The following is a 143,815-nucleotide window of genomic DNA, read 5'->3' on the forward strand; positions in this document are numbered from 1 at the left end:
ATTCTAATTTAACAAAGACATCTAACCCAGAATATGCATTAACATGTCGCATTTTTCATCTGCCTCCATTCAGAACAGATTCTCGGTAACATTTCCAAGGAAAGGAAATTGAAGGAATACTTACTCCTTGGTGAATTACTGTTCTCTCATAATTGGAGAAGTTTGGCATCCGAAGCTAGGTGTAATATGTTTTCCCTGGAAATGTATGCAAAGACACAATACACCCACAACCCCCTGCATTCGGGCGTGCAGCCAGCTCTGTGTGTTTTGGTCCATGCTGGATGGATCCAGGGTTTCAGAGGCCTTGGGCACATTGCTGGCCTGCAGAGAGAGGTTTCACAAGGCAGGACAGTGAGGGGAGGCTGTGCCAGGTGTAGGGAGGGTCTGATGCCACAGCTGGAGGGTCTCTCTCCAGCCCCAGGCCATTTTGCACATTTCAGTGACAGCAGGTCTGATTCCTCATTTCTTTGCATAAGGACAACATGGCTTGTGGGTGACATATGCTTTAGACACATGCTTTGACGACTGAACCCAAATTCGAAGGCTAACAAATCCTAGATGTAGATTTAAAAAATGCAAGCTCATTTTTGACTCTTCCAGGATGCATTGAGTAGGGTGAGCCTGTTTGAGGGGAGGGATCCCAGGGTACAATATGTTGAAGCTTTCCTTCATGTGTTTAGGAGAACCTCTGATCCTATTTTTAAACAAAGCACTATTTCCATTCCCTCTTTTTTTTTTTTTTCCTTAAATATTTAGAAGGGATTAACCACAGAAAACAAGCAACATCCTGAAGTTCTTTTTTTCCAGCATAAATTCAATCTTTTTATTCAAAACTGTCCATTACTGGAACCTCTCTCAATGTCCAAGTTCCTTGGTTTAACATTTCTTTTTTTGAAGTCCAGAATTGCCACAGTTCCCCCAAGCCCCCCATCCTGACACATCATAAAGCCAAAGTTTTATGCCATTCCACTCAGTGGAGCTCTGCATTTAAAACATGCCATTAATTTACAATGGACAAACAGGTATCAGCTCTGTTCCACAGCACTCTTCCCTTGCCTGGGAGAAATGCATAGACACAACCCATGCTGGCTTCTGGAGCTTTCTGCTGCTCAAAAATATTTTGAGAAAAATATTTTTTCTCAATATTTTGGCATCCCCTGGGCCACATTCTGCCCCGTGAGCAGCCTGTCCTGATCCAATCCTGGGGAGCCCTGCTGCAGAGCTTCTCTTTTAATAAAAGCAAGCAGAATGAAAGCCTGAAAACCAGTTGAGGTCAGACCAGATCACCACTAAGTTCCTGTCTGACCTTGAAAACCTGATAAAAATGCACAGCTCTGGCTGCAAGTTGACACTGTACACAAAATGCTTTTTGTATGGCTGCAGTACCTGGTTTAATGCATCCCTTCATTCCCTCAGCTTTCTCTGCTCAGAATTCCATTTGGAGAGACTACATGTAACTCCTGGCCAGTCATCTGCATCTGCACGAATCCTCTTCCTATCTCTCTCAGAAATACTTATAGTATGCCCATTTGGTATGCAAAGAAGCCACTTTCAGAAGCAGAATAGGATCACCAACTTCCCAGGCCAAGGTCTGGCCCTCAATCCCAGGGACACTTGTGCTGGCTTTGCTTGGTAGCAGACCCTGTGCACCACAGACAGACCAAATCCAGCAGCAGTCCCTGGCTAAGGTGTGCAGCCAGTACCACATCATCCCCACAGAATCACCCCAGTCTCTGCTCCTGCAGCTCTGGGATGCTGCCCCTGCAGCCCCTGGTACGGGGTCACTCCACTGCCATGTGTGTGCTGTGCACTTTGCTGGGAACAGCGCAGCAGAGGCTGCTGGAAGTAGTGGCAGCCTGTTTCACTCCCTGCTTCATCACTGTTTGTGTGCTGGGCAGGTGCAAACCTGGTAATGGGTGAGGGAAGCGAGGCACAGGTTTTGAAGCTCACTTGTTCATAGCTCTGAGTTTTATAAAGCAACTCTGAACACAAGACTGCTGCTGTGTGAGTATTCCAGGGATTGTCACCACCAGGAGCAAATACTGCTGGAAACAAAATCTTAACCTGTAATTATATGCAGTACAGTGCACCAAATCCTCTACAGCTCACAACCTTTATTTCCTATGCTTTCAGCCTCTGCAAAGCTAAGGTGCAGGTTGTTCCCTGATCATTAGGACTGGAGTAATGACTTACAATGGCTCCTGAAATCCCTGGCTAGGGCAAGGGAAGCAGCATGAATTTTATAGGCAAGAAAGACTAATAATCTTTCTCCCTTCCTCTAAAATCCTCCCTCCCCCCTCCTCTCCCGGAACAAACACACTTTTTAAAAGGCTTTTAAATAATCTCATGTTCCTTAACAAAATTACAGCAGCAGTTTCCTCCTTTAATAGCACTCTTCTTCTTAGTAATCTTGTTTTAGCTACAGTTTTTGATGGAGAGTGCTGGTAGATGAATCATCTCTCACCCCTCTTGGTTATTTTGCCTGGCTTCAGGAAGAAGGAATTCTGTTTTGGAGCAAAGTTTCCTGTTCAGAAGAGGAAGCTCCATTTATGTGTGCTTTTAACTAGGAGTGATAAAAAATTTTATTTGAATGGTTAATTGGGGCATAAATAGATGAATTGTGAATGGCCATCTGATCCATCCCAGTGGATGAATTGAGCTGTCTTCTGCAAGCTTGAGGTCTGCTCCTGCACATCACCTTATGGAAAGTGCTGGAAGACACTGGCTGAAGGGAACAGAGACTGACTGAGATCCCAGTGTAAATGCAGACAGGGCCACAAAGTATTTTAGTTTAAGAGCTATGATAAGGACAATCACTTCTCTGACAATCTCACCATAAGAGAAGCCCTAAAAAGAAAACTTTTATAAGGTTTATTTTGCAAAACATAAATGGCTGGAGGTGTCAGTGAGAGAAACAGAGGATTGCATGAACATGTAATCAGATCAAATTGCACATTGAAGAGCAATTCAAATAAATTAATTAATAACTGAAAAAAAATGATAAGACTGTTGTTGATAAGAAAGTTATTGTAATTTTCCCCCTTCTTTAAATCAGTGTCACTGTGTAAGTGCACTAACAGATCTTTGCACTGGAAGAGCTTTTCTTGTGCCTCTCTTCTGCTGAGGCTGGACTGGCAGGATGCTCACACTGGGACACCCCCAGGTCATGTTCAGCAGCACCAGGTACAGATCTGCATTTCCTTAGGTCTGACTGCTTTAACATAAATTGTCTTACAGCTGTCTCTACATGACAGAGGATGCTAACAAAAAGTAATTCCTCCTCCTCCAGTGCTGGGTAGGTTTTCCAGGTCATCAGAAATAATGAACATTATCAGCTGCTGGGAAAGAGCCTAATATCACTGAGGACTGCAAGAACCCTGCTCTACTGACAGTGAGTAGGATACTCTCAAAGAAGATGGAATCATAATTTTAAATAACTCATATTTTTTATTCCCTCATCTACCATACTCTCCATCTTACTCACATTTAGGTTTAACAAGGTGTGAGCTGGTCAAACCCAGCCACATGGCTAATGTGGAGAAAGGAATACTTTTGTATGAAGAGAAAATTACCCTCATATCTCTGTAAATACACCACAATACATTGCACCATAGCAATTTATTGCATAGACAGATGTCTGCTTTCCTCCCTACTCACTGAATAGATGCTTTTCACAGACACAAACATTTTATTGCATTTTCCTGAATTCTGCCACCACCTCTTAGCAGGAAAACATCACCTTCTGCTCTGACAAGTAGTCCCGACACAGGAGAGGGATGTCAGACCTTCCTGGTCTCACAACAAGTCATCAAAGATGCCAGTGGCTTAGTCTAAATCTAGATAAGGTTTCAATTAGATAAACTGATAACTGCATCTTGGGTAATTTCCTGTGATCTCTCCACAGGAATCAGAGATCTGATGTGTTGGCAGTTGTCTAGACTCAGCATATCCAGAGTGGTTTTCTTAGCACTGGTCAGGCTAATTCATGGATTAAAGGAGGAAAGGAAAATTCCTTCCATGAATAAAGCACTAGCTATTTTGGTCACGAGTGGCATCAGCTACTTATAACTCTATTCCTGGAAATGAATGCATGACTGTGCAGGTGGTTTTGGCTTGCTTGAACCTGGATGGGTGTTCCAAGAAGAAGAGCTGGTGATCAGAGCTAGCATGGAATGCAAGACAGGAAGAGCATCTCTGTGTCCTGACCTGCTGGATTAATGAAACCAGGATCCACAAGGACTGATTTCAGAAGTGAGCAGGTAAATACAAGCATCAAGTACTTGGGCAGAGCCATTATAAATGAGGGGAAATACCATTACTCATTAGAATATCATTGAAGGGCTGCTGAAGAGGATAAGGGATCACCTGATGGAATCATACAAACAGCATAAGGAATAAATAAAAAGAGATTAAAATCTTGATACATAATTAAAATGAGAACTAAGTTTGACTGAAGAGAGGAACCACTTATATCATGCAAGAGGAATGCAGCTTGGGTGAAAATGACCATGAAACAACATAGTTCACAAGCCATAGGAAAGGAAAAAAAAGGAAAACAGCAAAATAAATACAATGGACTTCCAGAAACCATATTTCAAAAACCTCACAGTACTGATAATAAGTCTCAGAGAAAAGAGAATTCAGGAAAGTTTGCAGAACCTTAACGAAACAATGGTAAGGGCATCAATTCAAACAATCCCAGCAAAGGAGGGAAAACAGCTTTTGTAAGAAACAAACTATTTTCTTAAAACATGACCACTTCATTGACCTGTAAAGAAAAAAAATTGTTTATTCAGGAAATGGAAAAGAGATTCGCTGGCATGGGAATGTAAATGTAAAGGCTGAAAATGTAGGGACCAAACAAGAAAAATCAAGATGGAAAAAGAAATACAACCAACAGGTTTGAGAGCACATCAAGAAAACATAAAATACATTATCAGGGACATAAAGGCCTTCTATCAGAAAACTATCCATCAGGGAAGAAAAGCACCTGCCTTCTTCACCATAGCTTTCAGTAAAAAGACCACTTGTACCCAAACGGTTTGCACAGATGGTGCCATGGATGACAGGAGAACATCTCAGTCTAGAAGAACGAAAGAATAAGTAAAGAATACTTGCCTTCATTACATATAATGTGCTTAGACTGCTTGTTAAAGCCATCTCACGGCTGTTAACAGCTCTCTGGGATCCCACAGAGAGCAAACAAGGTGTCAGAATACTGCAGAAGTGAGACATAATTCCTTTTTGTGAAAGGGAGGAGCTTAAGAATATGGCCCAAGCAAACACCATGGGAATTTCCAAAGAAAATTGGAATAAGGAAATGTTCTTTAAACATCTGGAAAATAACAAGGAATTGAGTAATGGCTAACACAAGTTCATTAGATCACCTAGATATTTTTCCTGAAGCTCCAAGACTAAAAAGATGCTCAATGGATGGCAAACCAAACTGAAGTCAACAACACTGTGCTGTTGCAAGAAAAAAAGAGAAGGAAAATTAATTATTTAAGCAAGCATCATTTGGCGTGTACAGATAGGAGTGATTTCTGCCTGGTCTGGGATGTATTCCTCTCATCTCATCCAGTGCTGCAAAGAGCTCACTGGAACTCTATGTCCAGTCTGGGGCACTGGATTGTAAGTTAATGGCAGAACCAGACAGAGAGATGACAATAGAACCACACAAATGATGAAGGGTCTAGAAAATATAGTCAAAAATTATGTAAGACCCCCAAATTTTTTTTTTTCAATTGTAGGAAAGAGACAACAGAGAGAGGCACAACACTAGTCTTCAAATACATAAAGGGTAGCACCAGAGGAAGGGAATTTGCTGAGCTCCACATCTATTGCAAACAGGTCAAGAAGTGGGATCAAAAGGTAGTAATGAAGCAGCATGCATTTTCTGATGGCTATCCATTAGAACAGGCTATTACAGCTAAGAAATTTGTATCTGAGGATGTATTTTAATCACTTGTAATGCAAGAAAGAGGTACTGTTTTTCCTTCTTTGTGGAATGGGATAAACTAGACAATCTCTGAATATCCCTTCTGACCTTGTTCTCTGTGATTCATGCACCAGGAAAGCCATGGGCAGGTGTTTGAGGATGACTGCAATGAACCTAAGGAGCAAAGGCTGGGTGTGGGTAGCAGACACAGCACACAGCATGGTTCAGCCAGTTTTGAAAAGGCTTCTCTGATGGGCTGTTTTCTGAAAACCCACAATGAAGATAAACCACTAGGAGAGCAAGAACTTCACTTTTAAGAGAGTGGATTATTTCTCAGAAGTGAGCTGAGCTGGTTTCTCTTTTTTTTTTTTTTTTTTTTTTTCTTTTTTCCCAAGTGACCGGTTAACACCTCCACCCTCACCCCAGGTGTTCCCATTTTAAGCAGGGCTCACACACAGTTGGGAGTAACTCTCAAAGTCTGTGTTCAGTGGTTCTCCTTCACTTTATCAATGTTGCTGGCCTTTAGTACCCAGAGCTGCACAAACTGTGTCCAACTGTCTTCTTGGGCCAGACTCAGCATATGCTTCTGCTGGCAGAAGACCAGGCCCCAAAAGCAGAAAGCACGCCAGGCTGCGAAGTTAAAACTATAGGAAATCACCTCTTTTCTGCTCTAAAGCCCACAGAGACCAATGCCAGAGCAGAGCTGGGCAACCACTGAAATAGAAAAAGGTGCTGCCAAGATCTCAGCTCCTTTCCTGGCACAACTTCCATCAGGCATAACTTTACTTTCCTAGAAGTAGTCAAGAAGGAAGACAAATATAAGCACTACCTTATGCCTTCTCCACCTGGTCTTCTCTTGGGCTCTACAGGCAGCTCAATCCTAACTAAGAGAAACCACTCCCAGGGCTTATACTGGATAATATTTAAAATCAACATCTTTGCAGTTTAGACCTGGTTTCAGGCTTCTATGAAGAGCAAGCACATGCATGTACACCCTTATTGACATTACACAAGACATACAAACCCAACAGGAGTCTTCAGTCAAAGTCAAGGGACAAGATGTGCCTTTGTCTGCCAAGCCCAGAGCAAAACTCAAAATACCTTGCTCCAGTCAAATTACACAAAGAAGAAAAAAAAAGAAAATTCTTCCCTGCTAGTTACCCTCTACCTCTGTCCCTTAGCAGTATTCTCCATCCACATCCTTAACCCTGACACACAAGGCTTCACATGGAAAAGGAAGGAGAGAAATTAATTCTTCACAGCTGGTTCTGTCCTGCAATGCCTTGCTCTCAAGGACAGGCAGCTGTAGCCTTTCTGGCCACAAAGGGAGGGTTAACTCCTACCCTGCCAATTTTCAGATGGATAATATCCAAAGTGATCTTCTTGCTTTTAACTTTCCCAAGTAGAGATATTCTGGCCTGGGTAAGTGAGATGTATGTCCATGTCCATATGCATAGAGATAAATGGCATTCCTATACCTCTAAGGCACATGGATAAACCCCACCACTTCCTAGCTGCTGAGTTCCTCCAGGGATGTTTTATGCAAAAGATTTAATGAGCATACTTCCAAAGGATTTGCATGCAGGCATAACCTTAGCACAAGTGCATATCTAGAGCACAAAAGCTAAAATCCTGGCCCAGAGGGCTGGGAAGGAGGAGGTGTGGGATGCCGGGACTCCACCCTGCCCAGGGTTGCTGGTGAGTGCATCCCTCGGATGCCAGAGGGGCTGATGTTCTCCACTCCTGTCCCCTGCGCAGGATGAGCAACTGCTGGTTGCATGCTCAAACTCCAGTTAAAGTCAACCATGAGTTTTCTCAGCCTTATTTTCACCCCTCTGTCATGAACAGCCCCTGGTTCTCACTTGCTACCATCATCAGGAGTTGCCAGAGAAAAGAGAAGGAACAGCACCAGGAGGAAGCGAGAGAGCAGCAACGGGAGGATATTTATGTTTTTTTAATCTGGATCTTGGCAGCCCTTGTTTTGGTGAGGAGGGAGCAAAAGAACAGCACCTCAAAGCTTGTGCTCAGCACAGGGAAATTTATATCAACTCCCCCTGAGCAGTAGGCAGGTGCCTGCATGCATGGGACTGCATGGACAGCCCCGTGACCCAACACAAAGGCACAAGGACCCTTCTCTGGGAAAGGTGAGGGGACAATGACCCCGCAGAGGGGAAGGAAAGGCCTTGGCCTCACCCACTGCAAAAAGGATGGCTGTTGGCGCAGGGTGCAGCCAGATGCAGGATGGCTGAGGGAGCGGGCGGGTTGGGTGACAGCAGGCTGGGCTGCAGGTGTGTGTGTAAGAGGAGACACTTGCTTGCACTTGGCAGCCTCGAGCAGGCCTGGGAGCGTGCAGCTGATTGGGAATGAGTTATGGAGGCAGCCGCCTCCTGCGTGCTTGCTCAGAGCAGGGGAAGCCCGGTCCTGGGAGCTGTCCTGCAGCAGGGGCCCAGAGTCCGGGAAATGCTGGAGGAAAAGGGGAAAATCCTGCCACTGCACTCCTGGGTGCAGGAGTTTGGGGGCTGTTGGAAGTGACCAAGGCACCCAAAGGCTGCACAGGGCATTTCGCTTTTCATCTCACCGAACTTCATCTCTCTATGAAAGCAGCCCTGGTGGGAAGGGAGGGACAGTTCCAGAGGCTGGACTGCCCTCCTCCAGGACTGGTCACACACGGGTCATCTGAGGCACATTCTCCAAGCTGCAAGGGATGTCCCCTCCTAACTGTGCTCAGCATTCACCTCCAGATCTGGCCACTAGGCTTTTTTAAAAGCTCAAAGTTCATTTGCTAAGAAATATTCTTGTTGCATTACCTCAAAGTCATCATTGTCTGTGCTTAACTGTAATGAAACAGCTTTCCATACCTGAAGGAAAATAGAGGGAAATTCCACAGCACTCAAAAAAATAATAACCACAGCAAGAGAACTAAGGAGTTCAGGCTGAAAACAGGGCTGCAGCACTGAGAAGAATAAAATGAAAATTTCTCCAAGCAGAGAGAATGGCCGGATATAGCTGCACCTTCCCTCTCTGCTCCTGTGAAGTCAGGTTACAGTGAGAAAAGGCATTTTAAAATGGCACCAGTTTCTGAGTACTGCAGAATATTTACAAAGGCAAAACCAAAGCAAAAAAAGAGCACACAGTGTGCTCAAGGTAACAAAGAAATTCTGTGATACAGCAGGTAAGCGAGCTGGGCTCTGTAGAGACTGAGCATATGCTGTAACTACTGGATCATCTTTCTTCTGTATTACATTTGCTTAGCTTGGTGATAAAAATATATGTCTTCCTCCACAGGCGTATTGACCACATAGTGCTGAAGGTAGATTGTGAGGTTTTATGTTTGTTTATCATGATACATGCAAACAAAATACCTGTCTTGCAAAATATTTTGGCTGCCATCCACCACAAAATAATCTTTAGGCAGAAAGCTCCTCTAAGAAACTCCTTCCTTTCAGCCACCAGAAAGAGCAATTAAAATACTAAAAAGCATTTGCCTGTCCATTTGTAAGCCAGCGAGCAGCTCAGCTGGGCAAAGAACATGGGCTTGGTGGAGTTTCTGATTAACAAAATGTAGCAACTTTAATATGAGACTTCAACCCTGCATGGCAACCTTCCCTCGGCTCTCCCCACTTTCCCCCTGCCGCCTTCTAAAGTTGGTTATCCCAGAGGTTATCTTAACCAAAAAAATGCTTGAATGCAGCTATCTTGGGAGGCACAGTTTCAAAGAGAGGACACATAAAATAATTAAAAGCAATATTCACCTCTCCACTTCAGAGAGCTCCTGTTTGAGCTCCAGAGGGATGAGAGGGAAAGTAAAGGATGCTTCCTGGAGAGCAAGTAAGGTGAACCAGGACAGCAGAGGGGTAGGCTCAGGACAGTGGGGAAGATAGGAAACTGGAGCAGATTGTGGTAAGTGGGAGACGCGGTGGGGAAGGAGAAGCAGGTCTGTAGGTGGGGAAGCAAGAAAGCAAGGGGAGCTGGGCGGACAAGAGGATTTTGGAGAGCGGCTAGCCAGCTGGCACACACATAGCAGCTGCTGCTGTGTCAGCCTAGGAGAGTAGCTGCAGCTGCACGCTGGCCATGAATAGCAGAGGAGCAGCGTGCCGGCTGGCTGCTGGAGGGACGGGGGCAGCGGGGCGCTGAAAAGGCAGGGGGAGGCTCTCTGAAAGCTTTTCTGCACAGGGGAACTTGACAGCCCTTTGATTTCTGAGCTGTTTGTTCTCCAATTGTCCACTCCAGTGGATGATCAGTAAGAAAGAGTTAAACGGGGAGAGGGGGGAGGGAGAGAAACAGTAGGAAAACTTAGGTCCTAAATGCAGATCTAGGCTTTGATACTGTATCCATAGCATGCAGTTGTCTGTATGTATAGCTTTCATAGTTGTCAGCGGGGATCAAAATCACAGAGTGCTTAAACTAAAGGAGAAATCTCCACGCAGTTACCCTCATATTTGCTTGAGCCACCACTGGAGGAGGACATGATCCACCACTTGGCCATCTGTTCTGTGTGCCGCACATGTCACTCTACAAGCCCTCCTGTGTGAGCTCCTACGGGGCTGTGGGTTCACACACCCTTTGTGCCTCCCCAAGAGGGCGGGTGCACACACCCCACAGCCATGTGTGGTTCTACACAGCTGTGGGTGCGTGCACCCCACACACTCCTCTGGGGCCGTGGGTGTCCCTAGCCTCAGTGTTCCTCTGGAGCCAGGGGTGTATCCACCCCACACACTCCTCCACAGCTGTGGCTACACACACCATGCATGTTCTTTCACCAGCACGTATGATCCCAGACTCTGTTCTCCTCCATGGCTACATCTGCACATACCATGCACCTATACATGACTGGAGGCACAGCCAACCATTGCCGTCATCCCTGAGTGTACGTTGTTCCTCCACAGCTGTAGGCGATCCCTCCTGAGCACTCCACACCTGTAGGTGATCCCCCTAAGCACTCCTCCACAGCTGTAGGTGATCCCCCCTGAGCACTCCTCCACACCTGTAGGTGATTCCCCCCTGAGCACTCCTCCACACCTGTAGGTGATCCCCCCCTGAGCACTCCTCCACAGCTGTAGGCGATCCCTCCTGAGCACTCCACACCTGTAGGTGATCCCCCTGAGCACTCCTCCACAGCTGTAGGTGATCCCCCTGAGCACTCCTCCACACCTGTAGGTGATCCCCCTGAGCACTCCTCCACAGCTGTAGGTGATCTCCCCTGAGCACTCCCCCACAGCTGTAGGTGATCCCCCTGAGCACTCCTCCACAGCTGTAGGTGATCCCCCCTGAGCACTCCTCCACAGCTGTAGGTGATCCCCCTGAGCACTCCTCCACAGCTGTAGGTGATCCCCCTGAGCACTCCTCCACAGCTGTAGGTGATCCCCCTGAGCACTCCTCCACAGCTGTAGGGGATCTCTGCTTGAGTACTCCTTTAGAGCTGTCGGTGATCCCACCCTGAGCACTCCCGCACAGCTGTAGGCGATTCTCCCCCAAACACTCCTGCACAGGAGTGCCAATTCCTTTATTATTGAGGTACTCCCACCCCAAGCATTCACTGGCCGCGTGTGCCCTTCTGTGCCTGTCTGCACGCTCCCTGGGCAGCGCCACACGAGCTTGGGCGCACACATTGCCTGCTCCCTCACAAGCAGAGGTGCACCCACCCTACGCCCTCCTCCTCCACGGCCACAAGCATCCCGTGGCTATTCCTCCAACACGGTGGGCTGGGTATCCAGCCCACACCCACCGACACGCGGGTGCGCGTCCCCCACCCGCGCTCCTCCGCACCCGCGGGTGCCCTGCATCTCTCATCCCCCTACAGCACCTGGCAGACCCCGCTGCGGTCAGGGCAGGGCGGAGCGAGAGCCGCCCGCCGCCCTTTAAGAGCCGCGGCGGGAGCCGCGCTGGCCCCACCCGCCGGCCGCGGGGCCGGGCCGTCCCCCTCATTAATATGAAGGCGGCGGCCGCGGCGGCGAATGGGTAATGAAGCTGTCACTCCGGCACCTACTTGTTGGGTGTCCGCGGAGCCGAGGCGCACAGAGGGCGAGCGGAGCCCGCGGGAGGGGAGCGGCGGCGGAGCGCTCCGGGCGGCCCCGCCGGCAGCCCATGCCCTGCGCCCCCCGGCGCGCTGCGGGCGGCTCCCCCACCGCCCATGCCGCGAGCGGCCGCCGGTCCGTGGCCGGTGGGCTCGGCGGGCTCCTCTGAGGCGGCGGCGCGGAGCAGCAGCGGGAGCAGGAGGCATGCGGGGCGCCGGCTGGCCGAGCCGGGTCCCCCGCGCCGCCGCGCTCGGCCTGGCGCTGCTCCTCGCCTCCTGCGTGCAGGTAGGGATGGGGCGCGGGGGGCTGCGCTCCGGCCGCGGGGCGCCGCGGCTGCCTTCTCCCTGCTCCCTTTGCACCTTGCTAATTTCTTATTTATATTTGTGTCTGCAGTGCTATGTACGTGTGTGCATATATGTGTATGTATATGCATGTCGCCGCGGCGAGGTTAAACCTGCAGCCGGTGAAAGTTGTCGTAGGGAGCCGGGGAACCGCAGCACCGCGCTGCTGGTGCTGCCCCTGGCCGCGGTAGTAACGAGGCTGTCTCCCCTTCGGTTTTTATTTTTAGGTGTCCCGGTCCACGGGCTATTTCGAGCTGCAGCTTAATTCGGTGCGGAATGTAAACGGCGAGTTGTTCAATGGGGAATGCTGCGATGGCATGAAAAGCCCCGAGAACCTGGACTGCTCCCGGGACGAGTGCGACACTTACGTGAAAGTCTGCCTCAAGGAATATCAGGCCAAGATCACCCCGGTCGGACCCTGCAACTACGGATTCGGATCTACCCCCGTTCTCGGTGGAAATATTTTCTATTTGAACAGCAACAAATACTCCCACCAAGGCCGAACTCCCGAGACGGGCAGGATTGTTATTCCCTTCCAGTTCGCGTGGCCGGTAGGTTTTTAATCGCGCTCTCGTTATCAGCCTTTTTTTTTTTTTTTTGTGTGGCGTTCCCCCCGCGTCCGCTCCCACTCCCCCGTTATTGAGCGGGGCCAGCTGCCGGGGCGCTGCCCTGGGCGCGGCCGCCGCTTCCCGGGGCTGCGGGGCACGGCCGGCGGCGCGGGGAGCGGGGGCGGCTGCGCGGCGGGGGCCACCGCGAGCGCTGGGTGCTGCGGGAGCTCCGGGCTGGCCGCGGGAGGAGCCGCGGCCGGTGGTGGCGGGGCCGCGAGCGGCTGAAGGCAGGAAAATGGCAATAACGGGGCGAACCCCCCCCCGCCCGGTCCCCGCCCGCGCAGCGGAGCCCGACGGCGCGGCCGCGGCCCGGCGGGGCTCGGCGCGGGGCCGCCGCCGGCAGGGGGCGCTGGCGGCGGGCGCAGCGCGCGGGCCGGGGCGTGTGCCGCGGGCGGGCCGGGGCGGGGCGCGCGCCGGGGGGTCCCAGCACCTGCGCGGGGCGGGGCCGCCGCACCTGGGCCGGGCCCGCGGCCGCCGGGCCCCGCGCACCGCCTGCGGGCCGCCGGGCCCCGCGCACCGCCTGCGGGCCGGGGGGCGCCGTGCCCGCCGGTGCGGGACCCCGCGGCCGCTCCCGCCGTGCCCTGCCTGCCGCTCCCGCCGTGCCCTGCCTGCCGCTCCCGCCGTGCCCTGCCTGCCGCTCCGCGGCTCGCGCTTTCGGCGTTCCGCCCCCGCACCGCGCTGTTGCCTCAGTCCCCGCCGCCTTGCGCGCGGAGCGGTGCGGGTCCGAAGGGACCTTGGAGACCGTCTCGTTCCAGCCCCGCTGCCGTGCGGAGGGACAGCTTCCGCTAGCCCGGGTTGCTCAAAGCCCCGCATCCAGCCTGGCTGTGAACGCTCCCAGGGATGGGGCATCAGCGGGGGCTGCAGGCCAGTGCTCGTCCTTGTCCTCGGAGCCTGGCTGCATCCTTCTGCTTTTGGGGCTGCTGGGTGCGGAGAGCGCCCGGCGCTGGGGAGCGGCGGCAGGGAGGGAGGGAAGGCTGGGCTCCCTGCCCGGCTGCAGGCAGGTAGGATCCTGCAGGGAGTTTCACAGCTGTTGCCCTCAGCCCTTCCAAGTGGGCCACGGGGTGGAAGCTGGCAAGTTGCGAGGTGCTGAGGAATGGGGATGGTGCAGTGCCCCAGCTCGGCGGGGAGATGCGTATCGGGAGCCTCGGTACCTGCGGATTGCGTTTGGCACCTGGTGACTAACAGATGAAATGGCCCTTGCTGACCTCTCAGACCGTAGCTCATGGGTTCTCAGTTACTTGGAGAATGCCTGCTAGGAATGGTTAGGGACAAAAATGCTTCATTTGCATTTGAAGCTAAAGGAAGCTAGTCTACATAAATCATTTCACTTTCTGTGCTACCAGGGACCCTCCATGCTCTGATGCTCATGTCCTGCAAATTTAGGACTGACTGAGTTTGCTGCAGTTAAATGTTTAAAAATAAAAAAGCTGCAACTGATAAATTTTTCCATGCAGAGGCACTTAAACTCTGGTTGCCAGGTTGGGGTGTTTTGATGGCCTTTGTTGTGCCCTCTTGAACTTGGAAATGTTCCTGTTAATGGGTATAGTCGATACCATAAACCCAGGGTATTTAGAACTGTGTTCTTAAGTTATAGGATCAAAGAGAAAATTCACATTCTTGCTCCTCTTTATTGGCCGTTTAATACAGACTTGATGAAATCGTAAACTCTTCAGTAGGAGATTTCAGTAACGTTAGCACCTCAAACTTTGTATGTTATCTGCATGAGGAAGTAAAGGTAATTTAACTCATGCTTTTATTTTGCCAGTTTCTAGTATTTCTACTTGAAACACAAGAAGAGTTTGATAATCCTTGCACTGCAGGTCCCTAAGCCCAGCCTTCTTTGAATTTTTCTCTGTTGGAATAAGCACATTCTTACCTTGCAGCTGCCGGATATTGTTCTGTGCTCACCCAGTCCTAAGTAAGGCCTGTTTGACCTGCCTCTTGCAGGTGAATTAATGCAGTGCCTCCAGCCCACACTGTCCTGTCGGCTGCTGTTTCTTGTACCTTTGGCTGCAGCATTTTGAGGGAATTGAAATACTCAGTGTATTTATTTTTTCCACCATTTTTTTCCCTGCAGCTGTTGCAAAGCAGGCTGTAATTTATTTAAACAGTGCCACTGCAGTCTAGTGGGTGGTTAGCTCATTTTTGGATGGTTTACTGAATACTCTCCCAGCCCACCCTGGGCGCTAAAAATAAGCTGTGGAGTAGTTTTACTTACAACAGTCCATGGATACACCTATGGAAAGAAGTCCCTCCTGTATGTTGTAGTTAGATCTTGAACTCTGTGTGTTCAGTTTGTTGATGGGGAACACGGCATCTTTGTCAGAGCTGTGCATGAGCTGTGTAGGCTTTGCAAGGAGAGGCTTAATTGTAGTGCCAGTTTATCACAAGGGGTTTTTGAAGTGGATTGAATTCCTGGGTTATGTTTCAACTCCCTGGGGTAATTTCAAAATTATTCTCAAATTATATTCTTTCTCTATTCAAGTTTCCAAATGAGAAACAATGTTATGGGCATAGTCTTTTCCTATGACTTTTATTTTTGCTGTACAACAGTAATGAAGTTACTGTTTCCTTTAGATGATAGGAAGGAGCAAGAGTAAAGAGCATTGGAAATTGTGTCCTTCAGTTATGAAACAAAATTGCTTTGGTGTTGGTAGTGAGCAAAGGATTTATTTCAGTAGCTCTAGCTTGAATTTTTAAGCTCCACGCTAATGAAAACCAGCATGAGTATAATGCAGAGTTCTTGGTGAACCTCACCTGAATGGTAACTCCTTCACTTAGACCCTAATGCAGTAATGTATAAATTGCTTAGGGTAGGGGGGAGTTTCTTAAAGTCTGTGTGATACTACTGTGTCCCAAGCTATCAGTAGCTGTAAAGCAAGTAATTTCTTGAAAAGTGATTTGTTTTGTTTTACTGATTTTCCTTTTTAATTTTATGAGGTAAAATTTTTCAGTTTGGACAACTGTCTCTTCTGTAAAGCTGCAGTACCAGAGTTCAGTGACTTCTAGTGTTTGAAACAGTGTCAGTTATCCAGCTTATTCCTATTTCCTGTCCTTTTTTTTTTTTTTTTTTTTTTTTTTAATATCATTAGTCTGATCTCTGATTTGCAAGAGGGAGCTTGGGATACTGCCAGAAAGTTTTTAAAATTGCTACCTTGGGATACATCATCCACAGAAATCTGGCAGTGGGAGAGGCTGAGGAACAGCTAGAACAATACAGCTGTCTTCTTCACCCACCTACCTCACATTTTTTTCTTTGCCTCCTGCTGTAAAACTTGAAGCTTAATGCTTGTTTGAGATTGTTAACAAACAAATGATGCAATTAAAATTTATGTGCAACTTTAAAACAAAGAAGACAGAAGAATTCAAGTAGCTTTGAAGTTGATTCTGATCAGTTACAGTTTAGGCTTGTTAGTCTTAAGCTTTTTTTTTTTTTCTCCCTAGCACAGAGCTGTTTGTTCAGACACTGAAGCTTCACAAATACCTGGCACATTAATATTTATCAGTAGCCATTGGCATAATCTTAGATTTGGGGTTAATTGAAGGTTGCTTCTGAAGATGCTGTTTTAAAGTTAGTTATTCCGTGGGATGGGTTAGGTGGAACCATTTCTTGTACTCCTTTGCAAGATGGCATGAAATAGAGTTGTGTGTGGTTTTTCCCTCCACCCTGTTCTTTCCCTCAGGGAATTCAGAGTTTTTCCTGTACCGTAAATGTTGGTATGGCATCCATTACTTCAGTTAATTAGTCATATAGAGGAATTGTTCTGACTAGTTGTGGATGCTGAAATCATGTATTACAGTATGCATCATTGGCTCCTCTCAGCCCCTCTGGTTTTGAGATCCTGCTGTGACTGACAGCACACCCATGGGTACTGTATACTCTGAACTCCCCAGGTGAACTTCAGTGTTCAGGGTCTTGGAGATAAGCAGAAACAAGCATTTTTACCTCTCCTTTTCCTTGGTGCTTAACTAGGACTCTGTAACCAATCTGAAGGAGAGGTGGTAGAGGTTCAGGCAGCCCTTGCAAATGGCTTCGATAAAGGGTGCCTTCCCTGCTAGGATTAGGCAACTTTGATTTTTTTTTTTTTAGGCACTTAGTGTTTTTTCCTATTTAGAGTGTGATTCTAGCACCTCTCTGTTACCTTCTGAAGTAATGTTAACTCTCAGGTAGATATAAAATGTCAATTTTAATGTCCAGGCTGTGTGTGAGTTTCATATGTGTGCAGTCCATGTGTGGATCTCATCCAAATACCTGGGGGGATTCAGTCTTGATCTAAAATGTACACAGGAGTGTGAGCCATCAAATATGTAAAGCTATTGAGAGGATAGCTTGGCTGCAGCAGTAAATGTTACATTTCTTAGAAAGCAACCTGTCCCCTCCCTCCCCTGCCAAAACCTGAGCAGGAATACTTGACCTTGCAGCTTTTATTGCTTAATGGGTACAGCATTCTGCCTGGCACTTTCACGTGTTGTCTGGTTAACTGGAGGACTCTGCATCAAGCTCTCCCGGTGCTTTTAATTTGAGAGATGAAGGTGGTTAGGGCCCTGGAAGACATCTAGCCTTCAAGCTCATTATCTGGGATCCTTGGTGCCTCTAGGGAACTAGATAGTCTGGCTGTAGGAAATGCTATTGTCTATTTTTGTTTGGCTGGTAGACCCACAGTTGGTCTACCTCCTGTCTCAACACAGCCATCAGTGCTCTCTGATCAGGATCTCGAGGCTTTGTAATGAAAATATCCTGGATTAGATTACTCTCTGCTCCCTGATAGAGTAAACATGCATCCTGTCATCTTGGATGACAACCCATGGGGACAGATATGCTTAAATTAGGCAGGTTAAAGTTAGGCCATTTAGCACTGGGAAAAGAGCTTGTGCATGGCTGTAGCAGAGAAACAGTAGGTATGCTTTTTCTTATGAAAAAGATTACGATCAGGGGAGACACACAGCAAGCTTTACCTGTAATTAGTTGTTCTTTGCTCCATTGAAACTCCTTCTTAAGGAAAGTGCTTGCAAAAGCACAGTTCCAAGCAAGACCTGAGGGTAGGGAATAAGAAGTAAGAGCAAGACCTTATGCCAAAATGTAAAATTCACCTGGTCATGATGGGCTGTGATGCACATGCGCTGCACCTTGTTAGCTCAGGAAATCAGCATGGAAAAAATAATCTAGTTGATAGCTGTATATGGATGATCTACATAAATGTTTATGTAAAAAAGGCTATTTACCAGTAGCCTTTTTTTCCCCAGGTGGAAGGCTTTGCTGACTCTACTTGACTTTCCCTCCCCAAACTTAGTGCATGCTTACTACCTCTGCCTGGTGGCCTTGTCAGCAGACTCTGGGCCTCCTGTGGAGCTGACACGCCAAAATATTTCATATTTTGCCAAAACACCTGCAGTCCTTGTGCTCACAAGACCTTCCCCTGCTTGTTGCAAATCATGAACAAATACACTGTGAATCAGAAAACATGGATCCATGTTTCCTCACTTTTGGGGAGATAGACAATGGAATTTATATGCTTTCACCTGCTCAGTACTGCATTTGCCTTGAAGCCTTTTTGATCAGAAATGAAAGGTTGAGGAAATGGTCTATTATAAAAACGATATCCCTTGGCTCTCAAGTGACACAAATGCAAAAGGTCGTTTTCAGGCTTTGTTTTGCTCTTTCTTAAAAGAAGATAATGGAACGATGTTTTAGAGAGTGACTTCAGCAATGCTGGGAAGTGACAACTCCAGTTGATTTCAATAGCAGCTGCAGGTGTCACCTCTAAAAAAGAACCAAGGCCTTAATGGTGACCACTTCAGAACCACTCTTTGAAAAAGGGATTTATTATTGGCATGCTGTGTGTGCCAGCAACTATTTGCAGCTTGCCCAGAATAGAAAGTCTAAAGACTTAAGTTTCATGTAACTATAGGAAATCTGTCTTCTAATTTTAAGCAGAAGTGCTCTTTGCGATCTTAATCTTTCATGCATTCATGTCACTAAATCTAGAATTTCTTATGTCTTTGAAATAAATATGCCTCAAAGGACAGCATTCTGCTAACTATTTAAACTTTATACCTTGAAGTTCTGGGGCTTTTTTGAATGTCACAGAGATGGTCAGATAGTAAAGAACACTTCTATTTATACTCCTTGAAAGTTTCCTTAAATAAACATGTGCTTATTTATTGGAAACACTGAGGCTGAAGTCAAAACTTGCAGACGAAGTCCCTCACCTCCCAGCCACTGACAATGTGCTTGTACACCTCTTGTCAGCTCTCTAATCTTTATTCCAGAAGGTGCTCCAGCCAGCCTATCTGTGAAATGCTACACTCCTAGCCACACAGCTGGTGTGGGCATTAAATCTTTGACTGAAAATGGAATAGGTATTAAAGTAGTCAGGATTACTCTTACACGAGAGGATGTGAGGTAGAAGCAGAGCATGTTTGATTCACTGCAGTGCAGTAGAGGCTTTGTAACACTGTCTCTGGGCTGTTTAAAGATGTTCCAAATGCTGTTTTCTCAATTAAAAAAGGCTGCATAGGAAACGTGTGCTGAAGACATGACCACTTGTAGCTTTAATCTTTAAACAATCAGGTTTATCTTGAATGTAGTTGGGGTGAAATTGTAATTGGTTTGTGTTGTATCAGACTTGTGATATTTGGCCTAATTAGACTGTGTTCCCACTGTATTTTAAGTGGCTTGAGTGATCCTGTAATGCTCAAGTGTGAGTGTAGATGCTGAGGAGCTTTGTGTGGCAAGAAGCTGCCTTCTATGTTTGAGGTTACTGCTTGTATTTCTTGTGCAAATGCAGCTTGGTTTGGGAACTATTGCAGGTTCACTGTTTTTCAATGCAAAAGCTGCAAAGAATTAAGCTTTTTTCAAACAATTAATAATGTGGAACTATTGTATTTTCTGGATTTGGAAAATGCCAGAAATAGTCTCATGAATTTTAGTATATTTGTTAATATATATTTTTGTCACAAAGCTTTTCATGTATGAAAGGAGATTTGAGACAGACGTGTAAGGTAAATCATGATTTTGTTTTTTAACTTTGAAAATTACTTTTGTCTCCTGTGGGCCAGTGGCTGCTCTGTTGAGCAATGCTGTCGAGTCACTTCATGTAGGTGAGATGAGTGGAATTCATCCTTTTTTGTGTAGTCTGGCTCCTTTGCTTGTTTTTCCTCTAGGTGTTGCTTTGTGTTGGCTCTGAAATACATGCTATGAGTGTACTTTAAAAACTACCCTAAGCTCATAAAGCAGCTATGATCACATTGTATACTTAGTCATCTGCAGGAGCTTTAGGTTACTGTGTGCCAGAAAGCTTCCCTCCCTGCTCTTCTGAAAACAGGCCCAGTGTTTTGTCAACTCTGTGTGAGTCCTGCTTGTGTTGCCTGCTCTGTTTCAGAGCTGCTCAACCTGAAGAGGAGACATCATCAGAAAGTGACCCTGCCTTTCCTGCCAGCACACCCATTTGCTTTCCCTTGTTCCTCTCCAGTTCTAGCTGCAGTAATTCTCTGATCTTGAAAGAGCTTGAGAGCATGTCAGGAAGGAGGGAGGCTGCTTCAAGGAGTGAGGAGTTAAGGGTGTACTGGCAATGCTTCTGACTTCTTGATGCTTATCCATTTGCTTACCTGAAGGAGAGTTGCTTCTGTTCCTTGGCAGTAATTCCACCATTCCCTCCCTCTCCTGCACTGTGATAAACCTCTGATGGGCTTTTTGCTAGAAATCTGCTCTGGCTTTGGTTAGTGGGTGTCTAAAACGGGTCAATCTCCGGTCACAGGTGACTGCTGGCAGTCTTGTGCTGTATCCATTCAGTGCTTTGGAGCTGTTCAGCTCTCACAGGAGCAGGAGGTGGAGGTGCAGCCTGACCCTGCCCCTGCTCCCAGGGCTGGGCATGAGCCAGTGTGGGTAGGTGAGAGCATCTCTGCCTGTTCATGTTAGACACCACTGACCTTCTGCCTCCCGTGGGGTGGTGGGGACCCCTGAGAGCTGCTCCTTCCCTCCCCTCTGTGCACCTGGGGAGGGACCTGTATGGAGGGACAGAGCTGAGGAGAGCGGTGTGATGGCTCTGGTGTAGATCACCTCGAGTCAGGGAGGGGTGGCCATCCCTGATGTAACCAGTCTTTTGGTGCCTTTGCTTACTGAACAGGAAAAAATACTCTATATAAATGATTGAGTGCTGTCTTCAGCAGTCTGCCGTGTGCCCATTGATACTACAGACAAGCAGCGATGCTAGACTAGGACTGAACAGATGAGTTTATTTTTTGATTGCTCCAGTGCTTTTGCTTTTTTTTTTCTTTTTTCTGGTCTGATGGCCAGACTCTGCTTGAAGATGGTTAATTTTAGAAGTCCAATGTGTGCAACATATAGTAGATGCATTTCAGCATCACCAAAGATTGCAATACGACTCAGCTCTGAGAGAAATGCTTGCTATTTACCTGAAATGTCTCTACCACTGCTTTTGCTATAAACAATTTTTCTTGTAATTATATTTGGGGAATTATTTACAGTTATAAAATGTTGCTTAAGAGTTGAGCTATACCTTATGCTCATTTGTTAAACCATTCCCAAGGGTTTTCTTCATAGTTGTAGCTAGCCTTTAATTTGTATATAAAGAAGAAAAGTTAATTATGTATTTGATTTTTACTGTTTCAGTTGCTAAAAAAAGTGTAAAAAGCATATTTAACATGAGTATCTTCTGATAACAAGAACTCTGAGCTGAATCATGTAGTAAGCCTAGATTTTATCTGTGGTTGCAATGACTGTTTGCTCCTCATTAGAAAGCTGCATTAGATAGAAGGGACAAGGCATTTCAAGGCTAAATGACAATCTTAGTCTTACTTGATTAGAGCTTGCAGGGGTTGCTAAGAAACAGCCTAATAGTCCTTGAGTAACCAATTATATGCCCCTAGGACAGATGCACAGGTGCTCATTCTCTGAAGTTTTTTTGGTTGGGTTTATTTTTTTAAATCTGAGATAAGGCTGGAGTATTAGTACACAAACTGCAATCTGTTTACATCCTGCTTTGGGCTTGAAAGTCCTTATTATATATATCTTGCTCCCAGCAGGATGTGTTCTGGTGGGCTTTGTTTAGTATGTTACAATTAGTTTATTATAACATTTAAATTATTGTTGTAGTGCCTCTTCTACTTCCGCATAGTCCGCTGTGTCTCTAGTCTCTCAGTACTTTATAGTACTGTGAACATACCATCTTAAATAACTTTAAGCATATAACATTCAAACTGGATAAATTTTACATTTTCAGACTCTTACTGAATCTTAATACTGATGCAGTATACTGCAGTAGGTAGAAAAATATCCTTACCCCTTCATGGAACTTGGAGCTAATTATTTTGTGAGCTAAGAGTTAACTAAAGTATCAAATAGGGTTAGCTCCTTTTTTCTTGCTTTTTTTTTTTTCCCTGAATATGTATGATTCTGTTTATAGCATTGCAAAGTTCAACAGTCTATTTTGTAAAGACAGAATCTACACTTTTAATGTAATAGGTCCTGGATTCCAGCTGGAGAACATAAGATCTCATTAGGGAACTTGTTCATACTTGGAAGACTTGATTGATATATGCTTTAAGCAGTAAGTTGAGAAATATTTAAATAGCTTAATTATTGATCTTCAGTTAATCTTCTGAAGTAGAATTTTTTAGGGTGTGCAATTTTTGGTATTATTTAGTGTTCTTCCTACTGACTGAGGGCAGTTTTAACAGCACTTGTCTGGTAACTTGTGCTACTGCTTAATAGTTTTAGTTACTGTTGCTGCTTTTTTTTTTTTTTTTTCCTTAGTGGTGATTTTGATAGTTCTGACTTATGTTACAATGACATGATTTTCCTTGTATCACAGCATGGAATTTATACTATAACTGGCTACATGTAATCAGCAAAGTCTAAAAGTCGGACCATGCTTACTTAGACTGTTAGGGGCAGGTATATCCACGTGCTGCCCCTCAGTAGTGACTGGGTTTTGCACACCACAATGACCTGCTAGCACCCCTGTGGTGGTTATAAACTGTTGTTTAAATTGTATGTTTATATATAGGCCCAGAATATTTTAGTGTTGTGTTTGGCTGTTACCTTTGTAGAACAGTATTTTTCCATGATTCATCCACATGTATTGGTGCTTTCTCCTATCAGAAAGTGAGGAAGGGAAGGAAGTAGGGAAAGTGAAGTGCTTGGACTTGCACAGATGTGCAAGGTGTTGGCTGTCAGATATTTGGTGCTCCTGCACTGCCTTCTGATGTTTGCTGTTCAGCTGTGATAACTTCAGGGCTGTGGGGAGACTACCAAGCTTTAAGCCACACATCTCTTGTTCTGGAAGAGGTGAAGGTAAAGTGGTTGCCCTGGTGGCAACCCAGCTGGTGGCAATTCTTCAGAGATTAATTTCCAGAATTCAGATTGCCTTTATCTAACACTGTGTGTCCCGGGCTTGGACTGAGGGCTGTCAGAATGTTAATTGTCACAGGGCTCAGGCAGAAGTACAAACTGTTGCGTATCACCAGAGCTTCTCAAGCTGCTCATATCTGCTCCCAGATCACTGCAAATGTAAGGTAAACAAAATAAGCTTTGACTGACAGGAAAGATAGTCTTGGCTTGTGGCAGCTTGCTACCAGTGATAATTTGTTTGTCCCTAAGCCATTAGGATGGATTTTAAAGATTTGGTACTCTGTGAATCTTCAGCTTGCCAGGGAATCTGGAGAAAGTTGGAACAGCAGGGAGTCAGTGGCAAATGAAGTGCTGAAACTGTAAAGTTGTCACTGGGACATATTTTTGATTTATGGCTCCAGCTTTGGACTTATAAAATTACTCTGGCTTTTTTTAATGTTGGCCTACTTTCCATGGCTTTGTTGTGTTCTCTATTGATACTCATGCTTATGAGGAAAGCTCTAACATTGTAACCCACCAGAGCAGTAACTAGGGGTCAGCAATGAAATAAATTTGAAGACTTTCTGACATAATCTCCCTTTCATAGCTTCTAGATCCATGGTAGTGGGAGGGGAAGGGGGAAAAAGAGAAGCATTCTGAATTTACATGCTTAGAGTAAATTTGCAGGGCATGTGCTTACTTTCAAAGGCTGCTTCATGTACTTTGCTACCGTTGTTACAAAGTTTTCCTTCCAAAGGTGTGCCCATTTGTGATTTTTGTCTGATTTGTAATAAAATAAAGCTGCTTCAGATCCCCTCCAGTTTACTTGAATCTGAAAGAGATGATTGGATATTGATATTCTGATGCTGCTTTGTTGGGATTGATCATGTCTTGGTTGTTGTATATTCAAATTGCTTGGAATAGTGGGCTACGTATGCTATTTTATATTGTGTTTCTTTGCTGCTGTAAGCAATTAATTTTTAATAGTAATTAAATCAAGTGTAGTGGTTGGTGCTGCAAATGTGATAAAGATTTACTGTAGCCACAAAGCACTGTTCAGAAGAGTCAGTCCTGCTGCTGGGATATGATCAAAGCATTTGTTTCAGGGATGTGTTTATAAACTTAGTTTTTTCACAGCTAAACTCTGGCTCTACCATGTCTATTTAACTGTGTGCATAATCCCTGTTTAATCCTTTATTCAAGTTCATTGTGTGTGTTGATCTACATGAAAGAACTTGCATCCACTCTTAGAGTGGTGATTCTTATTTTTCTGCTCAACTTATTCCTGCAAATTTAGAGAACTAAAGTAAGGTGTTTTATTTCTGTTTGCTTCTCTGCCAGCCTCTTTAGCATGTGCAGAAGTTGAAAACTGAGCTGCTGGGGGCTGAAATGAAGGACAGTTTAGGTGTGTGTTGTCCCTTTCTTTTGGATTAATGACACTTCTCTTCCTAGCCATGAGCAGTTCTACACTCTGTTTGATAAGTCTCTTGTGGAAATGTGACGTTCAAATGGACTGAAACTGTTGTGTGACTCAATGTAGCAATAAAACAGAGACAAACAGAAACACAGTATTTGTGTTTCTTATTGCTGAGAAGGCCTGTGGTGATACCTGTGCTCAGAACCAAAGCCATGGGAGGGAAAGGATGGATTTTGTTTAGAGTTGCATGAGGGTTTGAGCCATCAGCTGCTGCCATCACCGTGGGCCAGTGGAGTCTTTGGTTCATGTTCTCTTTCAGGTGTGGCTGCTGCTGCCCAAGGAGCTCTAGAGGTGACTCAGTTGGGTAGGACTGATGAGGGAATTGAAGAGGACTTAGAAAAACAGTGCCACAATCTCTGCTCCCTTAGGAACAGTGGTTGAGTGTGCGCCTCTCCCCTTCCAAAGGCAATCTAGAGCTCATTAGCTGGAACTGTGGGCATTTGCTTTTACAAAAACAAAGGGAAAGATTGCCGTGCTATCAACAGCTAACATTATGTAAAAGGGTTGAGATTAAAACACTACTCTGTATTCCTGGGGTCTTTGCATACATAGAACTTGGGGGCATATCTGTTTTTTATATATTTGCTTACCTTCTTAGTATGCATATTTCCAATACAAAAGAGAGTGCATGCAGGTGTTCTGTGTTTAGAACAATAATTAAAGTATGTTATTACATAGTTAGTTTAATTCCCTCTTGACTTCAAGTTGAAATTATAATGATGCATGGCTTCAAGTGCCCAGAGGACACTAATATCCATGCCACATGGAGTGCAGAGGGGAGGGGAAGAGCAGTATTAATTACTAGTTCATCTTTGAATTCTAAATATTAGCATAAAACAAGTCTTGCACTGACCGTTAATGGGTCTTCATGGTTGTTACATACACTTCAAAAGAGACAATCTAGCTACACTTTCATTAATGCAACAAGAAAGTGTGTGTATAATGGGCTTAATTTATCTTGGACTTCTTCCAACACTTTAGGAAAAGAGTGGGACGTGGATACTTGGTTAATATCAAGTTTGTCTGAAACAGTTCAAAGGTGGTAGCAAGGCTGAAAGCTTCTGCTTAAATCTAATAGAGTGATGTTCAGATGGTCCCCAAGTGTCTGCCTGTACTGTACTTGCACATGTCTCTTTATCTAAGTGTCTTTTTTTCCTCTGTTCCCTAATTTCATCAATACTTTCTTCTGTTCTTTGCTATTGGATTAACTGGGTGGATTTCTGGAAACTCCAGAAAGTGCCAGCTCCAGCTGTGGTGGAAAGGACTGAAGCTTATTAGCGGTGAAGTCATAGAAGTATCTTAAGTTGTAGCTGGATTATTTCCTGTAACATAATGATTGGGGAAAATGTGTGTTGACACTTAATCCTATGATCCTCTATCTAAACCAGTGGATTCTGATTTTTTTTTTTTTGTCCACTAAAACTGGATACTAGTAAAGAAACATCTACTGGAATTGCTACTGTGATATTGTGTATAATTTTTTATTAATTTCATGTCTAATATCAACAATGAGCACCTTGTGTTCTCCCTGAATAGGATGGAACACTGTTATTTAAGGTTCAAATGTGTTTTCAGGATTGCTGCACGTGGGGTTAATTTAATTGTCCTTTCTGCTGCTTTTGCTCTAGAACTCTCAAAAAGGGAAATGCAGCTGGGGGATGTTAACTAGGCTCTCCTGTTTGAGAGAGAGGCAGAGTACAAACTCTGATACTTGTTTGACAGTTATCAGGTAGGCTACTAGGATGTTTCTCTTCCTTTTATATGGTTGTAGTGTTCCATACGAAATCCTATTGCTCTGGTTGGTACCTGTTAAACTTAAAAAGGTGTTGGTAATTGGCTGGCTTTTCTACTACTTAATTTCTTCTAAGGTGTAGAAGAATATCTTGCTAACGCTCTTTTATATTCCAATATACTTTCAAGAAACCTCACTGGGACAGGCACAGTAACACCCGTATCAAAGGACACCCAAATATGTGTTAACCCAAATATTTGTTAACTTTTAATCAGACTACACAAGGTTTACTGTATATAGATAGATATCTTGGGTAAATTAGCAGAGGGGAGCTGTGCCTGTAGGAAGGATGACTAATGGTTCTTCTGTAACTGTTTTGTGTTCTGTGCTCATCATTAGCTCTTATCAACTACTTGAAACAAAGCAAAGTGATGAGCAGAGTGGATTAAGACTGTTTTCAGGTGGATTTTACCTTGTGTACATGTCATTCTTCTCTATGGTGTCTTTTTTTTCTTTCACAGTGGTCATGTATAAACAGCATTGCTGTGCTCAAGCTGCTGGGACGAGCTTGCCTTTTTTGAGGCTGTTTTCCACATGCCTAAAGCTTTTTATGAGATGCTAGGCCTCTGCCCAGCAGGTCTGAGGATCAGCTCCAAGATGCTTTTGCCATGTTTTTTGTTGCAGGTTGGAATAGAATTGGTGAGGTGGGCTTCCTTTACCTGGAAGAAAAGCAGTTTCACAGAGTTATCAAAGGCTATTGAGTTTCTGTAAGTCTTTTCTCAGGACTTGTTGGAAACCTGCAGGAGAAGGTCTTATGTGCTTACTGACAAAAACTTTTAAAGGCATTTTTTCCTTACTGGAGAGTGTGAAAAAATTCAAGTGATAAACATTACCAGCAGTTGGTTTACCTCTGTATAGGTATGGCTCCAGAAGGCCTGTGATGTCTTAATTCCTGCTTTTTCTACTCCTGTTTATTTTGATCTAAAATGCATTTCCTGAGGTCACTAATGATTCTGATCTCTGCTCAAATTCCAAATCTGTGTTGTCTGAGGCCTGGGCTGAGCCTGTAGCAACTGTCAGGCACAATGATATTGAGGCATACCCAAATGGCTGAAAGGATGTGTCTGCTGTTTCCATTTATCAGGAGTACTCCAGGGGTCCATGCAGGGTATCTAGGAGCATCTTTTGGAAATCTAGCTAATTAACCTGGTTTACTCTGAAGAGATCGGTTCTTCCAGTAGCTTGTGTCTGGGATCTTGTGTAATAACAAGGAAATTTATATGTGATTTTAAGCTGTGTTTTATGGAGAGTAGTGTTACATTTGGGGTGGTTTAATCAAGTAGGGGAAGTCCTGTAGCAAATCTGTGAGTGTTTTTTTACTTTTTATTCCCTTTCATCTTTTAAGTCCTAACATTTTTAAGCTGTTATTTCCAGACTGTCACAGATGCTCTTGCCTTCACAGCTTCTGTGCCAGTCATGCTAAACTAATCTTTGCCTTTCCTATTCTATTCTTCCCCTAATTCTCCCTGGAGAATAAAGATGATGTTTTGAAAGCTGTTTTGTTTCTTAGACTGGCTCCTGAGTGGCTGAGAGGCCCAGATTTTAATGGGGAAAGTATTTCTTGCTTGCTCTTCAGCTGGTATGGAATAACATGTGTGGCTGGTGTGACACTTGGCTCAGTGACACACGTAGACGGTGCAGAATCACTTTCTTAGTGGAGGAAGGTTAATTAGGAATAGCACTAGCCTTCATCTGTGCCACATGGAAGCCAGTGGGAGTTGGTTTTGGCTAGAGTAAATAGGATAGCTGAAGTTTGGGGATGAATTGTGAAATAATTTCAGTTATTTTTCTGTGTAAACCTTAGTACACCAGTCTTCTCCAAAACAAGTAATGTTTTTTTCTTATGGTTAAAGCAGGATTTTTGTGCAAAATGTGCTGATGAATTTTTATGTGAAAAATTGCTATGAAATCATTAAGCTTTGTATTTCACTTGACACTTGTCAATCTTCTAGTGAAATAAGTGCCTGCTGTATTTGAGCATCTCTGCTGTCTTGCCTTGAATGACAGTATGTTCTGCTTTGTGTCACCTGACTTAATCACTATTAAAAGCCTGTCTGGATTACCTTTTCCTCAGGGGAACTTTCAGAAGCCTACATTCCTCTAAACCTTTATTCTAAACAATAAAATCTCCCATTTAGTAGATTTAGCTCAGCTTTACTTTATCTGAATATCATTTGTTGCGTTCACTGCAACAGGTACCTGACTGAATAGCATGCACGGGTTGTTGATTTCTGCATTTGTTCTTTGCATGTGACATTTCAGTGTTGCAGAAAGGAGAATCTTGATTAGATTTTTCAATTATGTCTTCTTCTGTCATGGTTTTCAAAGAGGAGTTCTGAGATAAAACTATAAATCTGATTTAGAATTGTGCTTTGTTTCCCCTGGCTTCCTTTTCTTCCTCAAACACTGCTTGGTCACAATTTTGATTATCCTGGAATAGACAGTAATGGCTCAGGCAAGTGTGCAAGATTCCACACACAAGTGTAATTGTCTTATTAATTTCAGCACTGTCTTGTTTTAATGTCAGCCATCAGAAAGAGTGAAATACTTGCTTCAGAACCACACCTCTGCTGGAACGGGAGTTCAGGGAATGTAAACAAATGTTCATAGGAGATCAAGGGCAAGAATATAGAAAACTGCTTGTCATTGTCCCTAGCTTTGCTTTCAGTCTGAGCACCTCCAGAAAATAGTTGTGGTTGGTCTCTCCAAAGTATTTGTGCCAGTTTGCCCTTGGGCCCACAAAACTCTTAAAACCACTTTTCCCTTGGGCCATCTGTGTAGCATTTTGCCAAGTTCTGCCTAAAATGCCGTCTTCTTTGACTTCATTTCTTCTGGCCATGATTCCTGTTAGCTCCCTTTCTTACCTTTTAGTTCTTGCCAAGACCATGGAAATAGATGATCTACTCCTGACCCATCCCCAGGGCCTGTTGCAGAATTTAGGCTTCTGTCTCCTGTTGTGTCTTCTCACATACTCCTCTTGTGTCTTTTCCAGACTGAGGAGTTTTGGCCAATTCTTTAATTTCTCTCATGGAAATAACTTGATTCTTTGTTCCTTCTTCTTGCATTTCTCTGGACCTTTGATTTCTACAGTCCCCCTCCTGGAAGATTTTGGTTTTTCTCTAACTTCTTTTCCTATCCAGGGTGCTCTTTACAACAGACTTCTAAATATTAAGTAGTCAAGACATGGATAAGAGTGGGAGGCAGGTCTCTTACTGTGATCAAAGAACTTGAGTTTGTGAAAGGAACTTGTTTATCTGGGAGAAGCTGCATGGCTTTGGTGGATTGAAGGAGTAGCTGGTTATGGTTATCATAAGATCTGTTTAGTGAAACCTTGCTTATCAGTACACATTTGCACAGAAGAACAAGGTCACAGGTGTCATTAACCCAGGGTTGTGACAGGCTCTATGAAAATTAGTTTACGTTCAACAAGGTTGGAAGCTAAAATGAGATTTGCAATGCTGTGCTCCTACTACACAGAGTTCAACAAAGAATTCTGAAGGATACCATGGAAAGAAAAGAATAAGACCAAGAAGTTGTTTAAAGACCACCTACGATGTTATTGTTCTAGTAACTAGAATAAAGTTACTGGTCATTCATCTAAGACAAAATTGATTATTTTTTTGTAAGCATTAAGCTTACTTATTCAGTTGGGAAAAAATAATCTTTCCTCCTTGTTGTATTGATTAACTTTGTAAGCCAATACTTTTGTGGAGACTTGTATCACAGAGGAGGTGCCTAGAAATGGCATAGGCAGAAGGCATTTGCAGTAAAATACAAGTGTTTCAAGAAAACTGACAGCTTTTAGCATGGATTGGTATTAAGCATTGATATTCTTGTTTCTAGCTGGTAAATCTCAAGGAAGACAAGTTATCATGGGTGTCCTGAGTAGTGGAATTTTCACTGATGAGTTTTTTTTTTTTTGTTCTGAAAGTATATGGAAAACAGATGATTTCTAAGTCAATCCTAAGGTGTTTGCTGAAATTTAAGTTGCCACAGTTGGCAGCTCGGACTTCATAGTTGGAACTTAATCTCCCTGAACACAGCAGAGATGTGTACATGCTGGAATCAGGGGAAGGGGGATGGATAGGGTGGGGATGAATAGCAGACAGCTATAAAAAGCAGAGGCAAGCATTACTGCTGTTCCCTTGGACTAGCATTACTGCTATGTGTGTAATGGTGAAAGGCACTGCTTGAAAATAGGGAGGGGCTCTTCTAGGAGCTGAGAGAAATCAGCAGATGAACTCTTCTTCAGGTGAAATCCTCATGTGGCTGCTGCCTGTTCACATCTCCTGCGGTTTTTTTAAATGAGAAGCCAATGACTTGTTCCTGGTGCTGTGAAAACTGTTCCTAGGGTGCCTGTTTCATTTTTTCCTCAGGGATGCTGCTGCCCTGGCTGCAGCAGCTGTCTGACAGGTGCTATCAGAGGTCAGGGCCAGTGCTGAACCAAATGTGCCATCTCTGACTTGCCATTTGTCACAAGGTTGACTTGGCTGAGATGTGCTTTGAGTTTCTGTCTAGGGTGCTAAGTTACAAGAAAGTTGTGGAGACTTTATTCCCATGGTTTAGCTTCTCGCATGTAGATGGATCTCCTGAGGGCTCTCACTTTGCTTTTATGTGGTCTGAGGTGACTGTATTAACATCCTGCCTTGAGGAGATCTAGTCTGTCATGGCATTTTGGGCTTTTGTGAAAATGGGTCTCTGTTCCCTACAGTCATTAGCTAAAGCTAGTATGTGACTTGATGATTTTGAGAACTCCACAGCTGAAATGTTTGCTGTCCCATGATATATAAAGACCACTTCACACTGGGAAACTCCTGCTGCATTCTGCCACTGCAGGAGGATCAGAGTATCTTCAGACTTTCACCTGAAGATCTTACTAAAATGTGTTCTCTGGCAAGTTATGTCAGGATCCTGGTGGTTTGATCCCCCTGGAGAGAAGCACACTGCTCCTGTTTTGTAAAACACTAGGCACTGCCAAATAGGTGTTGTAATACCCCTTTGAGTTCCTCCTTCAAGTTGTTTTATCTTTCAGATGCATGCAGCTGGTTGTTGATAGGATTCCTCCACCTAGTTGCTGGGTAATTTTCTTTACCTGAAGTGAGTCTCTACCTGGGTGTTAAATTTGATATATTAACTCCAGGACTGACTCTTATTCACCTGTTGTTTTTATTTGTGCTCTTTTTGCAATGAAATGATCTTAATAGTCTAGATTTCCCTCTGCCACCCCCATATGCACACACACATACACACTCCTCCAGCTTAGGTTTTGCTTAGTTTGGTGGAGGAGTGGAATGAGTGTTCAGACTCATGTAGGTGGAGATACCAGCCTGTTGTCTGTTAACCATGGCAAAAAATAGCCCCTCTCACCCCTCCCTGGTTTTGCAGACTTCCTAAAGATTGTCAGGTGGGGCTAATTCACAAAGAGTTCTCCTCACACAACAGTAGGGCTCCAGAGTTTGTAAACATCATCTTGCTTTTGTGACTGGGCCAAGAGGAGTATAACTGCAGTAATTGCACTCAAATAGAAAACTTGAACTTGCTCAGCTACTTTCTGCTATCTGCTGCTGATGTTTGCAGGACTCTAACCCAGCTTTCCACTCCTAACAAAATGGGGTTGTTTGGCCCTGGTTTCCAAAGAGAAGGCTTTTGTTTAGGAGTTACTATGCTCACTCCTTAAATGAAAAATGAAGATGTAGAGGATGGTCATCTTTATGATTTTGGATGGTGGATGGTCTCTGAATTAAACGGGCAAGCTTCTTGCATGCAAATGGCTGAAATATCCTTCAAGTTTCAGAAAAAGCCCTCTACCCTGTCCGTGTCCCCAACCCCCATGGTCCCCCCAAATCGGGATGATTTACTCTTTCAATAAAGGTCCCTATTATGTCTTTTTAATGTCTGTTTATAAAAGATAAACCTGCAGACTGTCTGTCTGCCCTTAAACATGTATTAACTGTGAGTGCTGGATCTTCTCAGACTCTTTCTTGATTCTTTCCTTGTTCACTTTCCACCTCTGGGTTATTCATGAGGAAGTTGTATGAACTTGCTGCAGAGTTCCTGGGGAAGGAAATGGAATATGCTTGCCTTGAAGTCAGCTTTTTCCATGGCAAGCAGGCGTGCCTGGGGGAGGGGGAGAGGTGCTGAAAACAGAAGGAGGGGCAAGCCCCCAGACCTGTGCTTTTCTCACTTGGCTCAAAGTTTCTTTTGAAAGCAAGTGTAAGAACTGACCGTGCTGATCAAAACTTAGTGGACTTGGCTGCAAGAAATGTTAGTGGTGGCTTGTTCCAGAAGTTACAAAAATTAACCTGCAGTAAGACTAGTGATGTGCTATCCAGTGTTTGGACAGTTGAAATATTTGAGTACAAATGTTTCCTGTGCTTGATTGAGGTTTGAAAAGAAACTGTAATTACTGGAGATGAGACACTGCATTTTTACTGTGTGACTGTAGAACAGGAAGATAAGGTGGGCTTGGGATTTGTTTAGGAGCAACACTTTGTTTCTACTTCATAGCTGATTCCTAAAACATTTTTTCTGTGTAGACAATCCAATCAGTCCTTTTATTCATGTGAAATTAATAACTTTTTGTCTGTTAACATAAAAGTCACAAGAGAATGTTATTGATGCGGAAAACCTAAAGTATTGATTTCAGCTCAAACTTCACCTTTGGCATTTTTCAGACTGTGGGTTGGAGACTCTAAGTTCTCTACCTGACTGAAAAATGCTGTCGTCAGATTGCTCATCTCTCTTGGGATGAAAATTCTGACATGACTGGTTTGCCAGAAAAAAACCCTACCTTTTGAATGTTGATTTGCAGATATCAAGGTGATAGAAACAGTTCATGAAAAAACAGTGCCAAACCAATATTACAGGTCTTGTTTCCCCCCCTCCCCAGAAAGGAGGTCTCTGGGATAGTTTGGGGAGTGTTTTGTTTAGTGTAAACAGTGGAATAATGCTTTGAAGTTGCTTGTGTCAACATCAGTCCTGAGGAAAAAAACACAACTGAGGCAGCATCACCAGGATCAACAGACTTAATTTGTATCTTTCCGAGCTACTTGGCATATCTGTTTAGTTAACTCCTACGAAGTGGCTCTTGCATAAGCTGTGCTCTGCTGCAGGAGTGCACTGATGCTCTTCGACTCGTAGCCTTTAACATCTTCTGAGTTTTGATTTGATGAGCACAAATGATGATATTGTGTGTTTAATTCTATCAAAAAATAAGCCTAATCACCAGAGTCAATAGAATCAAGTCTGTTTCCAGTGCTGTATGCTCCATAGACCCATCCCCACCTCCTCAAATGTGTGCCATGGTCACTTCAACTATATTTTCTAAATGTTTTTCTAGTACTGGTTGAAATGAACAACAGATAATACTTCACAAAGCTTTTTGTCTAGATCAGACCAGACTGGAATATGCATGTCCTGCTGTTCTGTTAGCCTACAGCAAGAGTTATATACAAGTTAAAGAAGCAGGTGTGGTGTGTGTGTGTATTATGTGTCGGGCTCGTGATTTTGGGGCATTCTTAGGATACTTGTGTAGTGTTTTTTGTTAGATTTATGCATGAACTTGAGCACGCTTACATCAACAGTCTCTGTGGAGAACATGTTCTTAAATAACTTTTAAGCAAGTCTGTTCATATTAAACATACATCAAAAAACCAAGACACTGCTGGATGATGTGAGGTTGTTAAATATTTGCCATATAGGTAGTCCTTAGGTTCTGGACAAGAGCTAAATTAATGCAAGTTCTGTTGCTGTTTTCTGTAAGCACAGTTTAAGAAAGATGTCAGGTGTCAATGTCTCTGCTATAGATGAGTTACTTGCAGCTGGTGTCAGTGGATGTGTTGGTTGTTCTGTGTTAAGACTTTCTGTAAAAGATTGCAGATGTGACTAATGTCAGCTGGTGGTAGAGTTTTCATAAAATGAGTGTGGCCAGTGTGAAGCTGAAAATATCCTTTAAAATTTATATCCATTAGTGTTATTAAACATCAGTGCTTACTCTGGTTATTAGGTAAGGTTATGCTCAAGGTGAGTGTATGGTGTTAAAATTTCCACTAATAAATAATTTTGGTAGCAAAACATGTTTCTGATGATTGAGCCATACCTGGGAAGCTCTCAGTGTTGCATATTATGAACATATTTAGTAACACAGATGCTTTTTTGTAAGTTTTCAGCTGTTGTTTTACAGTGAAGTGCAAAATTCAAAGACATGTAAGCAGATCTAGTGCAAGACTTGGTACATGTGGTAGTGGGCAAGACTGGGTTTTTTGAACGAATGGGTTAAGGACCAGTTTTCTCTTCTGAGGTGTAGTGTTGTAATGTGATGATCCATTGCACTACCACAGAGAGGAATTCCTCTTTCAAGTTATTGGCCAGCTGAAGATGGGGAAGGGTGACAGGTTGGGTTGGTAACCTTAACTATTTTCTCTAGAGGTAAAATACCCATAAAAATAAGTTTTACAGTTGCATTCTTGCTGTGTTTGTTTGGAGTTGTTAAAGGGTGACTGTGTAACTCAGCAGAGAGCAGAAGTTACCCAACTGAGAACTGTCCCAGCTGAAACTGACGGTCCAGTAAATCCTCATTCATCTATCAATACTGTGTAATGTCATTTGATTAACATCTCTAATCTCCTGCAAGTGTGACTGCAAGCCTTCCTGAAAGGTTACACTCCAAATGCTTGCTCGTGTGAACAGCCAAGTGCCAGCCTGGTCACCCATAAAAGTAGACACAGGGAAGTGAAAGGATTTAAAAGTATTTGTCTTGTCTTTGCTGTGTAGGTCCTTTAAACTTATTACAGGTGGGCTGTGGTTCTTGATGGTGACCAGTGGGAGGGTGGTTGAAGCAAATGCTGGGCCAGGCCTGTGGGACCTTGAGCTTGCAAAGCCATGAGGAGGCAGCACGAGCTGTGTGGGCTCCTTCACATGTTGGACAAGCAACTCTGCCCCAGAGTCATAGCTGCTCGTAATGTACTATTAAGTTTTTATGAGATCGTAAAGTAGTATTTTCTGCTCCAGAGATTATGCCAACTTTTGACCATGAGGTTTGCCACCAGAGCTGTGGGATTTCTTGTTTTAAGCATCTTAAAATGCTTATTTATCCTCATTCACACTGCCCAGCATGATCATGCTGGAACAGTGCTTCGCATGGAACTCTTTACTTTAGCATCCTGAGCACAGATACAAATCTGCTTTCAAATGGTATAATGGGAAGGCATAGATGACCTAAGACACCAAGTCCATCTTAAATTTTTTGCTGCCTTTTGTGGGCAGTCAGATGCAACAGCCAATTTGCAGTAGGAAAGACCAGCCCTTACATAAGTAAATGGATATCTGGAAGCACTTGAGCACTGGTCTGTACTTCTAATACAAATCAGTGGAACACAGGAAAACGAAAGGGTATGTTAGGAAGTAAGTAGTTAAAAGTGGAAGATGTGGGTAACTTTGGACCTTGCACTGATTGGCAGAATTCTACCTGGATTAGTTCATAATTTTGATACAGAATAAGGGGACATGCCATTGCCAGAAGATGATGTTAGGGCAGTATTATATAGAACTTATTTTTTCAACTATTCAATGTATGGGTGTTTTTTTCAGGTAGTAGGTGGGATTCTACTGTACTCTGAAAACACTACCTGCAGTCCCTCTTCCTGTCTGCATCCCTAAGTGCTGAGACTGGGGAGTGTAGGCAGTTGGAGGGTGAAGCTACTAAAATGCTCTGCTAATGTTTGTCTTTAAAAATTGGGTGGAGTTGAGCTGTGCTGTCATACCTCAGAGTACAGCCCTTTGCTTTCTCAACTGATCTCTCTCAGTTGTCCATTTCCAAGGGCAGTACAAACTCAAGTGTGTCTCTGTCCAGTATGGTCACTGCTGAGCTCTTCCTTGCTTTTCCCTTCCTTTCTTTAATCTGAATAGTCACCACTAAACCTGTTTCTGTTTCAGTGATGTAAAATCATCTTCCCTAGTATATGTCTGAAGCTGAAAACAGAGTAGAAAGACTTATTTTCAAAGGCTGAGTTGTGGTTCGTATGTTAATGTAACTGAGCGGTAGGAAAATAAGCACTCAAGTGCATTTCTGAGTAGAATGATCTCTGCTGTAGTCACAGAAGACCTCAAACAGGGAGCCCTTCTGCTTGGGGTGCTGCACTGATCCTATTGTTGCTGCTGTTCTAAAATGGGGATGTTTCAGTGTTAGGATCAACCCTGCTTGGTGTGGAGTTGAGGGGCGTGTAAAGCACATAAGGAGATATCTCAAAATAAAAACACACATCTCTTGATGTAACAGTAAAATAGTCCTAATGACCCTGTGAAAGGTGGCTGAATTCTTACATAATCCTCTTCCAAAGAGGGTCCTTGCAATTTCTTGGCTGAATGTCCCCATACCCATGTGAATTTATAGATCATTAGGTTGTGAGCTGTGCACACATTAGGGCTTGGCTCTGCATGAAGATGTTTATAGGAGGACTTTGGGGTAGTGGTGCAGTAACTCTTTTCTGTTCTTGATGGTTTTCCTTGATTTTGAATGTATCTGAGGATCTCAGTGTTACTTGTAGCACTTGGAAACTATCAAAGCAGAATGGTTTGACAGCTATTCTAGTTCATCTCAAAGCAGTTAAAAATTACCTGTATGCATAACTTTTTTCTAAATAAGTTTAGTATTTGACTATCTACATCTGTCCTACATTTTTGATCATAAACCAAGGAAAATGCCTGAAGCCTTGGTTTAGTGAAGTAAAGGCTTCATGTTTTTTCAAAATAATTTAAGAACTGTCTGAAATCATGTTTTTTTTCTTTCCTCAGGGAAAAGTACAGTGCCAGGTGTGCTTACTGTAATAATTGTTTCTGCTCTGTCTTTTTATAGATCTGTTTTTATGCTACCCTTTCATAAAAAGGAAGTCTAAATTTTTGATAGATGCAGAGTGAATTGTGTATTTCTTCTTTAGATATGTTTTTCTGTAAAACAGATCTGGTAAAGACTTCTCTCTCACGTGCTTTCTAATGGATGGCTCTCATTCCATTTTAGTGGAGGTGGTTCAATTTAAATCTTAAATATCCCAGCTGTTTCCCAAGGTTCAGAACCTCATTTCATTTAAACCTTTTAGGGCTGCTTCTGAAAAGGATTTGTGTGGCTAAGCAAAGCTGAGCATTAGATGCAGTGGGAGGAGAGTAATAATAATTCAGTCCTCAATGTGTGTTTATGTGCATGGAATGTTTTTGTTCTGCTAGTAGCATGGCTTGTCCCACAATTTTTAATGCTGTTATATTTTATGCTTTTGAGAAGATGCCTTCAATGACTTTCACATGACAACAGAGAAGTGAAATGTTCTACTGCTTTCAGTTGGCTTGCTTGTAGCAGTAATATCTGCTTATTTCAAATAATTTTGTCTGGTTATAACAGTTTTTTATTACTGTCTAATTGGTGTCTTGTTTTTTTTTCAGAGGTCGTTCACATTAATATTAGAAGCATGGGATTGGGATAATGATACCAAAGCTGGTGAGTATTTATGTAAAGCTTGGAGTTTGTTCTTATTCTGTGCCGTATGTGTGCAAACTGGGGAGGGGGGAAATCGTATCCTGCTGCAGTCAGCCATCCCTCCAGATCAGCTCTAGGCAAAGCTGTTGTCTCAGTAAAGGGCATGTACAAATCCAAACAGTGACTATTGGCTTAGGAACTCTGAAAAATTACTGCTGTATAGGAAAGAGAATGGACAGTTGTAAATAAAGGGTGTAATTAACACATGACTCTTGATAATTAGCTCTAAAAAATGTTTGCAAATCATGCTAGGCCCTTTATTTAAAAAAAAAAGGAAGATAATCTGTAGAGCTGCACTTCAAATTCTCCTCAGTCTGCTTGTGATCACGCTATGCAATAATTTCAATTATCATTAAAGCAATTAAACAATTATTGATCCCCACAAGGAAAGCGTACTTCATGTTTTTGTTTAAATTCTGTTAATTTTGTTTTCTGTAAATTTTGTTTAAATTCTTCTAAATCATGGTATGATCCCTTCTCTGTTTCTCCTCAAGTACTGGAGCTTACCTTGCATTTTGAGTCTGTAAATGCTAATACTCTGTGTCAAGGCAGGGTTGTTGATCTGAAGTGAAAACAAGATTATTTTATAAATACTACAAAATCATGTCAAGGTGCTGATTGCCATAATGCTGCTAAAATGGGATGCCAGCTTGAGCCTACTCTTTGTAAATGGCTTACAAATATGTCTTAAAATAACTAATGCTTCAGGCTACAAGAAAAAAATTAACCTCAGACTTGCATTGTGGTTATTGATGGGCTGTTTAATTTTGGTTGGGATCAATGTAGGGGAAGGTAAGTGTCTGAACATTGAGGTTCAAGTGAAGATGTTATATACATCCAAAATCATCATCAGATTCTGTATCAGCAATGCTGAGTTTTTTAGTTTAACTGCTACCTTGAACCCTTCTTCTGTTAGAGTTAAGCTTGTCTTGTTTACAGCTGCTTTAGCCTTTTTCTATTGGTTATGTTTTCTTTACACCTCTGATTAATGTTGTTTCAACCCTTCAGTTGATTTTTTCCACAGCCTTCTTGAATGGCACTTCCTAAAGCCGGGTGTGGTATTCAAAATGAGATCTCATGTGCTGAGCAGAGTAAGCCCAAATCTTGAATAAGTTTACACACCCTACATAGTAACAGATTGGAGGAATCCTCTTGAATGCTTTGTTTAAAATATACTATGTAATGTTAACTAATTTAAATGTTTTCCTGCTTGGGAATAATTTATCAAGGGGCAGCTAGTACAGCAAATACTAGAATATTCATGTCGTTGTTACAGAGGGCAAATCAACTCATGAGATGTTGTAGAAAGGACTGAACATGAAGAGGCAGCCTATCCTAAATCATCTGTATGCATTCAAGTGCTGGATTTCATTTTTTAATTAGCTTCTTAATAAATAATAGTATTGTAACTTTCTGTTTATTTCTTAGAATTTGCATAATCCTCTTGCAAATCTGTAGCTTTAAACCCCAGATTTCTTTTGAATGCACTTCATAAGAGGACAGTCATCTCAGGCTTGTGTTAGGTCTTTGTTATGCTTTTTAGTGTAACAAGCTCTAACAAATCTCTTTACTTGCATTCTTTTTTTCCCTGAACTTCAGGCCAACAGGATATAGAGTGTTTTCTGGAGGCCCAGTGTGCCATCTCCTTAAATTAACAGTTTCTATGAACTGTGGGGAGAGTACATAAGTGTCAGATTACAGTTTAGCTCTGTGAGAAACTGCTGATGGAAAGTGAACTCCCCTTTAATTTAGGCTGTCAGAGAGGGGTACTGCAAAGTTGTATTGCAGCTGAAAGCTTGAAGGCTTGTCAGGTGAATTTAGGAAGGCTTTCTTGGCCTGTTAATTTGGCAGAAGACTAGCTAAGTGCTTGTCTTGGTTAAATGTTTCTGTAGTTTGCTTTCTATTTCTGTGATAGAGATGTGTTGCTTTGCTGTGCTTCAATTTAGATTTGCATATAAGAGTCCTAGGAAGAATTCCTTAATGCTGAAGGTTTTCTCTTTTTTTGAGGAATCTTGGCGGTGAGTCCTCCAGTAGGTTTTGCCTTGTGAATCTGTTGAGACGCAAAGGTGCTTCAATTCAAAGAAGTATTTCTGCAAGCACCACTGAACTGCCAAACAGGCACAGATCAGTAAAAATTCACATGTTAGAGGAGAGGAAAGGGAATACAGCAGCTCTTCCAGAGAAAAGACAGTATCTGGTCCTGCAGGGGTGAAGTAAATGTCTGTGGAAAGCGTTAGCTCCCTGTCAATCCTGAGTGCTGTGCTGATCTGAGGATCAGATTACATGTAGCTTCTGTTGCTACTGTAAGATAGATTAATCAAAGTAATTGCCAGAGTCTGTTTATAAGCTGATTAATTAGTTCTAGAGTCAGGTTTTGCTTTCCTTTAATGGGGATGAATAAGGCTGAATGTTCAATGTGTAGGGTCTGTTTTTCAGCTTGGACTCTGAAGTGGATATTAAAAACCAAAACAATAGCAACAACAAGAATAAACAACAAAACCCAAACAAAACAACAAGCAAACAAAAAACCTCCCCTAAAACCTAGAAAGAGAGGCTTCCAGTGAACAACTTGAAGGTTCTAGAACATTTGACATTCTTCCCTCCCTCCCTCTGTGTCCAAGCATCCTGCATTCTTCTTGCACTCAGTGAAGGCAGGGGGACTCAGAGCTGACCTGTGAAGTACTATCTCAAGAGCAAGTCTGCCACAGCAAATGTTTCCCCTGTACAAACTCTTAGAGGGTCTTTCACCCCACGTTTCTGAACTGCTGGTGTGTTTTTCTCCTCCTGTGTGCAGCAGGGTTGGCTCAGGGGTAAGCTTGTAGCAGTGTAGTGTTACCTCTTGTTTGCTTTGGGAGGGTGGAAGAGGGGGAGAGGAAACTGGCTTAGATACAAAGTCACTGCAAAGGGCCTGCTCGCTGTCATCTGTCACAGCAGTTCCACTTTCCAGGTAAGTCACTTGACTTGGCAGACTTGAGCAGAGCTCTTGGCAATGCCCAACCCAGCCCTGCCTTGACAAAGCAGGCTGGCATCTTCACGTGTGAAGTAACTTTCCATTTGACTCTGTGTCTACTGCAGGCATGCAGTGGTTGCTTTCCTGCCTCCCATTAATCTGTAGGAGACTCATCTGTCCATAGTGCTCAAAAACATGATGAAGAGAATGTGCTTCCTGAGATGGGCACCTCCTGCTCCACTGGGTGTGAAGTTCTTGTGATGTCACTGTGTTCCCTTATGAACAACTGCCAGCATCACCTTTTGTACAGCCCTATTGGCTTGTTGGGAATGTCTGACCTCTGCCAAGGGTCAGGGTGCTGATGGGCAGTGTTCTTATTTGTATATTGCACAGTTAAATACTCTTCAGATAAGACTTTCTCCCAAAAATCAGATGCTCTGGGAACATTAATTAAAGAAATAGCTTTTAGGCATCATCTCCATTTATGCAAACATCTGTACCACTATCTGCTTTTCTAGAGAGGCTTGTGGAAAACTTGTTAATCAAGGAAATTGCTTGGGGGTTGTTTGTGTGTATGTAAGTTTGAGTAATGAATGATGCTTTTTTGACCAATAACCAGAGAAATTCAGTTGTGCCTTTACTGAGAGCTAAAAGTAATAAATGTGAACCCCTAAGGTGAACTTCTATGGCAAAGTCAGATGCAGGGAGCAAACTTGTCTCATCAAAACAGGTGAGAGAGGCTGAATACCTTCAGACATACTTTGTGAGGGGGAAAGGAGAAACCTTGACAAACATGTTCCTCCCTGTGTTTACAGATCTCTCTGGGAGATGCACCTTCCTGCTAGGATCAGTGTTAAATTTGAAGTCAAACAGAACTCTCATACTTACTCTAGTACTTAAGAATTTAGTATTAGAGATGAAATGGCTCTCTCTCATGCCTTTTGTGGCTCAGGGTAAATTATTTGGCTTGCTTATTTAGGCTGTTAAGCCCTACTTATACTGATACAAGCTTAAGGAAAAACCCTTAAGACTCTGAATACATTCCTTTTCAGAGGCGCTTGTGAAGATAAAGTTTGAGTGTTCAAAAAGATAAAAAGAGCACTCTTGGGTTATTTCCCCTGATCTTGACCCCTGGTATCAAGAGGTCTGTTCTGCATAGGTATATTTGCAGTAGCTGTAATGCTTGTTCCAGTTAACTGGGTCTGATGAATCTCCATTAGCCTGAAGATGCCTGATAAGAATTTTATTATATGAGCCACTCCTTTAATCTCAGAGCCTGTTCTTCAGTCCATCTGATGCACTTTGAGGAAATACTTTCACAGCAGTGGCTACTGCAGCTGTTTATAAGTAGCCTATGTTACTTTTATAGCAGGAAAGCAGCTCTGTAATGTATATTTGCTATTTGTTGAATTTTCCTTGACCATCCAGTGATTCAGCATGTTTTCCTTTATAGTTTTTCAATAGTTAATGGAGGACAATAAGATTATTAAAGGATGCTGAGATCTGCCCAGGGAAGTGGTGGTGTCTCCATCCCTGGAGGTATTTGAAAGACATGTAGATGTGGCACTTGGAGACATGACCTAGTGGTGGCCTTGGCACTGCTGGCTTAATTGTTGGGCTTTGATGACCTTAAAGGTCTTTTTCAACCTAAAAAATTCAGCGATTCTCTCTAATCATTAAATTTTCAGTGGTGACTGGTGTGATAAATATCCTGTTGGTCAAAAATAAAATGCAGGTAGCCTTTTCTGTCTTGCACATGCTGCTGGATGACAGAGCAGTTTATGCACAGGAATGAGAGTTAAAGAAGAGGGATAGGCTTCAATGTGTCTTGGCCAGCCATAAAATGTTTCATGCAGTCTAGTCCAAGCAAGCATGACTTACAGCTTATACATGGCAATCCCAGTTTTAATAATAAAGCAGAGAGATACTGGGAGGTCTTAAAAAGCAGAGTACCTCACTGAAAAGGGATTCTTTTTAAGTTCAGTATTTTTTAATTTCAAGAGGAAGCATCTTTATAGGCGCAAGCTTGGAAAAAGATGCCAAAAGAGCATGATACTTTGGGGAGCTTGATACTTCTGTAACCATTCTTTTCTTTAATATTGGAGTGGCTGAAAACACTTTGCTATGAGATGCACAGAATTCCTCTAAACTGTCAATAATGTTCTGGTTGAGAAACAGTCACTCCTTGGGTTTTGTTTTCTAAACATATGAGGTTAATGAGTTCTTGAAAGCACCTGGGTAAGTAAAATGCATTTGCTAAAGGTGGTAGCTTAGTATTGCTTGCTACCAGCTTGGCATGTTCTGTATTATTAATATTTTGAACTTCAGGCTTTATTTCACTATCATCTCAGCCTCTTGCTGTGTGCAAGTCTTTGTTTATGCATTTCTTTTAACATGTGCTTTACAGAACATTTGTTTAAAGAAAATGGGTGCTGAAGCTCTGAGCTGGCAATGTTATTTCGTAAATTGGTATGAAATTAATATGTTCAAGTGAAGCTTCTGTACCTTTTTCTCATCCTTAAATAGTGTTTGTAGTTCCAGATGCAACTTGCAGTCACCTGGAAAAGCTGTACAGCAGGGTGGCACCAGATTAGCATGGTGAACCCATTAGAAAACTCCTGCCACTGGGCTTGCTCGCTGTCTGCCCTTACCCTCCCCCGACTGAGCTTTGCTTATTCTCAATATTTGCTGAAGCAATTGTATATTTTCATTTTACTGGCTATAATTGTTTCACCTCCTGTATTGAAGCTTCTATACAAAGAATTACATGGATAAAGATACAAAATGGATATTTATGTAAATGAAAATACAAAATACTTTGTGTTGGCAGTTTCTATAGTGCTACAGCCTAGAATCCTCTTGTCCCCTGGGATGTGTAATTCTTTGTGCAGGTTTGGCCTCAGTGAGTGGAGGCTGGCAGTAGCATAGCTGCTGCCTTTTTCCATGGGGACAAGGCAGGATGCTCACAGAGTGTGCTGCAACAGGGATCACAGTTATCAGGAGTTTCACTGGGGTTGAGGATAAGGAGGATACAAAGCTGAGAATGGCCCTTGACAATCCTGGGTTCACTTGTTTGTTTCTTCTCAAAATGTCAAACACTAGCTGTGTAGTGTTTCATGGGAATGGTTGTTAAAGATGTTTTGCCTTTGCCTTTATTTTAGAGTGAATAATAAAATGGAAACAGGCTAGTTTATGTATATAATGCAAGCCTACAGGAGCATTCCCTATTGCTCAGTAATTTTGCAACAAATTGGTTATATTGTGTTTTGCTTTATTTTTAAAATTAAACTTGCAGCAGAGAACTTTATCTCAGCTAAGAAATTATGCAGATCTTGCAAATTTATAAGAACAAAAAGGAGGCAAGAAGAGCCTCAGATCAAGATAAAGCTGCTAGTTGTCAGCATGTGGGTGTGGTATGTTTGGCTGCCTTGAAAAATAAGCTATTTCCTATGGATTATGTTCCAGGGTTTTTTAATATTTCCTTTGGGACACTTTTTTAAATTGGCCTTCCTGTAATGAACTTTGCAAGGCAAATGAAAATTCAGTTATACAGTAGATCTTTATCATCTTAACATTTTCTTTACTTGGTTTTCCCTTAACCAGTTGAGTACTTCTGATTGGATTCTGTATGTCCTTGTGTGCTATCAAACTTTAACCCCTGTTGAATTTACCTTTCTTTCCAAAAAGGTGAAAACTTGTTGATAGAGCGAGTGGCACATGCTGGCATGATCAACCCAGAAGACCGATGGAAGACCCTACAAATTAATGGTCCTGTTGCCCACTTTGAAGTGCAAATTAGGGTGAAATGTGATGAAAATTACTACAGTGCTCTGTGCAACAAGTTCTGTGGCCCTCGAGATGACTTTGTTGGTCACTACACATGTGATCAAAATGGAAACAAAGCCTGCATGGAAGGTTGGATGGGAGAAGAATGCAAACAAGGTAGTATGCTTCCTTTGTCTTGGATTTGCCCTGGTGTATGTAGAATAGGTGTCAACTGCACTAGGTATTTCTGTGGTGTCACTGCAGTAGCATATTGATTTTAGGACTTAAAAGCTTTGTTCTTTCAATACAAATCTTTAAATAAAACATCCTTAGTGAAAAGTGGAGCACAGGATACAGTGGTGCTTCTGGTGTGTGCTGTGAACATATCCAAACAAATCTAGTATTCAGGGAAACATCCTTTTACTAATTGGCTTTATTCAATGGTGGTGTTCCTTCAAAGCAAAATGATGCATTGCATCTCTTAATGTAAGATGTTATTGAAGTGATATCATCACTTACACAGTAGACTTCAGTCCTGTAAAAATGCACCCATAACACTCTTTCTGCAAATGAAACAGTTTTAAGTATAAAGTGTGCAAAGCTGAAAGCTTTTTGATAGCTCTTAATGGGAATAGAAATTCAAGTGTAGTCATGTCTTTTAATGTACCACTCGATCAAATCTCTCTGCATTTTGCTTTCAGTAATTAGTGCTAAAATTATTTGACATACTCTTCTTTCTGCTGAGGGCTTTTTAGTTTTGTTTTCTGTTCCTTTTCAGTAAAAAGCTTTTTAATGATGGGGAGGACCATTTTTACAGCCTACACCAGGTCACATATCACTTAAAGTTTGGGATTTCCAGCATAATACCAGTCTTATACCAGGTTTTAAAAACAACTGTATTTCATAAAAGTTTGAGTGCTGACACTCCTGCTGCAAAGCTTTTTGGCTGTAATGGTGCTGTGTTCTGTGAAATAACTCTCTGGAAGGAACAGCTATTGGAACATGGCAGAAGGCAATCTACTTTGCATACATAACAGACAGGCTAAATGACAGGAGCCCTGCCTGAAGAGCTCCAGATTGCTGCTGCACTAATGGATACCTGGCTGCCCAGACTGATGCCCAAATCTTTTTGTGTCTACAGCTGTGTGTAAACAAGGATGTAATTTGCTCCATGGGGGCTGCAGTGTACCTGGGGAATGCAAGTAAGTCTGCATGCTTGAGTATCTTATTTTTTGGGGGGGAAGCACTGATCTCTCAAGTGTCCTCCATGTATATTGCTACATTTCAGTAAGTCTACTTTAAAATGGAAAAATTCTGTACAAGAACATGGATGGAAATGGATTTGAAGTAGATGTCATGTGTGTAAGAACTGCATATATTCTGAACTGTTTTGTGATGCTATGGTATTTTTTGCCTATATAGGACTAAACAGATTTGCTTAATGTAGTTCAAAACTGTGCCTTTATCAAATGAGAAAAATCAATATTTTTACTATGATTATTTTCAAAATCTGTAGGAGTTTTAATCTCTATAGATTTGTTTCTCTCAAATGGAGAGGGAAAGCTTGCTCTTTGGACTGTTAGATGAGGAAATGCTCACACTCCTAGAGCACTCAATATACATTTTGATCACCAAAATATAGTAAATATTGCTGTTCCAAGAACAAAAGGGTTTTGGTAATAATAGAGACACAGTAGCAACCCCAGCCTAAACTTTCTGCCCCAGGTAAATTTTTTTGGTCCCTAAATATGAGAGAACAGAGCGAAATGTTCCCTTAACTTTGTGATGCAGCTTGAATAGACTGTGATAGCAAGGGCAGTTGATTGTTTTCCTGTAAAGGTTCAGGCATTCAATGTAGTAGGTCAAGGGGAAACGGGTGTTATTTTTACACTGTCTGTTGAAGAAGTGGGACAGGTCCACTTGCAAGTTTGGGATCCTGTGTAAGTTGTTGAGTTTATTTGTGGTCAGAGTGGTATGCACCATTGTAAGGGTGGATTCACACGGTGCTTCCTTATTGAGCTGTGTTGAACCTGCCTGATTGCAATTATGTGAAACTGAGTTGTGGCTGCCAGAACCCCCGAGAGCTGACAAATACCACTTTGTGACAAGCTATGATAGTTTAAGGCAATTTGGCTTCATCCTTCTGACTACTATAGCCTCCACAGAAGTGGCAGAAATGGGATGCAGATAGGCCAGTTTAGCTGGGCTCAGAGTTAAGCTGGGGTTGAGATGCCAGTTCATGAGCTGTGGTAGGTGACATGCAGACAAGTCCCATCTTGCTGCAGAGCCTCATGTTTTTAACATTGAGGGATGGCAGATAACAAGGCAAACCTTAAATCATTGCAACACAGAGTGGTTTCTTCCTGCCCTGGAACTTCCATCAGATGCTGCTGACTTCTTGGAAGGTTTGTTGCGTTGCAGCCCTCTGGTCTGACTGAGAACTGTAAATTTCAAGTGCAGCGCTTCAGTTTGTGTGGGGTTTCACTTCTTAAGCTATATAAAAGATTTTTTTCAAGGGAGATATTTAAATGATGGCTTACTTTTATGTAAGAATATTTATATATAAAGTTATTTGTGTTTTTTTCCATATCACTAAGTATCTTCCTTGTAGTTTCAAGTACTGGGTGCTCCTACTGCTGTTGGGCATTTTTTGTTACAAGTAGAGATTGTGGTTGAGAGCTGGGCCAGTATCATTTCTGCCTGAAGAAGAAACACTTCTTCCCTTGAGCCTTCCAAGAATGCATTTTTTCCCCTTGAGAGCCTATTTTAATGAATTTTGATTCATCTAAGGGTTTCTGGTGTCCTGTAGGTGTCAAAGTAGCATCCTAGGAGCCTGTGAATATTTACTTTTTGAATGCAAGAAGTTTTTGACTAATTATGTAAAAGAAGCAGATTTAAACAAATACAAAGCAGTACCTTTGGGGTTTTTTTTAGATGCGGGTGGGTGGGTGCAAGGGGTTGGTGCAGTTTCTTTTTCAACTTCCATTTCTCTGTGATACCAGCTGTATCTGAGATGGCAGAAGCTGGAGAGGAGGAGGTAGGTTTCAAGAAGGGAATATAACACCTTTCAAGCTGAGAGGCTGGGTGCTGTTACCTTTTTCAAGGTGGCTGTCAATAGGTGCCTCACATGGCAAAGCCTTTCCTTGCAGCCCTGGAGCTGATGGGGAGAAGCATTTGGGGTTGTAAATCCAGGTGTTCCCTTGCAACCTGCCCAGCTAAACTGAGCTCACAAAAATAACCCTGAGTCTGCTGAAGAACTCTGCCCAGGTATCTCACTATTGTGATGTGTGGATTCTCTCACCTGAAAGAAAGTACTGAGGGAAGGAATAGTGGATTGTGGGCAGCTTACCTTGTTTCTTGATGCCTTCCTGCTCAAGTCAGAACTGTGATCAGCAAGCTGAAGGAGAAAAGTGCCTTTTCTCTGTGTGGCCACTCTTTGTAATATTGCAGAAAGTTCTTAGCTATCTCTTGAATGGTGATTTGGTAGCTTGAGCGTGTTCACACACAAGCTTTAAATTGTGTCTTTAAACTGTACTCTGTCATAGTTATTAGAATATATTGGAAATGTTGCTTTTAACCAAAATGGATAATGTTTTCTGTAGAAAAATGATGCTGACCTAAAAATAAACAAGGCTTACAGACATGACCTTTATCTTCAGCAGTACAAGGGAAGCTGTTATTTAAAAGAAACTGCTATGTTTGGTGCTATTGAATTTTAATCTAGATTCCTTCATCCTGGTTTCTGGACAGCTGCCACTGTAATTTAACAGGTGAAAACAATGTCCTTTTTTAATTCAGAAAGAAAATGAAAATGTGAGAAAAAACATGGGTGTGAGGTAGTTGGGAACCAGCTGGTGCCAAAAGCTACTTAATTGCCAAAACTTGCAGTGCTGTTAGTAAATAGAAAAGCTTCCATCTTCAATTTGCTTGAACATGGAGGCAACTTAAACAGAGGCTCCAAGGCTTCAAGCAAGGTCTCAAGAAAAAATCTATCCTCCAGCTTTTATGTTCCAGTGCAATTTAGACCCATTCTCAGATTAAAAGCTACACTAAAATCAGAAGTAGCTAAATGACCTCAGATTGTTAATAAAGGCTATGTCACTGGCTCTGGATGTGCATTATCTGTTGGCCAAGTTCATGCAGCCATTTGCTTTGAGAAAGTTACAGTGTTGAGATGTTCTTTCATTTCTTCTCCTGAGTTTCCATCAAAATGGAAAATAAGTAGGGATGTCTCAAAATGACCTAGTGTAGAAAATGATTTTGTGGTGCAGCTGGGTCCAGGTGATGTGTTTTTGTCATTGTGAAGGCAATTCAGCAAAAATAAAAATTTCCTGAATAAAGATGAAAAATACATCCTCCTGAAAGCAAAAGCAACTTAGCTGAGTCTTGAAAGGATGGAAGAATGCCCCTATCCTAAAGAGAAAACAAACACATTTCCCCACAGTGCATAAAGAAAGACAATGAACTTTGGTCTGTGGTGGCAGGCTAGATGGTCTTTTTATAATTGATTTTGCCAGGCCAAAGAAGTAGGAGGGATTATCAAAGACACAACATTGTAGAGCCTTGATGCTGGTACTTTTTGTATGTTTTTACATCATTTAAAGTACTTTGTTAAATTCCATTAAGCTGTCTAGAGGAGAATGAAGTTTGATCTAATGGCTCATATCTGGCTTGGGTTCAATGACCTCATGAAATTAGCAGAGCTGAATGTAAAGAAACCACCAGTGACAGTCTCTTTCCTTGATTAAAACTGCTGACCTGGGTATGTTTGGTACCACTCATAAACTGTCACTAGCCTTAACAGCTCAATCTTTCACTTCCTTGTTATCCAGAGTGGTATGGCTTTGGTTGAGGTCCAGATACGCCTCATCTGGCTTATATTGTCATAGCCCTGACAGGATGGTGGTATTTTCAGAAGTCTTTCTACTTTTCCCATTGCCTTTGGACATTGATTTCTTATCTAAAGCAAAACAAAAGGGGTTGAATCCATAGCATTGCTCAGCTTGGGTCCTGGAGCCATGGTAAGAGCTAGGTTTTGTCCTGGGAAATGCCAGTCTTACTTTCCACAACTGATAAGAAAATTTCTTTGGAGTGTGCAGACTAACTGAAATGAATTAGAAATGGGATCATTAATAGTACTCTAATGTGAGTTCTGTGCAATGTGGACAAAGCAAGAACTTTTAAAATAAGGTTTGTATACTTTGAACTGACTTGTTCAGGAGCTATATATGACAGTTTTAGTTTAACAGTTTTGGTGGTTTTATGTTTGTTTGGTTTTGTTTAAACTTGTACATTATCTTTGCCCCACTGAAAAAGTTTTCTCAAGCTTTCTGTCCAGTGCCGTGCCTTTTGTAGTCCTTGTATTCCCCTTCAGCAGTCCTGCAAGGCCTGTGGGCATCTCCCAAGTGGTTTTGCTCCCTTCATCTGTTACTTTATGGGCCAGACCCTGCTCAGCTGTTATCCAGTACTTTCTTTAGAGTTGCAGAACAGCTGGAGCTGCAGAATGAGCTACAACTACCAGGAGTACTGGTAGTGTAAAAAGTGTTCTAGAGAGTCGTTGTTAAGTCTTGGACTTCTCAGAGGCGATCCAATATCACTGATGTCTCACTTGTGGTTTTGTCATGGTTGGGTGGATAACATGTTTAACATCAACCCTGGGGAACTCTGTCTAAGCTTTTGATTTAAAAAAACTCAGCAGCTATATTCTTGTAAATTCATTCTTGGGTATAAAGTGAGCTGGTGAGGCTTTTCAAAACAGATTGTTATTGAAGCGTTTAGAGGACTAGCAAAAGGTCATAGAGAACTGAAAGAAGGAAATAAAATTCCTGCTTCTAAAAATTGGGAGAAAGTAAGAGATGGGGATCTTCCACAGGTGTTTCAGAATGGAATACTGAGAAATCTCATAGGCTGCCCTGAGCAGTAAACTAGAAAAAAACTTTGAGCAGTGTGCTTAGCTGCTTTGGCATCTGACCAATTCAATTCCAGCAATGCTGGCCTGCCTGTGATCCCTAAAAATTGTGAGGCTGCTGTTTGGCCCCGCAGGAATGCACTTGGTACCAGGACTGGGACATCTCCTGTCTCCTCTTTGGTGTAAGATATGCTATCACAGCTTCAGGTCTCAAAGATATTGTAAAAATCTTACCATTGCTGTCTTTCATCACGTTGAGTTCTTTTGCCTGTTGTTACAACCAGTGTTCTTTTATTTTTATTTTTTTTTTATGTCCTACTGGTGGGCCCTTAGGGAATGTTGGCAAGTGTTTCACAAGTAGACACCTTAAGTTGGACAAGGAATCTCATGTTTTGCTTCTTTATTGGTCAAGGAACTGAGGCATGCTCTGCATGAGTGGGTTGGAGGGTATAGAACGTATCCTAAAGGTGGTTCTGCATCCAGGAGATGTGAGTGGGTGTGCAGGAAGTAAAAACATGTAGTGCTTGAACTTGGGTCTACAGCAGTGTGGGGAGTGCAGCTGAACTAGAACAGTAGATCAAAGCTGCACAGAGAACTCAATATCACACTCCAAACACTTCAGGACTTTAAATGTTAGACTCTCTAGTCTGTTCTTGTGGCCTGAATGCCTGTTTGCAGCTGGAACACATTGGGTGTGCTCCTGGCATACATTGTCTGATGTTACCTTAGTTTAACCTAAGAGGAATCCAATTCCTTTGTTCCAAAACAGCTCTGTGATGTGAACTAACACACCATCAACAGGAATGATCAGGCAGTTCACATACAAAGCATGTTCCTGGTGTGAACTAATGCAAATACAGGCACACCCTTAGAGCCACTTATGTAAGTTAACTGAGCAATGTTTTGGCTAAAAACTTTTGAACCAGCCTCTCTTTTAACTTGTTCTCAAAACTCTCTGTAGTACTGGAGTGAGACTGTTAGCTTTCAATAACTTCCTTTATTAGAGGAGAGAAAGGTTTGTTTCTTTTGGTGTGATAAGAATGCTGTGAGTGAGAGGAAAAGATAACAAGCTTTCAGGTAATTAAATTATTTGAGCTCATTAATAAGTGTGTTTTCCTTTGCTATTCACAAAATTATCTTGCCTATTTCAAAGGTAGCAAAGTGGGCAAAGTGTTTCTGTGACAAGTTTTAGTGAATGAGTACTGCTTATTAACATTGAATCCAGATGCTCAGAATTGTAGGATCCAACAGCTGGACAATATTGCTGCCTGCTGTGCAACAAGTAATCTCCTAAAAGTTTAAACAGACTTTCTTATGGTTATTTTAAGTAAATAACTAATATAAAGCTATTGTTCTGGCCTATGCAACACCATCCTGTTCACGTCACTAGAAAATTTAGTGGTTTTCTATTTAAGTGGGCTATTTCTCCCCCACCCCTGAATGATGCATTTTGCTTCTGCTCTTAATGTCACTGTTTTGCTTTGTTTTCCTGTATTGAGTGTTGTGGCCCCAGCTTCCACTTGAAACATGATTGGGAGAGGCTCCTTCCAAAAAGTCTGCTTATAAAAAGGTGTATGAATACCTCACAATGATGTTCTCTTCACTCTTTGTATGATGTGCAATATATCAGTAAGGTGTAACCTGTGATATTTAAAGGTTTAAACCACATTGCCTACATCCTCCCTAAAGTTTTTAAAAATTTATTTTTAGGCCCCATATTCTTGCATTGACTTCAGGTATAGACTTCAGTTTGGTGGTTTAGGTGTATTTATGCATAAAGTGCTGACAAAACTCTGTAAGTAGGTGTAGAACAGAATTAATTTAGGTATCCTCTTATTAGGGGCTTTTTTTTTTTTAAGGTTAACCAGCATAGATTAGTCATTAGATGAGATGTGCAATATGAAGTTTCCCAGCTGAACTTTCTGCACAGAAGGATCAGGACTCTCAAATAACCAGGAGAATAAACCATGTATGAAGATAATATAAAAGAGATGAGTTTAAGATGACCACTGGGGACATCCTGACTTTCTGCTGTGGTGGCAGAGGCATCTTTTGGATAAGGAGGAGTTAATCATTCAAGGTGCTGAGGGGCCATGATTCACAGACCATCAGGATCTGAGTACATCTCTTCACCTTTCCACATCACTTCTGTAATTGCCACTGTAGGATTTGACATAAATTTATGGAGTCTAGACAATGTTTCCGGGGTCATCTGGTCCCCTCTTTGCCCAAGGAGGTCTAGTTAGTTCCATCTGCTTTGGAAATGTTCAGTTTCAATCTAGCTCTTACTAAATAATTATAACAAACTTCCTCAGAGGAAAGCAAAGGCCACTGTCAGCTTTTTCCTTAATTATATCTCTTCCAGAAGAACATAAGGAAAGCATATTTCTGTAGAAAAATCTTTTATGAAACTTGATAAATTTTGTTTTAAACCAAAACCCCAAATGTTCTGTTTCATGCATTTTCCCCCGCTTTCCCCTGCCTCTGAGTACACATGTAACTGTGACCTGTGCATTCAAAGTTCTGACTTTGAGTTGTGTGTAGTGATGAGTGCTTTTGTAGGATTCCCTGATGTTAAATTTACTACTTTAAATGGACTGAGATTTACTGTAGAAAGTCCTTTATCCTGAAATTCAGCTGTTGAAGTCCCACTGAGCTGAATTATTGTGGCTTTTTCTGCTTGTCAGTGACAGCAGTGGTTTTTTTTTTTCTGCATAGTTGCAGTTTTTCTAATCTGCAGATTGAAGTATTGGCTAGCATTTTTGCCAATGTTAACTCCAGCCTTTTGTTTGAATTCTCATTTTTCTATTGCCACCAGACTCTCGTCTAAGGAAAATGGAAGCTGTGAAGTGTGCCTGTAGAATTACCAGATCTGTTCTCCAAGATGATGGTTTTCAGATAACCAACCACTATCCTCTCTCCCTGTTACACTCTGTGTTAGTTGTGACCCAAAGGGATGCTTTAGTCTGGGAGCAGATGCCTGTGCTTCAGCCTTTCATCAGGAAGTTACTAAACTGTAACAATCTATTTATGGTAGCTTCTTTGTACTGTTAATAACCCAGCAAGGGCTAAGATTAAGCCAGGTCTGATATTTTTTTTTTTTTTGCATGTGCTGGATTGTGAAGACAACTTTGAGCTGATGAAGTCAGCAGAGGGGAAGGACAGAGGAAGTAGAATCTTGATTCCAATAAGAATTTCCTTTGTCTGTTGAACAATGAGAATCCTTATAGATTCTCTATATTTGGCTTTCTTATTTTGTCAGATGTGAAAAATTTAGAATTGCAATTTCGTTGATTCTCGACTGGGATGGGAGGGCAGGGAAGAAGTAACTTTAGCCTACTATTAGCTGCACTGACTGTTTCCTTTTGGCTTTTGCACAAGTGGTTGGTACTTGAAAAGGAATTCTGGTTTGAATTTTTGGGGTTTTTTTTTCCTAAATTATGTTGAATTTGTGTTTGTACCATTTGGGCTTCTCATAGTGAATCATTAATAATTTTCCTCTTTGTTTTTTTTTTTTTTTTCCTTGATATTTTTGTTATAAATGACATATCCATACCCATAAATGACATAGAACATACTCATTTCTGGGTTGGTTTACCTTTATTGAATTGGGATTTCTTTATTGATCCCATCTTGCTCTCAGGGTGGGCTGAGATCCATATCAGCATTATCTTTTCAGAAGGAAGTGGAATTAATGCTGCTCTAGCACCTGTTAATGTAGGATGCGACCAGACTTCCTGTTCAAGAGGAAATCCTAATTTATTCTTCCTTGTAAACTGGAGGCTGATCAGCTTACCACATAGTAACCTTTTGACTTGTAAACATTGTGTTCTTTTGGACTGCTTTTAGCCTCTAGAAATTGTTTCCCTCAGGCTTGGTGGTAACTTTAACAGTAAACTTTGATTGTGTTGAATATGAAAAAGCAGCAACTTTTTGCTGCTGAAGTAATTTTAATGTCATCAAGCATACCTACAAACTCAAGTAGGTGCTTAAGATGCCTTCAAGTTCTAGAAGGTGGCTGTATTTTTCTTTGCACTCTTAAGCATTGCTGCAGTGTTAAACAAAGAAATTTGTTATCCATGGGCTATAGATAATAAATTGAGTTACTGTGATTATTTGCTTTGTGATGCAGACTTTCAGCTCTTGAAAATGCTTGTTGTATGTGGGTGGGGAGTTGGCTCTGGCTGGGATAGTCATGGTGAATCACTGGTAATAGTGCCAGGTTTGGCATGGATGAAGATTTGGGTTGGGGCCAGTAAAGTGAGTTGCAATGCTTTTTTTATTATTACCATCCTCTGAAAAGATTTTTCTGTCCTTGAGGAGGAAGGAAGAGATCAAATTTAGCAAGAGCAGTATTTGTTTCCTCTTGCTGCTGCTGCAGCCAAAGAAAGAGGCTTCTAAAATACAAGTGTTCTCCAGGCTTCTGCCAGCCCTGCTCAGAGGAGCAGTCGAGGCCTCTGAGCTGTGTGCTCAGCTGAGGCTCTCCTTGGAGATATTGGAGCTTTTCAGGGCAGGAGCAGGTACTGGGACAGGAGCTCAAAGTAGTTCGAGAACTTTGTATGAGAAGAATGGTCTTGCAGGCATTCTGCATCTAGATTCCTTACTGCCAATGAAAACAGTAAGGATTTAAATTCTGTGCTGCCAGCACAGCTTGTTCTGTTCCTCTGGGGATTGATCCAGCTTACTGAAACAGGGGAAAGGGTTTGATTCACAAGGAACCAAGACTCCTCATTTATACTTTTCATCCTTGTCTTCTCTCACTGTCCCCTCAAAGATTTAGTTTTCTGCTCTTTTATACTATTTAAATTATGTGGATAATAGAATGGTAGTGTCAAATCTAAAAAATGTAGTTTCATTTCTAATGCTTTTTTTTCCTATAGGCAATAGGGCTGCACTGTTGTGCATGTGCCCAACTCTCACTCGGTGTGATCTCTTTGTTGCTAGTATGTTTTTTGAATTCTGTGTAAGAAATACACTCTTAACAGACAGAACATTTATTTTGTTGGCCCAAAAAAGCAAGCTTACTATTTCTTGGTACTTAAAATATGTGTGAAATATAAATATGTTTTAAAAAATAATTAGCCTATGCCCTTCCCCCCCTTTATTAGTTCATACTTTAATATTTCCCTGTAGCATAAACAATTGCTTCTTTTAGCAGAGTTCTGATACAGATTAACATAAAGATACTGGTCTCAGAAGAAATCTTGGGAGAAAAATTCAACTCCAAACCAAATGAATTATTAATGGCTTTTGTTTCTGTTCTCATTCCTCCTTTCTCCAAAGAGTACTTTTCCCATAGTGCCAGTAGAGAACCCTGAGGATATATCAGAATAAATCTGTGAAAAAAGGTTTTCTTGAGAAGCCAAGCCTTGAGAAAATTGTCAAGACTGCTGCATTTGTGATTGCCCTGGTCTTTTAAGGCTCTAGCACTCTAGAGCAAATTAGCTATTATCTTGAAATTTCTCTTCACAGAAAAACACTGTGGTGCTCGATGCAGTAAGCCAGCAGTCTCCTTCTGAAAATCAATTTCACCTTTCTTGTATCAATCACAAGTTTTGTCTTAGTGTGAGATGATTATGTGAAGATGGGACTTCTTGTGAAAGAACAGCTAATTCATGTCCAGTTCTCATAACGTGTAGTGCTTGGTGGTGTTTGTTGCCATTGTGTGTAAGACATTTGAGCAGGATGAGTTCCTGTAAGGATGCTCAACAGGACTAGTTGTGTCCCTTCTAAACAGGATAAAGTTTTGTTATCTGTTGCACATTGAACAGTTGGCCTTGTTCTTGAGAACGGTAAGTGTAGTGTTGTAAATACATGTAATGCTGAAAATGAAGCATCATGTTGCTAACTTTTAACATGTGAACTTACATCTTAGGTGTCATTATGGTTGGCAAGGACAGTTCTGTGATGAGTGTGTCCGCTACCCAGGCTGTGCTCATGGGAGCTGTAATGAACCATGGCAGTGTAATTGTGAAACCAACTGGGGTGGCCTGCTCTGTAACAAAGGTACTTAACATTAATGTACAGGAAAAATAAGTTAAGTTGCATGATTAACTGATAACTCATTAACCCCTCTATTTTTTTCTGCTAGTGTGCAACTACCTGAGTGTTTCTGTGCCTTAATTCTTGCGTGGCAGATGGTGCCTAGGCATCAGAAGTATAGGAAGTTCAAGACAAAAGGCTTGGAATTGTCCTGACTCTTCTAACTCCTGCAGTTGTCTCTTGTTCATTCTTCTGTGTTCTGTGGATAGTTACCAGATCACAGGCTAGCCACTGGAATATGGGGATGATGTGGGTGAAGGATGTTCAAGCCTGAAAGGCATCTGCGTGTCTGACTAGGGACTGAAATGGTGGGATTTGTGTTCCCTGCTGACTGAGCCTTTTCTCTGTGCAGATCTGAATTACTGTGGGAATCACCACCCGTGCCTGAACGGCGGAACCTGCATGAACACGGAGCCGGATGAGTATCGCTGTGCCTGCCCCGACGGCTACTCGGGCAAGAACTGCGAAATCGGTACTTTGGGATAGTGCATCTCTCCTTGGAGATCAGCAACTGCCTTAGGCACTCCTGCATTTCAGTGGGGATATGCTCCATCTCTCCTTTCTGGGGCCTGAGCCTGGCTGTTCAAAAAATCACCAAAGACAATAGAAATGCTGCACCAGTTTTCCTTTAGATAAGACTGAGACTATTTATTCCATTTGACTTCTCTTCCTTAATCCAAATATGCAGTTGGGCTGTAGTCTCATCAAATAGGTTAGACACATGGCTTTCCCTGTTGCCTTACTCCCTGCTGCCCATTTTCTTGTCTTCTGGCTTGCTGGCAAGCATGCATCTTTTCCAAGCTGGGGACTAAGAAAGGCGGAAGTGATGGACACTTCAGCTTCTACTCCGATGTGGGGCTTTGGCCCTATTTTTAGTTGGCTGAATGTGTTGACTATCCTTTTTGATCAACTGAAACTTAATCTTTTAATGTGGGTTTTCTAATATATTTGGATTAATAATGAAATGTTAACTACTATGGAAATGTGCTCAAATCCTCTTACAGTGTCACCTTGAGCAGTCTGAGCAAAAAGTGTCTTCTTGTGCCTATTGGCAAAATGGAGAAGAGCATTTAAACCACATTTGTGATGAAGCATGGCTTTGACTTGAGTCTAACAGATCTGTGTCTTGAAAAACTACTTCCTATCTCAACCATAGTACAAAGATAGCATGTTGCTTTTTTCTATCTGTGTATATTACACAAAGACCAAAATGTTCATGTTCTGAGGACAGTTTTGATCTCTGTAGACTTTTCTTAATTATTCTCACTTTGGAGGTAAATGGAGACAGTGTGCAGTTTCTAGTTCTCCCATATTTTGCTTCATATAGTGGTTAGTTGGGTGTTCTGTTTCTTAGTTGTGATGCATTGTTAAATCCTTTTTTTGAAATGTGATATTCACAACTCCTCACTATGAATTTTGCTGTTCCTTGATAGCTAAAATTTTAGGTGGAAAGAGCCCTTTTTTTTCCCCACTTCACTGCTTGGCCTTAAGTTCACTAAACTAATAGCAGAAGGTTTTCAGAGTTAATCAGTATGTAGATCTTTGAACTTCTTAAAGCTTTATGTGGTATTAAAGATACCATCAAAACTTGAATTTTGCTTCAGCTGGTAGAATGTGATGTAAAGTTTAGCCTAAAATGGATGAAATCTTGCCATAGCTTGCCCTGAAAGCTGTGGGGGAGTAGCTTGTCTTTTCAGTGAGGAGGCAGTGAAAAAGAGAGTCATATACTTGCTGAGACCTACAGTGATTTTTAACAGTAGGTTGGTGTATGAGCTGCTTTAGGTACTGGTACTAAAAAGCTTCCTTGGCTTCTGAGAGGGGAAGTTACCAAAAAGAAGTTACAAAAAGCTTGTCCCTCCTCAACCTGATGGTTTTGTGCAGCCCCTGCCACTGTTGCCTACATGGAGTGACAAGCAGCATCACTGCCTGTAAGCACCTCTCTATTCCCTGCTGTTTGCAAGGAGCAGTGCTAGAATGAAGCTAAACAGACCTTAAACTACTACAACTGTTCAGACCTCTGCATACAGCATAGCTGTTTTTTCTCACTGAATTTAAAAGAGGTGCCAGAGTGCTCTGGAGGTAGAAGTGCATGGCTGGAAGCAGAGTGTTAGTGGGGAACTTTGCTGGGATATTGAAATCTAAGCTGTGCTTAGGCTTTCTAGTCATTAGGTGGGAAGGATGATACATCTTCAGTGAAATCCTGCTTCTTTTTTCTCCTGGGAATCTTAACTCTCAGTAGGTGGGAGAGGAAGGCTCTAAACTTCTGTACTGGTGTCTCTCCACTGTTACTTCTCTTGGTTACTTTTAGCCAATGCAACTTTTAACCGAAAGTTCTCCTTAATTGGTACTGGAAGAGTATTTAGCAAGAATTTCTTTCCTTCTTTCTCCCCAGCTGAGCATGCTTGTGTATCTAATCCCTGTGCTAATGGTGGAATTTGTCACGAAATTTCGTCAGGCTTCAAGTGTCACTGCCCGTCGGGGTGGAGTGGACCAACATGTGCTATTGGTGGGTATGGATTTGCTGGTGACTGACCTGCTGGGTTGGAAGGGTTGATGCTTGATGATAACATGCTCTGTGGGTTTGGAATTTGGTGGTAGTCTTTTACTTTCCCTGTCTTTTAACAGCTGAACATTGGCAGAGTGAAAAGAGGAGGGTTCTGTGCAGCCCACAGTATTGACTCAATGCAGTTGAGATCTGTTATCATAAAGTTATCAGAAGCATAGCTGGACTTTATCCAAAGAAATGCCCTGTTGCCAAAGCTTGTTTGGCAATTTCTGACCGAGCCATTCTGAAGCAAAATACAGAATGGCTTCATTTCGAGAAATATAAAGGTCAAAGGTTCTCCCCCTTTTTAATAATAGAAAAGTAGATGTGCACACTTAAATGCTTAAGTGTCTGGTTCAGAGGACAGAGAAGTGGTTGAAATGTATTGTGGGACTGTAATAGGTTTTCATGTTGCCTGTGATTTGGAGCACAGGTGGCTTACCTGTTTTCAAACAGCAACTGTCCTTAAAAAATAACCCCCAAAACCAAACCAAAAAACCCTGAAAATTACCAACCGCAGAACCAAAACTGGCCAAATGTGTGTCACAATCTAGGGACATGACTTTCAATGAACATGCAAATCATAGGTAGGTTATTAGGTTATGTGGTTCTTGTTTGCTTATCTTCTCTGTCACAAAAATGTGAGAAATCCTAAGTAAAAATTAGATTAGCAGTGTTAGTCTGTGCCTAGGCTTGTTTGTACATTCTCCCCCTTCATCTCAAACTAACTTTGAAGCAGAAGCTGTTAAGCCAAGCTTTAGGCTGTGTAATGGAGTCCCCCTTTGCCTTTGCAGATATCGACGAGTGTGCATCGAACCCCTGTGCTCAAGGAGGGACCTGCATTGATGGTGTCAATGCATTTGAGTGCATTTGTCCACAACAGTGGATTGGAGCAACTTGCCAGCTTGGTAAGTAATTCTAAAGCTTTGGAGACCACTGGAGATTATTCCTAAACAATTTATAACTCTGTGTTTCTGGTTTTTATTGAAGAAAATATGGAATGTGTGCTGTTATTGGTATCTTAGCTCCTCTTTAGTAGCTCTCAAAGCCAGAAGTTTCAAATGGATTTGTAACTATTTAAGCCCTAATTTAAGCTTACTTGTAACAGTTCTTTTAGAATGCCCCATGACTTTTCTGTTGCAAAATGCAGCATTGGTGATGGTAGCTCCTTCTCCATGGTGGCAGAACAGTGACTAAGCTTGTGGAGGCCAGAGAGGGATTTACCCTGACTAACAAATTGCCTTTTTGAGTTTTGGCCAAGGGAAAAGTAAGATAACGTGCATGTGCTGCTATAGGCAAGTGTGCATTAAAATCCTGTGGTATGTAAATGGTTTTAGTGCCCTACCATGTTTAATATGAGCTTCTGATGCTGGGATTGCATGGACACTTTTGCTTGGTGGTGTGGTAATCTGTTTCTGGGTTTGTACTTTATTCTATTCTTTATTTTCTCTTCTTTCACAGATGCTAATGAGTGTGAGGGGAAACCCTGTGTTAATGCTTACTCTTGCAAAAATCTCATTGGTGGATATTACTGTGACTGCATTCCAGGATGGACAGGAGTAAATTGTCATATCAGTTAGTATTTCTTTAGTATGTATGTTGACAGTAGGATGCTTTGTTCTTTAAAAAAAAATGATGATAAGTGATAGTATACATACTTGAACAAGAAAAAAATACCTGTTGTCAGGATTCTTCTAGTAATGTGAATTGAAAATACTGTTCAAAAATTTATTTTGAAAGGTAATTGGTATTAAAGTGATCTTAGAGATACACTTTAATAAATCTCTTGATGCTTACATGTTTCTGAATGATATATACTGATTCAATTTAAAATACTTTTAAGCTAAAACGTTAGATATGAAATTAACTGATATTGATATCTCATTTTTAGTACACTGTAGTGGAAATATCGAATGTCATTTTGTATTGGTTATTTTTTAAAAATAGGGATCTTTTAAGAGATCAAAATCCTTCCTTTCCATTGAAACATCTAGAAAAAAACCTTTTTGAAAATCACATGTTCTCCATTTTTATGATAAACCTATACTTTTCAGGTTAGTCTTGAAGTTTAAATACTAATGCTTTGCATATTTTATTCATAGATATAAATGACTGTCATGGACAGTGCCAGCATGGAGGGACTTGTAAGGTAACTCTTGTTCATTACATTCCATGTTGAAATTTAATCTTTGACTGTTTGAGTTTTATAGCTTGCAATTACAGTTTGGTTAAATGAGTTCAAATGTTAAAAATGTAACACTGTTCTTGCAGACTCTTGCACCCATTTCACAAAATAAAATTCTATGGTGCTACTGCTGTCTGCAAATCCAGAATACAGAAGTAACTTGAATTTTTGTGTGGAAGTTATGTCAATAAACAAATCCTCCTACTTTTGCTTCTTTCCCCTGCTCTGCAAAGGATGAAGTGAACGGTTACCACTGCTTGTGCCCTCGTGGTTTCACAGGAAAAAACTGTGAGATAGAAACCAACGAGTGTGAGAGCAATCCCTGCCAGAACGGGGGCCGCTGCAAAGACCTGGTGAATGGATTCACTTGCCTGTGTTCCCAGGGATTCTCGGGAGTCTTCTGCGAGGTGAGGGCAGTGCAGACATTACTGCAATGCTTGCCGTGGACTGAATTCTTGAGAGAAATATATCTCTGGATTTAAATGGGAGTAGCCCAAGGCTGGAGCGTCACTGCCTGTTGTAGCTGTTACCTGATACTCTGAATAAGCAAATTTGTTGTGCGGTGCTGTCATAGTAGCTGGAACACTTGAATCTGCAGCCTGATAAACTGCAAGTTGTTGTAAATAGGTGTTGGCCACCCTAAGGGTTTTAAGGCTGCAAGTATTCCTTAAGCTTGAAATGTTTTCTTTTGCAATTTTCAAGACCTGTGTCCTTTTGTTACACTGGAGTGCTTTAGGTTCTCATCCTAATAACTCTGAGGTACATAATTGAATTACCCTTCAAGTAATCCTACTGCTACTGTAGGAGTAGAATAATTATATATCAATTATTTGTATTATATTTAATGGTGATGATTAACATAATTACTAAAGGCAGACAGATAGACAGGTATTGGCTCTCAGAACTTTGTCTGAGATAATTTTAGGAACATAGAGTTCTAGTGCTTAAGGACTCAGATTTGAAATATTGAAGTCTTAGTGGTAATTCCTAAAGTATTTCATGGTAAAGAAGATATTCCTCTTTTCTAGGGAGGACATTAGGCTTTTCAGGGTAAAATTATTTTGCATTAAGTATTCACTTTCTGGCTCTGGCTGATAGTCAAATTCATCTGGATGTTATGCTTAGTATCAACTGGAGGCACTAGGCTAGAATTTTGTTGGATTTGCTCCAGATTTTCTGTAGAGGATATTGGAGTGATCTCTCTTAAACACTGAAGTAATTTTATTCTATGTTATTTGCATAATTAAAGAAGTAGTGCCCTCATTTTATTCAAAATTTGAAAGGACTGCAGATACAAACCAGTTTAATCAAACTGGTGCAGCACCTAATAGCTCATGAACTGTTTCTGCATAAGGATCATAACTTCAGTGCTCTACTCTGGGCTGATTCATACAATACTGTGTAATTAAAGTTTTAGCAAATGTGCTTGAATAATAGGGGGGAGTTGGCTGCTTGCCTTGTGTGCTGCAGGAAATATCTACCATTGATTCCAGATGCTGAAGTACCAGCTACTGAACTTGCATTGGGAAAGGGAAATTTACACTAATGGAAGGAAACAAATGGAGACATCTGATAGAGGAGATCTGAGAATCTTTCTCAGACCATAGCTATTTTTTTTATAGCTTGCTTTGAATGTTCTGTGTGAGAGCACGAAATGGTTTGCTAAAAATTTTCTGTTGTGACTGCAATTGTATGTGCTCTTCTGAATTAAGTACTTAACACCATTTGTGTTCCTTCTCCTTTGGCTAGTTAGGCATTTTTCTCCTATTTAGCTACTGAACTGCTAAAAATAGGGATCAAAACCACTATTGGCCTTAATTTCATGTCTGTAAAGTTGAAAGCTGTCTTTCTCCCAAGAGAGATGTGAAGAAGGAAAAACTAACTGGAGGGGAGAAAAGCAATCCTTAAGAAAAATAATTTGGAGTAAAGATACTATGATGTAAAAATATCCCTTTTGAGGCTGCTTTGTGGCTTTTGAGACTAATAGGGCATTACGAATCAGTGATCTTGTGTGTCAGTCTAAAGCAGAAAGCAGCAGAATTGTTTTGCCACAGCAATGTGTATGTTAAACATATTATGAAGGCAAGGTTTAAATTTTGCTCTCTGGATCAGATGGTCAGAGTTCAAAGTTTGTCTCATGTAACTGTGTAAATTGGTGTGGTGATGGTATTTTTTAAAATAAGGTCCTGAGGAACTGGGTCTAACTAGACCTACTTTGAGCTGGAGGTGGGGAGTAGCTGACCTCTAGAGGTCCCTCCCAAGCTGTATGGTTTTATAATAAATTCTGTGTGTTAATTGAGATGGGAAGAGAATTTGCTCTAGGGGATGGGATTTTGTTCAGGTTCTGTGTATTTTAAGTCACTTTGCAGACACAAAGCTGACAAGTGCACTGGTATTTAACTTGCCTTGTGGCACTTGGTACGTGGGTGTGAAGGACAGAGAAGTGACTTATAATGATCCAGAGAAGTTGTAGTAAGGTGTCTCCTAATGGCTTAAGTAATTATTCACTGAGTTATTGCAAATGTACTTATTCAGCCTCCTCCAAAGTAGTATTTTTTTAGCAGTGTCAGAAATGCTTTGTATTAGGATAGACTAAAGTAAGCTGAAGTTTCTCTGTCTTGCAGAGGGGAGTACAATATTTATGATTCATAAACCTTAAAACTTGAGGTTCCTTGTACATTAGCTTAGTCTGTCTCTGGCAAAGCAGATAATGCTGCTTACTCCTGGGAAATGAAGCAGCTGCTGCTAACTGTGGTCTCTCTTACAGATGGATATTGATTTCTGTGAACCTAACCCTTGCCAGAATGGGGCTAAATGTTATGACCTGGGAGGAGATTATTACTGTGCCTGCCCTGATGACTATGATGGAAAAAATTGTTCTCATCTCAAGGACCACTGCAAGAACAATTCTTGTAAAGGTACCTGCTGTTGTCCATGAATCTATTTTGATGGTGGTACATTAAAAAAAAAAAAAAGGCATTTTGGGGAATAGTATAATGCACAAATGTTTTTACTGTACTCACTTGGACTTCATAAAATAGCTAGGCAGTGAGAGGAACTGCTCCTCATTCATGAAGATCTAGATGGTAACTTATAGCTAACATAAAATTGTGATTAGTTTTAATTTTTGTAAAACTTCTTTTAAAACTAAAATCTGGTTGGTGATACAGGTCATTGGTCTAAAGACCTCACTTCTTTTTCAGTAATAGACAGCTGTACAATAGAAGTCTTCACTAATGCTACCCAAGAAGGAATCCGTTTCATTTCATCCAATGTTTGTGGGCCTCATGGACGGTGTATTAGTCAGCCAGGAGGGAATTTCACTTGTGCCTGTGACAGAGGTTTTACTGGAACATACTGTCATGAAAGTAAGTAGGAGCATGTAAAAGATTTCTTTTGCTCTAAATTTATTTGAAAGTTAATGTTATGAAGCTTTACAACATAAAATAAAACATTTAGATTTCAGTGAAGTTCCATTAGGTGCTGTTTCAGGTGTACTGCTTTTTTTTTTTTCTTCTGGAGCAGTCTTTTTAGTGGTTTACACTTCCTCTGTGATAGAAAACTGGTTTCAGTCCAACTTCAGTGTAAATGTGTCTGTACCCACTACCTTTATGTACAATCTTACAAGACACAGATTTCTCCAACGTGAGAATACAAAGAGGGGGCTAGAACTTGTATTGCTGTTCTGGGTGTTTTTAAACCACTGAATATTCTTACCAGATAAGCATAATGCTCTGGTTGGACTTGACTTGCTACATGAGAGACAATACAGCCAGAAACCCTACCAGGCTTCAAAACAGATGTTTGAGCCTTTCTTTTGCATGTACAAATGCAGTAATAACTCTGTGCTGCTTTTCCTAGAGACACGAGTGTAGATCACTCCTCTGAGTAGGTGTAAACAGCCCTGAGCAATAGTTGTTGACTTTTTGTTCTAGATATCAATGACTGTCTTGGGAAACCTTGCAAGAATGGTGGGACATGTATTGATGAAGTTGATTCATTTAGATGTTTCTGTTCAAGTGGCTGGGAAGGAGAGCTGTGTGACACAAGTGAGTATTGCACAGTGTTTCAGGGCCAAATGATGCAGCTTTGTTGTAACAGAGATGGTTGGTATGTGCTTAATAATGGGGTAGTTTCTCTGTCCTGTAATTGAGTCTTGTTTGCAGAAGTATTTTCAGAAATAACTTCAGGTAGCTGCTCTAAAAGCCTCAGCTCCTTTAATAGGAGCAGAATCTGATTCTTTGGTATAGTTCAGCATTTATTTCAGGAGGAGAAAATTTTTTGTCCTGGGGATAGGCAAGAGTGTTGGCCAGGAAGTGAACTAGGCCAGTTCATGGTTAAGACACCTCAGAGGAAGCTGCAGTTGTTTCTTTTTCTGCTCTGAATGGAGCCTGTTCTAAAACATGATGGCAAGGACTTGCTGAGACTTATTACAGGACACGCATCAATTAAGATGTGAAATACATTCTGAGTGGCTTTTGGCAGCTATTGCTATCAGAAGAGCCTTTTGTGTGGTCTAGATGAAGTTTGTTATGGAAGACTTATGTTCCCCCTATTAAAATGTTTGTCTCAAGTGGAATGAGCTTTCTCTAAAATCCATAGCTGTGTAAATGTGTTTAATGTGTGCACGTATGTGTGTATGTGGTTAAGCCACCTCTAATAGCTGTAACTGTGTTTTAAAACGGAGCAGAACAAAGGAACGTTAACTGTCTCTCTCATCTCCCAGGATGTCCTTTGCTGGGGCTCCTTTTCAAGACATTGTGGTCCCTACTAGAAAGTTCTTTCTAAAGTTCAGAATACCGCTGTTTGTAAAAACAAAGCTACTATGGTGCCTTACTGAGAAGCCATACTAAATGGTCCTTATAAGCTGTCAGAAAGTCATAATTCATTATTCTATATTAAATCAGAATATTTTCCTTGCTTGTATAAAGATAACCTCATAATACTTAGGACTGCTGTCTTCCTAGGTAGTACAAAATGTATTTTCTTTATAAAGAGATTTTTTTCTGTTTTCTCATGGCCTTGGCTGGGGTAGATAATCTAATTTGAATTACTGGGGTTTTTTTTAGATTTCAATGACTGTTCTCCTAACCCCTGTCACAACGGTGGCCGATGCATTGATTTGGTAAATGACTTCTATTGTGAGTGCAAGAATGACTGGAAAGGCAAAACTTGTCACTCACGTAAGTGTTCCTTGCTTTGATCTTTAGATTACCCGCAGATTTATTTTCTTCTCGTGGGACTGGAGTTCCTGAAATTTAAAATAAAACAATCACAGTGAAAAAATAGGTGCACTTTCATTACCCCTTCCAGTTTCCCAGTCACAAAATGGAACATTTAAAAAATGTATTCCTTCATGTGTAGTGAAACAGTTTCATGAGAGATGTCCTTAGATTCCATTCTTTGGGTTGTTTATTGTAATACAGCAAGTGGAACAATGTGTTTCTGATACTGGTGCATTTAAATACAAAGTCTCTTTAATTTTGTAATTAAAAAGTACCTGTTTCTAACATTCAGCAAGACCAATGAAAATTAAAACTGCTTTTTTGTGGCGTGTAGGTGAATACCAGTGTGATGCAAACACTTGCAGTAATGGTGGGACATGCTATGATGATGGAGACACATTCCGCTGCTCATGTCCTCCAGAGTGGACAGGAAGTACTTGCAACACTGGTAAGCTTTTAAAATTGTCTACAGATAAAGCCAGAAGAAGCAGAGAAGTGTTTAAATAATCAACTGTTTAGTAAACAGACACGCTGTTCTGGCTGGCTAGTTCAAAGCTGTTCCAGTTGGGTGGTGACTGAAATTTAGGTAATTTCTTCCACGCACCTGACATGATACTGATTTTTAGGAAGCTGTTCTCCTCTGGCTTCTTATATTATCTTTTCCATAGCTTCTCTCCTAAGCGGTTTTAGAAAACTTGGACTTTTCTATTGGTATTTAGAAGCCCTGTGTAAAGGTTTTCCTGGGAACTTAGTCCCCTGCTTGGCTTGAAGAGTCCCAAGGTTTGTGATCATGAGATGTATGAACAGGCATACCCAGGAATAATGAAATTAAGAGGTTCTTCCTGGGAGATTTGCAGAGTTAATACCTGTTGTAGGGAACTACTTGATATTTTTTTTTTCCCTTTGGAGACTGAATGTAGTATCTGTGGTGCATCTTTCTGAAAATGAAACTTCCATTATGATCAGGAAGTTGAATGAAGACAATTTAGTACAGTTTTTCTACTTTTTTTATACAATTGCAGCTTTTAATCCAAACCTGAGCTTTAAATGTTAGTATTTTATTGCAAAGAACACCTCACGGCCTGGGTAACTCACTGCTAAAGTATTAATTTAGCAGTACTTGAAAAATGCTTACACAAATGGGATAGAAAAGAGGTAATTCTTTTTTAATAAAATTTCATGGTTCAGTTAAACAATTGAATTGGGATGATGGTGAAGATGGGTGAGAGACTGTCATGTGATTATTTCTGGAGCTTTTTTACCTTTTTGTAAGTTTTTTTACTGTTAACGTAAATGCTGTTTAGGATTGTGACACTGACGTATCCAGATAATAGGTACTCTTTGTTTTCTGGGCTAATAGACACTTTTTCTGTTTTCCAAGCTAAAAACAGCAGCTGTATTCTAAACCCTTGCATGAATGGTGGAACGTGTGTTGGCAGCGGCGATTCCTTCTCGTGCATCTGCAAAGAAGGATGGGAAGGACGCACATGCACACAGAGTAAGGCTTTTCTCCTTTCTTCCCCTGCATCCCCCTGGGATATTGGGAGTGTCTGGCAGAGAGCTGTTAACTGAAACAAAGCAAGTTTATGGGGTTCATGTGCCAAAATATCTGAATCATTCAGAGTGGGAGGTAGGTAAAGAAGACGACGCTCGAGTAGTGAATGAAGAGTTTGTCATGCTGCTTTTTGCATCCAGTCTCTGCCAAAATAAGACTCTCGGCCTTATATAAAAATACAATTTTTAGAAATGTGTGCAGAGTGGGAAAAAATACTCACAGGAATAATTTTAATAATGAAGAGTATCTGGAAAGGCAGGCAGTAGTGTGTAAGCCATTTTCTCTGAGGATAGCAGTTAACTACTTAGGCATACCAAGACAATGAATTGGTTAGGTGGAGTAAAGCCTGCAACTTTGATTTTTATTTTTTTCCACCAAGGTGTGAAATTGGAGTGGGAGGGTAACTCTAAATTTGATTTCTGTTTTTATGCTGCCTACTGTTGATATATATGATAATTGAACTTTTTTTGCAAGTGTGAAAGAAAACATTCAGTTCTGTGTATTTTTCTTTACTTAACAAATATAGTGGCTTCTGAACTATAGAAGTATATAAAAGTTTATATAACTATAAACTCTGTTTATATTTTAGAAAATAAATTGTGCCACTATTTACACTAGCCAATATTCTTTTTTCTAGACACCAATGATTGCAACCCTCATCCCTGGTAAGTACATGAACTCCAGTCTTGTACCTATTGTGAAAATACAAGTGAGCACAGTAATACAGATTTATATTATGGATTGGAACAAATTTAACTCAAAATAATTGAAGCCAGCCTCTGTAAAATATCTTATAATCATTTTTTTGCCTGTGCCATATTCCTTGACATTTCTTGACAGCACCAAAGACCACAAAACAATGTTGAGTTGATTCATGTATGAAAAAATAAAAGTATTTAAGTGTAGTCTCCACGGTGGAACTGAACAGTAAATTACAGTGATATGAAGTGAATCACATACGATAACTTTTGAAACATTTCTAATTGGATAGAGTAAAAAATGAGAAATCAAAACCTGTTAGTTTACAGTAAATAATTTTAAATAATATAACAATGTCCTGTTGGACCAATTACTATGTATAAGCATGTTGAAAAATAAAACTGAATTTTTAGGACATAAAATGGGAATTTTTTAACACAGAGGCTGATATTGATGGTTGAAGAGGGGAAAAAAACTGATCTTACCTTATCTTTCTCAGTTGTCCACTCTGATACCATCATCTGTGCTTCATGTATTAAAAAACCAACCAAATTTGGAAAACCTTGGGCTTTCTTTGTATTCCTTTGAAAGTGCTGTTCTACCTCCTTGAATTATGTGGATGTGCTTCCTCATGCATCTGTAGGATGTTGCTGTTTAACTATTGACTTGCTAAGCAATATTGTTTATTTAGCATTATGCTTTTGCTCTTGATAGAAATTAATTGTCCCCCTAAAGAGCAGCAGAAGCTTTAATTAACAAATCTTTAATTGACCAATGAAACAATGCAGATGGCTTGTTAATCACACTTTTTTATTTACAGCTACAACGGAGGGATCTGTGTTGACGGAGTGAACTGGTTCCGATGTGAATGCGCCCCTGGCTTTGCTGGTCCTGACTGCAGAATCAGTAAGTACCTGCATGGGTAAGGACCTGGATGGTTGTACCACTCTGCACAAATCTGAAAGAACACCCGGTGACCCTTTTTAGCTCAACTGAATTCCAAATAATGAAGCAGAAGCCACCTGTTAGCCAGGTACTGATACCTTGTAAATAATAGCAGGTTATGGTCTGTTACTAATTTTATTAAATAGCACTGAAATGAGTTGGCTTAAAGAGTTGATTGCTGGATTTTCTTGGATAATTCTGACGTTTCTGGGGTGCTGGCTTCATAGAAGCTTGGGTTTTAAATATTTCTCTGTTGATAAACATCTTGTTGGTAAAGATGACATATATCTGAATGTGTTCCACCTAATGTAAGAAACCAAAATGCACTGAGGCATTCCAAATGTAAACAAAAACACTGAGTGCAGTGCTAGCACATGAATAACAGAAATATGATAAAAGTCTTTCAAAGCTAGAAAACACATCTATTACACTGCAATTATTGTGAAGGGTAGAGGCCAAAAAGGAGGAGAAAAACAGACCCTTAAAGTATTTTGAAGTGTTTTGGAACAAGCTGCTAGGGGGGTTTTGTTGTTTGGTTGGTTTTTTGGGTTGTTTTGGTTTTGTCTTTTTAAAGGAATTTTACCGTTTTGACTTGAATGAATATATACTTTATTTTTCCTTTCTGCTTTGGAAGATCAGACTTTGAGTCTTCTGTAGGCTCAAGGCTTCTGGGCTTGGTCCTTCCACTCCATCAGTATGGTGATGTGTTTTCATGTTGAGACTTCATCCTCATTCTAGCATAGAGCAAACAAGCCAGCACTTCTGGTTGGAGGGCAGCACTTGTGGAAGCATCAGCTTAGGTGGTGTCTCAATACAGAGCCAGGCATGGCAGATCACTGTGTGTTTAGATCCAGATATCCAGAAAGGGTACTGAATTCTCCTTGCTGCTTCTCTTCCCCTTAAGGCTAGGATGTCACAAATGCAGATATTGTGCATTTGTAATGGAGCTGCAGACATTTTTTTACTTGTTTAGACTGGTATAGATGGAAGGAGTAGCTCTGAAAAAATGCCTTTTATGGCTGATACAGAAACAGATTTAAATCATCTTTTTCAGCATACAGAGGCTGGAGAATCTTAAACCTATATAGTGTGAAGACAGGAGGGAAGAATAATTAAACTCTGTTGAAGTTTAGATGTTAGTGCACTTTTGAAGGAAGTTAAAATAGAACCAAAAGCCCTTACATATCCATTGGATTGTTTTTCATTGCCTACAAGTGTAGCAGTCTCACTACTGCCATTTTTTATCATGTTCATTTTCAAAGTCCTGTACTTTAAAATAAGCTAATACCATGTGTTGGACCAGAACTGGTGTTTAAACAGTTTTCTCTGGGGTTGGAAAGGGCATTCATGCTCAATAGAAGGAAATATTTCAAAGGATGCTTGTAAAAAGAGAGGTTCTGGTTGAAAATGAAGCAGTTGGTGCCAGTGGCTCACAACTTGATGAGCTGGTTTCTGTTGCATAAATCAGTATTGGTCACTTCCCCAGGATAACAAATGACACATTGCTGTCCATCTGAATGGACCATACTTCCTTGCCTTTTTCCATTGGTTTCTGTGGCTAAGCCTCTGAATCTTTGACGGTTTTGTTAAAGAGGCTTTTATGCTAAGTGTCTATGTATATAATAAATCTACTCACGATTTCAAGGTTATTAACGTTCATCAAATGTGTGTTACAAACTGAACTGTCACTCTTCTGCCTTTTGGTCGCTTGTATTGCAGCAAGTCGCTTCTTTGAGCGTTGTTGAGCAAGATCATTGTTCAGCTTTTGCACTCTGATAACTTCATGAAAACACATGCTTTTGTATGAAGCCTAAATGTCTGAGATTAGTCTCAGAGCAGGATGTGGGACTTGTTCTGTAGCTGAATGTGGACAGGACATTTACACCTTCAGCTGTCCAACACCTCTGCTCTGTGAGATGAGTCAGCATATGACTGCTGTTTTGATTACCAGAACTTCAATTAGGGTGCAATTATGAGAAATCTGTTACAGGTTATTGCTGAAATGGCAGAACTGTTTAATTACAAGATTAATTCTGTAGCCACACTGTCCTTTGCTTTTAAAGAAAGGAGGAACTGTTAGATTACACCTCAACAAATTAATTAATTACAGTGTCCTGTGTCCTTGTCACTGAGTTTTACCTATTTTCTATCCAGATATTGATGAGTGCCAGTCTTCTCCTTGTGGGTATGGTGCCACCTGTATAGATGAAATAAATGGATACCGATGCACTTGTCCCCCTGGAAGAATTGGTCCTAGATGCCAAGAAGGTATTCTTATATCTGCTATCAACCTTTACCCAAAACACAATAGGGCACAATGTGGCCAGTATAAAGTTTATCTACAGTAGTCCAGTATGTAAGGAGCAGTAGCTAATAATTTTAATTTAAATTTGTATAGTATTTATTATGTAACTTGAAGAGATTAAGTGTCTGAATGTGCTTTTTGGCATTTTTTTCCCTTTAGTGATTGGAATTGGAAAGCCTTGCTGGCTTAAAGGAATGACCTTTCCCCATGGCAGCAGATGGGAACAGGAGTGCAACAGCTGCCACTGTTTGGATGGACGTATTGACTGCACCAAGGTAGGTATTTTGGCCTATTTTCTTAAATTCCTGTGGCTGAAATAAACTCATTGTTCTTCATGCACCAGTTAGTCTTTGTCTTCTCTAAATTTCCTTTGTATTGTTTTTTTTTTTTTTTTAAGTGGCTTCCTGTAAAAGTGGTTATGGACTTTCTTTAATATCATATGTTACTGTCCTGCTGCCAGCCTGCTAGAACAGGCTCTCTAGATCACTTGTTGCAGAAAATAAAATATGAGCTGGAATAAAGGATACATAACTGCTGAAGCTTTGAAAACACAGTTTTAGAACTCCTAATTTTGTGAAATGTGGGTTCCAAGGGGGAGGACATGTAGGAAGAAATTTTTTTCTGGGTATTAACTGCCTTTTTGTATTGTTCTTCAGTAGCTTTATGGATTGACAGCTTTCAACATTTGTATATTTATTGTGGACTAGATCCTGGTGATTTTGTGACTGAGGAAAAGTAAGACCTAAAAGCAGATTGAACATGTGCCCTAAATTCAACTCATCCATGTGTGGTACTAGGTTTCTTCCATGTGTAATAGAACACTTGCACTTTCTTGCTGACAATTGTGCTTTAAGAAATCCCTGAGTTCCTAATAGCTGTACAGTACTGTGTAGGATCTTAAAGGCTTCATGGAATTGTAGAATATCTTGAGTTGGAAGGGATCCCCAAGGATCATCCAAGTCCAGTTCCTGGAATGGAGCTGTGTTTGGAAATTTGCTGGACCCCAGTAATTTGTGGGTACCAGCAAACTGTTACCTTTTGGGAGCATGGTTGGAGTGGTTGTGCTTATCACCAATGTGCATCAGCTCTTAACATATTCAGCATTCTCTGGCAGGGGTCTCAGTTATGAATATTGAAGAAATTATTCTTTGTGGCAATATTCTGTAATATATAGAATAATCTAGGTAATAGAATATTATATATAGTATAGAAATATATTATGTATATTATACATATTCTTTCTATATTATAGAAGCCTAGAGGACTATATTAAAATAAGCACTTAAATTTCTGTATAACTCAGTTAAGTGGGACAAATCCATAAACTTCTAAGGAGATATGCCCAGTCAGTGGTTTCTCAGATTATCTTTGCACAGATTTTTACTCTTGTGTCTGTACTAAATGTCCTCATTTCCTGGAAGATCAGATCCATCTACTAATATAACTACAGTAGTATCAAAAGACAGATTTTTTTGGTGTGAATTGTTTGTTTGGATTTGATGCATGAGAGAAACTACCTGTAACAGTGCTTCGTTCTTTTTTAATTCCTAGGTGTGGTGTGGAAAAAAGCCTTGTCTGTTACACAAATACTGGGATAATTCCAATAACCAGTGTCCCATGGGTCAAGAATGCCAGGAAAAGTATATGAAATGCTTTCAGCCACCGTGCACAGACTGGGGAGAATGCAGTGCCTCTGAACCTCTGCCTATCAATATCAAGTGTCTGCCTAATTCTGGGTACTTGGACAATGACTGTGCTAGAATTACTTTAATTTTTAATGGAGACAAAGTCCCCCAGGTGAGAATGGAATTCTTAATGAAGTGTGGTAATATATGTAGGTATCTATTCTGTGTCACAGCATGCAAGAGTAAGGTTTCTGGTATAACTCCTTGCTATTGTAATCTTGGAAATTTTATTACTAGACTCCTGTTGCTTTTAATTGTCTAAAGGGTGAGGCAAAATTTGGGTTTGTACTGAATATTCTATCTTCTTGAGTCTTGAAGAACTATATACATTTCGAGTTAGGCTCAGACTGTACTAAAATAATCGTGCAAGCTCAGTATTTTGCCCTTCATTCCAAAACCCTGTTCTTCACTTTTCTGCCCTTTCTTGCTCCCCTCTTTTCTGCCATCATCAGTTCTTAGCAACTGCAAGAACTCTGAAGATCCTTATTTTTACATGTAATTTTTTATTTGAACTAAAATGACACCATCTCCCTTGCTTCTAACAGGGCACTACAACAGAAAATATCTGTTCTGAAATCCGGTATTTACCAGCTACTAGGACTGTTTCTAGGGACAGAACTCTGATAATATTGTGTGATCCATCTTACTCCACAGAGAACGCAGTGGAAGTTGCTATTGTAAGTATGAGATGCATGTGTATGTATATACAAATAGGTTTTCTTATTAGTTGTTACTGGGGAAGAAGTTGTTCAAGCTTGTTTCACTTGAATGCAGGTGGAGCAATCTGTGGCCTAGTCTTGTCTGCAAAGCAATTTTGTGATCTCACAATTTCCTACATTGCCAGAGAGCTGAAACTGCAGGTTTTGTTAATGACAGATGGCTACTACAAGCTCATGATAAATTACTGTAAAGACTAGTTCAGCCCAAATTAGTGAACAGGTGCCTACTTGTTCTGTCAGAAATCTTGGGCTCTTGACCTTCTCAGTAAGGAGGTATGGTTACAGGTGGCTGGATTGTTCTTGTGAAGATGCTTCTGCTGTGCATTTACTGTATTGCTGCTTCAGGGATGTTCTTTAAACATAAGGTACTAAGTGAGAAGTGGAAGAAGGTGCAAGTCAAGTAGATGAAAGTAACTGCTGCCCTAATGAACGAAAGACTTATTTTAGATGCATTTGCAGTTCAATCACTCCATGCCAGTGTATAGCTTATTTTTCAAGAGTTAATCTTCATGGTAAATGTTTATCCAGGCAGAAGCTTGACTGTCCGTCTCTGCTAGTACTGTAAAGAGCATGCTGAGCCACACTGCAGGGAGCAATGCGTATGGTATAAATAGAGCAGACTGTTATTAGTCCAAGCTTCTATCTAGATAATCCACATGTCTTGAACTGCTCCAAACTATGACTAAGTTTAGCTCATCAGTTTAAGTAACGTGGAAGTCACTGCCTATCCTTTGAGGTATGTTAAATTAACAAGTAGGTGTGCTACCCACCAAGTCTGACACTGCATCTGCAGTTTGGGTAGAGCCAGCCATGCTGTTGCTGTGGTAAGCTTTTACAGAGTTGTTTGTAGCTACTGTCAGGCAAATTCAACTGAGTGAACTCAATTAAGATGTTGCTGGATTTAAAAAGTACGTTTCCATGGTTAGGTGACTGCAATAACTTCTTGCTTTCCCCCTTCGCTCCCTTTAGTCCTTTGTCCCACACCGAGATGAACAAGATAACAGCCTCATTCAGAATGCTGCTAATACAATAGTAAATGCCATCACCAAGCGACAGAACAGCACGGTCATGTTGGCAGTAACTGAAGTCAAAGTTGAGACCATCGTTGTTGGGAATTCATCATCAGGTAAGGTTCCAGTGCATACCTCCTCTGTGGTGTGTTTTTTGTTCCCCTGCTATCAGACTTCTCTTATCTTTCTTTACACATTGGAGAAAATGATCCACTGGGTTGTGTTTTTAGTTGCTGTTACTAAGTGAAGAGAAAGCGGCTTTGAGATCAAGATTCTGTGCTTGTGTACTAGTTTAAACTTAACCTCATCCCTAATGTGATATGCCAAGAGATACTCTTGCCATGGTTTTGGCTCTGACTTCCAGCCCAGCTCTCCAGCCCAAGCACACCTTTCATAAGATCAAGAGTTGTTGTGTGCAGTTCCAATCCTGTCCAATTCTCCTACATTAACCTTAAACCAGCCTCAGCCCTTGATGCTGCTGCACTGAGGCTGTGAGGAAATGAAAATATGGGGAGAGGGAAGGTGTGGTGTGATACCAATCTCTTCTGAAGTGCTCGTGTGCTATTTATTTACCTTAACAAGAGTTAAAGATGTCCAGGTTCTTCCAATACTTGGCCATGATGTAAAACTTAGCTCTCTTTTTCAACATGTGTTTTTCACTAGTGCACAGCTGGCTTGAAATGTATTTAGCATTCGTTCCTCTTTCAGAGGATATGGTGTGATTGGAGACCTTTATCTCTGAATGCTGGCTCTCCAAGAGCTGTGCCAAACCGAGTGATTGGAGGTTTTGCATGCCTAGGTTCCTGCCTGGGGGAGGCAGGAGACGGGCTTGTGGAAGACCGCTGGTAGGCTCAAGTTCAACTAAGCCCCAGAGTGAAAATCTTAAAATGGTAGGAGGCTCTCCCAACTTTTTTCCTAGACCTCCTCAACATAATCTTCTGGAAGATCTTCCATCCATAGTCTAAACAATTAGGAGATTGCCTGGTTCCACTTCCCTTGCATTTTCCTTCTAGGAAATGCCTTTCATCTGTTAAAGTCTTGGCAAATGCACTGCTTCCTCAGCTCTCCTGAAGGAGTGTGCTTGCCTTAAACAGCAGTTGTCTAGAAGATAAGGATTTGAGCTGGGATTTTGGCATGCCTCAGCCTCTGGCTTTTCTGATTGCATATTAAATTCTAGGGCTAAAGGGCTGCAGATTACTTTGCCTCCCACCTCTATAAGATTTAAAGATTCTCCCAGAATAGTAGATTAATTTGGGATCTCTTGCAAAATTGTTTCCAGACTCCTCATTTTAATATGGGTGCTCAGTATTGACCACTGGCCTTTAGTTCTTAAAGTGGAGTTGTTATGAAGCAAACCGAAAGCTGTTTTGGGATTTTATTTGTTTTATTGCTGCCCCTTAATTGGTTGAGGTGGGTGAAGGCCTATCAGAAAATGTGGTGTAAAGCCCTATGTGTTGAGAATCTCATTTCTGTGGGATGCTCACGTGCCTAGGTGGAACTGATAATTTAGATGCTTCATTGACTGCCTCTAGTTTTAAGAAAAAGTAGTCTGAATTTGGAATCTGTATGCAAAAAATTCTGTATAACGAACCTGTTACTAAGTGAACTTGGATCCATGGTCATATGATGAAATAATAGATGCGATAGCAGTGAAAATGCAAGCTTTGTATTCTAATCTTGGAAAAGCTGTTATGAAGAGCTCTTTTTCTTTGAAGTATTTCTCCCATTCATGATTTAATGTTAGGTTGCTTATAAAAATTCAGGAGAGAATAGCAGCTACTCATGTGAGTACAATCCTTCCCATAACTGTTAAAATACAATTTTGAGATCCCTCGAGGCCAACCATGTTGGCAGTGTACTCACCTTCCTTTACCAAAAGGAAATGTTTGAGAATGTGTCACATTCCACACAAGAATGTGCTCAGGAGGCACTTGAATGTTGGAGCGAAGGACTGTGGTGTTGAAACATCGGTTGTTTTTGTATTTTCATTTCCAGGTTATTCTGTAAGCAGATGTCATAAAACTGCTGAGGGAATTTTTGTTTGGATCAGGCATTAGAGCGGTGGGTTGACAGCATTTGTCTGCAGAGCTGTTGAACAATCCCCTTGCTCTCTATAAAAACAAAGCACCTCATCTATTGTTGCCCCTTACCATGTGTGAATTTTCACTTACCAAGAACAGAAAAAAGCTGTTATTCTCTCCTAGCTGTACAGCTCTTGAGGAAGAGGGGCAGAAAAAATCCAAATATACATAAAAGTTTCAGAAATATTTTCCTAGAGAAATAATCTGTCTATGTGGCTGGGAGAACACTATAGTGAGGTTTGGACTGGGAGAGTGGAGAAAAGCAGTTGCCTCAACAACTTTTGTTTGTTCATTGAGCAGTGAGGACTCTTCTCCCTAGGGCAAATATTCTGGTATTTCATCCTGAGGTAGAACAGGAACTTGCTGAAGAATGCATTACCAATTTGGTAACGTAGCCCTAGCCTGGATGTTTTTGGAGATCACTGATGCATAAATGTCTGTAGAACTAATGGTAAACGACTGTTCTTTCTGATGATAAATGCAGGACAAAATAATATTTTGTACTGGCACTTGCACCACTAAATAATATTTGTGGTGCAAGTGCCAGTACTTGTAGAGCAACTTAGGGGCACAGTACTCCACTGTCTGCCTCCTGCTAAGACAAGGTTTTTCTCTTAAGAAAAACCTTATCCTAGCAGGATTACTCAGGTTTTCTCAGCCAACTTTGTGTAGATGCTAGAGAAAGATGCTACTTAATAAAACCAGTTTGTCTGTTGGAGGGGACAGAAGATCTCAAACAGAGCTTTCCTCCCTCATCATTAATCATGTAAAACTAAACTAGTAAAGAGCACTTTCAGATGGACCTGGTGCATTCAGGAAGGTGTTACTGTGCTGTAAAGACATCTTACTTCCTTTCTCCTAAAAATGGTTCAAGTAGTCGAGTATGGATCCTTCTCTTGCAAATGTCCAGTGCTATATATCTTGTTCTGTTAACACAACATTTTATTTCTTTCCATTTGCCCTCCAGATTATTTGGTTCCAATTCTTTGTGCGGTATTTAGCATTGTGTGGCTGATTTGTATAATCATCTGCGTGTGGTGGACTCGGAAGAGAAGAAAAGAGAGAGAGAGAAGCCGTCCTCCCAGAGAAGAGGGTGCCAATAACCAGTGGGCACCTTTAAATCCTATCAGAAATCCTATAGACAGATCTTACAGTAACAAAGACATTCGTTATGAATGCAAAAACTTCATATCTCCTCAAAAGAGAACTTGTGATGCAGTGGAGGAGTATGTAGAGTATGAGGAAGAGGAGGATGAAGAGGAGGAAAGAGATGAGGAAATGGACAAATTCCTCTCTCACAAACTCGCAAAGCCTTTGCCGACAAAGGTGTCTGACACATCAGAGAGCAGTCCAGTAAAGAAATCCCATCAAATAGGCAAAATGGACAACAGATCTGTAAAAAATGTGAATGCATCAAACTTTGAAGGCAGTAGAGACTAACCTGTATTTGGGATGTAGGCAGACTGTGCCTGCGCTTGCTGGGGAGGGGAAAAATTGACATCTCCACTTTGCAAAAAGGACTAAAAATTATCTGGAGTCAAATGTTCATAGTTTCTTTATTTTGCGTAAAAAAAATAAATAAAAATAATAAATAAAATTTATTTTGTTTCTTTAGCCTTGTATAAATTATTCAATGACTGTCAGATGAAAAAAAAATGAGTAATCTTTGATAGTTGCTATTTTTGTAAAGTTTACTTATAATACACTCGCTGTGTGGCAGAGGAGAGGTTGTATTTTCAATATGTGTAAAGTTTATTACAAAAGACTGTACACTGTTTACAGAATGTATTTCTTTTTATTACTTGCTCTAATTTAATGGTGGCTTTAAAACCTCCTGGTTGAGGAAATTGTGTGAACTTTAAACTGCTTTCTTGACTTTGAATCTCTATTAATGGCAGCTCACTGCACTTGTTACGTTAGTAGCTTCTGTAAGATTTTTTCCAAATTTGCCTTACACACTTTGTAATAGGAACAAAAAAAAATTATAGAGATCTTTCAACTGTGGTTTAAAAGTGGCCTTTTTATTTCTGTTGAATTATTTTAGAATTGCAGTATTGAAGCATGTGACAAGTGCCTTGAGATTAAACTTTTTCTATAGCAACTGTCAAAGACTGCCATATCAATATAGTAAAATTGTGAGAACTCTAGGTTCCCCAACTGACACAGTTTATTTTCTAATAGTGAAAGTGCTTTTTTGTAAATATGTACATATTAAATGAATCACTCTGTATATTTGATTTAATAAGTTAAATATTTTGGTTTTTTTTTTTACATGTCATTCCTTTTAATTTATGTTGCAGAAAAGGAGGTTCTATGGCAGTTTATAAGACTTTTTTTGGTATTATGTCCAGATTAGAAAATGATGTTAATACAATCAATGTTAGGAATCTGTTGGTCATTTGTATTTACATATGAACATAACCACTTACGTGTAAATAGATCCAGAAATGTTTGTTTATCCCCATGTTCAGCCCATCTCAAGAACACTAACGGGTGCATCTACTGTACAGTACCAACATAGAGAGGCATTGTTTTTTCTTTTGTGAATATGTTAATTACATGTGGTATTACTTTTTTTGCGTTTAAATACAGGCCTAATGAAGGGAACAATATTTTCCTCAGTCTTGTTTCTGTTGTGCTTTATTCATCTTTCGCTCTAAAGGAAAAAGGCTGGCAAGCTCAGAGGATGGGAGTACCTCAGTAGAAATGGTTAAATGTCATGGAAGGCTTATGCTTTTTTTTTTTTTTTAAGGCTTTTATTATTGCTGTTAACTGGGCAGACTATAAGTTTATTTTAATTACTGAAGAAGCATAACACTACATACACCTAGTTACCCTACCACTGAGAGGAACGGATGTCTGAGAGTGTAAACTCTGGCCCACGAACAATGTAAACATGAATGTTTTGAAACCAGTTATTTTATACAGGAATGCAGGATTTGCTTTGCAGGGTCATCTGTTTTAGTACATTTTTTTGACATGTTCTTAAAAAAAAAAACCTTTCAGAAAAGAAACTATTTATTAAAGCATTTTATAATGATGTTTGTTGTAACTTTTTTACTTGTGCTAAATATTCAAAACTTATTTTGATAACCTGGTTAGGAGTTAGTTTAGAAAAGGGTACTATCCTTCTCATGTTCCCCAGTATAATCCTGAGTATTTAAACCAAAAACACTTTTTTTCTGCTACTCTTGTAACTTTTTTGTACTGTAATGCTGCTGTCTTCCATAATCTAATAAAATGATTCCCTCATTGTGTGTAAGATACTTCAGATTGTTGTTTGCTTTCGAAGCGCTTGGAGCTCGGATGTGACCAGGCTAAAAAGGAGGAGTGAAAGTCCAGGTTTAATTCCCACTACTTCCCGTAACCCGAGCGTGCAGCACCGAGCGCCAACGCTTCCTGAGCCATGGGCAGCCTGCGGAGGAGGTGCTGTCCCCATGTGCCTTAGAGACACCTCCAGCTCTCCCTGCAGAGCACCAGGGCTGTCTTTAGCTGCCAGCAGCTGGACTGGATGATCCCTGTGGGTCCCATCCAGCTTGGGATGTTCTGTGTGTTCCACGTGTCTGTTCTGCAGTGGTTCTCCTCCTGGCTGCTCATTGAAGCCTTCTCTGAACAGTTTGGCTTCCTGGGGTGAGAAGAGGGCTGGCAGAGGCCTGAGGAGGTGTCCTTTCCCAACTGAGTTGGATTTTGAAGCAATACCTTTCTCTACTGTGCAGCCATTCAGAGCTTTTACATGTCATGCTCCAATCTCAGTTGAGGTCTATTCCTGTTTCTGTAACAGTTCCTTTGTATATGATATTTTATGTAGCAAAAGATAAATTCCTGTAAGATAATATGGAATATAAAAGTTGAATTTTCCTAGTAGCCATCAGCATCTGAGGCAGAATTGTAGATTCTAGCAGAGGTTTTACTCCAGTCATCATGCAGCTACTTTTTATTGCTTTTTCTTGGAGTATTTGCTTGTCTTCATCGTGACAGAAACAACTCTTAGCTGAGTCAGTCCTCAAAATCTAATTCTGTTATTTTCTCAGAAGGAGAAATAAGAGGTTTATATATGTTTGGAATAGGTCGCTGCTGTTCTGTCATGTAGTCATGAGCTGGCTCACTGCTCCCAAAGGTGCTAATTTTGCTTCTTCCCTGTACTGAAGTAGCAAGGGGGCACACCAGTGGTCATCACCCACTGTTTAAACAAAGGGACTGATCCTGTGTCCAGGAGTTGTTCCCCTGTGGATTCACAAAACCACCACAGGCAAATGTTCAATTTTATAGTGCTGTTTCCCTGCCAAAACCAAGACTTATTTGATGCCTCCTTCATGTGCTGCATGAGTTATGTACACTGAGATACGTGAAACAGGATTAATAAGGTTAGGAGGATAAACAAAAAGTAAACTTTCTGACTTGCACAAATTAACCTTGATCGATTTTTTGCAGACTTTATTCTATGTTGCTCTTAAATTGCTTGTGTGTCTTCACATGCCTCATCTCACCTTATTCAGTGGTTTTGTTCCCTCTTGATTTATTTTTACAGGAGATGTTGAACTCTTGCATCTCAGCTCCTTGCTGATGCACATGTGTTAGGCATTATGGTGCTGCCAGAATCCTCTCTGTTTCAGGAACTACATAACAAAGCAAACTAATAAATGGACTCTTGTGATTTTTTTAAGCGATGAATAGTTCTGGATTAATTTTTCTTCCCTGATGCTCTTTCCAAGACCTGATGTTAACCTGAAACACCTGCTGAGCTCAGGGTTTTTTTTTTTTTTTGGCCATTTACTGTTGTCTGGTTTGTTCTCCAGCATGCCATGTAATTATTCCTCTTCAGATCAGACTGTGCTTGGACGGCAAGTTAAGGTATCCAGCAAAATAACTCACTTTTCTAGAACAACTAAAGGATTGAAAAGCATTTCAGTCACTGCCTTGAAAGCTGCAGAGGACATCAGCTGCAGTTCTAGATGTGAGGAAACTTGGACAAAAGGGATGGGGTTAGCATGTAACAAATTTGCAGAGAAATTTGTGTTAGAGATATGATATGTGTGACTGAGTTGAACTGTCTCATTATTTTTGAGTGCTGGCGGGCTGTCCCAGTGCTTTGGGTGGGGAGTAGAGGTTGTCTTTGCTTTTCCTCCATTCTCAACACTAAGACTGGTGCTTGTATCAAGCTTAGAATATTGCTCTTGCTGAGAAAAAAAATTATGTGACTCTCTGACTTGCTCTGTTCAGTGCTGCAAAGCAGTCCCTGACTAGCCCTGTGTTTTTATTTCATCACAGGTGGTGAAGTAAATAATGAACTTATAAAACAGTAAAGGAGCAAAAGGTCCCCTTGAGAGTGACAGATGACTAAATCCTTCCAAAGTCCATCCTTGTTTCTGTATGAGTATGTGGAACTCTTTGCTTTTTCTCTGTATAAATGATGCTGTGTATATATTTTTTCAGTGTGACAGGGACTTAGTCTAAGTGCAAAAATGTCTCTTCTTCAACCACTTGATTGCAAACATGTACTTGCAATCAAAAGTTTACAAACGAATGTCATAGGTAATATTCCGAAGTCAGAAGTTTTTGGTTTTTTATGAGAATCATTAAGTTTCATGGTTCCTTGGGTCACCTTTTCCCTTGGAAAAGCTAGATTGCATCCATCTAGGAAATCTGGATGATTCATACGAATCTCCTTTATATATTGTATTTACTATTTCTAGAGCAAGAGAAAACACACAATGTACAAAGCATTACATTACAAATGAGCTGAACAGAGACCCACCTGTCCTTCTTCAAAGTTAATAATCTGGGGTTTCCTGCAGACATCCAGCATGATTTTGTAGAAATTCTTCTCAAAAGATACTTTGCACTGTCTTTATGAAAGGAGTACATAAATCTACTACCTTGAGGGACCAATGAGCCAGTCTTTAGAAGCTCAGAAGAAAAGCTCTATTTCATTTTTTTTCAGTTGGCAGCAAAGCTGCGTCAATTTTTTTTTCTAGATGGGGAAAAAAACTCATTGAAAACATATACAATATTGAGGAGATGTCATGTTTTCACTCATATTAATGTACTCCATCTATATTACTATTTATAACCACTGAGACACAGGAATGAATGTGCTTTGCTGAAGTCAAACTAAGATTTCTTGGCTTCCAGTGGTGGAAAAGGCAGAAGGATCACTTTGCAGGTGTAAATGTGACATTCCATAAGGATGCAAGACCATGATTAGGGAGGCACAATGTTTTCTGACCTTTGGGTTCCAAATAGAGGCTGGTGCTTTCACATATTCTGGCAAAAAAAAAAGAACCAGACAGACAACCAAATGCAAATCCTTCAGCCCTGTTGGGTAGGGAGAGACTTGTTAACTTGTGGGTCTTTCTCAGCTGCTATCCTATCTTTTCTCCCACCCATCTGAAGGAGGCTTGGGTTGGAGGGGACTTCTCCCTGTGGCAGATTTGCTGTGCTGATAGGCTGTGAAAGGAGGTTGGGCAGGGAGCTGTGGAGCAGGTTTGGAAACTGCTGTGGCAGCGGCCTCCAGAAGGCCCTTTGAAGACTTGGCCATCTGCCTGCAGGCATAACTCTGGGCATAACCCCACCTATTCCTTAATGAAGCCCCACTGTGGGTGGAAGTTGCTCAGCCAACAGCTGTACTGGTGCAGATCAAAGGTCCATCTACTGTAGCATCCTCTGTCCTGCAGTGGCTGGTGGAAAATGCTTACAGAAAGTGCAAGACAGCAGCAAATTGCAGCATGAGCCCTTCTCACATCCATCCAGCTCTTTCAGTCAGCAGTTTAGGGTCATATTTGATAGGCACCTCTTCTCTGTAGCATCATATCATCCTTTTTATGCTTTAGGCCTCTACAACACTGTGTGGCAATGAGTTCCACAACTGAACCATGAACTGGGACAAAAAAGCACTTCATTCTGTTTGTTGTGAACCTGCTCCTCAATAAGGTGATGTAAAAACACAAGCAGTTGTTCCCTCTCCATCTGCACAACATTTGGGATTTACAGTGCCAACACCACTTTCTCCCTAAGTCCTGGAGTTCAAAGTCACTGTTTTTTCTCTTTCCACTTGCAGGCCTGTTCCAGGTCTCCAGCTGGTTTTCCCGTATGACCTCAGTGCCCTTCCAAATTATTCTCTGTCCCTTTGGAGTCAGGCTGACCAAACTGAACAGCATCTAATGTGTGGGCACCCCACAAAGGCCAGCACTGTTTTATACTCTGTTCAGATCCTTTCTTGACCATCCCTGGTGCACTGGTTTCTTTTTGACCCACGTTGGCTTCAAGACTGCTGAGGAAGAAGAGGTGATTGTTTCATGCCTTGGCTCTGCATGCTCCTGGCTCTTGTTATAGCAAAGCTGTCTGAATCCCACTGTTCTGAGTGCTGGGATCCCTCGAGAAGCTCACTCTACCATGACTGACTGCAAGGAGTAGCACTGGGGTGTGGGGGTCCACAGTGGGCCTGAGCATTGTGATCCTGTTTATTTGGGGACAGGTTAGAGGGGTTGCATATGCCAATGACAAGGATTTGTGCACACCAGGCAGTTCAGGAACAAGCCCTGCAGCCTTCCCAGCAGCAGGATGTGGGCATCAGTGAGTGTAGAAGAAGACTGTGTGTTGAGGAATGCTACATCAGTAAGATCTAGAGGTGAGGGTTACGTAGGTACCACATTGCCCTGGTTCATCCCTCTTCAGTTTCTCTGCTGCTGAAGAGCTGTGCCACAAGTCACAGCTGGCACAGCCTGTCTCCAAAGGGGTGAACCCACAGCCCTGCACTCTTCCAGGTGAGGCCGAAAGGGCCACGTTAATGCTGCACCACCACACGTGTGGTTTGCTGCCGGAGAGGCGGAAGGGAGGAGGAGGAAGGGGTGGGTGGCTGGTGGCCATTGCCCTGTGCCCAGCCCTGGGCAGACATGTGGCTGCTCAAGATGTGAGGAGAGCAGCCCAGGAGGCTTGTCCCCACCACTGTCAATCAGCATCAGCTCTGGTTCATCACTGGGCTGCCTCTTACGAAAAGCTTACCCATGTCTGACAACTGCTTCAGACAGCTCATTGTTTTAGGAGCAGAAGAAATCTTCTGGCAGGGCTTTTCTAGGTCCTGATACCTGCAAGTGCTGCAAAAAGCAGCTCAAAATTACTTTAGTGTATCTAGGAGAGTTTCAAATAAACATGTAGGTGTAGCATCATTTCAAAATAGTGTATGATAGCTGCTGGGGAGAAGGGGGCTGTCCCTCCTTTTGTACCCTTTCTAGCTGTGGGCCCAGGCCTGACCTCTCCATGGATTAGAAATTATGGGACAGTTTGTTTCTCCTTTTGCCATGTGGTTTATCTAAGTGCTTCCCTCTTTGGTGGTCCCCTCACCAATGTATGTCTGCATGACTGGGCTCCACTCCAAAATCCTCCATGTGTTACTTACAAGGAGGTGCAAAGGGCTGAGAGAAAGGGCTGCTCAGTGCTGAAGCCCCCAGTCAGCCTGTGCAGGGAATGTGCCAACCAGCCCTTTTTCTGGCTGAGGTGACATCCCCGACCTGCTCTGCCTTCTGTGGGGCTAAAACTCCCCCAGTTTTAGGCAGGGCTGGGCCCTCCACAGGGCACTGCAGGCTTAACTGCTGCAGCATTTTCTCATCCCCAGTTCCCAAAAGAAAACAGAAACAGTGAGTTCAGCAGCTTCTCAATGGGAGATAAAACTGCTGGAGTTGAACACTTGGGCAAGTTAAAAGGTGAGTGTGGAGCAGCAGGCTCTCCTCTCTATTTCTCTTCAATTTTTTTTTTAAATTAAATGATAACCAGAAAAAGAAAGAAGAGAAAAAATTCAACAGTGAAGAGCTCTGCTCTCTCAAGACATGCACTGGGAAGTGCAAGGGTGCTGCCTGGGTTCCCTGGGCCACTGGGATGTGCCCAGATGCCACCCTCAGCCTGGTGAGGCTCCCTGGCTTGGTGGCACAGAGACAGCCCTCAGGCATGGTCCCAAAGCCCCACGGACAGGGCAGGTCCCCAGGGAGGTTCTGACAGTCTGCTGACATCACTTTCAGAGCAGATAAACCAGTGAGGTTCTCTCAAATGCAGCAATATCCTCTGAAAGAGTGAGGAGGAGAACCCTCTTTGCACCGTGTCACCCCGGATAAAAACCTGTTAATGGGCAGCGGTGGTGGGAGCAGAGACCCAGCACCTTCTACGGGCATCGTGTGGCAGCAGCTTGGGTGTGTGGGGCCCACAGCACAGGGCAGTGGAGGGGCACATGGCCGACATTTTCCAGCCTGGGAGTTTGAATTTTGCTCTATATTTAGTGCCCTAAACGAGTGCTTTGATTCGCAGTGCTCCCAAGCACCTGCTGCCTCCATTGACTCTGGTGGTCTATATGGGTCCCAGCAACCCTCGGGGTTAAGCTGCTCTATCTACATGCCTAAATTTGGGTACTAAAGGTTGGGAGCTGCGGGTGCTATATTCTGCTGGGGTTTGTGTTTCTCCTGCTGTGGGGCACGGTGCTAATCTGGGGTTTGTGGGCAATGTGTTTTCAAAACAAGGGTGGCTTTGATTTGCCAGTTTCTGGTTCAGCTCATCTGAGCAATTAATAATTTTTTTTGGAGCAGAGAGAGATTAAAACTTATAGAAATAAAATCTGAATATGGCTAGCTGCTTCTTCCCAGCAGCAGATGCCTGGCACACACAGTGTGTCTGGTGCAGGACATCCCTCTTGCAGTGGGAGCGTTTTCCAAGGCGTGTTCCCTGCACACCCAATGGAAAGGCTGAGCTCTAATGCTGAATGTGACCACCCTGCCGTCAAAACCTCCAGCTGACGGTGACAGCTCAGTGGGGCACTACTACAAGTGGAGCCAGGGCTGGCCTTTTAAGGAGCCCTGGTCTGGGACTGGGCATAAACACTTTTCCCTTTCATGCTCATTTCCAGGGCAGGTAATTTATGTATCTTGGTAAGAACTGGCAACCATGTCCATGCTTCTGTCCCTTTGTAATATCCTGTTGTTGCTTTCCAGAGAAAAATACCAGCAGACATTCAAGGTTACTTCCTTGGCATGCTCTGTGTGTTTTCAGCCTGATTGTATCTGCACTGCGTGGATGTTTCCTGACATGCTGCATCTCCCCCGCTCTTGCATCACCGGCTGAGTGTTAACTGTGCATGCTTTGCTGCAGCAGACCTTTCCTTTCTGACCACAGCCCCAGCTGTCTCTCACGGGTTTGCTCCCAGCCACGTCCCCGCCTTTGTCCAGCCCCCATATTGCTGCTCAGACTCTTCATGGTGCTTGATAGACCTTGAAACAGTTTTTCTCCAGCGCAGGAGATGATGAGTGACTGTGGCACGGATCAGATGCCCACACAGCTGCTGGAAAAGGCCCTCACTTCTCTTATTGCAAGACAAATGAGGTGTCTCAAAGGTGGCTTTGAAAAGTGACCCTCATGGCATGGCAGGCTCCCAAATGTTGTTCTGGGTCCCTGCAGCAGCTGGACGAGGAGCAGCGCCAGGATCCTGGTGCCTGCCTGGTTCACTGACCTGGCACTGCTGCTTTTGCCCATCCAGACCTTGAGAAGTGTGAGTCCAGGTTTGTCGTTCCTCATTGCTCCAGGATGCTTTGACATTCCTTAAGGAGATCAGAGCTCATTTCCATCTCCACTGCCAGGCCTGGGCTGTGGCAGCACAGTCCAGCCCCAGCTCAGGGCCCGCATCGCGCGTGATGCTGCAGATGAAAGCTGTTGTTTGTTTACAAGCTCTCCTCAATTAGAACTCATTTGCTGCTCACACACTATATTTAAAAGCTCATGTTTAAATCAGTGCTGGTGATTTAGGAGTGCCTGTTTTGTTTTCTTTCCTAGATACGTACGATAATTCCTTCACCTGTTAAAAATCTGTTGCTAATATTTGCTGTCAGGTTTCCTTTTTTTTTTTTTTTTTAAAGAGCCCTGCCAGGATAGCCAGAGGCCTGCAAGTGTTTATTTAACTCTAGATGTTTACTTCTCATAAATTTCTCTGCCTGAAAATCCACTTGGGATCAGGCAGGAAAAAGCTTTGCAATCATGCTGGATTAGATTAAAATAGACAGAAAGTTTCAGTTTGGGCATTTTGGCAGCTCTGGATCTCTTCAGAGCTACTCTCAGTGAGGCTTTCCAACACACAGCCCCAGTGGTATGAAGGGGATAAGTTCATGTCCTGGTGCCACTTTGTACCCCAGTGTCCTGGCCAGTGCAAGTGTCCCAGGAGGTGGGGCAGGGCAGGAGCTCTGCCCATGGGATGCTTCCCCGAGCGCCCTCCATCCTCAGGGAACTGCTCCAAGCAGAGCCACTGCACCATCCCACTGGGGTGTATGTGACCTTTTAGCCTTAATTTCTGCAGGTCAGCTAAGTAGGGAAAAATAGGATTTTAAAATTTTTTTCTCAAGGTTATTGTATTTTTTTTTATTCAGTTCATTCTTCATTAATTTTGTGAATTCATTGCAAACTTATCATGTAACTGATGTCTATGCATACCTTTTTTCAGAATGTCAAATCAATCCAATCAGATTCACCCATGGGAGGATGACTTTTTCCTTTTTTAAGGAAAACTTTCCTTTAAGTTTTCCTTAAAAAAACTTTAAGGAAAGTTTTGTCCAGATTGCAAAACCCTTGCTATAAAAATTGTATTGGGTGTGTGCACTTGTTTAACTGCACCTTTACATGAATGAAGTGTGTGAGAGCTCCTGAGCCAAATTCCAGTGTAAAGTTAGGAGACTCAGGGTAAGCCCAGGACGAGAAGACAAACTTCCTCACCATGCAGATGAGCTGGTCCAGCAAGCTTCCAAGGAACAGGAGCATACCCAAGGTTTGGAACCTATGGCTTTGGGTTTCATCAGTCATTTCTTTCAACAAAACCCTGTCTTGTCACAATATTATTTGTAGAATTATCCCTTTCTATAACTTTTTGTCCACCTACTGAATTTTTATGAAATTGAATGCTTGCAGAGACCAAGATGAATTTTCCAAAAGGTTATGGAATGGGATGCTGAAACAAATGTTCCCATGTATGTATCTGGGACACACATTTGTTTCCTCCAGGCTCTTGGGCCTTCCCTATATTTCATGCTTTAGCCAAAGGCCAAATGCCAACCCCAATTTCCCACTTGTACACTTTGGAAATCAGCAGAATCATTCTGGATTCTCTGCAATGTGCATGAAAAAATTGCTTTTGTTATTTTCATAATTTTTAGAACAACTTGAATGTCTTCAGGGATTCAGTCAGGAAACATAATCTTGAATAAGATAGAAACAAGAAAGTCAAGTCCTTGTTGTATCTTCCATGCTATTTCCATCTCCAATGTATTTCCTCTCTCAAATTGCTTCTCTCCAGAGTCACACTCTGCCAGAGATAACTAGGTGGCAGTGAGTGAAGAAAGGAACAGCATTGTCTACAGCTTTGAACCATGAATAGCCCTTGGAAAAACAGCAGCAGAGAGAGATAGAAGTTCAGGTTGATAAAGCAGGTTGCCACGTGACTGAAGACTTGATCCTGTTTCACTGAAGTTGGTGGTGATCTCCCATGGGTGTCACTTTTATCCCTGCTCCCAGCCCATCTTGGGTGCCATCCACCAGCAGCCTGGGCAGCGTGTGGGCAGAGCGTGGCTGTGAGGAGTTCCTTGGGGATGGGGCTGGGTTTGCTGGTGGAGCCTCCTTCTGCTGCAGCTGCTGGGGCCAGGGTATCAAGCACCCACATGAAGCAACGTGGGTCAGCTGAGGTTCACCATCATGCTGATTCTGTGCCTTTTGGCTTTGTGCTGTTGGCAGGGTGAGCACAGATGCACACACGTATTTACATCATATTGATGTATATCAGGGCCTTAAACTAGTATGGAAAAGTCCCAGAAACAGCTGCCATATAGCAGTCCCCAGTGATGAAAATTGAGACCCTGAGCTCTTCATTGATATTGCAACTCATCCTCAGTTCTGGCTCCATCAGGCAAAGCCACCTGGCTGTACTAAAACAAACCCTGGTACGCTCCTCAAACAGCAACATAGGCTGATCCCATGCAGAGGGGTCACCTCCTCGGCCCCCTACCAGACCCACAACTGCGCCTTCAGCAGGCGATGGAAGAAAATAAAGCAATTTAAGGCCATTTTGACAGCTGCCTGCTTCCCGACCACCCTCTTCTGCCTGCTTGGTGCACAAGACATGATACATCGGGCAGCCCAGCAGCACAGCCACTCACTGCTGTCACTGAGACCAGTTCTCAAAACCCTGCACCATGTCAGTCAGCAAAGAGAAACCACTTTATTTCAGTGCCTCCAAGAGGGCTAGATGAATAGCTGAACTGCAGCAGCCTAATGGATTTTGGAGGGGGGTGGGAAGCAGGACGGGACATGCAACAATTTTCAGGGAGGCGTGTGGGGAAATGTTGTTGCAGCGATGAGGAGCGGGAGATGGAGTAACAATGGCTCCAGTTTACATTGTGCTGCGCCAGCGCTGTGATCTGCTGCCAAGATCAACCCTGGAGAGAGGAACTTGAAAATAACACGAATAGTGTGGCAAGAGAGATACCCTACAGCATATCCTGCTCCCTCGGATTTCGCCTTTGAGTCAGGAGTGAAATATTGGAGCTATTGTGGTGAAGTGTGACTTAAAAATAGAAGGAAAAATTGCCACTTTTTCTTTTTTTTTTTTTTTTCCCTCAAATGGGACATTTTTTTTAAGTTGTGGTACTCCTAGTTTGAGTCAAGGAGGAAAACACTTCAAGGCATTGAAAGGTCTAGAAATCATGTCACTCATCAGCTGTGGTGTGAGAGCTGCCTCTTATCTCCATCGCCATAGCGATGCTGCTGCTCTGGTTACTCTCCCCGATGGGTTTCACACTGCTCCTGCATTACCCTCCACGCTTGAGATCCCTTCAGAGGAGGCCTGGTTAATACCATGAGTCTCACAAAAAACTAGTGCTGGGGCTCAGGTGAGTTAGCAGCATTTCTGGCTGCACATGTGTATTACCTGCAGGGAACAGAGAGAGGGCTGGTGCCCAGGATTCCTGCACAGGAGATGAACCTGAATTCCAGACAAAACCTGGAAATTCTCTTCTGTCTTGCAAGGGCAACAGTCTGGAATCAAAGTGGGTTTAGGGAGTTACAAAGTTTATATTTCTTGCAGGTTTTTACCTAATTTGGAATTCTTTTTGTTATTTCAGGGATCAGTGGGCTGGTAAAGCTTAGGTTTCTCTGGTATTTCTAAGAACTGCATTTATATGAATGTGAGATGAAGCAGAGCAACATCAGATCTAGTCAGAGCCATATGAATGCTGTTTATCTACTGTCTTCAGAATCAGTACTCTGTGTTAGGCTCCTGCCTGGGTGCTCCAGGAGGCTGAAAACACTGGACCTCTTGCAAGTGCCTTTCTGGGAGCACAGAACCCTCCCTCTCAGCCTCTGAGCATCCTTGGGAGTGGAGAGGCCAGTCTGGGATGCCAGCACCACCATTACAACCAGACAGCTGTGGACAGCTTCCAGCCACACTCCCAGGGAATGTCCCCCCATCCCAGACTTGCTGCTGGCCTTTGATGAGTGACTGCTGCCACATGGGGACAAGGCTGCTCCCCTACAAGGAGAGAGCTGCACTGGTTTGTATAAATATAGCACGTGACATATATGTCTGAGTTTACCAAATTCGGCCCTTTCCCACTGGTAAACTGTGAGAACCAGCAGGGTCGTAGTGTTTATGGCCAGAAGGAATTGCTAAATCTGGATTTACACACATCACTGAGCTCAGTCACTCGAACCCAGCAGCTTGTTTCACCGAAGATCACGTTGCTCTGAAGCCAGTGGGAGATGGGGCACCTCTTTCTCTTTGTCCCACAAACTGGTCATCATCGTTGTTCACTCAGGTGCTTTCCTTCTGGTTCAAAAATCCTTGTCCTTCTCTGCCTTGGTAATGTTGCAGATCCCAGAAGAGCCGAATACATTCACCTCTTCAAAGCATATGTACCAGGCTGTCTAGCAATCTTCTTTGCTAAAATTAAGGAGGCTCTGAGCCTCTAAGGTCTGCCTTTCTCCCCTGCCTCTTACATCCGTGATGATAGCATATATCCCTGCCAACCAGCATCAGAAACCTGGTTTCCAAATGATTTCCAAAAGTCAGGATGTTTCATCCTTTCCTCAGGCTCTGGAAAGAGCCTGTGACCAAACTTTGGGATAAACCCTCCTGTGGCTGAGATCCTGTGAGCAGCAGGTGCTGGGCAAACAGCTCCAGGGGAAGTGGCCACCCTGGACAAGGAGCTGATGGTTTCTGTGGGATGGTACCCAAGTGCAAGGTTCCTCCAGGAGCTCAGAGGATCCACCTTGCAACAGCTAATTTCTGCAGCAGATTAAATCAGCAAAAGGAAACGAATAAAGAACAAACAAAGGGTTTTAAAAGATCGAAAGAAAAGATAGTTTTTTATCTATTTGGAGCCTAACAAAATACGCATGTGCTTTTTGGAGATGGCATGACTTGATAAATGTGATGGAAATACAACATGGGGGCAGAGAAACAGGTCAGGGCCCCATACTGCTCTGGATATGGGTGTTGGCATCTCAGACGTTATCCCTGACCAGCCAGGACAGGTTTGATGACAGTGCTGTGGGGAGCAGTGGTGGTGTTTTGATTCCATGCTGGAAGGAAGGGTATTGACTCAACGCTGAAGGTGGAGCAGGCTCTAAGAATTAGTGTAGGGGCTTTTTTAATGCCATTAAAAAGGAAAAGGATAAAAACACCAACAGCACCTGAATGCTGGAGGAACAATGTCTCGCCATCTAGAATCTGACTATTTGTGCACAGTTATATCAGTGCTTTTAGGGTCTAAATCACTGAGAGAAGGCTGGGGTGAGAAAGTTCAAGATGTAGGACTTGACAGCCAGTGCTGCTCACTGAAGAAAGAGGTTTCCTTTCCATGTGTTTCTTAGCTCAACACCAAAAGGAAGCCCCCCATGCAGCCTTCATTATGTGTTCAATTTGGTGTGCAGAGTGGGCAGACACCTTCCAGCTCCCCTCCATCCCAAGCAAAACCCAAGTGCTACACCACCCTCACTGTGCCTTTGGCTTTGCCCAGGGTGGAGAAGAGCCAGGAACACTTGTGGTTTGCACCAGGGACAGGGAGAAAAGCCCCCTTGTTCCCTGGCCAGCTAGTGCCTGGCCTGGTATCTACTAGGACAGAACAATTATCAGCTCAGTTCATCTCCCATTTCTATTCCCTGGACACAATTATTGATCCTCACTGAATTGTCCTTCCTGCTGCAGAAAGTCCTGTGTCAATGCAGGTCCTTTGTGAAGTTTTATTCAGTTCACATTTGGGCCACATCCTGCATTTCTCATCAGAATACACCTGAAATTCTGAAAATAAACGAACAAACAAACAAAAAAAATTTAAATGCCCCAACAAATCTCTCCACCCATAACTTGCCGAGAAAAACCCAAGGCCATAGTCAATAACGCCAAGGAATTCTGAGAGACTTTGCTCACATTCACCAAACAAATTCCTTCCTGGGAATTATTAGCTTGGTTGGAAGTGTTTTGTTTCCCTCTGTGCAGTGTTGGGTCTCAGGTGACAGTTTAAGAATCCTCTGCTTACAGCTGGCTGAACAGTGAAGAACATTTCACCATTTCATCCACCAACCCACAAAATAGTGTCACTGAAAGGGGGCATTGTGTGGGGTCTGTTGAGTTATCAAATAATTCCCTCTTTAAAATATAAAATCTTTGCACAGGAATACTCACCTTGCTGTGAATCCTTTGGTCTTCAGAAGAAGAAACATTTAATATGTTGCTTTCAATCTGGACAGAAGACCAAGAAGCCTTTTCCTGCAAAGCTGTTTGGATGTCATAGAACAGCCCATAGCTTACAAACATGACAAAATTGTCTTATGATTAATAAATATAAAAAATACCTATCTTGGGTAAAGGAGAGACATGATTCAGCAAACACTTCAGCTATGGCCTGGGTGGCATTAATCAGCTCTCATGTCAGAGATGTTGTGTGTAGTCATCTCACAAACCAAGCTCATGGCAGCAGCTCTGCACCTCTGAGTCAGACACAGTTTTGAAACCTCCCAGTGCCAAGTTTCCCAAGTGACCTCAAAGTGGTTTCCCAAATGGGGAGTCAAGTGCAGAGGATTTGGAACCCACGCATCTGCAGTGGGACTGGGACACTGTCCAGCTCTCGAGTCAGGGCTAAAGGGCTCTCTGTGCAGGACAGCAGGGCACAGGAGAGGAGCATGTGTTAAAAACTTACTCCATAAGGCCAGCTTTCAGTGCAGATTCTTTCTTCTGCCTTTCCCATTCTGTCCAGAAGCTGAGTTCTTCATAAAGCATTAATTAGAACTTCTGAGAGCACCTGCTTGGCGTCTGCCCATACACAGAAACATTCCCAGGCTTGCTCCCTAGGCCTGGGCTCGTGTTTGGGTCTGGAGACAGCTCTGAGGGAGGGATGGCCAGCCTGCCTTTGACCTCAGAGCATGCCCAGCACCCCAGCTCTGTGCTGCTGATGTGGGCCAGCCCTGGGCATGGGCATCGCTTTCCACAAACATTGTGGTGTGTAGACACCATATTAATGGAAAGCCCTCAAATTTTGGAGATGCAAATGAGAGAACCTGTCTGGAAAGTGTTCCATGGCCAAGCCATTTGGATCCCCTCTAATCTGATCTCCCCTGTGTGCTTGCACTGGTCCTTCAGCTGTTATCCTCTCTGCAGAGTCTCCTTCCTTCCAATTTGTGCTGACAGCCTGCAGTGAGGCTTCCCAGTGCCAGGCTGACATTTCTGGGAGTGGAGCCACTCCAGGAGCAGCTGAAGAAAAGCACCTCTGAATATTCTGCTTTTCAGGAGTTCTTTTCTCCCTACTGTGTTATGGCATGAAAATTGATATCCTGCCGCCGTGCCCACCCTGAAGCTCCCTGGCTTCGCCTGCCCAGCCAAGGCTCGGTCAGCTGCAGGGGACACTGCCCTGTGTCTCGAGGAGAGTCGGGGAGCGGCTGAGACACAGCCCTGCGCTGCTGCCTCGTATGGAGGAGAGGCGGCGTCCGAGCAGGCAATAAGGGAGCCGGCTCAAGGCTGGGCAAACAGTCTCGGGTTTAATCCGAGCTCCGAGGAGCTCCGAGCACCATTGCATCCGACAGCCGAAAGCGCACTCGAGGCTTTCACAACAGCTCAAATACCGGGGTGGTAACCAGGGGGAAGGGACGGCCACCACCCAGTGGGGGGATCTGGGGGAGTGGAAGGCGGAGGGACAGACAGACACACAAACCAATGGGGGAAGTTCAAGGGAGGGACCCTTGGCCCTCGTCCACTCACTCGACGCCCAAGGTGGAAGATTCTGGGAGAGTGGGATGGGGAGCCGAGTGATGGACAGGGTACCAGGGAGGGGACAGGGGAGTGACTGAGCATTTTCAGGGAGATTGGCATTGAGGGAAAGGTGGGAAAGCTCAGGGTGGAACCATTGGGAGAAAATGGGGAGTGAATGGGCAAACCATTACAGAACTGTCACAGAAATATAAAAACACAATACAACAATATTCCCTGGATCACTCTTCAGCAATCTCCTGCTTCCATTTCTGCCTTCACCTCCCCAGGGACAGCAGCCAGGTTGTTTCCTGTCAGAGGTCCCCAAGCAGCAGGGTTAATCCAGCCACAGACCTGTAGCACAGCCCTCCTGAGCCAGAGCCCAGACCACAAACAGCCTGTTTGGGGCACTGTTTGGAGAGAACTTGGAGAAGTTCTCTCACCCCCTCACCAAGGGATGCTCACAGGGTCTCTGCACCCTGCTGCCTTCCACTCTTCTCACACACATTCCCCAAGGAATTCCCTCTGCAATCATACTGACGATAAGTCACATGGATATTGACATATTTGCAGCAGGGACAAGAGCGCTGTGTCCTCAGTGTGGATACCTGTGGCTGTTTAGTTTGAGAATGTCCATGAAGGGGGTGGGTGATGCTTGATTTTTTCTCACAGGCTTTCCCATTCCTCCCGGCCCAAAAGTGGCTTCTGCCAGCTCTGCCACTCCTTGTCCCTCTGCCTGGCAGCAGAGCTGGTGATGACACATTTCCCAAGCCTGTAGGAGAATTGAGTAAAATTACAAAGGACGAGAATTTCCTTTGCTGATGGTGCAGAGGGACACAGATTTACATGGTTTTGAAACCTGAGTTGGAAATATTGATTCCAAACCAAAGCATAATTAAAAAAAAAAAGTTTGAAATCTCCTTGGAAAGGTACAAGTGGGACTTCAGATGTCAGGAGAACATTTTCCATCAATACAATCAATGCTCCTTACTCTAGGCTTAGTGTTTTCTGAAGTACACTGCTGTTTATAATAGAATATGCATTAAAAATTAATGAAAAGTTGTTTCAAAAAAAAAAAACAGAAAAAAGAAAAAAGAAAAAAGAAAAGAAGAAGGTTCTTAAAAAAGGCTGAGATAATATCTTGACCTTGACAAGAAAGTGCCAGTGTAGCTTCCTTCAAAGTCACTTTTGGTTGAAAGCTACATGTTCCCACAGAAACTTTGAATTTATTTAAAGAATGGCATTTTCTTTTCCCTTATTTTTTTTCTTTTTTTTTTTTTTTTATGTTACTGACAGAATAGGACTCAACCTGATTATTTGCAGGCAGCTGTCTAAATAAGCTATGACAAAAATGTCTTCTTGTGACACTGAAGAATGAGCAAAAGTATTTTTAGTCACTGAAGTGGATGTACTTAATATCACACATTTTCCCTCTACACTTTTGCCAGTGTATTTCCCAAAGCTGCTGGGCAGCGCATGTCTCTGCTCAGGAATTTCATCACAGGGCTTTTTCTCTCAGTCTTGGGCCCACCTGAGCATCCTGCTGCCATATTGTTCTATTTTCATTCTCTCTTTTCTGCCCCAATGTGAGCTGATTGCTTCTTCCCCCTCTTTTGTCAGCCTGATAACCTTTTCAGGATCCCAGCCATTTGTTCACAAAGTGTGTATTGGTGCCCACAGGCAAATTTTAAGTCCCTAAATCCCTTCTTAGATGCCTCAGTGGTGCATTGAATCTGGTTCAATAGCCTCTTAAGAAACAGACCCTCCATAAAGAGCCAGGGGACAGTCACATCCCTTTCTTTCCGCTGTGGTTTGCCCTCCAGGATGAATAGGAGCATCCCAGCTTGCAGATGATTATTTTTTTAACACTTGGAGACATCTGCCTGGGAAAGTAACTGCCTCCCTGGGCTCTGCACTTGTTTGTGCATCAGATGTAAGTCAGTGGAGGGCAATTCTCCAGAAAAGATCCGGGGCATGTGTGTGAGAGAAAGGAATTGCAGGGAGGCCCTGATGAAGCGAGGAAAGAGGCCCATGAATGACCTTTTCCAGAGAAGGAGGAGGGGGAGGGCAGTGAAGAAGAGGAGTGGAAGCCAGTTCAACCACAGTGCCCTTTCTCCTGCAGAAAGGAAAGGCAAACGAAGATGTGAGTGGGGGGAAACCCTACATTCATTCCCAAAGACAGGGCAGATCCAGTGCCTGAGCGACTCAAGCCCTGCAATTTTCTCCCCATCTTTGTGCAAACAGCTTGTCCCTTGCTCACCATGTCCCCCTGTGGCTCAGCAACGATGGCAGGGCTTAGTGTCTTTCCCTGCCCACATGGCTTGTGCTCACACACAATGCCACAAAGGAATCTTATAAAAGCTGGAGCAGGGACAGTGTTTGGCTCTCCAACCCCTGACCCTCCAACAACTTAGTTAATGATTGTGGTTATCAGATACACTGGCTCAGCAGTGCATCCATCACTGGGCTGACAGGGATTCAATCCCACAAGGGGAGGGACTGTGCAAACACATTCAATCTCGGCCCAGCCAGCCCCCAGCGTGCCTCTGCCCCTAAATCCAAGAACAAACAGGGAGTTTCCAGGGGAAGAGCTCCTGTGATTTATTGTAAAATAGTAGACAAGATGGACCTGTGGATGCTGGCAATGCCTCAGATGCAGGACCAGCCCATGAGATGCAGCTTAGCTGTTGGTGCTCCTTGCAGCACACTGAGGGGAAGGCAAACAAGCAATGGTGCTTCCCTTTCCATGACAACCTTTGCCTGCTCCTCTGCATTATCTTACTTGCTTTACTGGGTTCAATCCTGCAGCCCAAACCAGCAGCTTGCTCTGCTGAACCTAAGGTTTATTCCTTGCATCTGTACTATTCCAATGTCCCAGCTCTGCCCTAAAGCCTCCTGCCCCATTTGTTTTCAGCCCCTGTCCAGGACACTGTGACCCCCTCTCCCCATCCTGACAGTCCTTCCACCCGTTTTCAATAGATTATTCTGCAATAAATCACAGCAGTCCTCACATGATGGAAAACTCTGCTTGTTCTTGGATTTGGGGGAGGTCCATAAAGATGCTGTCAGCCATGGCAGCCCCAGGGGTACCAAAGGGAGGAAGATACAATTGGTGCTGTGACAGCAGCAGTCCCAGGTCAGTTCACCCATACTTGGACCCAGCACAAAGCTTGCAACTGCTGGCTTGTCCCTGTATTTTTGAATTTCACGGTGAGAAAGGTCTGAGGCAAAACACTGAAATGCATTTGCTGAGCTCAACAGCTTTTTTCTAAGAAGCTTGGAAAAATCTGGAAACGTTTCCTCTGAAGAGGCAGTGAAGAAACAAGCCTGAACCCAGAGTTTCTAAAAACCAACCTCTCCTTCTGCTCAAATGCCATCAGAAATTCCCACTCCTGTTTCATTTTCTTGCCTCATCATGTCACACGTGCATGGAGCTGACAGCAGGGAAGCACTGGCCATATCTCAGAGTGGGAGTTTCCAACTTGCACAACCCCTCCAGATGGAAAAGGAGAGGTCCAGATGAAGCACCACCAAACCCTGGCTGCCCAGGAGCACCAGGTGACAACTGACCACAAAGTGGGGCATGCATTAACCAGCTTGGGTGGCTCTGTTTTGAATAGCAATTATTTCAAATATGGCCAGGGTTAATTAGCTACTCCTGGTTGCCAGTGCTTGGAACAGGCCACCCTCTGTGACAAGGGCTGAGTACAGAGCAGACCTGGCACTTGCCTTCACTCCTGATCAGAAACTGGGCAGGCAGCACCAGGCAGGATTTGGAGGGGTGGAAAACACTGTGGTGAAGTTTGTATCTTATCTTGGATTCTTCAAGTAGTCCAAAACTTTGACTCAGCTTTCTCCAAGATCACTCCTAAGCAGATGACATGAGCACAGGAAGGCTGGCTGTAGGATAAGGCAACACAGGCAGCTCCTGGCTGATGGGTGCTCTCTAAAGTGCACCATACCAAGGCATTTTGATGCTCCCTGGGCAGGCTCATGGGTAGCCAAAACCCCGTTCCCTGGGTTTTGCAACATGACCAGGTGCAGTTTTTGTATACTGTGCTGCTTGAAGGGAGCAGCTGGCCTCAGATTTGGAGCTGCAATGAATGAACAGATTTTCCCCTGCACTTCTCCCTTCTCTCCATGCTTTTATGGGATCCTCAGGGAAGCAGAACAGACTGTCAGCACAGGGAGGAGAGCCTGATCCATTTCTGGGTAGCGATGCTGGGCCAGAGTCCCTGGTCCCACGCTGGCAGGGTCCCTGAGGATCCACTGTGTTAGGGAAGCTGCACGGCAGCACTGCGTGATAAGAGCAGATAAGAAAGTTCCTGCTCTGATTACAGCATGACCAAACAAGTTTCCTGATCCCATACCTACGCCAGCCGCTCCTTGAGACAATACTGTTATCCCAGGAGGGAATGTGCAGGCAAGCAGGAGCAAAGCAGAGCTGCAAGCCCTGATGCCCCGTGGCAAATAAACATCACGGTGTACCCTCATCCCAGGCAGGGTGCAGACTCAGGGACTCGGGCAGGGAGACTTCCAGTGGAAATATCCTGGCAGGGCATCAGGCTTGGAAGAGACAGGGAGAGGAGAGCTACAGTGAAAAGAGAACAGGATGTGAACCTGTGTGGAAAGTATGACAAAAAGCAGCTAAGATTACACAGCAGCAGTTTCTCTTTGCCTAGCGGCAGTTTGCAGTTGGGTGCCACAGGGGAGCTGAGGCTCACAGCAATGCAAACATTCTTCACTCCATCAGCTCTCCCCAGCTCCTCCGGGAATCCATGACTGCACCACTGGGGAGGTTCAGCACACCCTAAGCAGCTCCAAACCATTATGGCCTGACCACCTAGTCCAGGAAAGCTCTCTGCAGCTTTGCATGTGTGCTGTGGGCTTTGGCTGCCTGGGAAAAAAGCCTGTTTGGCAAACCAGATCAAGCTCTGTCGCTGCAGGCCCTGCTGTCTCAGGACAAGCAAGGCTGGGGAATTCTCAGAGATGGACTGTCCATCCATGGACTGCATGGGCACTGAGCTGGGAAAATGATCTTACTCGACATTAGACACATCATTATCAGGCTGATATTGCTATTTTAGGGTAGACCATACACTGACCTGTGGGGAAAGACTTTGATGAATTTGGACCTCACTCACAAGGTTTCACCTGCCTGATTTCCCTTGAGTCATTGAGGGAAAACATCACTCTCCTTTTAAGTGATCACAGGGGCTTCTGGTACTTCATAGCATGCTTAGCTGCTGTCCCAGCAGCAGACTGAGCCAGAGAGCCCCAGACCTGCTCAGGACTGTGCCTCTCTGTTTTTTTCTGTACAGTTACTTGAAGGAAACAGCTCTGATTTTTAGAGCAGACCTCTTGTGCCACTGTTGTATATTCAAGAAATCACACAGACACTTACCTTGGGATCCTTATCATGTTTATATGGCAGTGAAGCCATCAGGGCTAAGCCAGTCGGGAACTCAGAGCACAAGTCTGATGAGGAGCAGCTGCAGAATCTGGGGTTGTTCAGCCTGAAGAAAAGAAGGCTAAAGGGGGAAATTATTGCTCCCTGCAACAACCTGAAAGGTTGTAGATGAGGGGAGAGTCTCGTCTCCCATTTAACAAGTGATAGGGTGAGAGGACATGACCTCCAAATTGCACAGGGGTGGTTTAGATTGAATATTAGCGAAAATTTCTTCACTTAAAGAGAGCTCAAGCATTGGAACAGGCTGCCCAGGGAAGTGGTGGAGTCACCCTCCCAGAAGGAATTTAGAATACATGTAGATGTGGCAGCTGGGGACATTTTAGTGGTGGCCTTAGCAGTGCTGGATTAATGGTTGGACTTGATGGTTTTAAAAGTTTTTCCCAACTTTAATGATTTTATGACTTTATGAAACCAAGGCAAATGCATCCCAAGCAAGACCCATGCCCATGTGACTCAGTGCTCAGCTGAAGGTGGTTTATGAACCTCTTGTTTTCACAGGCCCAGTGAGTCTGTGCTGATTTAATTTGGGTGCCCAACCTGCAGCCTGGACAAACAGCACTGCGTCATGCCAGGGTGTGCATCCAGCACGTGCAGCCAGGACAAAGGAGCACACAGGGGCCTGTTAGACCGTGGTATTTAGCAAAGCCCACAAGAAAGAGCTTTCCAGCTGCCTCAGAGGGCTCATTTGCATCGGAGAGCTGGTTTCCTCCTCTGAATTCTTCCTGGCCTGCCTGAACAGTGCCACCCCAATGGCTCCCCAGGAATGTTTTAATAGGGACCACTGGGTAACACTTTGCAAGTCAGAAAGGTGACCAGAAAAAAGACTCTGAAGTTATTTTTCCCCCATTAAGAGCTAATTTGCATACAGAGGGATCAACAGGGGTTTCTGCTGTTCTTCAAGCTGACTTCTGCAAGGGACTCATGAGGCCGAGACAACCTCTTCCCATCAGAAGCAGTGAAAGTTCTCAGGTAAATACCTCTGCAGCTGTCCTGAGGTGAAATGATTGAATCCATGCTTTTTCAGGAATCTCCATGGGTTGCTCAGTCCTGTGAACACCTGCTGGGTGAGGCACCTCCTTTCATCCTGGGAGCTGGGTCAGCAGTTGTGGTAGACCTTCTCCTGGTGTTTTGTTTCTTGGGAATTGCACCTTGGCAAGGGGCTGGGAGGTCAGAAGAGAAGAAAACTGTGTGTGTCATTTGGCCAGCTCAGACCCAGGAGATGAGGAGGTGTGTGGAAGTAAAACACATTAAGGAAAGACTCAGATGGTGGCAGTGATTTCTATTTTACTGAGGAACCACCTACCGAGTTTCCTGATCCCTACCACTGCTCAGCAGATAGGCAACTCTGGTGTCAGAAGCTTAGCAATGGTAATTTATCATGTTTGAAGGTGCAATAGGTCTCTCTAGATGTAATTAAGTGCTCCCTCAAAGGAAGGGACTATTGCTAAGCCTTGCAGGCATGTTTACTTGACCGCAGAAGGCCCTCATCAGAACATCCAGTTCTAATATATTATCACTAATGATGACAACCAACAATTTCTTCTCCACATGAATTACAATTACACATTCTTACTTGGCTGGAGAGTCCAATTATCCACAAGGAAAATTTTTCTCTCATATAGGACAAGAAATACCTGCAATACCTACAGGTTACTCTTTCCTATCTTCTTTTTTTTTTAATTTGACTCTTTGTTTTCCTCCTCTAATTTGTTTCAAATTATTTCCAGCATTATTAGATTGGCATGAATGATCATCTACCACTTTTCTCTTTTGCCAGCCCCATGTGCCTTTAGATTCTCCACATTTTTACAGTTAGCCTGAAGGTGATACTTGATCTCCCAAGCCAGCCACAACAACAGAGTTTACCAATCTTTATTTCATCACCAAACACTTCTTCAGCATGGCATCTGACATCTGAGCTATGTGTTTCTCTCACCTCAAGTTCACCTTCGCAAAGTGTTCCTTCTCCAACAAGCACATTTTAAGGACCACTGCCCTGGTGTCCCATGCTACGTCCTACACTTGACATAACAAATTGCTCCATAAAGATCATAGGAGGCTGGAGCAGTTTGGAGGAAGGCTGCTTATCTCAAAGCAGTCCAGTGAGCTGGAGGAGGCTATTCCCCATGTGTACTAGTGATACTGTGACAGAGCCTCCAAAAGCAGTGCCTTAGGAGGCCTGTGACCCATAGGAACAGCAGCACCTCTTACCTCTGTTGGAGGTGAAATGTGGTTAAGAAGCACTAGCATGAAGGAGTTTTGACTAGACCAAAAAATGAATGAGCTGACACAAGAAGGAGGCACTAGGAAGGCCTGAATCTGCAGGAGAAAGTCATGGCAGTCTCAGCAGCCTCTGACAGGTAGCACTGATTCCCTGAGCTGATGTGAGGGGATGGGGAAGTGTTGTGTTACCTGGGCCTAAACCACTTCCCTAGCTCCTCTGTTAATCATTTTCTGAAGGGCACAGCCCAGAGCTCAGCAGTGCCTGCTGCCACATCCCTCTGGCTGGATGGCTGGACTGCTCCTGAGGGAGGATGTAGGGCTGGTACCACCCAGGGAAAGCACATCAACACCCAGAGTGGCAGCCAGCACCTGGTCCAACCTCACTGTCCCTGATAATGAAATTCCTTCTGAACAAGATTTGCCTCCCTGTATTTGCAAGACAATATCCAGGCAAGTCAGGCTTGCTCTGGTACACTGCTGCATCACTCATCTGTTTCCATCTGAGGGATGGAAACACAAGTGTATCTGTGACCAAGCTGTCTTCTGCTGTGATGCAGAGCCCACATCTCAGGTGTGCTCTGAGATGTAAGCCTGCTCTTAGGTTGTGTGGGTGCTCATTCTAGGCCTCTCCTACTAAAACTCCTCTTTTATTTCTATCTTCCCCACCACCCCCAAATTGTTACATGACCAGAAAAGTGCTTAATCAAGAAAACTGGAGCCGCACTGGACCCATTGCTTGTTTTACCCCATGTACTGTTTTGTTGTATTGAAGAGAGCTCATCTCTGAGGGCAGACAGGTTTATGAGCCCCCAGCATCCCCCTGCCACAGCCAACATTACACTCTCTACTCTGATGACTTTGCTGCATCCTGTTAATCAAACCTGCCTATCTGAGACTTCCTTGATTAACAAAACTCTGCAGCCACTTCCTGCCATCATTCCCACTTTAGTGCCCTGAAACCTGCTGGCAACTCACCACCGATTTCAGCCAGACAGCTGACTCTGACCCCCAGAAATTGGGGCATTGCAATCAGGAGGGGTTGTTGCCTACAGAACAGCCCTGAATGTCACCCACATTCCTCTTGGAGTCTTCCCTTGGCTCACAGGACCTGCTCCAGCCCGGCCCGGAGCCTGTCCTGCGCAGCAGTGCCCTCCTTCCCGCCGGGACGGGACTGGGAGCGCTGGAATCTCATTCATGCATCTGCTGTTGCACCGCTGCTGCCAATCCAGCCCGGGCATTAGGAGAGAAGAACATGATCACTTCACGGGACGCTGCTGGAGTCACTGCACAAGCGGAGGAGACCATCTAATCCTTGCATTCCTGCAGGAAAGAAAGCCCCCAGTGAGCTAAACATAAATGGCCAACGGTGTGTGTGTGTGTTATTTTTAAGTCCAAAAGCCTGAGGCAAGGTTTAAAGGAGAGTCTCATGGCATATTTTTCATGAGCTGTCTTAAGTCCCCTTGTCTCTTGCCTGGATTGCGTCAACCAGCAGTGACATATTTTGGTGCAGGACCTGTCTCTGTCCCTGTTCTCAAGGCACTTTAAGCCTGGCTGGAGCAGGCAAACTGAGACACAGAGCAAATGCTGGCTTCCATCTACACATCTTGTCATCCAGGATTGACAGAGACCACAAAGCGACCTCATAAAGGGATAAAGTCAAATGATATGGCTGCCTGATGTTCCACGTTACACCCTGCCTCTCCTCCTGGGAGCTGAGGGGAGGGTCACTGTGCTCGTGGTGATGTCCCTGCCAGCAGCCAGCTGTCCCTCTCCAGCCAGGGGCACTGAAACTGCCCTGCTGTGCCACACCACATCCTCCCTGCCACCCCGAGCACTGACTGGGACCTGAAGATGCAAAAGTTCAGCACATATCCTCCTTCTCCTCCCAGCTTTGCTGGCCACGGAGCACCAGGGCTACACCAGTGTCCACAGCATCACTGCTCCTGCTCCTGCATGCTCAGCTCCCACAGCTGCCAGAGCATCGTGCATGTCTGGCCAAGACAAATTCACATTATGGATGTGTCTAAGTTCCATGTTCAGCAGCTTTGTTGCTGTGTGTGGCAGAATTAGGTGGTAAAATGTGAGCTGCAGCTGCAGAAGGCTGAGGGGATGCACCCAGCCTAGGCAGCAACCTGCTGTCCTTGTGCTCACTCAGCCATGACTGGGCATCCCAGGTAGGCACTGGCACTGCATGGTATTGAGTAATGAGTTCTTGTTCAACTCTTTCTCCACTGAAAGCAGCTGCAGAAGTAATGGTCCCCAAAACTCCACTCTCTGACACACAGGTGTTTCTGTATCCCAGCAATCATTTCTGACAGCAACATTATTTTTGTGAGACTGCTTCAGCCAGCTGACATAACCATAAAGTATAACCAGCTTTGGCTTTTGCAATGTTTCCTGCTCTAAAATGGAGATGAGTATTTTTGTTACTGTCCAGATGACTCTTGCTGAAACAAGCAGCTATTCAATCTGGGATGAAATCTGGAAGGTAGCTGGGATTTTGGTTTTTTGGAAGGAAAGATGACTTCTGGGGATAAAGAAGCCCAGGTCTTTCCACACATAAAAAAGGACTGGGGCTGAAGTCAGAAACAATCATGCCCCAATGTCAGTGAAAGTGAGGTGATGGGAGGCAGCCTCAGGGCTGAAGGATGAATGTGGTTTCAACCCATGTTTCAGGATGGCCTCACTTGTGCATACTCAAGTATGTGCTGATACTTTATCCTTAAATCCCAATATCCCTGCTCTCTGCATGCTGCTGCTCCCACCCATGCTTCTCAGTGTAAAGAAACAAAGACTTATGACACAGAAAATTACCATTAGTGCTTTGTTTTCATATGACAAACCTGTTCAAATGAGCTGTCTTTTTTTATCTTTTTTAGCTTTGGCTGTGACATCCTCCCGGTTGCTCCTCTTTACAGTGACCTCATGTTCATTTTTGCTTTTCCTAATCCACCTTTTTCTGTCCTGTCTTTGATCACCTGAAGACCCCAGCTCTCACAGTCAGCACAGATTATAGGTTGGGAAATAAGGTACACATTGCTCTACCATCAGACCAGCCTCTGAAATTCCCTTTCCTCCTCTACTGCATCAGGCTGGCACGTGTGGGACAACTGGCACAAAAAGGATGGATGTGAAAGCAGCATCCCCTGCACAGACAGGGGAAGAACCTGATCATTTGGACCAGTCCCTGCATCTCTAGGACTGGATATCTAAAAGCAGCAGTGACTCAGGGGTGGCAGCACAATGTTCTGCAGAAGCACTAGAGCTTCTAATAATGGCCTCAGCCCTGCTGGCTGAGGCATTGGACATCATCTTCACACTCCCTTGGAACAGAGGACTGCTTCTGATGTGATGAATGAAAAACAAAGGAAACCATCATTTTGGGGATGGAGGTGAGGGGGCCTTGTGTCTGAGTTTTTTAATTCGTTGAGTCATGAGAGTGAAAGAAAATCAGTTTAAGGAAGCCAAACTGATTTAATTAGCAATATGATTATGAGTGCACTGCCTTCCCAGGCATAGGAAAGGTTCTCATCTTCACCAGTTTCATTAAAATAATGACTCATACCCCCTCTTCCTCCCCACCACCCTCGCTATGGGTCCTCCCTCTCCCATGCCTGTGACTGTGCTGGGATATGCCCTCGATAATCTTCTGCTATCCTGGGGGCCTGGGAGGCAGGAGGGCCATGGAAAGAATCCCAGCGTTTCCATCTGTCGAATTCCCGAGTGGCAGAAACCTGACCCCGCACGGAGCAGGGACGAGCTGCATTATTGCTGCTGTGGCACAGCGAGCCCTTGTCATGCATTATTAAGTGAGCTCAGAGAGCGAGAGACACCCAGCAAGAGGGTGAGTGAACCTGGAAAGTGGAAAAGTCAAAACTATCCCCGTAATATAAAATAAATTTAAAAATAAATCCAGCCTTGAGCAGCCTCGGCAGCCGACGCGGCAGCTGCTCCCTTGGGCAGAGCAGAGCAGGCACAGAGACATGACAGCCATGCTGATGGTTTGCTGCAGTAGCGTGGGGTTTTTCCATGGTTTTAGCCAATTTGTAGACAGGGAAGGAGCCTATGCGAAAAATGAGGCAGTAAATGTTAAAGTCTGCAATGCACTTGTTTCTGTCCTAACTTGCTCAGTGCTGAGGGAGTGGGAATACTTTGCCATTGGATGAGCTGCCCCAGAGGCAAACCCCACAGACATGGGGTGGCACTGCTGTCACCCAAGGCTGCTGTACACCATGGTTGGTTGGCACATCCCCTTGGTCCCAAAGCACACGTGGGAATGGTGGCAGGGCCCCTGTCCCTGGCAGAGCCCTGCCATGGCTGCAGCACTCCTAAACCATCTGCTGAAGCTGCCTGGGACACACATTTAGCTGTGCAGCCCCACTCCCAGCCAAACTGCTGCCCTGTGGAACTGCACAGCATGAAGTACAGAGGAAAGGTGTGGATGCAGGGTTTGCCCTCTGGGACTCCATCATCCGTAGAGGTGGATGGGATCTGATGTGGGGTGAAAGGGAGACCCCACAAGTCACCTGCTTCTGCAGCACTGATCAGTGTCACAGCACTGGGGGCTTCAGGAGGGCTTCAAGGACCAACCACCACTGAGCCCACCTGAGGGGAAAGGCCTGGACCAGACATGTACATTTGGGCAGGTATGCAATCTCATCCCAGTCTTTCCCTGAGCCTGTTTAGTGATGTTTTTATGGATGCTTTTGCCAACTTTCCAGCCCACTGGCAACCATTCCTTATATGGAAAAACAAGAGCATAGAGAAACTTAATGTATTTCTAGCTGCTTTTAATGAAATTTAATAACTTCAGCAAGGAAGCAGAATCAGCCCAACTAATTCTTTGTGAAGCCAGAGCCTGTAACTGGAAGGCCTGTCTGAAGCAGAGCAAAAATTATTTGCAGAAGAGGCAGAATTGCAGAAGGCCAAGTATTGCAAAACCCCAGGTTCTGCAGAAGGTGATTTATAGTTACCTGCAAAGATGTGACTAAGGAGCTCAGGAATCCCAAGCTGAACAACAGCCCATTGATAAGCCCCAAGACACTGCAGGCCAAACTCTTGGCTACCCCCCAGGTGACCCCTGGCAGTGTCCTGCGCTTGCCTGAAAGGCAAATATGTGCAGGGGAGAGACAGTGGGGAGCACAGGGCACTGCTGCAGGCCAGGGGCTCCACACGCCAGGGACCCCACATGACAGGGCTGGTTTGTTTTTGTCAGCAGAGGATGGACCAAACCCTTCGCTGGAGGCGAGGGGCTACAACTCTGTCAAGGGGCTGAGGGTCAGACCTCTGCCAATAGTGTTGTGAGTTTCTTCGGGGATGTTTTCTTTCCACTTGTGCTCCCGGAAATGCAGAGGCACATAAATAGAAAAGGACAAATCAATAAGCCTTTATGAGCCATGAAAAAGCTTTCTTCTCGCTCAGGTAAAATCTTAGTTGTGCTCTTTACGTGGCTGGGATGATTCATTGAGCTTCCCTCTCCCCCACAGGCAAGCAGAAATAAACAGGAATGCTTTCCAAATTCAGGAAGGGCATCCTCCCTCCTTCCCTTCCTCCTTCCCTCCCTCCCTCATTTCCCCAGCATAAGTAGATTTTTCTGCAGACAACTCAAACGGTTATCTCTGAAAACTTTGAAATTCCTGCTTGCTTCACTGCAGCACAGCCTGGAATACAGGTGGAGAGTCATCCTGGCCATGGATATGTCCCTTCATCACACATTTCTCTGTGTGCCAAAACACCCCTCCAGTCCAGTCCAGTCCCCTGAGCTCCACTTTTGCTGTCGCTGTGGTTGTCAGAGGCAAAACTTCCCCAGGTTGCAGCAGGAGCAGGAGCACATTTCACCCAGCAAATCCCCCCATATCACCATATGTTGCTTTCTCTGTGTGTTCTGTTTTCCTTTCAGCCCTATCTGCTCCATCAGAGACGGGAGCTGCTGGCGGTGGCCGCGCGGTGTTTGCACAAAGGCGGTAATTCAAGCCCTGGCGGGAGCTGTTTTGGCAGTGTAGCCAAGGCACTGCTCCTTGCTCCAGCTGACCTCTCCTCTGTGGCCCTGCCCGCCCTCCTGGCTGGGGACAGGTGGCTCTCACCCCAGCCTTTCCCCCTGCTGTGCTTCCTAAAACCATTTTCCTGTGACTCACTTGTGGATGGAGCAGCTCCTACCCTGCTTAGCAGAACACCTGAATGTGCTGTCATGGGACAGTTCACACCCTGAATTATTTTTAAGACCCTGTGGGGCCAAGTCTGGGCAAAGGCAGCAAACTGAGCAGCCATAAACATAACACACTTATAACAGCACTGAGAGCAGGTGATGACAGGGATTTGACTGGTGTAGGTCTTGGCTTGGGCAGGAGAGTCAAATGCTGCTCTCCACACATCGTGACCGCTATCAGTGCCTCTACCACCTCATGCTGCCAACAGGTATTGCAATTCAAAGGAAATCATGACTTTTTGTCATGTGACTGTCCCATTTGTTGGTGAATTCTCATATGGATGGTACCCAAGCCCTTTTGCTTATTTTTTGTAATGGCCTGGAGCAGTGTTCTCTGGCTTTTCCTTTGCAGAGACTTCATTTCAAATCTCTTGCCACCCTCCAAGGTCTCTGTAGTGAGTTTGCTGCTCCTGACAGACTTAGAGAAAGTGCGGGGTGAAATTCCCTGTAGCTGCACATCTCACTTCAGTTTATCCTTGCTGTGAGAATTTCCAGGATGGAGAACAGTCAGATCAAAGAGAGACAATCCCAGCTGAAACATGCACAATTTGCATATTCCATTAAAAAAAAAAATCAAAGGGGAGGGTGTGTAAAATATTTGCGCCCTGGAGCATATACATGGTATGCCCCAACAAGATGCTCCATGTAGGGCTTATACTTATTTACTCTGATGCCTAATAACAAAAAAAAAAAAAAAAAAAAAAAGCCCTCTGGTAATTTGCACATCCCAAAAAATTCTGGCTCATCTGATACGCAGACCGTCTCCTTGAAAGCACAGATACCCCTAAAAAACTCAGGCAGACTTTTAACAAAATGCTTACTTTACTTTTGAAGGTCAACCTAGATACATTCCTTGTGCAGTGGGAGGTCCCCATTGATAGAAATCTTTATTGCTCTGGTTTTGCTGTTTCATTTAGCATTTTATAGGCTCCAAACACAGGGGAGGTGAGCAGAGGATACATGGACCTTTCTCTGCCAAATTTTAGAATGGCACTGTGAAAAGTCAAATTGGCAAAGCTGAGCTGGTTTTAGGCTGAGGAAAGCATGGGCTAAGAATTTAATTCTGCTTCTGGCTCTGTGGCAGCCAGCTGGATGGCAGTGACAAGGTCACTGCTCTGTGCCACTGCTTCTCCATCTATTAAAAAAAGTTATTGATCCCTTTTTGTAGTATTTTGAGACCAACTGCTGGAAGATCTGTGTGAACCAGACACCATTAGTGTTAGCATTAATATTCTCGCTGCCTTTTATTACCCCAGTGGTGGCCTCTAAGGCTGTGAGCCCATGTTGCTCTACCCAGGAGTCTGAGCACAAGGGGGGTGATACTCCTGAGTCTAATGACTGTGCCCTTCTTTCTGCCTAACAATTCCAGCTTCTCAGTCTGCACAGAGTGGCACTGCCTTCCAGCAGGAGACAGCAAATAAAAGAGCAGGTTAATTGGAGAGGTGGGTCACAGGGCTGCTGTGTTGACCCCCATCTCCAAAGCCTTTCCTCTAGCAGTGGTTTGCACATCAGCAGGCCCTGGGGGATGCAGGAAGGCTGCAGGGTGGCACACAGAGAGGAGAGGCAGGGGAAGATGATGAGTGCACACCCAGGTAGAAAACACCGCTGTATACAGAGCATCTCCTCCCCCCTGTGACTGCCCCAGCCCATCCCCAGGCAGGAGCACAGCCCTTGGCTGTCCCGTGCAGAGCTTTGGGCTGAAGGAGACACACTTCCCCTTTTCCCTCTGGGGGTTTTCTCTGGGTAAAGCCCTCCTGTGCCAACGCCCCACACTCGCTGAAACACCCCCCACTGCCACCCAGCTCATCCTGCAGTCCCATAGCCCTCCTCCTTCCCCTTGAAGGGACCAGGCACTGCAGCCATGCGTGGACATGCCCTAAGGAAGATGCTGGCTTCCTCTCACGGGGTGTTCCTGGCTGTTGGCGTTCCACAGCAGCGCTGCATTGATTTGCTTGAAGGCGACGGTCAAGTCCCTGATAATTTATTGAGAGGCAGCCGGGTGCTTTTTGCTGACTCCCACACCTTCTGTGGCTCACATTAATCCGGTGCCAGCAACAAGTCATTTTTGAGAATACAATTCCTCTCACAGAGCATCTTCCAAGAAAAAAATAATACTCAGGAAGAATGTACCTTGAGACATCAAGTGTTTTAGCGCTGGTTTGTTTGCCTTTTCCCAACAGCTTGCCTTTAAGGTACATCATTTCTGGCATCAGGTTTCCTCACGTAGAGACCATTTAAGTACTTAAGGCGCTCTCTATGTACTCAGCCAAATGTTTTGCCAAGAAACCTAGAATTTCTTTGCTTTAGAGGCATAAAGTCTTCCATCTGAGTCTTAATTATAGGGTTGAATACACAATGAAACTGCAGCTAAGCCCCTACATGTATGGAATGTAACACCACTTCACTGCGCCTCACCTGAAAGACAACTTGTATAAAAGCCACAGATGAGTAATAAACTGGAAGGACACTAATAAGAAAAGAGAAAAGATTTAAACAAAAAAAATCTCCCTCCAGTAAATAACTAGCTTTTTTCCTGATTTCACTCCTCCTGATAAAAGACAAAGAGCCCTGTCAGGAAGTGACTCCATCTGAGAACCTGCTTCCAGAAAATGTGGTTTTAGTGGTCTAGACCCTTTTCTCATGGCCAGGGGAAGGGTGAGTCTGAGCCCATCCGCGTTTGAAGCACTCTGATGTGGCGGTGACGAAGCTCTCATGAATCATGCTCCTGGACTGGGTGTCCCAGGGGAGGCAGAAGGAGCAATGGAGTCCTAGACCTCCCTGAGGAGGAGGAAGCCCTCCAGCTGGGATATGTCCTTGGTGCTATTAATGATCTGCGGTGCTGGAAATCAACAGGAAATTTTCCTGGGTTACTGTGGGCAGGAGGTCAAACCAATCTGCAAGGCTCATTCTGCATCTGAGCAGGGGCTGAGATGTCCTTGAGGATGTGGCAAACACAGATGCTCCTTCAAGGCTGTCCTGGGGCTCTCCAGGGCACAGCAAAGCTATGGGCAGTGGTCTCATGGCCAAGCTTGGGCCACCCCTGACTGTGGTGGCACTGTGCCCACCTGCCTTAACTCTCCACCACACTGTTTCTGTCACAGCAGCTGTGCCACAGGGTTTTGGGGTGATAAAACACTGTTGGTAAAAGGGATTGCCCAGTTCCAGGGAAGGGGAGTAGGGAGTCTCCTTCCCCTGGGAAGGTGAGGGGACAGGCTGAGCTGAGGCAATGCAAGGGGTGGGAAACTCTGGAGAGATAGGTGGGCTCCTCTTGCCACGGCAGCCAGCTTTGCCTTTCCCCTCCTTGTGGGTGCTGTGCCACATGCCACAAAGAACCCAATGCCAGAGTGAAGCCCCCTGGATAAACACCTGGCATGGCTGGGCCATCTGCTCAGAGTCAGAGGCAAGAAGAAAACAAACAGCGAGATAAAGTTATTACTTCACAGAAACGTGTGCTGTGTTTCTTAGCTGGAGAAGCCTCATCAAAGCATACCTGCAAGCAGGGAGCATGCTTCACCCAGAGCACACAGTCTTCATATTTAACCTGTAATTTAGTTGGGATTTTTTTTTCCATAGAAAGATCAAATTAGCTGCTTTAGCTCCATCCCTAATTAAATGTCTTTCCTTTTTCCTTTTTCCAAATGGCAAATTCCTGCGAATTCAAACAAGTTATATCACCTGGCAGAATTAATTTTTAGTCAGGACATGCCTGTCATTCCAAACAAATTAGATATCTGAAGGGGAGGGTTTAGCTGCATTTCTGTGCACTAACCAAACCAAGCAGTTATGATCCACATGGGGCCAAAATCTATATTCTTCAGGTGACAGTAACCCCCATGCATACCAGCACCTCGCTCAGTCAGAGAGTAAACACCCATTGTACCCGGGCATATGCTGCTGTGGGTCTCTGAACCCATGTTTAATGACCTTGTCAGGGAATGTGTGTGCTGTACTCTTACATTTTTAAGAAAGCATAATGGTGCTTTTGTCTTCTGTTTTTTCCTGTGTGGCAAGTTGCAGCTAGTCTTCAAACTTAGCTTAAAAACTTCACTTATTACTTCTGGACAGTTCTCTAGCCACTTCTGTGCTTTGCTTTTTAAAAAATTCTTTTTCTTTTCTTTTTTTTCTTTTTTTTTTTCCTTTTTCTTTCTTTTATTTTTTTTCCTCTTCAGCTGGGTGTCCTAGCAGATATTGAACTTTCTTTTTTAGTGCTGTAATTGATAGTTTGGGGTCCAGTTGTGTGTCTGTGCACATGTGCATCTGCAGACTGACAGTCTGCAGTCCATTGGACAGCCATATAGCAAGAGCATAACCTGAAGACCTAAAATAAGCACTAATGCTCCATTCAAAGGACCCAGGGTGTTTAGTGTCTCATTCAGGAGGGAGGTTCACTAGGTGTCTGTCTTTTAACATGTGCCAAAGTCCCACTAAGTTAAAGACTCTACAAAGTTTTATGGACACAGAGAAGACTGAAAATGCAGGATTCACGACTGAAGTGAAGTTTTCTCTCCTCCCCACCTGGAGGCTTTCAGGAGAAACTAGGGTATGGAGTGGTAGGAAAAGGGGGAAAAAGGGAGAATGGCCCTAAGCTGACAGAGGGCAGGTTTAGATTAGATATTAGAAAGAAATTCTTTCCTGTGAGGGTAGTGAAACACTGGCACAGGTTGTCCAGAGCAGCTGTAGCTTCCCCATCCATGGAAGTGCTCAAGGCCAGGCTGGATGGGGTTTGGAGCAATCTGGTCTGGTGGAAGGTATCCCTGCCCATGGCAGGGGTGTTGGACCTAGATGAACTTTAAGGTTCCTTTCAACTCAAAGCATTCTGTGATTCTTTGATGCCCTTTTTGCCTGTGTTTGTCCTGGCATGGACATGGGTGTGCAAAGCACAGGTACAGCTCATCAGCCTGCCCTGAATTCACGGCTACAGACCTCAAGACTGCTGTTTTAGGCATCCAAACCTGCTGTTCTGCTAGAGAAAGGGACACTTCATTACAGATAAGATAACAATCTGTGTGCATACCCCCAGATACAGAAACTCCATAAATTTCTTGGAGCTGACAGTGGAATTGGGAGGTTCAAGAGGATGTTTGGAATTAGGAGGAAATAGGAACTCTTCAATCAGAGCAATGAGAAAGACGACAAGTCTTTTGATGACTTTTCTCAGTGCAGCAAGGGATTTTCCATTAATTCCTTATGTTCTTTTTAGGCAGTTTTAATTACCAGAGAACAGCACTTGTGGCATGAGAGTAGGATCCACCTCACAGCATTTTAGATGTTCACACCACTGCTGTCTTCTTAGAGCTCCCTCCACAGCTGTGTAACACAGACTAAAGGATGGCTGTAATTATTTTGGGCACCTATTTCAGCATGAGATAGCTCCTTCTTGAAGACATTGATTCTAAAAAGACAACAACAGGTTAGATGGTAACCAGGTAGATGGAGGCACCTGGAGCTAGGGAGATGAATTTCACCCTAGGTACAATTAAAGTGTTGAACAAGTCTACCAGCCAACTGCTTTGGCTGCAAAATTTGTAGAAAAATTAGTCAGGGAGCTGGAGGAATATGGCTCTAGGCAAGGAATATTTCCATCTCCTGGCAGGAAGACAAGGCACTGGGAAGTGAACAATTAGGAAAGTGGATGAATATTAAAATCCTAATGGCTTCTGAGGTGCCTGTTAGCTTTGCTAAAACCTGAATGCAAGGGAAGACACAGAATGGCCTTCATAAAGAGGATGAGTATGAAGATAAAGGGAGATTTTTTGTCAGTTGATTTTGCTTCATGCCCTCTAATGCCTCTAGGGAGCCAGCATCCCACTGGAGGGGAGCTGAAGCAGAGGGACCCAGAGCTGTGAGTCTCAGTCATGGAGGGTTGCTCACTGAAACCACCTGAGAGCATCCTCAAGCATGCTGAAGTGAGGGAGGGGGAATCCTGGGAAATCTTCTTATAGGATATGAGATTTGCAATGATGAAGTCTCAAAGAGCCCAGATCAGCTGATTTGCCAGGAGACTTTTGCTCCCATTGCCTGCAGGACAGCTGTGCAGGAGGCAGGGAGGAACCAGAAAGATGGGCTGAGGAACCCATTTCTGTGCTCACTGCTCCACCACAGAGTCTCCTGAGTGGAAAGGGACCTGCAAGGATAGAGTCCAACTCCACCATGTGCCGTAAACAGGGGTGTGAAACACAAATAGCTCAGCAGGACACAGACTGGCAGGAGATGAGGTGGAGGATGGCAGGACAAACGTGAAGAGCAAGAGCAAGGCCCTGAGAGGGTGATTTACCCTATGGAGTGCTGGGAAGAGGACAGAATTTCATCACTCACACTTCAGCTGAGATCTTCACTCCCAAAAGCCCTACTCTTCCCTCTGGATCAGGAGCTGCTGGCTCCATACCCCACAGCCCCTTGCTGCCCTATACTGTGAGACCCTGCCCAGGAGCACCATACCAAGCTCCAGGGATGGACACACAGCTGAGCCCTGGGGCAGGCAGGAGATGGTACTCTGGACAGGATGTGTCCCTTCCCCCAGCTGGGATGCAGGTGGCTCAGCAGCCCCCACATCCAGCTCCGTGCCTGCTGGTCGCACCCCAAGGCTTCCCATCTTCCAGGGGTCACAAAATGCCACACCAGGCAGTCTGCGCCTGTGTGTGAGCACAGGACTTTCTACATACCCACAGACAGAGCTTTTCAGGTTTATCAATCCAGAAAGCTCCTAAATCTTCCCATAGTGCTATAGGAGAGCATTACATAGAAGGTCAGTGCTTTAAGACCCTGCACAAGTGCCCCACATGAAGATAACTCTTCCCGTCCCGAGGCACTTACAATCGAAACATAAGAGCAGAGGCAACAGGTGGGCACAGACAGCCAGGCTGGAGGGAAGCACACGGCAAAAAAGGAAATCCAAAAGTTCAGGAGGTGCTTATGAAGTTGCACATCCCTGTGCTGAGATTGCTTTTGCCCATTTCATTGCATCAAAAAATTCACACGCTGCATTCTGGATTGTACAGATAATGCTGGAGACAAAAATGGATCAGCCATAACCATATGCTCAAATATGGTCAAACACTGGCAACTCATAAGGATCCTGTACAGGAGATCCCAAATTAGCTATTTTTGTTTAAATGACACTTCTGCCCTTACAGCTTTTCGCGCCAGCTGTCCTTTGGAGGACTGTGTTCTATATCCGTTTGTTTACCTACTCTGCTGTAGGAACCGTTCCTATGACAGCCCCTATTAGAGAGAGCACCTGCAAGTCTCAAACCCTGTGTCCCTTGGGTTGGAAATGAATTGTTCATCTCTATGGGCTGAAGCCTGAATCATTTAAAAAAAGGGACAAGTGAGAATTTCCAAAGAGTGGTCAGAACTGCATATGGGGAACTGCATCTAAAAGATGGCAGCTTCAGATAATGATATCCAAAATCACCCTCTGCCAGCATATTAGGTGATGGATTTGAGATGGACTTCTGCACTTGCCTTCCTTTGTTAACTGTCTGATGATAAGTTTTCAGGATCCCTGAGGTTGCTCTAGCAGGCACTCTGCAAGCATAAAGAAAGGACATAGCCCAGAGTTTACATTTTCATTCTATTCTGCTTTTTTTTTTTTTTTTTTTTTTTTTTTTTTTTTTTTTTTTTTAGTTCTGCTCATTAATAAGAGCTGTGAAAAGGTGACTTGCAGCCTCACACAGCTCAGATTCTGTGATTCTCTGACAAGGCCAAATCCAGAAAAACAAGTCTCCCACTGAGATGTTCCTTCTGCATTGCTGAAATTAAACTGAGGCCAAAAGACATTTCCATAATTTCCTAGAGTAAAAAACCATGAAAATACTTTTAGATCTTTTTTTCCTTGTTTATGGCATTTTCCACATGTTAGAACACTGCCAGCACATCTCTAGAAGGTTGTCATGACGTGCTTTATCAAGCACAGGTAACAGGAGAACCCTGCTGGGGACCCAAGTCAGATGAAAGCAGGGTCAGGATGCTTTCAGGGCCCCATTGCTCCTGTGAGGTAGATGAAGGCAGATGGGACATTTTGCAGTGACCACCTTGCTCTGCAGCCTCACCCAGTCTTTCACCTCTTGGCTAGAAACTCCTCCTTACTGGGGCTTGCTGTGCTCCCACACTGGAAGGCTCTCCTCCACCACCTTTCTTGTCACTCCTGAGTCCCATGGAGGGAGTAAGCAGCAAAGAAAAACACCATTCATTTAAAACTCTGATTTCTGCTCTCACCTGGTAGGGTTCACGACACAGCTCCTTAGGGCTGTGTCTGCAGCTGAGCTGCCCAGGGCTGACACTTCTTGCCGGGGGATGACAGCAGGCTGGAAAGCAAATGAAGCTTCTGCAAACAAACTCTCCTGTTGTAGAAGCACAAACCTAGGCATATTGTTTAACATTTTGGCTGTAAAAGTGATACTTCTGAGTCTCAGAAGCATGAAACACCTTGACCAGGGCTTGTCCCAGAGCCCAGATTTCACGAATGACCCAAGAGGTCCCCTCAACTCTACTCCCTCCTACAAAAGCCAGCTTGGGAAAATGAGACCCAGGTATCAGAGTCAGAACCATGTGTTTGGATTCATCTGGTGGCCCAGCAAGCTGCTAAAGCAAACCCTGGCAGCACTACCCCTTGGCCTGTCCTGTAACACAATACAGAGCAGCTCCCAGCACTGATGCTGGGCAGTCACCCGAGGAACCACTGGACTCTGCTGCTAAAGCGATCCTTGTGGTGAGGCCAGGGGGCAAAGGGGAGAGCAGCTCACTGAGGAGGATAACCCCCACCTCCTTTAAAAATTAAACACTGTGTTCCACCACTCCAGCACTAGGTAGCACTTTGCTCTGTGACAACACTCACAAGAGCCAGGAAATTTTTGGTGTGCAAGCTGCCCAGCTCTCAGCTGGGTGCTACATGTAGAGCCTTGCCTGGGTCCTATGCAGGCACCATGGAGGACCCATGGTCCCAAGTGCATGGCCTCACAGGAGGAAAAACCCCTCCCGAGAGACCAAAACATGGAGACACACCCTAAATCATCTCTCCCACCCATGGACAGTGCTTTGCTCAGATAGCTCTGTCTTTCTAATTTCCAGCATCTTATTGGCACCTACAGCTTGAGTGACACTTCCTCATCAGCTCTATGCCTTCAAAGCCTGTTCCATGAGCAGTGCCGGAGATCCTGCAGTGCAGGGATGGCAGCCAGGGCTCAGATGGGATCAGAGCTGTACCATGTCCTGGGTAGCTGCCCCTCTCCAGCCTTTCACAGGCTGCCACATCACCCAGGATATATTTAGTGAGGCATCTGCAGTGACAGTCATTTTTCCAGTATTTAGGAAATGTTAGTGCTGTCTTCTGGTTGGCTGCCAGGTGCTGGGAAACATGTGTTGGGATTATTTTCAGTGCTCTCACCACCACAGTGCCCATCAATCACCCCTGTGGGGCTGCTTCAAGTCTGTCTGGACCACGGCAGCCTCACAAAGTCCTCCTGCCTCCCCATGGTGGGGGGAGCACAAGCATGAGAAGGCTCAAGGGGAGCATGCAGATAATTTTTTAAGGAATTCCTGTCATGCCAGGCTTGGCTGAGCCTACCCAAGCCTGCTGCAAAGCCTGGGGTGGTGTTTAAAAAGAGTGGGCCAGAGCTGGGGGCATGCTCTGGCTTCATGGTGAAGGCTTCCTACCAAATGTTTCCCAGGAGGAAAAACTGAGTAAAATGCTCTTTTTCCTTGATGTGCTGGCTTAAAGGAGGAGTTTCAACAACTGGGATGTTGCTTCACTCCACAGAAACTTCTCCCAAGAAGCAGCTCTGAGTTTGCTTTCTGCAGGGAACTTCTTGCTCTTTAGAAAGTAAAATGCACCAAGTAATTGCTCATGACTAAGTTAGGATTTGGAGACCAGCAGATGGTTTTATAAGTATTGTCATTATATAATTGATACGCTCTGTTAAGCCCTTTATTTTCTTTTAAACAGGGTTTTATTTTTCAATGTACTTTGGCCACAGCAGCATCAAAGAAGTACAGTTTGAACAAACACTTCTGCCAGGTCTTGATTGCTCTTTCTCCTGGATTGCAAAAGCCTTCCCCCAGCATTTGGAGGATTCAGTCCTGCCCCAGTACCCACTGCTTACCCCTGGAGCTTTTCCTTCGGGCTTTAGATGATCATGGATGTTCCATCCCAGCCTCTCCCCTTCCTCACAGCTAAGCTTCCCTTCCTTGCCTGCTCTCCCACACACATTTCCTCGCTATGGGCCAACTTCATGCTGAGGTCAGCCCAGGAATGAACTTGCTGCACTCAACCCTTGGCAGGGTCTGGTTTTCCAGTGGGTTCAGCTCTGCTGGCAAGTCCCTGCAGGCTGGGATGGGGGTAAGTGCTCCATGCCAGACCAGGGCACCCCATCAGCTGGGGAAGGGGTGCAGCAACAGCAGCTGCCTCCCCAGCACTGCTCCATGGGCTCGTGCCTTCTAGGCAAAACCCTGGGAAAACACATTGCAGTCACAATGTTTAAGGAAAATCTGCACCTAGAGAAAAGGAGAGGGTTTCCCAGCTGGCAGAAAACAGTAGAAATCACAGTCATGGCCCCAAGTCTTTGCTCCAAAATGTCAACTGAGATTTCTCTCTTTCTCCCACCAAAATTTTCTGCCATTCCTGCTGTGCCTCAATAGTCTTAAAACAACATTTTAATCTTTGTGCTTTGCTTGGCTACTCAACTATTTTCTTCACTGGAATATATACATATATCAAGCTGCTGGTAACTGTAAAAATATCTTGTGTATAGTGTCATTAACAGTCACAAAGTGATGGCTGTGAATTAAAAATTATTTAGAAAGGAAATCTGGACACTGTTTAGAGCAACTGATAAGATACAGAGTTTTGCAATAGGTGAGACAGAAAAAGACATAAAATTTCCCAAACACATTGCTGCCGATGGATGGATGGATGGATGGATGGATGGATGGATGGATGGATGGATGGATGAATGGATGGATGGATGGATTCATCACTGTGTTGTCTCTCTTGTTCCAGATTCTGCTTTATGTGGGCACAGAGAAGCATCTCTTTATGAAATTGCTTATAAAAGCGTTCAGGTTTCCCTGATGGGAATGCTGATCTGCATTACACATTATGGCAAAAGCTGACAGGGGATGGATTATTTGGATGCTGGGGGCGGGGAGGTCCTGTTTGTGCCAAGAAAGACATTAGATGCAAATCCCCTGCAGCTGATGTTTTTATGATTCAAGTGGGTATGCAGAGGTCCCTTTAGCTATGTGTGGTGTGTGCCAGTGTCACAAACCAAACACACTGTGCTACTCCCAACAGACATCACTGAAACACACGCTTTGCTCTATTTAAAGCATCCATGCAAGCATTGAAGCAGTGTCCACATCACCTTTCCACACCTAATACTGACTCCCACATCTCCCTTTGGCTTTGTTCTTGACAACAAATCCCACCAGTTACCAGCTCTCCATGAAAGGCTCCTTCTCTGACCAGGCAGGCAGAGGCATGTTGCACAACCAGGGACAGAAAGATCAGTAAAAGGGTGAAATTTGTACCTGTTTCCCACATCAGAGCAGCACGAATGATCATCTTTCAGCTTGTGGGTCAAAGCCGTTCTTCAAAGCAGAAGATACCACCCAAAGCAGGGTGGGAAGATATTTGGGGCCATCCAGCCAGCCCCACCAATCCAGTGAGCATCACTCAGCTCTCCAGAGTTGCCACTGCATGTCACCACCATGCAATGCAGGATCAGGGCTGTGTCCAACACCTACAATTTCCACTGAAAAGCCAGAAACTCCAGTGTGCCAGAGGAAGACAGCAAGAGGAAACAAGTTGTCACCTCTGTCCTGGGCCCACACAGAAGGAGGGCTTTATAGGTTGAAAGTCAAACCAATGGATTTTGAGTTTGACCCAAAACTCATTGCCAAACCTCAGACAGAACAATCCCCTCCCTGGTTATCATTGCCCCTGGGATTTTTGCTGAACAGTCAAGAAAACAGTTTCTTATCAGCCTCTTGCTGCCCCTCCCCAAAATACAGAATTTTGGCAGTAGCCAAGTTTCTTCGCAGCTTCCAGGAGCACATGGGAAGGTCTCTGCAGTTCACGTGCACACTCTCACAGGAGCCTGCAGAGTGCTGACAGCACCCCCAAATCCCACAGACCGGCCTTGGTCACCTTCAAGTGTACATGCAGCACATGGTGAACACATAGAACGCACCCTGGATGCCTCAGACCTGCTGTGCACAAGTGGTGGAGGAGGTCTGTGTGTGGTCAGGAAGCTCCACGTGTTCTGAACCCATCAGATTTCCTGTACAGTGCCTTTTCCAGGAGCTGACTGCATCCGGCCCCGCTGCTGTACCTCCCTGCACTGTGCAATTTCCCAGTCCGTACCCACTGCACCCTGCCCAGACAACTGCATGTGCTCAGCTGGGACAAACCCACTGCCCTGCCTGTGCTGCAGATCACCAGCTGCAGGCACTTTGAAGCCAGTCTTTAAAAACCCAAGAGATTTATCCTATTCTTGCAATAGGAGCATTTACTAACCCAGCCTCGATGCCGCTGCATCTATGCCTGCACCAGTTGCAGCAGGCATCCAGAGAAAATCAGCTTCACGAAAGATAAGCTGCATCTTGAGGGTTTTTAAAGGCTGACAGCCTATTCTCCTGGAGCAGGAGCTCCCAAGGTTGCCTAGCTCACCTAGAGAGGGCTGTGAGCAGTCAGGGTGCATTGCTGGTGTGTTGCTTTTCCACCAGCAAATTCAATTCCTGGAAACACTAGTGGAGGTTTGAATCTAAGAATGGTGATGTTCCTGCCCAAAATGGGAAGTATTTTATTTTATTTTATTTTATTTTAATTTAATTTAATTTTAAGGTTTCAGATGCTTCTTAGAGAAACATTTAAAACTGATATATCACACAGAAAATGAGCATGAATGACTTTTTACTTTTCTACAGTAATAGAAACTGAAACATGAACATTCAACAAAATGTTTTGTCTACAGGAACTGCAAAGCTGCATTTAAAGCAAAGTGTTCAGTGTGTCTTCAGAAGTCCTTTCTCAACCAGGCACTCAGCTTGCTCGTGCTGTCCTGGGAGAAGAAGGAGGGAGAGAGGGACATGGCAGCCTCCAAACCCCCTTTGCTATGGGGAAAGCATCACCCTTTTCATCATCCTTGTACAATATGTACATGGGGCTTGTTTGATCTCATCTTGCAGCTGAGAAACTGCACCACAAATTTTCCCCTGAGGGGAGTTTTCACATGTCATTAACAAATCCCACAACATAAAATCAATCATAGAAAATATTCAGCAAAAAACATGGAGTACTGGGGAGGAAACTCTCTGCTTCCCTGTGTGTGATATCTTTTGAATCATGGCTACCCAGTGCAGGCAAAACTTGTGGAGTTGCACAAGCTTCCCTGCTCAGGGAAATCTCCCCACGGACTTCAGAGGGATTTTTGCATGGGTAAAAGTCCAGAATACATCCATCATGGTGAAAGAAGGGATCCTTCTGTTTACTTGTCCAGGTTTCATATGAAAATGGAGAACTCAAAACCTGCTTTTTTCACATTAAATGGTTATTATGTGACATCTAATGAGCTAATATCAGGGCAAACTATGTGTGTGTGTGTGTTGTGTGTAACCCTGGTGAGTGACTGCCCTGGAGCCCTTACATTCGAAGACTTCAATCAAGATTAGTTAAAATGTAATAAATCTAAGTAGGCAGAGTGGTCTGCCCCGACTATTAATAGCAGGAGTGGAGAACTCAACAACTGCTGGTTGCTCAAAGGGCTTAAATGGATAAAATGAAACAGAAGGTATATGTTTTATTATAGGGTGTCACAGTGTTATCAGATGCGTGGAAATCATCCTTGCAATGCTACTGCACCACTAAATCTTGCATGCAGGCTGAATGAAGAGGATTATTTCCAATATCCTTTTGCTCATGCTGCTGTCACAGCTTTTCCATATTTGACTTTGGGAAAAGAAGAAAAGAGTTTGCAAAAGGAAGAGTCATGGCAACGCTGCGTGTTAGCACCAAATCAAATTGGTCATGGCTGTTTTCAGCGGGACATCAGAAGTCACAAAGCCAGCAGAAATGGCCAAAGAGCCTTTGCAGGGATCCGCTGGTATTTGGGTTTATATCCATTTCAAAGGGAAGAAGATATGGGTAAAGCGCTTTATGGCTGACTGACGTAAAGCATTTATGAATGTAAGAGAGTAGGCAACCTGGCCCAGTATGCCAGAGCAAAAGTGTATTTAGAATGGATTTTATTTTCAACTCGAAGGAGTCTGACTCCAGTTTGGGCACTGCTTCTTGATCCTTGCCCACCTTTACACTCTCCTGGGCACTGGGTCTGCCAGTGGTGTGGCACAAGCACCATTTCTCAGCATATGCTTGTTCAAGGACTACCCCAATGTGCCCAATCTTAGCATCTGTAGGAGGTATCATAATGCTAATATAACCTGTGGGTTGGCTTGAAATATTTTAAGACGTGCTTCTAATATGAGTCTCCCTGTGGGTGTGTAGCTGGGATTAGCAGGTTTTCTGCAGATATTACTAGAACTGCTAGAAATGAATAATGGAAAATGAAACCTAATTTCCATTATATTCTCTCGCCTCTTCCAGAAAAATGACAAAATATATTAGAATGTTGGAAGTGGGACACGTTTATTTGACTACAGCTATACCACTTCCCGTAATAGCTACTAGTGACTTCCAAAGTTCCCCATTTTTTCTTTCAGCTTCCAAATTCATAGTACTATCAAGGATGGCAAGTCATAATGCTGATAGGGATTGGATTTTTTGTTGCAGCCTGAAATCATGTATATCCTACTCACATTTCCCTTACATGTCTAGGGGTCTGCTTTGCACTTAGTCTTCCAGATTTGAATATGCATCTATAAGTTGAACCTTCCATCCAGTGACCCTTTCAAATGATGCAACTTCCTGAAAATCTACTACAGCCTTAGGAAAACCTAGAATGGGAGCCAGTGAAGCAGTGGTTACAATGACAGCAGCCTCACAGTGCCTAAAAGGGGCTACAAGAAGGCTGGAGAGGGACTTTTTACAGGGTGTGTTGTGATAGGACAAGGGATAATGGCTTGAAACTGACAGAGGGCAGATTCAGATTAGACATTGGGAAGAAATTCTTGGACGTGAGAGTGATGAGACGCGGGAACCTAATGACAAAAATTGACTGTCTCCATGCTCCATAGTATTTGGGAGCAGGTCTTCATTGGGCCCCATGAGATGACCCTCCAACACAAATATTTTGTACCTATTATTGCAGCTGAAAACAACACTGAGGCCATCCTGTCACCAGTCAGAACGGTTGAAATGGAGGGTTTGCATTGTGTGCCCTGGAGAGGAGCTCTGGGAAGATGGAAGCACACGTAAGCAGTTGGACAGGCTTGTCCATATAGTCACTTATATAAGGACCAGTCTATCAGCTATACCATGTCCTGCATAGTCAGGAAACATGCAACAGGATGATCCCAGAAAGGGAAAAATGGATTATCTCTTCTCCAGGCTGCTGGGGCTGCTCCTCCATAGTGCCTGCACTGTAATATCTGTGTAACTGTCTTCTCTTTGGCCATCTGGAACCAGGGAAAGCAGCACAAAGCGTGTGTGAAGGCAGATGACAACAGCTGAAGCTGGAAAGGAGAAGCAGAGAAAGACAGAGGAAGCTGTTAGTAATGCCAGAATCTATTTTGGTAGATGCAGGGGTTTCATTTATTTTGCAACGTATATCAGAAACTGGGAAAAACTAGAAACAAATCCTATAATGATGAAGGTAGACTTGTGAGAAATCATTAATTTTTTACCAAAAAAAAATCAATAATTTAAGCTATTGATATTGATCTATTAAAGCACTTGAAATTGCAATTCTCTTCCTTATCTTTCCCCTTTTTACTCTTCATTCCAGTTCCCTTTGTTCCTCACTTGTCACTCAGCGTCACATAGATTTTGTGATAATCTGCATTTTCTTTCAGCTTTCTTGCAATTATCTGTTTGCCCCTGTCTCGTTTCTCTTCAGTCAGTCTGGGTGCAAATCATCTGACGTAATTTCAGCCATTTGAGAGTCAGGTAATCACCCAGGCTCAACTTCTGGGCTCGATTTACAGCGGGCAGAGGGAGACCCAGCTGGCAGTTTATCCCATGCTCTCTAGGAAGGGGCAAAAGGCTGAGCTTAGCTTTCACTGGACATCAAAATCTGAGACAGAGAAAGAGGTTGACAAGCCCTGTCCTCTGTGACTTTCCAATAACTGCATATTACTGGGCTTATAAGGACAAAAGGAGGAATAAAACAAAGACGTGCTGTAATTTGAAAGGAAAAAAAGTAGAAAAATCAAAATTCTCCATTTGTCAGAAAGGAGATTTTTTTTTTTAAAGAAATGTTACATTTATGAAAATCCAAAACTCTTCACATATATTCCAAATTTAGGGCAAAAAGGGCATTTTAAGCAGAAAGGTATAAACCAGATTTAGCAAAATTATAGACATTATTACTCTAAACCTCCCCAGCATGTAGTTGAATACTTCATGAATGGTGAGAGAATGTTTTAAGCAAGAACAATCTTCTAGCAGCTATGAGCAGATGTGTCATTGACCAGGGAGCAGATGTGTTCTGTCATCTGACAGACATTGCAATGACAACAGGGGAACCCAACACACTGATCAGAAATATATTTTATCTGGAGCCCTGGTGCATTGTCTACAAAAAAAAAAAAAAACATAAAGCCAAACCAGGTATTAAATTTATCAGAAAATTACTTAAAACTTGAAGCAAGTTCCAGTACTTTCTTCTTTTTCAAAGTAAAATAAATCTGTAGAACTTCATGTGATATTTAAGTGCTTCTATCTCCACTTCCCTGTCAGCCCCATATCATTCCTTGACATCTCTTAATTTCTCCCTATTTGTCTCAATTAAAAGATCAAATGTAATTTTCCAGCTGATTTTCCTTCCTGAATTTTTTTATTCCATTTTTCCAACATCCTATTAAATGTCAATCTCTCTGCACATGTAAAAATTACTTCATAAACTTAGGGGGTGGGGGGAAGGGAAGAACATGAGCATAGATAAACCTCAAATAATTCACAAATTATGGCTAAGGAATTAATGCCATGTGGATTTTGATGGCATGGGGGTGCTCTGCTGCCTAAAGCTGTCCAGTCTCTCTGCCCCTTCCAGGGAGCTCTGTGCACAGCTCATGTGCCATTGCAGGAAGGTGTGGACTGGAGGTGGTTTGATAAGGTGCCCAGTCTGGGGTTTCAGGCCATGCAGCTTTCTGCTTTGTCCTGAGAAGAGCTGACCTGCAATAATGCTCAAAATCTGGAGAACTCCCCTGTATAACTGGAAATCTACTCTGTTTAACAGCATCTCACAGATTCTGGCTGGCCAGCTGAGCCCCAGCTTCCCGTGTGATTGCAATGAGTGGGAGAAACCTTCTTTCTTCTCACTTTAGTAGTAATTCATTAAGCTGGAAATTACCCCAGCTGGAAAATCGATATAGCCCTGGCTTATAGGGGCATATGAATGCACAGTCCCTTCTGCAAACAGAGGTTTAATTTACCTCCCAATTACCGTGAGCTGAGGTGATACCAACTGCAGCAGTGTTCCATGTAATCGTGGCTGAGGTTAGGCTTTAATGTTTGCAGCCTCCTGTCCAACAAACAGCTCTTTTGGCAGTGAATTTGTTGGTAGGGCTGTCAGAAAAAAAAAAAAAAAAAAAAAAAACTTTCTTCTTCTAAAAGCACTATCCCTGTGGCATAGATGGGTCACTGTTATTGCATGCTTGTTCCCCTTATGAGAATTCCCTGAGATGCTTGGAGAGACCTGTGAAAAGAGGGATTCTTCACATGGGGAGACAGAGGCACGAGGTGGCAGCATGGCCAGGGGGGATTTTCCCCTTCATTGTGTTGTCCTGACATCGGTGTTTGGCAGAACTGGCAGTCAAGCAGTAATTACAACTCCCAGGCCATGCTTCCATGGTCCTTTCTTCCCTAAGGAATTTCCCCTGTGCTGATGTCTGAGTTCAGGGTCACGTGCTGGTGACCAGCAAATCCGGGTGGCAGTTTTGTGAAGCATGTTGGATTCTCCTTGGCATTCTCAGCTGCCTCCAGCCACTTTCTGCTTCCCTGCTATTTAGCCCCAGGTCCTTTTCCTCACCTTTAAGCTGATGAAACGTTGTCTGTGTCCAAGTGCCTCTGTGCTAAATTCATTTGTGTTCATAAACATGTGAAGGCAACTATAAAAGTGCAAAAAAATGAATATATGTTAATGTATTCTGTGATCATAAAACCCAAAAAGGGAGAAAAGAAAGCAGTGATTTTATCTCTGTAGAAAGAATAATTTAAGAAACATTACCAAACATAGCTATAGAACATGGCTAATGACTCCATTTCAGGTCTTAACCTCCATAGTGACCTGCCCATAAATGAGGTATTTTTTCAACCTCATGTGCTTCCCAAGCTGCAAATAATCTGTAGTATCAGTGATTCCAGTCTCATTTATTTGCACCAGTGTGACTTTCTTTTTCAAATTAAAAGCACAGTGCCACCACACATTCTGCCTACAGCTGGAATAACATGAGAGCTGTTAGCTGTTAGAATTCACCCGAGGGGAGCAGTTTAAGGTATAGCAGCATTAGCCTGGAGCACGTCACAGCACAATAGAACCCCTTCAAAATGAAAATAAAAATGCAAATCTGCCCTCTGTGTTGCCTGTTACACCATCTCTCTAGGTTTTAAACATTAAGAGAACAGCCTTGTTTGATGTTTTTTACTCCCAGGTTGGTTCTTTAGCTCAGTGCACAGATATTATTCTGCCAAATAACTCCTGTGTAATTTGAGCTATGCCACAAGATTAATCCCTTGGTTTTTTTAGAGGACAACCTGATGGAAAGAGCTGCAGTTAGCAGGTGGGCTTGTGACAAAGAAAAGAGAGCAAGGATCAATTATAGCCTTGAACGTGGCTGCTCAACTATGTATCAGATAACCACCAATTCCCTGAAAATCTGTCACTATCCAGCAGTTGCTATGCAAGGGTGAGTGTGGGGCTGCTGAGTTCATGTTCATAATCGGGCCAGGTGGGTGATGCCTTTTAAGGAGAAGTGGCAGGAGGAATGCACTGGGACCCAGGATGAACAGCTCTGTCATTTTTGCCTGAATGAAATGCACTTGATAGCCTGGGATCTCTAGTTTTGTCTGCAAAGTGTTTTTGCAGGGTGACAACATAGAAGCAGAGCCCTGCCAGTCAGGTTGTGATGCTGCTTTGGTGGCATGGATATGTGGAGGATAAGGAATGGGTCTGACCTAGGAAGCACTTGCTTTCTCCTGGACACAGCTCCCTTCTGAATATCCCCCACTTTTTCTGGGGGAAACATATGTTTCTGTGCATTTCCAATTTCTAATTTGTCCTCCTGTTGGCACCATTGCACAGATGTTCTCATTTTGATACAGAACACAAAATCTGGAGGTCAGATTAATTGGTCAGACAAGATTATCACATGAAAACGCTTTGTATTGCTCCCTTATCTGTGGGGATGCATGCAAAGCTCTTTGATGAGAGAAAGAACATGCTGGTTCCACATCTCACCTCTTCAAACAGTCCTCAGAACCTGGTGAAACATCTGGCTGATCCAGCTGCCACACTCACCAGATCTTCATGTTCACCAAGACAAACCCACCTTATCCCACCTGAGGCTACCAGCCCACCTGGCAGCAGTTTTACTTGCACTGCTGAAACAGCCACTGGAAAAGACCTGCAAACACGAGCTTGAGACCCACCAACATTATCAGGTATGGAAATGGCTCTGGGGTAAAAAACACTCACTTCCTGTGGGGTGCATCTGCCAGGATTACACAATATTTTTCACCAAGCTATCACAAAGTCTGAATGAAATTGAACAACAGGTGAAGAAAGGAAGGGGCAGTGGGACACATCACTGACCACAGATTAAACTGTCCCCACAGCTGGATGCTTCTCAAGTCCTCTGCAGACTCATTCACAGCTGATCCTCGACAAACCTTTCTAGATCATGAAACTATATCCCACAGCTGACAAAATCCCGCTCAGAGGCCAGAAAAATAACCAAGACAAAACAAACACAACAAAATAAACAGATATTTTCATGTCAAAAGACCAGCAAGTTTTTAAGTGTCAAGAAATGAAGCTGTTTTCAGAAGGGACTAAAAAGATTGAGGTAATGGGAGCTCAGGGACTTGTGGCTGCCACTACACAGGGGGACAGCTGAAGTCAGGGACTGGTCCCAGCTGTCCTCTTCAGGTTCCCCATTCAGAGAGGCAGGACATCTGCCTGCCTCAGCCATTGCATTTTTAACTTCATGTGAGTCAAGACCCTTAGGTTCCTCCTTTTAAAGACAGGGTGTAAGTCCTTACGTCTCTTAGTTGTGTATAAAAATACTCACCAAGAACCAGACATGGAGTTACAGGGCAGTGACTCACAACTGCCTATTATTTACTAAATAATTTTATGGTACACTAAGCACTTATTATGTTGTTCTTTGCCCTCCCAGGGGAATTGTTGCAAACAAATTTTGGGAGATGGTGTCTGTCCCAAAGCACCTGTAGTCTGGACAGAAAAGACACACAAAGTGTGCAAGCATAAACAGTGGGGCAGATAAGAGATTTGCTGAGGTCGCAGCATTAAAACTGGGATTTGTTTTTCCTCATGCCCCATTCCCTGTCAGGTATTTTTTCCATTCAATTCTGACACTGCTATCCCCGGTGATGGAAAAAGTTAACTGAAAAACATGGCAGAACAGAATATTACCAATGAACAATAGGGGATTTTTACCTGGTACCTATTTACAAGAGCAGTCATTACAGAGGAACTAATCCTCAGGATTCCATGGTCCATGAAAAAAAGGTTGGTTTTCTTTGACACCATTTTTATTTTCTTTCTTCTTCCACTGAGAAATGGTAGTTTAGGATAGGAGAAGATGGGATGGGATATTCATTGCAAGAGTGCTTGATACAGATCACACTGCTGTCCTGTGGGTACAAGTGATATATCCATGCTATTCCAACTCCTCTGTGGCAGAGGGGAGGTGGGTGATGCAGGGATGTCTCCAACATCCCCAGCTGGGTGCTGTCTCCAGCACCCCCAAGTCTCTTGGCCGCTCCCCTCAGCCATCAGCTTTGAAAACCTACCCCTTAGTTCATCTGGTGGTGGGTTTTGGGGTGACCACTCATGCTCTCCTGTGAACTCAGGGTGCTCCAGAAACCTTCATGTCCCCATCCCTGCTCTGCTCTTGCAGAGGTGCCATTCAGATGTTTCCCATTTTACCAGGAGATTACAGTGATGTGAACTCAGAGAACAGCAAGAGCTGTGGACAGAAAGGGAAGCAGAGGGGATTGCATTTGCCACCTGGAAACCTCAAAAGAGGCACAGGAGAAGCTGGAGCAGTAAGCTGATGTTAACACCTGCCTCTGAGAGCTCCCTGCTTTGTCTATAATTGGAATATTTGTCCTTGAAACAGCTCAGCTATGTCCCTGAGGAGAAAGAGCAGGGAGAATGTCTCAGGGCACTGTAACAGCCAGTGAGCTCCAGGAAACATAAATGTGTTTATCTTTTGTGGTTCCTGTGACATCATGCTGGATGTTGGAAATGCAAAAAAATTGTAAGAACAGCAAAGGAGCCCAATACAAAATGAGTAAAAATTCAGGCCCTTAGAAAACCACTTGCATTTTAATAGCATTTATTCCTACAGACAGGCAGCAAAGAGAGTTGTTGTTCAGGGATCACAGGGATGTTCCAACCGTATGAACATGCTTCCTATGGCATTTACTCCTGACTACCTAAACCCATAAATGGGTGTGGATGGCAAGAGGGGAGGGAAACTCTTGTGGGAAAGATGAAAGAGGAGCACTGGTGGTGAGGTACAACCAGATCTGTGAAAGGTTTCTTATCCTTGGGACTACTTTGAGGAAATTTTGTGTGGACACAAGTATTTGCACATGCAGCAACCTATCGGTTTAAGTTGGGATGTAGGAAAATCATCACATTTCATAAGAACTGCCTATGGCTGTGGAAGCCAAGGGAAGGGAAAGGGTCTCTCCTGGTGGACCAGAGACACAGTGTCTAAGGGTAGGACATCTGCATGGGTTGAAATTGGGTTAGGGTGAAGGGAAGAGGTGAATCTTGAAGCTTTCTTAGACCAAGGAAGGATGAGCTGAATCTCTCCAGACAGTGCAGTGGTGGGTGCTGGAAAAAGGCAAATCCCTTAAATGCTTTGGCCTTCACAAAAACAGCCTGAACCTTCAACATCAAAAGCTGAAGAGAAAGGCAAGATGAAGAGAAAAATGGCAATGGTGTCCCTTGATGCAGACCACAGTGGGTCTTCTAAACGGGTGTGTTTGAGTGTGTGTACAGAAACAGGGCTCAACCCACCACAGCTGCTCAGCCAAGCTCAGGGCAGGGGTGGGACCTGAGCACCAGGTGAATTCCTCTGTGTCCTGGCAGATAACACCTTCCCAAGAGAGCAGGAGCAGCAGAGGAGTGGGCATGAGCAGCCCTTGCCTGGCTCAAACGCCTCGGTGGCAAGAACCCAGCGGAGCTGATGGCCCCGACGCTGCCGCCAGCCCTGTGCCAGCGAGCCTGCCCGGCCTTGCAGCCCTTTATCATTTTAATTTAGCTCTGCAAACCATGAGCTGTTAGGGCAGGATTCATGCCTGTGGTATTCGCTCTTGGCTCCGGCAGGAATACGCTCTCCACGGCTCCTGGGTGATGGGAGAGGCCCTGCACACCACGGTGCTGGTGGGGCAGCGGCGCGTGCCCGGCAGCTCAGCCGACGTCGCGGTGCCTGATTCCTGCAGGGTTACTCAGCTGGCTGGAGTGCTGGGGCAGGAGCAATGGGCTCCCTCAGGGCACACATTTGGCTGCTCTGGGTGAAATCCAAGCAGTGCTCACCCACATGCTGCTGAGGGGTGGCATGATGGCCAAGGGAGGGGATCCTGCAGCAAGGCAGGGACGTGGCTTCCTCTCTTCACTTGTAATTGCTGCCCTGCCCCAAATGAGCTGGGCAAAAAGTCAGGCTTTGGTAGGTGGGCACAGCACCAAGTGAAGCTGTTGGATGTCCCCCTCCAAGGCGAGGTGGGGGTTGAATGTGGGGCTGCTTTGTTCCATCCTGATATGATGTTGTAGCACTTGCCATGGATTTTCCCAGCCAGCCCCACAGCCCCCAGTGAGCCCCAGCCCAGCAGCGTGCCCAGGCCTGGCCTGCTGGGGCACCTTCCAGCCTCATTCATGCCTTCCCTCCCATGCCAGCCCACGCTGCCCACGCTGTCTCAAGTGCTTCCTGCAAGCACTAACGATGGAGCCAAGCAGAGGGAGACATCCCCTGGGAGCTCTGGAAAGCTCCATGGTATGTCCTGAGGAGGCTCAGAGGTGTGTACCCAAGGGCAGCCTTCCCAGTGGACATCTTGGCAGGCTGCAGCTCCAAAAAGTCTCTCCTTTATCCCAGGATGACATGGAGCCACCCCAGAGCAGCAACTTCAGCATTGCTCCTGGGTTGGAATGGGAAGGGAACCTGGGAACTGCTCTGTTTTACACCCTCCTGTAGCTCCTCAGGAGCATATTTCTTGGAGCAGATGAAAGAATAAGGATTTTGCTTTATTTCTGTTTTCAAAAGCAAAATATCTCAGTGAAAAACATTTAAGATCTAATAGCTTGACTGAGCTTTGAATTCCTGTGGTCACAGAAAGTGATGTCTTATGAACATCCATAAAAACTTCGGGCATTAATCACAAGTGTAATTATCCCCTAGCTCCTGTAGCAGCAGCAGGCGATGTGCGGCAGGGAAGGGGAAGGCACGCCTGCAGGCTGGCTCCAGGAAAACGGACCAAACTCCCACCATCCACAAGCATGTCACATTTTGGAGTAGCATTTAGACATTAAGTTAGTGGAGCTGCTCCAGACACAGTAACTGAGATCACACTTTGGCTTGAAACTTTTCCAAACAGCCTCAGTAGCAGCACCACTGTGTCCTTTGCCACTGGGAGAGTGTGCCATCTTCCCTCCGGTGCCACCTTCAGCCCCACAGCTAAGGGTGTTTTCAGCCTTGCAGGGTTTTCAAGTCATTTTGGTAGATCTTTTTTTTACGGACAAAGGCTTCATATTGTAATTAAAGCAGTGATTTGGCTCTTAATTATTTTTTCTACTAGGAAATTACTTCAAGTTTTTATTGTTGTTGTTTCTAAAGTTAAAATAGTTTATTTTTCATTGTGTTTCCTCCCTCCCTCAAAAGAAATGTCATTTATAGGACACCAGTGTCTGCACCCAAAATTTAATTGCTTGTGGGAACTTGCCTGTCTATGAGTGCATCAGCTGTTTTATACCAGAATCAAAAGTGTATTTAGTTAAAAAAAAAAAAAAGATAAAAGAAAATGGAGTGTAATAAAAAGTATAGCTGAAGGGGTTTGAGAGGCATCTCCATGTCAAGAAAAGTTACATCACCTGTGAAAACATCAGATATACTCTTCCAGCTCTGTAGTCATTACCCTTATTAGCAGTGTTATTATTACCACTGGAACAAGTGTGAGCTCAGGGCCATGGAAGCAGGAGGGCTCTGGGCCACATCCTGCACATCCTGCAGCAGCACACGCCATGGGAGGCCTGACCTACACACGCAACAGAAAAGAAGAGATTAAGGAGAATTTTTTTGGCTGCATTTCTGGGACAAGTGTTTTTTTCTTGAGAAGAAGCATTTTAGAAATTCCTTTTATTGTTTCTCTCTCACTGCAAACACAGTGGGGCAACTGACATAAGAAATTGGGCACCTTCCTAGAAAAGAGGGATTATTTATAAAGCTCCTGCCTAGACACGAGCTGCCTGCAGCCCAGTGGAGATCTGCCTGCTAACCCATGTGAGAGGCACACACAGAGAGCTCCTTTACCTTCAGGCACCAGCAACCCTCAAAACCATCACCTTGTCTTCCTGCCCTCCCAGGGATCATGAAAAACCTCAGCGCTTCATTTAGAGGAGCTGTTTTAGTCCCATCTGTGGCAGAGGAGAGAGGAGGACACCACCAGGAGGTTTTCTCACCCTAAGAGGATTATTGAGAGGAAGAGGCTGTGTCTTCTCACTGGCTTATAGATTCTCCTATCAATAACAAAGGCCTGTCTGAACCAACACACTCTCTTTAAAATGGGCTACTCCAGGCAGGTTGGCAGAATTAAATCTGGCCAAAGGTGGATTTTTTTGTAAACAAATTGTATTAAACAAGAAAAAAAAAAAAAAGCCAACCCCCTTTCCTAGGAAGCCACCCTCTTTTTGCATGCCAGATGCTCTGCTGCCTGGAAACTTTCCAGACAAAGTGCAAAAAAGTTTCTGGATGGGCTGCGAATTAATTCAGCAGCAGTTCATTTGTTTCCTTTAGCTGCATGTACCAATTGCAAATAAGGTTAACAGATGATATTTGCTACTTAGAATAGTTTATAAAACAGCACAGGAATTATTTATAGCCGGACTTCTCTGCATATATTCAGTCTGAGGTTCAAGAAATCGAGCTCTCTAGCACCAGTTAAACCCCCTCTTGTTAAAGTTCCATAAATTACCATCAATGGAGAACAGTGTGCAGACTTACACCATGCCAGCTGGAATCCTGGAAGACGGGTTTGCCACTTCATCAGCAAGAGGAATCACACCACTTTTCACAAGGAAACAGGAGGAACTGATGTTCCTGCTGTTCTGCATGGGCTGGGTCCTCTGCTGATCTCTGCTGCTGGGGCTCCACCAGCAGCACAACCACAACTTTTCCCCACCCGGGCATCCAGACTACAAAAAATTAGAAGTGCATTGTATTTAAATGTCAGCATTTTGCAAAGAAGTCCACAGATAAAATCCTGGCATTTCTTACTGTGCGCTGTATCTCATTTTTAGATAATACTAACATCTCATTTACAGGCCAATTAGGAGATTAATATACATACATATACATAAATGTGTGTATGGATGTGGGTGCAATTTTATAGCTAGCATGTTAACAGGATTGTCACAGACCCAGACTGCACTACTGGCTCCGTCAACTCATCATCTGAAATATCTCTTTTCTAGATTAATCTCTTAAAGCTCATTTAACTTCTCACACTTGATGGTTGTGGGATAGTGTTGGATTGTTTCACTCCAACATATCAGCTGGTTACTTGTTTATCTGGAAAAGTTTTTCTGCATGTACACTTACCAATTTTGCATTTCAAAGTGAGATGGACCACTTATCTGTAAAACTGGTCTTGAGGTTTACCTGCAGCACCATAAGAGATTTTAAAAATCAACCTTTCTTCAGCCTCAGAAAGAGGGCGGCTGATGCCTCCAGACCTGCTGAACAAACTCTGTGCTCTGCACCCCTTTGGAAAGAAAACAAAGCAGATGCCTGTGCTAGCAAGAGTGATTTTTTCCCAGGGGTCTACCAGCACTTGTGATCCTGCTGCCAATTAGCTCTGCTTCTGTGAGGAGAACTTGCAAAGGTCTGGAGAAAATGCAGGCAAACCTGGTTTGCCTTTCTCCTCCAGCATGCCAAGAAAAGCTTTCAGAGGACACGTGAGGTGACCACAAGGCCTTTAGGTAACAGGCTGGAGATGGCTGCAGTCATTTCCAATGGCATCAGCATCATCTAGCAGGGAGCTCTGTGCACTGAACAGAGAGTACAGGGCATCCAGTACATGTAAGTGCCAGGAAGTGCCTGACATTTGGATAATTTATGCACTTATTGTTCACCTGAACATCAAGTCCTAGGGAGCCTGGATACCCAGAAACAAGTCAGGCAGTGTGGGTGCCTGCAGACCAGCTTGTTGTCAGAGTCAAATACCACTTAATTTGAACGGAGGGTGTCTTCAAATTGCATACAGAGCCATAGCTTCTCTTTTCCTTGAGTCCTCTCTAAATTTCAACCAGGTTGCATAATGGGAAGGATCAAGTGGGAGTTAAATTCATGGCTCTTGACTTCTTTCAAAGGCAAAATAGTGCTTACTTCCTTGCATTCCTGCAGGGAGCTCCTGTCCAACAGGAGAGATCTAATGACCTAATCCACGTGAAGCCCTGGAGATACTGTTTTTGCTTCAAAGGCTAAATGCAAATTTTGTTCTTGTACCTTGTGTGGTTGAAGGGCTTGGCATGAGTACAGAGGTGGGAGGTGCAGAGGGCACTACTGCCTGCCTGTCTGAGGGATCAGCAGCAAGTAATAGCAGCACCTAGCCACAAAAAGGTTAGAAGATAAAAGTCCTGCTAGTTGTTATTCAGGTTTTCTTGTAATGATGCAGGGACTGCCTCCAAAACTGCAGGTTCCTCAGTGTGCGCCAGAAGTGAGACCCCAACTGATTTTGAAAAAGCAATTTTTTCCCACCTCAATCTCAAAGACCTTCAACTCCTCCCAAGGCATCTTCTCACACTCCAAACCCTCTTCCTCTCCCAGTATTTTGCCACTCAACCACCACCTTCTTGGCTGTCACCCTCACTCCTGGTGTGCATGAGGATGAGACTCAGAGCCCTGTCCAGCTGTGCTCCATGGCCATCCAGGCATGGGCCTCTACGGTTGCACCACTGAACACTGGTTGGGAGGTATGAGACCAAAGAAATTCCTTGGGCTGCATCTTTTCCTTTAAAGTGTCATCTTCCCCCTTCCCTCTCTCTGCCCAAGGCCACTTACCTTCAAGATTTGTCAAAATCTTGGTCTCTGAGCATCCAGTTTGTCTCAGCTTCCCCTCCTCAAAGCTGTTTTGCTTCTTCTGCTTCTCCACATTTGTTGAAGTGCAGACACCTTCTCTCTTCTCTCATCCTGTTCACGGATGGTCTGAAGCCACCACAGCTCTTGCAGGCTGTAAAGTTTGTCCCAGTTCACAACATTCAACCCTGAAACAAGAATAATTTCAAATGAGGGCTCTGACCACCTGTGGCAACAACTGGTGATAAACAGAAGCACGTTTCTGAAAGAAACCTTGATTGGTGGAAATTGGTGTTAACAGGTCCCCTTGAACAGCTTCCACCTGGTCAGAGCTTGCTGAAGGCTGGATGCCATTTCCAGACAAAGCCTGCATAACACCCAAATATTGCAGACTGTTGATGGCTTCTAAAAGGGGTTGAAAACATCATCAGCACAGCATAATTATTCGTAAAACGGGCCAATTCCAACGCTGAGCACAATAGTTTTAAACAATAGTTGATGAAAATCAATTTCCAAGTCAGTTGAGAGGCTGATAACATCCCTGGTTGCACTGCTCACTCCCAAGTAATCATATTAGAGGCAGATGTCACACAAGAATGTGACTCCACTAACCATTAAGAGACACTGAGCTCCTTTGTCTTCTGAAGCAAGTTTCCATGGGATTATACTAGAATAATCCCATGGGTAAAATAATTTAAGACTGAAAAACAATAACAACCCTGAAATAATTTAATGGGATATTCCTTTAATCTTCCTTGTATGGAAGAATCCAAACTAATCAAGGGTAAGGGGACACCTCTCCCCAGGGGTAAATGGCCATTAAATACTCGCTCACATCCAATTTCTGTGGGAGCAGGCCATTTAGTGGTTGTCAGTATCTTTGCAAATCTCTCTCCTAGGTGAAATTGCACTCTGCTGTTTTGCCAAAAAGCAGTAGTTACTTTTGGTTTTCAGGGGGGCTTTCTTTTCCTAGATGAGAATATACAGATATTCTCATAACTTTAGAGAGGCTTTCAAAACCCAGGTGCAGAGGTTTGGCATCAGCAACCTCCCCAGAGCACTTTATAAGCACATAAATCTTGCTCCCAGTTAATCAAACAGTGCTGGAGTGAGCCAAGGAACCATGAGAATGTAAAATACTCTTCTCCTCTCTTCCCACTTATTAGAGATTTCTGCTGCTGCTTCTTCAGAGGCAGAGCGAGGACTTTTATTGCTTTAAATGTGACTTTAACACTGGTAAGGATGCTGCCTTGGTTGGACATGGGCATTTTCTGTGCACAGGAGTTTTTGGGTTTGGGTTTTTTAACCCAAAACTGCCCTTGATGGGCCAGCTGCTCCCCTGCCTTAACCCTTCTCTGGAACTGTTTTTTCAGCCCTCACCTTTACTTTAACCCCTGTCTGGGTTCTCAGCAAGGCTGGAATTGTCATGCAGTTGTGTTAGGAACAGCACCACCGTTTCTTCCTGCCAAAGAATTTGGCTGCCTTCTTACTGGTCCCTGCAGGACAGCTCAGGGTGCTTTGCCTTTTGTTGATGAAGAGCTTTGTGAGGGTGAAAGAGGAGATAACTCCACTGACACCATAATTTTCCCACCAAAATTGGAGCAGTACCCCCTTTTTGCTTGAAGTTATCACTGCAGATGCCAGACTTGTTTTCAGACAGGGATGCTCAGACTCAAGCTGAGCCAAACAGAGCCAGAGGAAAAGATTGTACCACCAAACTGTCATGAAATCATGATTAGCACATGAAGCAAGATCCGTGTTTAAAGACTTGTTTAACCTCCTGTTTAACAGAAGTCTTTACTTTAATCTATAATGCCATCTTGTTTTGTCTTAATGAAATTATGCAAAAAGTTCTTCACTGAAAAGACCAACCCAGCATTTTCTTTCTTCCCTTCAAGCTGAGATGAAAAGGACTGCCTACAGCCTGAAAGTTTGCTTCCTTAAGGAAACGGAAAGCAAAGAATTTACTTATATTAATGCTTTGTATCAAGTACCTTTGAATTTCAAGGGGTAAAAATCAGCCTTGACCTGGATGCTGAGTCCAGATTTTCACAATGTTTTTCCCACTCTGCTGGCGCCAAGGTCAGTCAGTTGCACTTCTGCTTCAGTCTGTTTTAATTCTGGTCTCTTAGCACTGACTTCTCTGTGCAAGACATGGAAGCCACACCCCAGTGTGTGCTACTCCCAGCCATTAACAATCATGGGCTAAATAAACACACAAGGATACTTCTGCATCTGGTTTTACTGGCAGGAGAAAGAGACATTATATGTCTCTGGAAATCTGATAAAACAGTGACATATAAATTCTGGATTGCTAACATGGCCAGTTTAACTCCACTGGACAGAATTTGCTGCAGTCCTTAAGGCTGAGAATAAAATCTCTCTTTTCCTGAGCACTGTAAACCAGCAAAAAAATTTAAATTAGCATTTGGCAATGTCTACAATCTTCTACAGCAGATAATAACCCCTCAAAATCAGTTTCTGCAGTCTGCCCCTCTACAGGGTAATGACTTGCCATTTGTTCTATTTGTGGAGCATTGCACAAGCCTGTCTTTCTTCCATGAATATTTTAAAAAGCTGGATAGTTGCTTGGCAAAGGCCTGGGCTGGTGCCTGAGTATTGTGCAGTCTATGGCATGCTCTGACACAAGCTTCCTGAGTGACCTTGATAAGTGCCTGTGCTTCTTCCATTTCTCAATTTCCCATCACTGCAGTGTGCATTTTCCTCCTTCTGTACTTTGTAAATTCCTTAAACTGGTACATCTCTCTATATATACTCATCTTCATACAGGGCTTGCTGCAGGTGTTGTTCAACTTTACAGATGCTAGAAGCACTGTGATTAAATGAAGAAAAAAATTCTACTGTTGGTTTTGTTGCTGCAATACTTAAGAGTATTTGTGCATGATATAAATAGATGTATGTTTGTTTAGCCCTTGTTTGCAAGAGCCATTCAACTAGGATCAGGTAAGGAGAAAATAGTCAATGCTATGAGCTGGTGAACATGGAGCAGGGGTGGGCTTGAAGGATGAGTTTACAGAAAAGTGACTGGAAGAGATGGGATCTTACAGTAAAAGTTAAGGAAACACAGTCAGGAGAGCACTAAGAGCAGGGTAGATGAATATTTTGCCAAGTGTGTTGGAGGAAGATGGAAAAAGAGTGGACTGGGAGTGAAAACAGGGACTTTAACTTTGGCCATTGCTGATAGTGATTCCTCGCAAAGAAAAACATGAGCAACCAGGACATCAGAATTTCCCTCAGACCACAGGACATTCCTGGCCTGTGGAACCCAGAAGGATCTGGCTGTTTTTAACAGGGAAGTAAAGTCTGCATTTGTTTAAAATTTAGTCCCCATCTCTGACCTTTCTAAGAATTACAAGTGTGAGACTCTGGCAAGAAACTTCCTTCCCTGCTACCAAAACAGAGCCGCCACCTTTCTCAGCAGACAGGGCAGTCTGGTGCAGCAGTGATGGAAAAGCCATTCCTGAAATCCTGCATTCAGCATGTTAAAAGAGGCTTCATCAAACAAAACCAGAAAGAAGAAGCCTGAAAGGGGTAATATTTTTATGAAATGGCAAAATTTACATTATTAATGGTGGTGACATTCACAGCGCAAATATATGGGCTGCATTTAAGGAACATATTATCTATACATTAAAAAGTCACTCCAAGTGTTATGGAAAAAGAGTGTCTCCAGATAACACTGACACAAGCAAAGCTGTGAGCACTTAAACCCTTATCTTTGCTTAAGTGTCCTCTTAAAAACACACACCTTCATATCCATCTTAAATTACAGAGCTTAGGTATGAATGAAATTTACACCCCATTTGATTATTCCAGATCCTGAACTAGACTCTTTTCTTAGCTCCTTGGTTGAAGTAGATATTTCTGCCTGTCAAATGTAGACCCCTTCTAAAGAGATATTGCTAGTGCTCTGGCCCATGTTTTGCCACAGTTATGTAGTTTCTATGTTTTGCCTTGATGAAAGTGTAGGATTTGTCCTTTGGGGTCGATGCTGCATTTATGGTTTCCAAATGGGCCTTTGTAGTTAAATCCTAGAGAAGTAATTCATTGCAGAGGAATTGTATACAGTTAAGCTTTGTCTAGTAAGAAAATATGCACTGTATGCATGCATAACAAGAATTTGAGGGCAAAATTCTTCTGTCTGAGCCACATAATGGAGTGAGAAGGTGTTCTGGAGATGTACTGTGGCCAGCAGCTTGAGTGCAATTACGTTATATGGTTGCTTTGATGGTAAAGTTATCTTCAGATGTTCCAGTGAAATAGAAACATCCCAAATACAGTGTTTAATAATTTAATTTTCCACTAAAATATGTGTGTCCTTCAAAGATGCCTTCTTGTTGAAACAACTTAATTAGGGACCAATATTATGACAAGGTGTAATGTGGATTTTCTGTGTACTCTGTGGCTCAGAGGAGAGTTTTGCCAAGCTGGATCAGGAGAGGGGCACAGCATGTCCACAAGAGAAAGATGAAAATAGCTGCAGTGTCTAATTGTCATCCCAGAGTTTGGTGGGTTTGACACTTTACACCAGCAGCACTTGGGAATCAGAGAGGGTTCCTGGAGCTGAGTGTTAAGTACATGAACCTTAGCAGCGTAAATGTCACAGGAATAGGGATTGGTTTGGGAACCAGTGTTTGTTCTTAATTGAGTCTCCAGGCTTTGTCTGACACAGCTGAAGTCCACGTACCGGTACACTTAGGCACTATCTTTCCGCCCTCTCTCTTTCCCTTTTCTCCAGATAAGAGCATAGCACATGTTATTCTAAGGAAATGACAGTGATATTAATCACCGATTCATCAGGATCTCTAACAAAGGCCCTGCTATTTTGAATATTCATATTGCCATGGCATTAGGAATGTCAGAACTACCATTGTTCTGCAGAGAATGACACATCCCCGCTCTTCCCTCTTGGCATCGCCGGGATGCAGCCCCGAGGAGCATGAACCATGCGGTTCCTTCTCAAGCGCTGCCCCTGCTCCCCTGATGGGAGGTAGATCACAGAGACATGAAATGACTTGGCCAGATCACATGGGATCCCAAGGAGAGGCAGGAAAGGAACGCAGGCCTTCTTAATCCCGGCACAGGGAGGGAACTTTGTTTCTTATAAACAAAATAATTCACATACCTGACATGAAAGGATGTATCGAGGTGATGAATGTATGCGTGAGTACATGTGCACGTAGGTAATACACATATAACATTTGTGAGATATATGATATTAGATGTGTAACTCATTCAGACTTGGCCAGAAGGAGCTATTGTAGTGCTGGCTGAACAAATTTATGCAAATCAATCACTGATTAAATTCATAACCTTTGCAATATTCTTTAGGCAAATCAAATGCTTGTGGAGCTGTTGGTCCCAGAGCCCCAACGTAGAAAATAGGTTATGATGGGAGAAGGGGTCTTAACAGGAAGAAGGTGTATGAAGAGGGAGCTATCTGTTGTCCATCTCCCTGCCACAACCCCAAGGTCATTCTTGGCTTAGACCACCAGGATTAGCCTTTCTTGTACAGCTGGTACTCAGGTTGGGGTGTTTGTTGCTTTAGAAGGCTGTGGAGACAAGGAGGGACAGCAGAGCCAGGGATTACACAAATTTATAAACAAAAGGTGCAAGCAGGGATGTGCCCTCTAATGTCACAAGTTGGAACATGGAAAATTCCAGTTAGATATAAGGCCAAAAATTTTTTTACCATGACAGTGGTCAAATATAGCACAAGTCACCCAGAGCGGCTGTGGGATTTCCCATCCTCTGAGCTGTTGAAGGCTGGACTGAACAAGTCCCTGAGCAATTTGATCTCGGTCCAACTCAAAGTTGGGCTGAGCTGTCCCAGAAGTGCTTCCTAGCCTAAATTATTCTTTGGTTCTCTAAGCAAATTACCAGATATTCTTTTTACTCCTCTCTTTCTTCCCTCTCTTCCTCACTGTCTTGCTTTCTCCCTAACACAGATGGTCTTGCAGGGGGATGGGTCTCCCCTCTTGCCCAGAAACCCTCAGGCTGTAGACTTTAGGATTCCCATAATACTCTCAGGGCTCAGGTCTTTTAAGGCTAACATTTTTGCTCTTCTCTCTGGAGACCTTCCCATCCCAGCCTCTTGAAACAGAAATTGGTTTCCTCAGGCAGCAGGTCCATGGTGGGAACCTCTGGGATTTAACTGGCCAGGGAAAGGGCTGGCCCAAACCTGCTAGCAAATTGTGGTTTCCATGGTCATGGCACATCAATCTCCTAACATTCATCATGCTGCTGCATTTTACTTGGCCCACGTTCCTACATTGAAATTTTGTCTGGGCATCAAGTAATGATTCACCAAAAAAAAAAAAAAAAAAAA

At 43.5% G+C, this 143,815-nt stretch overlaps 1 protein-coding gene and 1 long non-coding RNA gene across 4 annotated transcripts; one reads left to right on the top strand and one right to left on the bottom strand.

Moving 5' to 3' along the window:
- Nucleotides 1-11,877: 11,877 nt before the first annotated feature.
- Nucleotides 11,878-80,930, top strand: JAG2 (jagged canonical Notch ligand 2). Of its 2 annotated transcripts, XM_068192221.1 has the most exons (26): nt 11,878-12,237; nt 12,521-12,844; nt 37,952-38,006; nt 44,683-44,937; nt 45,902-45,962; nt 56,544-56,674; nt 57,063-57,182; nt 59,103-59,216; nt 60,050-60,163; nt 60,717-60,830; nt 61,358-61,404; nt 61,674-61,847; nt 64,208-64,358; nt 64,644-64,808; nt 65,376-65,489; nt 66,510-66,623; nt 67,000-67,113; nt 68,047-68,163; nt 68,858-68,885; nt 69,740-69,825; nt 72,019-72,132; nt 72,329-72,444; nt 73,721-73,966; nt 74,400-74,531; nt 75,543-75,699; nt 78,632-80,930. In XM_068192221.1, the coding sequence occupies exons 1-26, from the start codon at nt 11,893-11,895 to the stop codon at nt 79,102-79,104; spliced, it is 3,981 nt and encodes a 1,326-aa protein (XP_068048322.1). In that variant the 5' UTR covers nt 11,878-11,892; the 3' UTR covers nt 79,105-80,930. The 2 variants fall into 2 exon arrangements, with proteins under 2 accessions (XP_068048322.1, XP_068048323.1); XM_068192222.1 differs by lacking the exon at nt 60,717-60,830 and having other exon boundaries at nt 12,095-12,237.
- Nucleotides 80,931-125,185: 44,255 nt separating this feature from the next.
- LOC137475191 (uncharacterized) lies at nt 125,186-132,805 on the bottom strand. Of its 2 annotated transcripts, XR_010999736.1 has the most exons (5): nt 132,720-132,805; nt 127,956-128,034; nt 126,397-126,500; nt 125,881-125,999; nt 125,186-125,439 (listed from the first exon to the last, which is right to left on the bottom strand). It is a non-coding gene; the product is annotated as an uncharacterized lncRNA (long non-coding RNA). The 2 variants fall into 2 exon arrangements; XR_010999735.1 differs by lacking the exon at nt 126,397-126,500.
- Nucleotides 132,806-143,815: the final 11,010 nt, after the last annotated feature.

This window comes from Anomalospiza imberbis, chromosome 6, assembly GCF_031753505.1.
Source record: "Anomalospiza imberbis isolate Cuckoo-Finch-1a 21T00152 chromosome 6, ASM3175350v1, whole genome shotgun sequence".
In the NCBI taxonomy this organism is placed as follows: domain Eukaryota; kingdom Metazoa; phylum Chordata; class Aves; order Passeriformes; family Viduidae; genus Anomalospiza; species Anomalospiza imberbis.

Bases quoted from the DNA above. Each gene is read 5' to 3' on its own strand.
- JAG2 (XM_068192221.1), top strand. From the start codon at position 11,893: ATGGGTAATGAAGCTGTCACTCCGGCACCTACTTGTTGGGTGTCCGCG. The intron at 61,405-61,673 runs GTAACTCTTGTT...TGCTCTGCAAAG, and splicing joins AGCATGGAGGGACTTGTAAG to GATGAAGTGAACGGTTACCA. The intron at 72,133-72,328 runs GTATTCTTATAT...TTTTCCCTTTAG, and splicing joins TGGTCCTAGATGCCAAGAAG to TGATTGGAATTGGAAAGCCT.